This window comes from Impatiens glandulifera, chromosome 5, assembly GCF_907164915.1.
Source record: "Impatiens glandulifera chromosome 5, dImpGla2.1, whole genome shotgun sequence".
In the NCBI taxonomy this organism is placed as follows: domain Eukaryota; kingdom Viridiplantae; phylum Streptophyta; class Magnoliopsida; order Ericales; family Balsaminaceae; genus Impatiens; species Impatiens glandulifera.
The window spans coordinates 3,016,471-3,160,649 of NC_061866.1; the positions used below are offsets into that span (position 1 = coordinate 3,016,471).

General features: G+C 30.7%; 13 protein-coding genes and 1 non-coding gene across 15 annotated transcripts in view; 6 read left to right on the plus strand and 8 right to left on the minus strand.

The window, feature by feature from the left end:
* Positions 1-3,551: 3,551 nt before the first annotated feature.
* Positions 3,552-5,890, plus strand: LOC124939989 (trihelix transcription factor PTL-like). Its single transcript, XM_047480460.1, has 2 exons — positions 3,552-4,126; positions 4,665-5,890. The coding sequence occupies exons 1-2, from the start codon at positions 3,741-3,743 to the stop codon at positions 5,605-5,607; spliced, it is 1,329 nt and encodes a 442-aa protein (XP_047336416.1). The 5' UTR covers positions 3,552-3,740; the 3' UTR covers positions 5,608-5,890.
* An 8,117-nt stretch (positions 5,891-14,007) lies between these two features.
* Positions 14,008-19,073, plus strand: LOC124937867 (photosystem I chlorophyll a/b-binding protein 6, chloroplastic-like). The gene is made up of 4 exons (XM_047478197.1): positions 14,008-14,055; positions 18,561-18,640; positions 18,777-18,814; positions 18,883-19,073. The coding sequence occupies exons 1-4, from the start codon at positions 14,008-14,010 to the stop codon at positions 19,071-19,073; spliced, it is 357 nt and encodes a 118-aa protein (XP_047334153.1).
* A 752-nt stretch (positions 19,074-19,825) lies between these two features.
* On the minus strand, positions 19,826-20,645 carry LOC124937868 (photosystem I chlorophyll a/b-binding protein 6, chloroplastic-like). Its single transcript, XM_047478198.1, has one exon. It carries the CDS (start codon positions 20,643-20,645, stop codon positions 20,190-20,192), a length of 456 nt encoding a protein of 151 aa, XP_047334154.1. The 3' UTR covers positions 19,826-20,189.
* Positions 20,646-24,671: 4,026 nt separating this feature from the next.
* Positions 24,672-26,069, minus strand: LOC124938430. Its single transcript, XM_047478869.1, has one exon. It carries the CDS (start codon positions 26,030-26,032, stop codon positions 25,160-25,162), a length of 873 nt encoding a protein of 290 aa, XP_047334825.1. The 5' UTR covers positions 26,033-26,069; the 3' UTR covers positions 24,672-25,159.
* Positions 26,070-33,193: 7,124 nt separating this feature from the next.
* On the minus strand, positions 33,194-38,736 carry LOC124937692 (polyadenylation and cleavage factor homolog 4-like). Its single transcript, XM_047477997.1, has 7 exons — positions 38,064-38,736; positions 37,349-37,450; positions 36,829-37,089; positions 35,975-36,088; positions 35,458-35,886; positions 33,591-35,005; positions 33,194-33,516 (listed from the first exon to the last, which is right to left on the minus strand). Coding segments are annotated over exons 1-7 (2,706 nt in total). The 5' UTR covers positions 38,448-38,736; the 3' UTR covers positions 33,194-33,515.
* A 907-nt stretch (positions 38,737-39,643) lies between these two features.
* On the plus strand, positions 39,644-41,504 carry LOC124937870 (protein PXR1-like). The gene is made up of 5 exons (XM_047478200.1): positions 39,644-39,777; positions 40,754-40,880; positions 41,039-41,182; positions 41,292-41,369; positions 41,481-41,504. Exons 1-5 carry the CDS (start codon positions 39,644-39,646, stop codon positions 41,502-41,504), a joined length of 507 nt encoding a protein of 168 aa, XP_047334156.1.
* Positions 41,505-45,422: 3,918 nt separating this feature from the next.
* On the plus strand, positions 45,423-47,324 carry LOC124940524 (heat stress transcription factor A-3-like). 2 transcript variants are annotated; one of them, XM_047481049.1, is made up of 2 exons: positions 45,423-46,130; positions 46,379-47,324. In XM_047481049.1, exons 1-2 carry the CDS (start codon positions 45,708-45,710, stop codon positions 47,222-47,224), a joined length of 1,269 nt encoding a protein of 422 aa, XP_047337005.1. In that variant the 5' UTR covers positions 45,423-45,707; the 3' UTR covers positions 47,225-47,324. The 2 variants fall into 2 exon arrangements, with proteins under 2 accessions (XP_047337005.1, XP_047337006.1); XM_047481050.1 differs by having other exon boundaries at positions 45,882-46,134.
* Positions 47,325-47,390: 66 nt separating this feature from the next.
* Positions 47,391-55,116, minus strand: LOC124940523 (serine/threonine-protein kinase CTR1). The gene is made up of 16 exons (XM_047481048.1): positions 54,375-55,116; positions 53,484-53,785; positions 53,243-53,387; positions 52,714-52,817; positions 51,657-51,865; positions 50,845-51,213; positions 50,647-50,687; positions 50,316-50,384; positions 50,109-50,209; positions 49,928-50,012; positions 49,612-49,710; positions 49,011-49,079; positions 48,798-48,929; positions 48,305-48,399; positions 48,076-48,235; positions 47,391-47,719 (listed from the first exon to the last, which is right to left on the minus strand). Exons 1-15 carry the CDS (start codon positions 54,966-54,968, stop codon positions 48,124-48,126), a joined length of 2,526 nt encoding a protein of 841 aa, XP_047337004.1. The 5' UTR covers positions 54,969-55,116; the 3' UTR covers positions 47,391-47,719; positions 48,076-48,123.
* Positions 55,117-63,323: 8,207 nt separating this feature from the next.
* On the minus strand, positions 63,324-73,124 carry LOC124938128 (DNA glycosylase/AP lyase ROS1-like). The gene is made up of 20 exons (XM_047478504.1): positions 72,569-73,124; positions 70,493-72,385; positions 70,043-70,411; positions 69,368-69,458; positions 69,115-69,287; positions 67,922-69,024; positions 67,741-67,820; positions 67,563-67,647; positions 67,379-67,470; positions 67,241-67,309; positions 67,075-67,111; positions 66,901-66,983; positions 66,111-66,581; positions 65,709-65,745; positions 65,563-65,620; positions 65,039-65,178; positions 64,852-64,917; positions 64,652-64,766; positions 64,537-64,575; positions 63,324-63,811 (listed from the first exon to the last, which is right to left on the minus strand). Exons 1-20 carry the CDS (start codon positions 73,122-73,124, stop codon positions 63,675-63,677), a joined length of 5,694 nt encoding a protein of 1,897 aa, XP_047334460.1. The 3' UTR covers positions 63,324-63,674.
* A 32,598-nt stretch (positions 73,125-105,722) lies between these two features.
* LOC124940203 (delta(14)-sterol reductase) lies at positions 105,723-111,607 on the minus strand. Its single transcript, XM_047480687.1, has 13 exons — positions 111,424-111,607; positions 111,222-111,339; positions 110,555-110,625; positions 109,823-109,879; positions 109,276-109,367; positions 108,451-108,498; positions 108,184-108,304; positions 108,059-108,105; positions 107,585-107,666; positions 107,160-107,236; positions 106,960-107,079; positions 106,285-106,359; positions 105,723-106,218 (listed from the first exon to the last, which is right to left on the minus strand). Exons 1-13 carry the CDS (start codon positions 111,469-111,471, stop codon positions 106,065-106,067), a joined length of 1,110 nt encoding a protein of 369 aa, XP_047336643.1. The 5' UTR covers positions 111,472-111,607; the 3' UTR covers positions 105,723-106,064.
* A 6,800-nt stretch (positions 111,608-118,407) lies between these two features.
* Positions 118,408-126,925, plus strand: LOC124937548. The gene is made up of 18 exons (XM_047477829.1): positions 118,408-118,545; positions 119,228-119,336; positions 119,404-119,511; positions 119,966-120,039; positions 120,719-120,827; positions 120,895-121,002; positions 121,457-121,530; positions 122,211-122,319; positions 122,975-123,048; positions 123,226-123,273; positions 123,713-123,771; positions 123,872-123,945; positions 124,637-124,778; positions 124,879-124,952; positions 125,550-125,650; positions 126,197-126,275; positions 126,391-126,514; positions 126,616-126,925. The coding sequence occupies exons 1-18, from the start codon at positions 118,456-118,458 to the stop codon at positions 126,716-126,718; spliced, it is 1,659 nt and encodes a 552-aa protein (XP_047333785.1). The 5' UTR covers positions 118,408-118,455; the 3' UTR covers positions 126,719-126,925.
* A 1,317-nt stretch (positions 126,926-128,242) lies between these two features.
* TRNAL-UAA lies at positions 128,243-128,326 on the plus strand. The gene has a single exon. It is a non-coding gene; the product is annotated as a tRNA-Leu (tRNA).
* Positions 128,327-129,887: 1,561 nt separating this feature from the next.
* Positions 129,888-132,626, minus strand: LOC124937673 (pentatricopeptide repeat-containing protein At5g12100, mitochondrial-like). The gene has a single exon (XM_047477973.1). It carries the CDS (start codon positions 132,532-132,534, stop codon positions 130,087-130,089), a length of 2,448 nt encoding a protein of 815 aa, XP_047333929.1. The 5' UTR covers positions 132,535-132,626; the 3' UTR covers positions 129,888-130,086.
* Positions 129,888-144,179, minus strand: part of LOC124937674 (pentatricopeptide repeat-containing protein At5g12100, mitochondrial-like) — a 17,371-nt gene continuing 3,079 nt past the window's right edge. Inside the window, exon 2 of the mRNA XM_047477974.1 lies at positions 129,888-130,086. The gene's annotated coding sequence lies outside the window, so the exon portion shown is untranslated. The remainder of the gene's footprint in view (positions 130,087-144,179) is intronic.

Genomic DNA, 144,179 nt, shown 5'->3' on the forward strand with positions numbered 1-144,179 from the left:
CGGATTGGGTTATTTGAATTGATAATTTGAAGAAAGTGGTTATTATTTTTGATAAAAGTATTGATATATATAAATAAGATAAAAAATAATAATTTAAAATATAGGTCATATGCGGATTGATGTTTTTTTTAACTTATAAGGAGAAAAAATTAATGATTGTTGATGATTTTGAGGAAGTGATAGTTATTTTGGTAAAAAGATTTAAAGAGTATTGATATATATAAATAAAATAAAAAATAATAATTTACAATAAAAGGTATTTTAGTATTTTGATTAATGAAAGGAGTGATATGATTGTTTAGAAATAATTGATTAAAAAATTAATTTTGTTTGAAATTTTAAAATAACTTAAAAAGATTAAGATTATAGGGTATTTTAATATTTTGGTTAATGAAATGAGTGATGTGATTGATGATAAGTAATTGATTGAAAAATTAATTTGGTAAGATTAAATAAAAAAAAAACTTAAGAAGAACCACACCTCACAAAGATTAAAATGTTAACCCAAATAGCTTAAAGGGGTCAGGATTTTGTCTAAAAAAATGATTCCTAATAAAAAAAAATATATTCCATTTAAAAGGAGATAATTAATGTTGGGTTAAAAAAAATACTAAATGTTAATATCATTTATACAACAATTTTAGTAATAGTTAATTTGTCATATGGTTGGAAGTATATTATTTAAAACTAGTGTAATTGTTAATGTACTTTAGTTAAGCTATTTTAAAAAATTTGTAAATACATACACAATTAATATTCACAATCACAATACTATGAGGAGAGAAAATTATAAATCTTTTGGAGGGAGTTTTTTTTTTAAGTTAAAATTTTCCTTCCAAAATTCCGATAACACAACTCTTGCTAACTTATGACATGGAGTGAGCTAGTAGAACCTTGATGATAATGTGGAAGAAGTATGAAGAAGTGAAAAAAGAGTGATTCCAGAAAATAATTAATGAAAAATAAGTTTGTTTATGGAGAGAATTGTTAAAATCCTACCTCTCTAAATCGAAGTTACGAATGAACACGTGAAGAGGATCAACATCATCTTATGAAATACAATAATTTAGAACTAGACAACTCTAAAAGAATAAACTCATCTCCGGCTCAAGGTATTATCGAAATTCATTTTGACGAATATGAAATTTTGTCTTGAAATGTTAAGGAACTAAAAGATGTTAACACTCAATATGTTTTGCTTTATTTGTATGTTATTCCAACATATTTTCTTATAATAAATAAAACTAGCTAGTTATGATAATATTAATTTATTTTCAATCATTTTTAGGTAACCATAATTATCAATGTATTCGGAGCCTTAAGAGATCTCATTACAGATTGGGATATTTAAGAGTGGAATAGAATGAACAGCTTCTTTTGTGTTCATTAATATCTAGACCATATGGAAGATATTTAACATATGCATTTTCCAAGGTGGAAGCACTTGCAGTCTCAATAACTCCAAGGCCATGTCGACACAAAAGGAAAACGATTATCGCAGTTTGATTCTCATTGTTTTTATCTCCTTTGTGTTTGTCGCATTTTATTATATTTGTACTGTCTTGTGACTTTGTTAAATACTTGTTGCCTTTTATTTTCGTTTCCAAAAGACGATTGTGTCTTGTTGGTTTATTCTAATATAAGAAGAGTTGTAATGGAAAATTCTATTTTTTAAAAAATAAAAACAATAATTTAATTGAGGTATGTATTTTGACACTTATTGAAGATGGAGTTAGTGCAACATTCTCAATATGCCCGAACATAAAAACATGAGTGTAGTCAACACAAGATTAATATTAATAGTATGTCATTTTTAATACAAATGTTGAATTAGTGACTTTGTGTATGTTTGATGTATATGATAATCTTTATTTAATTTGAACTTCATAGTTATTTGCTTGTACAAATTGAGAATCTTACTTTTAGTAATTCATATTAGCACTTTTTCAATTACTGTAAATCTATCATGAAATCAAAATAGTTTAAATTCTCAGCTATCTTGATTGAGCGAGCAAATTAGATTTGGCCCTTCTCGAAAGCTTTGCAACAAATTGTGTTTCCCTGGCTCTAGTTATTTTTATTCCTCGTCGAAAATCTAATTTATTCCTCTCATCAAAGGATGGCTCGATACGTAAGAGGCATTAGGTTCCTCAATAACAATTGTCGACCGAAAAAAAATTATTAGGCGTTTCTCACCCACCTAAGGGTGGTTTGTATTAGTTTGATGGGTATGGGGTAGTGTAGGGTAAGTAAACACGCAAATACGATCTATTTCACACATCAATGATAAGCTCAAACTAAATTAATTAAATGCATTATTATTTGTTTAGATAATTCAAACTAAATTTTGTTCATAATTTTCTTTCTATATTTGTTTGGGTGACTATTATTACCATAATAGTGGTTAGTGGTTACCCTCAATTAATATGTTGTTATTCACAACTATAACTTGTACTAATTGATCATTAACTTTTTTTTCCTCAACTAAGAGAACTTGAATTTTCTCCATAGAACTCCACATTTAAATTATTATTATTTCTTTAAATATTCATGTATATTAAAAAGAAAGTAATGAAACCGAACTAGTAGCACGACAATGGGCAACTTAAAAATTAAGCCCAACCACAAAATATGACATAATTAAATATAATAATAAATAAATAATAATAATAATAATAATAAAATAATACAAACACGTTACCCAAAACATTATCAAGCTCATAAAACCTTATAAAAACGAATAACTCCCTAACAAATTTCATTGTCTTTCAAGAACGAATATTAGAAAGTGTCATAATAATAACATTATGAAATATACGCATCGGACGACTACGATTATTTAAAATTTGACGATCTCTCTTAAACTACCTAGTCCACTAAAAAATAATTGGGATAATAACTTAAATATGTATGAATATCATATCAACCGTTTCAATTCAAACTATTAAATAACTAGGATATCAATTCACCTAAAGAATCACAATCATACTCCACAAAATACAAAAGTAAGTGAAAAAGTAAATGAATTGTCAATTTTTACTACTTTATAACACCATACATAATTGACTTTCATAGTGCAACTTTTTTCCATAATGTAACAAGAATCTCATGAATAAATTTTGTATTAATAATATGGTTTAACACTTTCAAATACTTCGTTGAGTCATCTATTTCATTTTCTAAGATCTTGGCTCTCTTGGCCATGATTCTTCAACATCGAGGATCTAATATTCGAAAAAATAAATGGAAATAAAGCGGTTGTTCAGGCAAGAGTGATTGCAACGACGAGCTTTTCGCTCTAGCTCACCATTATAAATAAATTAATAAAGAAGAGAAAATTAGTTTAAAATTAACAAATGATCTACATTTTTGTAACCTTTTACATAATTTTGATAGTGTGAAAGTGAGTTTGGGTTTTAAAATGATTTTGTAATATTAAGTTTAGAAATGAAACAAAAAAATAAATGTAATGAATTAATAAATAAATAAATAAATAGTCCTGGCCTAGCCTAGTAGGCTAGTAGCACAAAGAAACTGTTCTTACTTTCTCTCTCCTCTGTGTTTAGAGAGAGTGTGAGTGTGCAGAGCTAGCTTCTTCACTTAGCCAACCGAGTTTTGGATTGATGGGTCCATTATCCCCTTCATAAACTCAATCTTTTTTCGTAGACGACACGATCCGACTGTGCCGCTTCTTTCCTTTCTCTCTCTCAAAAGCTGTAAAAATCCAGAGAAATTCATTAATGGACTTGTACGAAGGAATGCCGGCCGATATCAGGCAATACATCACCGGCGGAAGACCACCTCAGTTCCCGGCCGCAATCCCTACTCCACCGCCGTACCGGAATCATCTAACCCAGAACGTCTCTTTTCTTCCTACCCACCAGGTTACTGATACAATGTCTCTTAGAGGAATAGGAGGGATTCATCATAATTTTCAGTCTGATTGCGCCGCCACCGCAGTTGGGTTTGAAGTTGAACCGGTCATATGTGGTTTTGGAGGAGGGGATCCCGGTGCAGGTAGGTGGCCTAGACAAGAAACATTAACCCTTCTTGAGATTAGATCAAGACTTGATGCCAGATTCAGGGAAGCTAATCAGAAAGGCCCACTTTGGGATGAAGTCTCAAGGTATATTCTTTTCAAATAATCCATTGATTTAGAGACTGAGATCTGTGATTATATAATCATATTCATGATTAATCAACTACTGATTATATTATTATTTTCTCATTCTATCACCGCCTGAAGTCTCGTTTTCCACGAGAATTTAGGAAAATGTGCTTCCATCAATCGATCTCATTTGTTTTTGTCTTCAAGCATATGTGAATTGGCATCATTTGGTTCAACAATTTGCTGATTAATTTTAGTACCCATTTGATAATATGTCAATAAATTACTATAAGATCGAGTTATCATGATTGAGACGCAGAAATGTGGAGTCTTGCATGATTCTTGAAACATCCAAATAATAAACAACTCAAAAGTGAAGATGACTCCTCATCATTAATCTAAATCTAGATCTGCAATTTTTGTTTATGACATATTTTCATAGTGTCTTGATTAGATTTGGTTGGATTGAAACTTTGGTATATTAAAAACAATGTTAATGTTGTTATATATGTGGTTACTAGGGTTACATATGACTCTTTTTTCACTTATGTTGTAGGATAATGGCGGAGGAACATGGATATCATAGAAATGGGAAGAAATGTCGAGAAAAGTTTGAAAACTTGTACAAGTATTACAAAAAGACTAAGGATGGAAAAGCTTGTAGGCAAGATGGCAAACACTATAGATTCTTTCGTCAACTCGAAGCTCTCTATGGTGGCGGTGAAAGCAGCACTAACCACCACCAACATCTTCAATCTCAAATCCACACTTCAAATCCAAAAACCCAAGAAACAACCTTCCAAATTCCGAAACAACTCTCCAATCATAGCCTCAGCCTTTCTAACTCGTCCGAATACTTCGACACATCTTCTTGTTACGACGACGATGACGAAGACGTCGAGAAGAAGAAGAAGAGGCGGGGATCGTCGTGGAAGGGGCAGATAAAGAGCTTCATCGATTCCCAAATGAAGAAGCTAATGGATAAGCAAGAAGAATGGCTAGAGAAAATGATGAGCACTATTGAAAAAAAGGAACAAGAGAGAATGATGAAAGACGAAGAGTGGAGGAGACAAGAGGTTGCTCGTGTCGAAAGGGAACGCGAGTTTTGGACAAGGGAGAGAGCTTGGATCGAAGCTCGTGACGCTTCTCTAATGGAAGTGTTGCATAAGCTAGCCGAAGGAGGAAACAATAACATGAAGGCTTCTTCATCATCGTCTCCTCGTCATGAACAAAGTCTATTAGGACGCGATATCACTTCACTGTTCAACCAACAAAGCCAACAAAGCTGGTCGGAAAGTGAAGTGTTGAGGCTAATACATTTGAGAACCGAAATGGATACTAGGTTTGGACAGTTATTGGCTGATTGTTGCAACGAGGATGTTTTATGGGAAGAAATAGCAGCAAATATGTCGTATATGGGATGTGATCAAAGAAACAGACAAATGTGCAAGGAGAAGTGGGAAAGTATTAGCCATTATATAAAGAAACCAAAGAATTAATCAAGGATTGACCTAGTTCTTGAATGATCATATATATATATATAAATATATATGAATTATATTATAAAGATTGCTACTTTATATGTATTGGATTCTTGATAAATTTATATATTATATATATATATAGGTAGAGAGATGATGATGATGATGTCTATAGGTAGATAAGCTATCTGACTTGATTCTCATGTGACATGAAATTACTCATCTTGTCTACCAGTGATTGTTATGACAATACTATAAGCTATGTAGCTATTATTCTATATAGTTAATAGCTAGCTAGTACGGATCGGGTTTTATAATTTGTATTTTTTTCATTAAAGAATTTTAAATTATATTACACATTTGTCTTTCTTTTTTTTCATGCTTCCTTTGTTGTATTGAGAGTAAAAAAGTCAAAGAAAAGTTTTACTATAAAGAAACGAAGTTTAAAGAGCGAAAACACAATCAAAAGAGCGAAAATGCAATCAAAAGAGCGTGATACGAAACCTAAAAAGGAAACAAGACATAAGTAGGAATAGAAGGCTCTTATTAAAATTATATTACAAATCCTATGAGTTATGAAATTATTCATATAGATTTAAGGGGAAATGTTAAAATATGATTTGATTTAATTATCTTATTTACATCTATGTTTATGTACTATCATTCTCTTTATAAAAAGAAGATAATTAGTTTGTTTGAATAACATTGAAAATAATAATCTTATACATGTCTATTCTCTACTACTCTTGTTTTTGTTATTGCATTTATTTAATTTTTAGAGTAATAAATTGTTTTTTTAACCACAAATATAAACATTCTTAATGAGTTATAAAACAATACAAAGACTTAGTCACCCCTTTCCTCTTTTGTGAGTTTGACCAATAATGAAAATAAAAATAGACATAAGATTCAAACAAAGTTAATAAAACTCATATCTTAATGGTCATAAATTTGAGTCATCTTCGACTATTTAAATGGAAAAAAATGAAGTCATGAGAATGATTATAATTAAGAGTTATCAAGCAGTGATCGATATTAAATAACCGAACTCTCATCGAATCTAGCTAGTTGCATCAAAATAGTATGATCGTAATGAAAACTTATGCACCATGAACCTTTATATCATATATATATTGTCAAAAGCACTTATACATATGGATATAACCATGATATATAATGATATGTCTATAAATTAAGGTGCCAATTTTTGTTGATGGTTATCATTTGAGATGAAAAGAAGAAACAAAGAGGATAAAAAGGGCGTGTTATAATAAAAGTAAGTAATAAATGAATGAAAGAGGATGAAAACCCTAGAAGCTAATCTATGAAAAATGTAATCGTCATTGTGTAAAAAGTGGAGTGGAAGGGTATGTGAGCAGGGGTAACTAGAGATACTTGCCAAAATAGGAAATAATTTATTAGACAAATGAAGCAAATATGAAGAAAGAGAGAATTTATTATTGTCTCACTCATTTCAAATAGTACCTATCTAGCTTACCCTGCTACTTACAATTCTATCTAATTAGCTAGCTGCTGTTACCGATATTGTTTACTACTATTCCCCAGGATTCAGGAAATTAATTATACACTGTTCATATATATTTATTATTTTTAATTGGTTTTTTTTTTTTTTTTGAGTAGTTTAAATGTTAAATATCATGATTAAGAGATTAAAAGTTACAATTTTAATATCACTTTAAATGTCTGAAATTAAAATAAATCATTATTATGGATTACGTTAGTTTTCTAAATTAAATTAATCATCTCTTTTAGTTTAGCGGCAATAAGAGGGGTATACTAACTCTAAGTTCTTGGGTTTGAGCCCGTCAGGTGATAAGTTCTGTGCCTGCTTAAATGGTTAAGTGTGTTTGCGAGGTATATACTTAATACGTATGTAATACGTTGTCCCATTTTTTTAGTTTCCTAAATTAAAAAGAAAAAAAAACACAAACAAATTTTTTTATGAAAAATGGATGAATTTTAGTATTTTTAAATATTATTAAACTTTTACTAGTTAACAAATTAAGTTAGCAAATAATATAAATAACTTTTTGTTTGATAAAAAATTTTAAAAATGCTTGTTTGAATAGAGATTTTTTAAATAAATTTTGAATTATTTAAATAATGATGATTAATGGTGATTTTAAAGAGATCTATTTTTTTTGTTTAAAAATACTTAAAGGTTATAAATATATAATAATAATTTTTTTTGAATGAAGGATATTATAGTATTTTAGTGAATAACCTTGAATATGTGATTAACAGAGAGACAACTTTTATAAAACAAAAACCAACTGAACAAGGATTTAATGAGTTTTTAGAAAAGATATCAAGTATTTTTAATAAATCGATCAATTTATTGAAATGAAATGAAATGAATAATCTAAAGAACAAAGTCTAAGAACGTGTTTCATATTTTGTTTTTGTTTTCTAGATTTTATCGAAAATCCAAACATCTTCATCTATATCATTTTTCATCAACTAAATTGTTTTTTAAGTATATAAAATACCAAAATATTCCCTCATTTAAATATTTTATATTTTTATTATATTATTAATCAAGGGTATTTAAGTAAATAAACTTTGTAAAAACTAATTTTTTTAATTTTTACATCAAATATGTTTAAAAAAACGAATAAACCCAACATCATCAAATATTGTTTGAGGAAGGGTTTTTTTTGGACTTTATCTGGGTTTTATTTAAAAAAAACCCTTATTTAATAAAAAGTATGAAAAAATTGATTTTTAAAATTTAAAGATTAATTTGCCTTTTAACGTTAGAAAATATGGTGTAGGTAAAGAATGATAATTTAGAGAGAATATAAAATTAGAGGGTAATTTTGATATTTAAATGATAAAATTATTTGATTTGAGAGTTGATAAGATGTTTGGGTTTTGGGATAAAAACTGAATTTTATTCCAAAAACTCTTTCATCAAACGAGGCCATGAGAAAAAAAGAATTTGGATTGAATAGTAGTGCTAGTTAGCTAGGTAGATAGGTTGGCAGCTCCTGTGGTTGGCGTTGATTCTTGAGTTGTGATTTGACACGATACTGAAGCAACAAAAACACACAGTTGCTTACTGCTTGCTATTTACATGATTTTTCCTCTGAATCAACGAACCTCTGCATGTCTTCCCTCTTTACCTCTTACGAGAAACAAAGACAGACAGGCAAACAACAGACACTTCACTTCAACACCCCCTTTTTTCAAACTATTCTTCAATGCCCTTTAGATTGTCGACATGGTTTATCAGACCTTTTTTTCTTTTTTATGTGGGTTATTTCTAATTATTTCTTATAATCAACTATTAGAATACTCTTTTTTTAGTTTTTTAAAATACATATCAACATTCACTTAGACTCTTAATCATCATTTGTATAAGGAATTACAAAATTAAATACTCATTTAGTAACCAGCCTTGTAATCTCATTCGTAAAGCTCTAAGGATTATTGACGTGAAAACTTTAAGTCTATCAATCTCGTTTAATATTTGATAAGATTGACTCAAAATGTTTAATTAACAGGTTGTGAAGGGTGTTAGAGACGATCATATCTAGTAACTAAATGACGTTCATTAAAGGTCATCAAATTTATGATGCGATATTGTAATCCCTGGAAATCACTTGTCCTAGAAAAGTTCGAGTTTTGAGAATTTTCAACATTGGTTTGCGTGTCAAAAATATTTTTAATAAAATATTATTTTTAAACTTTTATGAAAATATGTCCCGATATTTTAAAATTGATTACAACAATAACTATTTTTTTATCAAATTAAAATAATCTTTTAGATTTAGGATAATCAAATCATAATTTGAATAAGAGATATAGGTATTTTAAATTAATTAAAAAACAATTCATTTAAAATGTTATTTTATTTGATAAAATAGTCTCCAATTTATTTATAATTTAAAATCAATAAAAAAATTATGCGTACACAAATTTAAAAGATTATTTTAATTGATGAAAGAGTTTCAATTGATTTTTAATTTAAAATCAATAAAATATTTTGTATATGTATACAAATGTGTATGTGATCATAGATTCTTTTGAATTTTTTGTTTGGTGATATTCGGGAAAGGGCTTTCGCACTATATCCTTTGTATCTGTTAAAAATTGTATTTACTTTATAAAATTTTGGCTATTGAAAATTTGATATTATTACGTTTTATTTAACCAATTATTTTTCAAGTTCTAGACATGCACAGGTTTTTTTGTATTTAAATATGTAGAATAATATTTAAATACTAATAGTTGTGATTAATGATGCCGACAATTGTTAAGGAAAGTACTTGAAAAATATCAATTTAAGACACTAGGATTTAAAAATAAATCTCAAACAGACCCTTATCAAAATATTTTTTGTGAAAATATTCTAAAATTATCTTGAAGTCGTTTTCTATCTTTTAGAATTTTAAAAAATTGGTTTGGGGCTTCAAATTAAGAAAAATTAATTTTTGAAATTTTAAAATTCCAACCAAATAGGCCCTAGGAACGGACCGCTCGATCGAGGGTGTCGATCGCTCGGTCGAGGGCTAAAACCCCTTGGTCCTAGGTTGAGACCTATCAGTTTGGTGTGGGGAGCCCTCGGTCGAGGTGCGGGGACTCTCGGTCATGGGCTATGAGCACTCGGTCGAGGTGCGGGAAGCTCTCAGTCGAGGTGTGGGAAGCTCTCGGTCGAGATGCGGGGGACGCTCCGTCCTAGGCTAGGATCTCTCAATCGGGGTGCGGGAAGCTCTTAGTCCTAGGCTAGGATTCTTCGGTCGAAGTGTGGGAAGTTCTCGTTCTTGGGCTAGGATTCCTCGGTCGGGTGTAGGGAGTTCTTGGTCGAGGTGCGGGGAGCTCTCAGTCGAGGCTAAAAATCTTTGTTCGAAAATCAAGCCTAAGCTAGATTTTTCTCGTCGAGTGCGAGTTTCCTCGGTCGAGTGTAGGGAAGGGTTCGATTTTCTCGGTCGAAATTGAACCCAAGTTGTGCCATCGGTCGGACGTCAAGAACATCAAACTATAGGTTTGATTATTTTGACTAAGACCATAATCTTTTGATCCAAAGGCATGGGAATCTTAGTCTAGTCTCAATATCATTTATACATAATCCTGAAGCATCATTCGATCAGGATGATGTTCCATTCAAATCAAATTGTTTTAAGAGAAAAAATATATTTTTGATTTTTAAGGTTTAATGTAGTGTAAGGAGCTTGTCAATAGCTTCCTTATACCTCGTAGGATCGAATAAAACCAAAAGATATATTAACTGTTCATTTTAACCAATTTAAGAACTGAATTTTTTATTTTTAATAAAAAAAATTAGTTTTTGATCAAACATGATCAGGATTGCTTGTAATTGGTTTGGATATACACTTAACATCTTTAGAAACATATTAGAAAGGTTTTTGGGTCGTTGTTCTTGAGCTATATCTCAAAAACATGGATCTGATATTGAAACTTTTCAATATTAAATTTAAGTACTTTCGATTTAGATCGATTGATTCAATTTAGTTTCGACATAAAGCTTGTAAATGGTCACAGAATCGTTTTCCAATCAAGAAATTAAACAATCAAGTAGTAAATAAAACTAGTCAAACTAGAATGTAAATTTTTTAATTTTAATTCATAAATTAAATTACAGTAGGATTGCAAGCTTATTATGAGTTGGAGAACATTCCTGAACTCTTTTAGAAGCTTCATGAATTCCTAGATCCGAGCTTTACAACCTTATACAAATTTTCAAAAATTTCCAAAAAAGTTTGAAAATTTTATTTGCGGATTCTGTATGGGATTGATTGAGGGCTTGGGATTGTAATTTTTGCCTTTAGTTTACCTAAGGGAGGGTATTTATAGCTTTCTTAGGTCGATTGATCGATCAAGTGGATCGAATTTCAAACAAAATGTCATTAATGACTTTTATCTTTTCTTCATCCAGTTGATCGTTAATAGGGCATAATTGCTCCTATAATCGTAGATGAAATGGTCATCATGCTAGGTGATCATTTTAACTTTGAATCAGTCGATTTAGTGAACAGTCGATTTAGTGAACTAACGTTGGAGTTCCATTTTTGAGAAATCAAAATTTTAGTTGTTCACAAGGACTGAGGACTGAGGGCTTAAGCCCACCTCTAATTTTTTTAAGGTGACTTGCAAGTTGATAAGAGTGCCTCCTCACATTGGGTTACATTTGTCTTCACCATATGAAAAATCCACATGTGACTTGTTTTCTTGAAAAGACACTTTCATTAATAATATATATTTTTTAAACAACTAATAATGTTCAAATTTTAATCTATTTTTTTAACTCATATTATTTAAATAATTAATAGTTAAAATATTGAAATGACTTATTTTTTATTGTATCCATTTACCCTATTAATAAAACTAGTATGTATCCCGTGCATTTGCACGAGTAATAATATAAAAGACCGTGAAAAAAATATTACGGTAAAATTTTTATGGGCGGGTCAACCCACAATTCGATTCAAGTATCCATTTACTCTCACATATATCCAAATTAATCACAGCTCTCGACCCGGCAATCCGAACACTTTAAAAATTAAGCATCATTATATATATAGATTAGTTAGTTAAAAAGTTGAACTTATATTGTTAAAATGTCACTCGTTTATCAAATTTTGGGTTGAATTTAAAATATAAAGTGTTATTAGCCTAGTTGGTTAAAAGGTTGTACTTGTTTTTGTTAGGTTGCAAGTTTGAACCATACCTATAGCATTTTTAATTTTATTTTTAACCGTTTTAAGTTTATGGGAGGGTCAACCCACAATCCGACCCAAGTATCCATTTACTCTCACATATATCCAAATTAACCACAGCTCTCGACCCGGCAATCCAGACACTTTAAAAATTAAGCATCATTATATATATATAGATTAGTTAGTTAAAAAGTTGAACTTATATTGTTAAAATGTCACGCGTTTATCAAATTTTGGGTTGAATTTAAAATATAAAGTGTTATTAGCCTAGTTGGTTAAAAGGTTGTACTTGTTTTGTTATGTTGCAAGTTCGAACCAAACCTATAGCATTTTAATTTTATTTTTAACCGTTTTAAGTTTATGGGCGGGTCAACCCACAATCCGACCCAAGTATCCATTTACTCTCACATATATCCAAATTAACCACAGCTCTCGACCCGGCAATCCGGACATTTTAAAAATTAAGCATCATTATATATATATATATATATATATATTAATAGATTCCCTCTTCTAATATAGTGAAACAAAGATGTTTTAATGATATATGTTACCAAAAAAATATTTTTTTTACGGTAAAAATGGGATATGACATCTAACATTTTTATTAATTTTTAATTTAATTCACTATTTTCTTATCTAATTATTACAAAATGGGTAACACTTACATTTATTCGTTCATTTTATCCATAAATTTTTCGTCAATTTCTTAAACACACCTCAAATATTTTGAAGCCCACCCCAACTCAAATTTCTAGGTCCGTCCCATGTTGTTCATCATATCGTTCGTCGCGAGAAAGAAGACAAATCGGAGTGGAAATGACATACATTCTGGCCAAAGCGTGGACGCCTGGCGTTCCGTCCACGTTCCGTCAGCGTTAGGCATTTCATTAGTGTATAGGCTAACGACGTTAAGGTGCGCGTTAGTTGATCTAGTGTTGTGCGGAAGCGTTTCTCTTCCATTGTAGTAGGCTACGCGATCCTCTTATGTTTGTTAGATGAAGTTTGGGCGCTCATCTGATGGTTGTGAGGTCTATATGAATTATCCTAATTTCGATTGCAATAGATTGCAACAGATTACACTACATTTTTAGCCTTAGGGCTTGTTTTAAATTGATTTTTCTTTCATCCTTTTTGACTTTATTTTTAACCTACAAAATATTTTAAATAAACATAATATTTATGTTGCTTATTTTTTTATATATTTTGGAGATTTTATAAATAATTTATTTGAAATAAAATGGATACAACATTTATCCTAAATTATTTATTTTAATTTCTTTTGGCCCCTTGCAATTAATTTGAGATAAAATAAATACATCATTTATCTCAAATTATTTTATTTATTTTCCTTGGCCATTATTTTAATTAATTGGGGTTTAATTATTACAATAATTATTCTAATTAATTATTTAATCATGTTTTGGCCTTTATTTTAATTATTTTAAATTTATTTATTCAAAATAATTATTTTTAAATTTATAAATTAGGTAGGATAAAATTTTAGTGCTTACAGATATTAATAGTCAATTAGTGAATTGAGATAGTTAATTTAGGAGACGACAAATATGCTTTTGTCAAGTTAGACATCGAAAAACTTATGATCACGTCAATTATGAGTTTTTGTTTGATGTTATGGACAAAATGAAAATGTGTATGAAATGGATTTGCTAGATTAGATTTTGCCTCTAGATGGTTAAGTTTTCTTTCAATGTAAATGAGAGTTCTTAAGGATTTTTTGAGAGCTCCCAAGGAATTAGACAAGGTGATTCACTTTCTCATTTCTTCTTCGGTATTGTTATGAAAATCCTTTAAAAAATGATAGTCTTCGTAGAAAATTCGAGACTCGTCCATGGAGTGGGTTATGGGACAATGAAATATCATTTTGTTATATCATATTTGATTTTTGTTGATGACATGTTCTACATGGTTTAGGATACCTAAACGAATTTTAAACATCTTCGAGATATTTTATGATTATTCGGTGTATATTCCAGTCTTCGAATTATTTATAATAAGTTAGATATTTTTCCCAAATTAGGTTTTGAATAGGAGAATGATGAGGTTGACAAATGTTTTAGGGCTCAGATTTTGTGCTCTTCCACTAACATATTTGGTATGTCATTAAGTACTAAATTATAATACAATGTCTCTTGAGACTCGATTATCACTAAAATTGATGTAAATTATCTAGATGAAAAATTAAAATAATCTTGAAAGGAGTCGGTTAATCCTCATTAACAGTGTGTTGTCATATATGCTTACATAGATAATGTTTGTATTTATTCTCCCCAAGAGTATGACAGTGAAAATTGAGAGGATATGTGTAAATTTATATGGGAATATTATAACTCGTCGTTTTGTCATTTAGTTAATTGGGATAAGGTTAAATGTTTTACAGATAAAGAGGTTTGGATATTCGAGATCTTATTTTCTTTAATAAGACTTTTCTATCGAAATAATGTAGTAAATTTACAACAGAGTCGAATAGTCTTTGGGCATCGATGATTAGATGTAAGTATGGTCAAGATTGATCCAGTGTTCACCAGAATGTTTAATTATCAAGCGGGTGTAACATTTGGAAAAAATTATTCTACGTGGAAAAAAATCGTGAACAGTCTAGATTCATTATCGGGGATAGATCTTTGATAAGTTTTGGGACTACATTTGGTGTTGTGTCAAAAGTCTAGTTGTGACGTATCGTGAGCTAGTTTCCATTGCTATATGTAAAAATGTCATAGTTAATGACATGTTTGATCTTCGGTCTAGTAATTTTGTTAGCCGAATTAGATATAAAAAAATATTAAACATTAGCACTAGTAAAATATGTACAATTATCGAGAATTATCGTCGAGAGCGTAAGAATGCTCTCGAGAATATTAATATCACCGAGAGTAAAGGGTTTCCCTCGTAGATAGTTATTAATAATACTGAGAGCAAAGGGTTTCAATCGGTGATAATTATTATTACCGAGAGCAATTGGATACAACTCTCGGCTATATTCATTTAATATTATAACCGAGAGCACCCGACAACACCATCGGTAATAGTATTCTTATTTTGCCCTAATTATGTGGCCGCCTATTTCTTCTTCCTCTCGGATGCTCCTTCTCTCCCCATCGCCGGCTCTCTTGGGAATAAAATCCTACTCATTGAGGCGTTTGTGATTTGCGATCTGCAAAATCGTCACCTCTTTTGTGCAAAAGGACCTCCAAACAAGGAATTTCCATGGCGGACTCTATTCAATCGCTCAAATTTGCAAGCATCTTTGAGTAGAGGAAGGCTCACATCTCATCTGAATTCGGCAAAGAACTCATCAAAAATATCAGCATCGTCTATCAGATTAACATTGTTCCTAAAGTCTGATATCGTCTTCTCTATCTCTCGTTGTTCGATCAATTTTGTTTATTTTCCCTTTCACTAAGTCTTATGTCATCCATTGTTCAATTTTCAGAATCTTGGAATCAATGAGGAGGTTTATATAGTGGATCTGAAGAAAGGTTAAGTTTGTTGAATTCGATTCTGAATCTTTGAGTTATGAATGTTTGATTTTGAATTTTAAGGCCTTGTGAGGATGGAAAACACATCAACATTCTCTTTTACTAATAATAACTTTATCAAAGTTGTATCAAGGAAAATGAACCATCAGATGGCTTTCATGAGATGTACTTTAATTTCAATTCAGTTTTGTGGTTTATTCAATAAATTGGTGGTGAATGCAGGGTACAATGAAGGTGAAAGGTAATTTGAATGTAACTCAGAAGTTTACACCTGATATCTTCCCCAAGCCTTCAAAGCTATGAACAAGGAATCTAGGTCTTTAGTTCTTCCTTGATAGGATGAATCAATTGCTGATGATATTGATGAATGAAGGAAATGGAGGAAAATGATTAGTGTTGGAGGAGGTGACTGGAAATAGACACCTCTTGTAATCCTGATGTATATTATCATTAATGCTCGGTAAATGAATTGAATTATCTCTGACGGCTCTAAATGCTCTCGGTGATACTAATTTTTCTTTCTGACAGTCGAATTATCGAAATCTTTTGAGAGCATTTGTCGCCTCGATGAAAACCATCACCGACGGCAATTAGGCTTTCACCGAAAGTTTTTATCATTAAAGTCATTTTTTTACTAGTGTATGAAGAGTTCTTCCCATAATAGTATATTATTTTTGGTAGTATGCAAGTAAGTGTCCACGTCTTAATAAGAACATTATGTGTTGACAAGACATGAATAGTTTCATGTGGGGCATTACTATAATTTGTTCACTAAGATAATTCTATATGATTTTTGCTGAGGAAAGTTTTGGGAGTCACATATTTTATCCAAGATTTCGTTCTTTGAATGGAACGCTATTCATAGTGGACTATCTGCTAAGAAGTTTGGATTAATGTGTTTGATATGACAGGCCTACATATTTTTGTTACTATATAAAATAATTTATGGTGAACTATCTAGTTAGAGAGAAATCGTCAAACATTTAATGATTGTTGTCGTCTGATGTGTATCATTTATAATGTTATTATTATGATACTTTTTGAGATTCGTTTTAAAAGTTGTTAGAGTCGGTCGGAGAATTAATCGTTGTTTGAGCACCTACGAGCTCAATAATGTATTAGGTAACGTGGTTGAATTTTATTATTATTTTTTTATATCATGTTTTAAAAATATTTATATATATAATTAAGATATATTTTTTTACTTAACTTAACTGTCTTTAATAAATATATAAAATTAAGTATATATGCCTTAATTATTTGTTTTAAATAATAATTAATTATAAAAAAGTTTATAAAATTAATTATATTAGTTCACTTATTTATAAATATAAATTCACTTAATTTAGATAAATTTGTAAAGTTCAAATTATTTATAAATTCCTAATATTTTAAAATTATATAAATATAATTAATTTAAGAATTTATTTAATAAAAATTATTAATTTATTCTATATTAGTAAGATTTTAAAGATAACTCCAAATTTTAATAAGAAATTGAGATATTATAATTTATAATTTACAAATTTTAGCAAACTTAGTAAGAAGGCCCAGTAGCCCACAATCGGCCATGTTGCTGCAGCCTGCAAGTCCACGTTGAGTTGAACAATTTAAAAACATCATTTTATTTTATTTTATTTTATTTTAGTGTTTTTACATTTTAACATTTAAAAAATGTTTATAATTAATTTTTTCAAAGATGTTTAACGTAATCACTCAATTATTTCACATGATAATATGATCTCAATGTGTATTTAATTAAATTATAAGCTGAAAAAGAAAATAACATATTTTTAAATAAGTCCATTGCTTTGAAATGGGAAATTTGATAATATAACCCTTAAAAGAAGGGTATTTTGATTTTTAACCTTACTAATAAAGTTTTTGTTTTTTAACCTTTTTTCTAAATTTTTTCCAATTTTACCCTTAATAACCTTTTTACTTTTTTTTTTCTTTTTTCTTTTTTTTTTCTTCCTTTTCCTTTCCCCTTCTCCTTCCCGTTTTCCTTTTACTCCCCGTCTCTTCCTCTTCCTGGCGACACGGCGACACCGTCCCTCTCTCTTCCCCGGCGACACAGCCCCGCGCCACCGTCCCTCTCTCTTCCTCGGCGACACAGCCCCACGCTCAACCCTTCTCTTTCCTTTGCTCAACCCTTCTCTCACTATGACCGCATTCTTCGAAACATGGTACTTTTTGCGTTTTCTAGTTGATAGTTTGTTAAAGTGAAAGTTCTTGATATACTTTGGTTGTTCCTCTAATTCTTGCTTTTCATAAGTTATTAAGTAGTATTTAGTTAGAGTTAAAATGCTTAGTTTAGGGTTTGGGCTTTGGGCGTGGCTCTTGGGCGTGGGTCGTGGCCCTTGGGCGTGGGTCGTGGCCCTTGGGCGTGGCCCTTGGGCGTGAGGAGTGACCCTTGGGCGTGGGTCGTGGCCCTTGGGCGTGGGGCGTGGCCCTTGGGCGTGGGGCGTGGCCCTTGGGCGTGGGGAGTGGCCCTTGGGCGTGGGGCGTGGCCCTTGGGCGTGGGGCGTGGCCCTTGGGCGTGGGGAGTGGCCCTTGGGCGTGGGGCGTGGCCCTTGGGCGTGGGTCGTGGCCCTTGGGCGTGGGGCGTGACCCTTGGGCGTGGGGCGTGGCCCTTGGGCGTGGGGCGTGACCCTTGGGCGTGGGGCGTGGCCCTTGGGCCTTACTTCCCTACCCTGTTTCTGTTTTCATTATCTTCCTTCACTACTAGCTAGATACCAGTACTAATATCTGATTTGGTCTGTAAAAATAGGGAAATACCCAGAAAGTTATCGAGAAAGATGTCACATTTTTCTTCTGTAAAGACTCTCCTCCTCCCTGGTTCGATGGCAGGTATCCACATTTACTCTTTAATCTCTATTAATCTTGATCATAATACTGTTTGATATTCTCAATAATAAAAAAACTTGTATTTATTCTTCTACACATACTGCATCACTAAATTCCTTGTCATTTTTTGTTCTCGTAGTATTTCAGGAGATTTTGGATTCGACCCACTTGGATTAGGTAAGCGTGCATTTGTTTGATAGATTGAAGAAAACCAATCATATGTTAAATGGATGGTTTGATCTCAGGATTTGATTCGGAACTGCTGAAATGGTTTGCACAAGCTGAGCTAACACACAGCAGATGGGCAATGCTTGCTGTGTCTGGAATTCTGATTCTAGAATGGCTAGAAAGTCTGGGGTTTATTGAGAAGTTCTCTTGGTACGATGCAGGAGCACAAGAATACTTCGCAGATTCCACACCTTTATATATATTCTGAAAATGGAAAACCCCATATCATTTCATGTGTGAAAGATATGCGTGTGAAACGATAGGGAGGATGATCAAATTAAATCCACCTTTCTCTCTACACTAATAATCTATTATGCTATAATTACTGTCAGTCATTCAGATTTTGTTAATTCTTTATGTAGATTCAATGTTGTGTGATATTTTGTACTTGTCGTTTTAGAGATCTCCCTCCTATAATTAATCATTTATTTATTTGCTCGGGTTTAGGCATGAAAAACATGAGGACGACCTGTCATATATAGCCATTTATTGTTAAAGTTGGACCTATGTATATTGTATAATGTATATACATATCATACAATCTACAAAATGATTCTTACTTCAAGGGAAAGTATATATTTTGTCATTACTTATTACTTTTTGATTTTTTAGTTGGATTAATTTTCATATTTTTTTTTATATAAAACAAGATATTCATAGAAAAGTATCATTAAAACATCAAGCAATGCCTTAGTTCAGGGGTTACATAATACATAGTATCTTTTTATTTATTATAATTTTGTCTCATCTTTGATTTAGTGGTTTGAATCGTCAAATAGAAATCCTTTTTTTGAGTAACCTAACTCATGTCAAGTTTCTATGCAGTTGCATCTAATTCACTTGACTCAGGTAGGAATTTCAGGCATGTTATTTGAGCTCAATTCTGAAGTTGGATCATGGTTTTCACTTTCACCATGTTTAAGCTTAACTTTCACCATGTTTAAACTTATAGAAATATAGCATGAATTTCGTATCTTTTCATTAAGAGCACATCGAGATTTGACCAACAAATAATCCGAATGGTCATTTTCAAATAATATTTACATTTGCAAATGGACAAAATCAAGAAGACAAGAAGAAACACAGCATCGTTGGCATGTAAATTCTTGGCGCTCCTTCCTTACTGCAGAGCAAGCACTAGTGCGATGTGAAAGCCTGCAAACCAAATGTTTTCAAAATTAGTACAAAATTTGATGTTTCAATCTGGAAAATTAAGAATATGATCGAAGCATGAAAGTTGCAGTACCGAGAAGACATTGTAGTGTCCTGGATCAACAATATGAGCTGAAAGATTCTCTAAAGGGCCTTGTCCTGTATAAATTGCCTAAAAAACAAACCCAATGAATGCAAGCATGGCAAGCCGACCATTCTTGATCTCTTTAGTCCTAAGAACCATCACTGGCTCCGGTGACCCTCTACCCCACATCAAAGGGCCGAACCAAAGCCCGCCTGGATAGCCAACATCGACCTCTGGCTTCTTCTTATGTGGAAAACTCGGTTCTATATCCACGCACCCTGGTTTTATTATGTCTGCCCATCTCCGTCCTTCAACCCAACCCATTAGCCCCAATTGCACCACAAACAGAGTTGTGGAATCTGCGAAGTATTCTTGTGCTCTTGCATCGTACCAAGAGAACTTCTCAATAAACCCCAGACTTTCTAGCCATTCTGGAATCAGAATTCCAGACACAGCAAGCATTGCCCATCTGCTGTGTATTAGCTCAGCTTGTGCAAACCATTTCAGCAGTTCCGAATCAGATCCTGAGATCAAACCATCCATTTAACATATGATTGGTTTTCTTCAATCTATCAAACAAATGCACGCTTACCTAATCCAAGTGGGTCGAATCCAAAATCTCCTGAAATACTACGAGAACAAAAAATGACAAGGAATTTAGTGATGCAGTATGTGTAGAAGAATAAATACAAGTTTTTTTATTATTGAGAATATCAAACAGTATTATGATCAAGATTAATAGAGATTAAAGAGTAAATGTGGATACCTGCCATCGAACCAGGGAGGAGGAGAGTCTTTACAGAAGAAAAATGTGACATCTTTCTCGATAACTTTCTGGGTATTTCCCTATTTTTACAGACCAAATCAGATATTAGTACTGGTATCTAGCTAGTAGTGAAGGAAGATAATGAAAACAGAAACAGGGTAGGGAAGTAAGGCCCAAGGGCCCCCACGCCCAAGGGTCACGCCCCACGCCCAAGGGCCACGCCCCACGCCCAAGGGCCACGCCCCACGCCCAAGGGCCACGCCCCACGCCCAAGGGCCACGCCCCACGCCCAAGGGCCACTCCCCACGCTCAAGGGCCACGCACCACGCCCAAGGGCCACTCCCCACGCCCAAGGGCCACGCCCCACGCCCAAGGGCCACGCCCCACGCCCAAGGGCCACGCCCCACGCCCAAGGGCCACGACCCACGCCCAAGGGCCACGACCCACGCCCAAGAGCCACGCCCAAAGCCCAAACCCTAAACTAAGCATTTTAACTCTAACTAAATACTACTTAATAACTTATGAAAAGCAAGAATTAGAGGAACAACCAAAGTATATCAAGAACTTTCACTTTAACAAACTATCAACTAGAAAACGCAAAAAGTACCATGTTTCGAAGAATGCGGTCATAGTGAGAGAAGGGTTGAGCAAAGGAAAGAGAGGGGTTGAGCGTGGGGCTGTGTCGCCGAGGAAGAGAGAGGAACGGTGGCGCGGGGCTGTGTCGCCGGGGAAGAGAGAGGGACGGTGTCGCCGTGTCGCCAAGAAGAGGAAGAGACGGGGAGTAAAGGGAAAACGGGAAGGAGAAGGGGAAAGGAAAAGGAAGAAAAAAAAGAAAAAAAAAAGTAAAAAGGTTATTAAGGGTAAAATTGGAAAAAATTTAAAAAAAAGGTTAAAAAACAAAAACTTTATTAGTAAGGTTAAAAATCAAAATATCCTTCTTTTAAGGGTTATATTATCAAATTTCCCCTTTGAAATACCTCCATATATAAATCCTCTATACTTTTGCAATGTTTTTACTATTTGGCATTATTTTATGTTGAGTATTTGATAAATTATAGAGTTGTTAATGACAAAAGTCGAATGGATAATCAAGAACGACAAAACTAAATGAAATTAAAAAATTGTCATCCTTTTATGTTTGTTTGTTCGTCGTTTCTAAAAGAAAAAGAAAAATAAGATATATAACAATTTAATTATAAAAAAAAAAAAAAATGAGATGCAAGAGTTTCGTGTTATCAACCTGAGTAACACTCAGCATCTGAAAAACCCCAATTTTGAATGTCCAACATTTTTCAAACTCTATTGGTTAAAGGATACAAAGTGACAAATAAAGAAGGAAAAAAGCTCACTTAGACGTATGTACTTGTACAACTAGCTCACTTAGACGTATATACTAATAAAAGATCATTTAAACATATGTACTATCAAAAATTGGCTCATTTAGCCTCTTTTAATAACCATGGTTAACTTTTATTTTTAAATTTATATATTTATTAATTAAATATTAATATATTTTCTCTCTCCTTCTTTTTCATTAATTAAACTAGGTAATTTATTTTATTCTTAAATGTTTTATTATTTTAATATTAATTTCTCTTTTATATTTAATCTTCTTTTTTTATTAGTTTTTATTTCTTATATTTCTTAAATTCTAATTTGTTTTTTAATTTAACAACTTATTTATGAATTTTATGTTTTACTGTAATAATTTTTTGAAAGGATTTTTCTTATTTAATTTAATATAATAAAAATAAAAAAAAAAAATTCTTATTTAGTTTAATATAAATAAAAATGAAATTAATAATTTTTTATTTAAGTTTTATTCACGACTTATATTAGTAGTAAAAGAATTGTTTTGTCTAATATTTGATTATTACTATTTTGGTGTTTGATAAATGCGTTTTTATTATTATTCAATTCTTAATTTTTAATTAATTTATTTTTGTGTTGAAGGATTTTTATTGTTGAAAGAATTTTTATTGTTATATTCAATTATTGGGATTAAACAATTTTAAAATAATTAATGTGAATATAAAAAAATATATATAAAAAAGAAAAAGAAATATAGAATTAAAATAATTAATAATGAATGCTCATATATATATATATATATAAAATAAAATTAAAATAATCAATCATAAATATTCATATATAAATAAAAAAAATTATAAAAAGAAAATATATGGTTCATTTATTAATAATAAATGAAAAGGGAGGAGAGAGAAAATATATTAATATTTAATTAATAAATATATAAATTTAAAAATAAAAGTTAATTATGGTCGTAAGAAGAGGCTAAATAAGCCAATTTTTGATAGTACGTACGTTTAAATGACATTTTATTAGTATATACGTTTAAGTGAGCTAGTTGTACAAGTACATACGTCTAAGTGAGCTTTTTTCCAATAAAGAATTTAAGATAAATGTAAATTGAAACTAATAGGTGAATTTTGAATCCCCATTGATTCTAGCTTGTAGTCTATTACCTAATAATTAAACTTTTAAAAGTTAAAGATTTACTTTTAAAAATATGGTGAATTGCGCAATTGCATTACATGTGAGGTTGGTTCTCTTATTTATGGTTTGAAAAAGTTTAGGGTTTGCATTTATTTTAAGAAGCATTAAGAGATACATAATATTTTAATATTAAAATTATTAAAAAAAAATTAACCTAATTAGTTAATAGTTTTCTTTATGAGATTAATGTTTTATATAAATGGATTCAAATCCAGCCCAAGAAAACATATTCTTAAAATTTTATTTTAGGCCGCTCTTATGCACACTCCTATTTGACAACTTAATATGGTTTTGTATTCTAGCCACTTGTCTTTTTTTCATTTTCATTTTTTTTTTAATTTTCATTTTTCATGTTAAAATGTAAAAATAGCACACACACCTGATGGAAACAAAATCCATAAATTAAGCATGAAACAAAATAAATATATAAAAAAAAATGACATAGAGCGGAAATAATATTAACAAAAAAATTGACGAAAATAATGTGACATTCTCGTTAACTAAGGTGTTCATCGGTTCGGTTTCGACTTATTCGAGTTATTCAATTCGGTTTTTCAATATTTTATTTTTTTTATGCAAATTTGAAAATCGAACAAAATATTGAAATTCGAATTCAGTTTATTTGATTTCAGTGAATTAAAATTCAGTCATATATTCAATTCAGACGAAATATTGAACACATATATTATTGTACTATTTATTACAATAATTGCACTTATACTATTTTTTTTTTATTATCAAATAATTTTAAAAATTAGAGTCTTATATATTTGAAAAGATATCTAATAAAATATATAATATATAACCCAACTCGAAAATTAAACCGAAAAAACGTATTTGAATTCGAATTGGTTTAAAATTCGATTCAAAACTCGAAAAATGAAATTCGAATTCCGTTTATTCAAATTCGATGAATTTAAATTCAGTCGAATATTGATTCAGACAAAATATTGAACATTTATAGTCCAACTTTCTTGTTAATAGTATTCGTGCTCTTTATCATCTCTAAAATAAAATTGCTATGTTGTTAAAAAAAAAAAAAAATAGTAGTGACCTTATATTAACATAATTATGTTCATCTAAGATTTCTTTCAACTAAATTGAAAGAAGAATGATACAAATAATGTTTGACATTTACTATAAAACTTTTGAGCCACTTTGACATTGTAAGAACATCATCATGTGAAGAAACATCATGTAAGAATCTCCATAACCATTTCAAAATGAAAACTTTATTAAAATAAATCCATCCATCCATCCATCCCATGTGTGTATGTGTGTGTGAGAGAGTGAAACCATTAATGTTTTACAGATCAAGAACAAATTATACTCCAAAAATGAAGCAATAAGAAAAAACCCACATGACTCTTTCCTTAGCAATAAGTTAAACCAATTAAAGGGGAACCCTATTCCATAGCAAGTCCATTTCATAAAATTGTTAAAAAAATAGTCAATAATTTTGTGATGGTAACAACCTTATTTATTTGTCCCCACAAACCATCCACTAGCTACATGCCAAGAGAAAATGCTCAAATTTATTTATTATTTGCATTAAAGCAAACAAAACAAGAAATTCCTCTATCTGTCTGTCTTGATGTGAATCCCATGTGTGAGTCTTAATGTCTCATCTCCTAAAATTTTAGATAAAATGTTCAAATTTCATTTCCCACTGATTCAAACTAACCCTAAATCCTCCATTTCTGGAATTCCAGAGATCCTATGCAAATCTAATAATAAATTAATTCACATGAAAAAAAAAAAGAGACAAAAAGAATCATTCAGGGTTCTTACTTGCACAAATCAACAGACAGAATCCAAACTGATCATTTTCTTCCATCCACAGCCTGCTATCATCTCCACTCCTCGTTTTGAACATGAACACAGCAGAAGAACCAGAAGAAGATGAACTAAACAACCAATCGTGTAAATCCCACATCATATCCACAAGAATCCCATCCACAAAGATAGTCTGATTCCCTCGAAAATTCCATTGCAATCTCTTCACTTTTATAACATTCTTCTTATCAATACAAATTTCCAAAACAGAATTCCTCCTACCCTTCTCCTCCCCAACGCATCTGATCGTTATCTCGTGGCTCAATCCAGAATCACAGAACCGAGCCTTAGTCGTATACACAGCATCATTGCCAGAGAAATGTTCACTGCGAGAAATGATAGAGTATTCAATCCCATTCTTGAGTTTTCTCAGTTCAAGAACATCTTTCATATCACCAAGGAGAAGACCGAGTTCTGAATCAATGAAGACAGACACGTAATACCCACTAATTGGTTCAGGCCCTGAAACATACTTTGCTGAGGAAAGATCCCAAATGATATCAACCTTTGAATTGCAAAATTCAAACTTCTTCGAACCTTTTAACTTTCTTAGCTGTCTGGAATATGAACCGAATTTAGAGTTTGAAGATGGGTTTCCTTCACATACATTAATGGTGAATCCTTGGCCAGAGAGACTACACCAAGTGATTTTTATGAGAAATTTCTTCCTGGCCTTGTAGATACATGAAACTGCTTCTCGGATTGAAGGTGTTGAATTTTGAGACACATATGGTCTGTTTGAAGGACCTGAACAGTAGGAATCAGAGATGTTAATGGCATGTTCACTGTAACAAGCTGTTATATCTCTCATGTTAATTAACCCAGAGAAGAGAAGAGAAGAGAAGAAAAGGGTCTGCTTCTTTCTCTATGTGCTTTACATTATATTACATATAAATATTGATAAAAAAATATAATGAAAAGCCAATTAAAAGAGACATGGAGGAAATGGGAGTGGGGAATGAGCAAAATGTGCAGGCTTCTTGACCAGTCTATCATGCTCATTAAATATGAAACTTCCAACCTTACCTCAAAGATTGAAAATTGAGCTATTAAATCCCCCTTCACCATTTTAAAACTATTTTTTGACAGTTCATCAATAAAAATTAAATTAAAACACATCTAGAGGAACAAGCCGACAGAAATAGTTGTAAATTAATGGTTGACTGATCTCGAAATATAAATATAGTTTTGAGCTCAAAGCTATAATAAAAAAATTGAATGATTAGTTTAATCAAAGAGATATGATTAACTAATGATTCTTTCTTGTCCTTTTGTAATTAGGACTTGGTAGTAGTCGCTCAGACGTTTTTTTGGCATACACAATTAATGATGATGATGATAGGTTTCCTAACTTTCTATGTCTGTTATAGAAATAGAATGAATGTTAAAGATTGGATGGATTGGTGGGTATAGAAAGCATGCATTTTCTTTTTCCTTTTAACCAAGTCTTCGGTTATTTTTAGCTAACCTCAATTAATATTTGTCAAGAATCTTGTCTTTTGAAAATAACATATATATATATAAACGATGCTACAAATAAATTAGTTAAATACAATATTACAAATAATGAAATTATCAGAATACAATGTTGATTCGAGAAATGTGTTTAGCACATTTCTCTTAAAACAGTTTTACTGTCTTCACTTCCCTTGTGCTTGAGCTAATCACGGATGACTGTCTCTCAGAGTACAACGAAATTAGTAGTGATTCAGCACCAAAATTACTACGCAACGAACTTGACAAAATACTGGAATTAATCACCGGGTTTCAACGGAAATACGATAAGTCAAGAACACTCGATTAAGTGAAAAACTCGAAGAACACTCGATTGAGTGAAGAACTCGAAGAACACTCAAAAAAACAAAGAAAGAACCTTTCGAATTCTAAAAAGATAATGAAATGAGTAAAGAAGAGATATAAGATATGAAGAGTTTTAATATGAGTGTTATAGCTGGAAATTAAACCACCACAATAAATTCATTTATCAATCAAATGACTCCATCGGCCTAATATTTCATACAACAAATCTCATTCATTTATAATTCATATGTGAATTTGGTATGAATTTATATTTATTTGGATTAAATTACATTTAATTTATTTATCTAAATTTATATTTTCATTCAATTAATGAAATTAGTTTAAAATTCCAATAATATCTGGAGTAGGTTAGGATAGCAACACATTGTTCCTATCATGATTTCAATGAAAACCGAATCTAACAACGCAATATGCTAAGCCCTTAGTTCATGCTTATTGTGAGCATTCACCTACTATCCTTATCTGTTTATATTTTATATGATATAAAAGATGGGTATTCTAAATATGTCAAACATATGATATTATGGTTATGATGAAAAATACAAGTATAATAGGAGGAAAAAAACTAGCATCTAAATAATGGTTTGTTTCACAATAAATCAATGAAGAAATTTAGGAAAACAATATAATTCTAGGCAATTAATTATTTTGTAAAAAAAATAAATGTGATACGAATATAAAAACACTTCATTGTTCGATCCATATAATTGCCAAAATGATTGGGGAAATTTTCCAACATTGAATCTTTTTAGAACAAAATGCAGTTCCAAAGGCAGATAATATTGAGGCATGCTAAGAGCAGCTTCAGCTTTCAATTTTTAGGATTTTTGGATCTCCAACCTAACATTGGATTATTAGGTAAAGGGTATTCCTACCTTTTGTACTAGTACAACTACTATTCTTTCATAATACTCTCTATTTTAGCAAACATGCTATTTTTCACAATGAATTATTTCAGGGTTCACTAAAGGGAGAGTTGGATAGGTTAGTTGACCAGTGACGTCCCTAAATGACAATGTGTATTCTCTTATTAGTTGCACTAACCACAACTACCTGTAGAAAAGAAAACAAAATACTATGATATAATTTGGAAATACTAAGAGGTGCTTTTATTTTTTTCATTATAATTCAACTTTTACATTAGTTAACTTTATGTGTAAATATAAACATACTAAGGCAATAAATCTCCATAGGCCGGCAGTTACCAATAACTACTTGAGAATTGTGTGAGACAGACCTTCCAGTTCAATCGAGAGCCTCAAAGGAATGGAAATGGAATATTAAAGGTAAGCATATTTATTGAGAATGGAAATAAGAAGACAAATGATGGAATAGTTGTAACTCAAAGGAAATACACTCTTGATTTTGCTAAAAGAGACTGGAATGCTAGGTTGTAAACTAATAATGGAGGCTAAGAAAAAACGTGTAGCATAGTTGGAAAGTCCATAGGTGGATATCGGAAGGTATCAAAAGTTGGTTCGTCAACTTATCTACCTTCAACAAACAAGGCAAAATATCTAATTAGTTTGTTGTAAGTTTAGTAATCCAGTTTATACAAAAGCCAACTGAATAACGTATGCAGGCCAGTGTATAAATTCTCAGTTATCCCAAGCTCTCACCCAGAAAAGGCTTGATGTTCAGAAAGGGTAATAGCTAAAGAACTTAATTTTATATTGATCACGCTAGCAACCTAGAGGATCGAAAAGCAATCATTGCATATTGCTCTTATGTATAGAGTAATCTAGTTCGTTGGAAGAGCAAGAAACAAGCAGTTGTGTCTAGAATCAGAACTTGGAACATTGGCTCTAGGTATATGTGAAAGATTGTGGATACAGAGACTCCTCGAAGAATTGTAAGTTCTTAGAAACTCTTCAACCTCCATATTGGGTGACAATCAATCAGTTCTTAGTATGGTGAAAAATCCAGTTCACCATGACAGAACTAAGCACGTAGACATTGATAGACACTCCATGTTGGAAAATATAACAAAGGCCTTACCAAGTGCAAGATTTGAAGAGCTTAACTGCAAGTTGGCAATGAACCATCAATACAGCCCATCTTGAGGAGTGTTGAGAATATTTTGAATTTATTAGATTGATAATTTATCTTAAGTTATGTTCTAATTATTAGGAACATAATTATCTTTAATCAGTTGGAAAATATATTAATTGATTAATATCCCATGATTATAGGGATGAAGAGTGGTCCTAGGAAACTCATGCACATTGGTATTTAAAGGGTACTGCCCCCATGGAATGAAAAAACAAACTTCCATCATTCTTAAATTCCGCACTAACACTTTTCAAGTTCAAGATTCAAATAGCTTAATTGCAAGTTGGGCATGTACAATCTATACAACCCATATTGAGGGGAGTGTTGAAAATATTTGAACTAATTAGAGGATAATTTAATTTATTAGATTTATAAGGTCATGTCCTAATTATTAGAAATATATTATCTCTAATTAGTTGGAAAATATATAAATTGATAAATATCTCATGATTATAAGAATGAAGAGTGATCCTAGGAAAACTGTGTACATTGTATTTAAAAGGGTACTACCCTATGGGATGCAAAACACACCTCTATTCTTCAAATTCTGCACTAGCGATTTTCAAGACAACCACATGTAACTGTAATAGCCGCATTACCACTTGTTACCTTTTGCAGCATTTAATCGTTCTCATTGTTTGCAAGCTGCGCAATTAGTCATCATATGGAAACTGATAGAAAAGAAAGTATAAACAATAGATTAGCTATCACCATGAAATAACCAAGATTCCCAAATCATGATTGAAAAATGAATGGTGGGTCATATTTTATTCACAAAGTTGTAAATGGGAATGCCAGATTGGTGGCCCTTGAAAAGGACATGCACATGAATCTCAAAGAACATTTTATATAATTGACATTCAATATCACAGAATTCCAAGTTAGTAATTCTAATATATGCAATGAACCACAGATAGACACTTTGACCAAAATATTATAATTATATACCAAACTGATTAGCAAATTGGATGTTTTCACTTAACAGCAATGATGTAATAGAAGCAACTAACAATAAAGATAAACAATGACCATAAACTAAAGGTACAGAACAACAGTTGACTCTTACAGCTATTAGTACTTAATGAATTTGACACAGTCATTCCTTTATCATCAACAAGTTAGACATCTTTTAAAATTGTTTATAGAGAATGAAACTTGAGAATCAAGTGCAAAACATTACCTGGAATTGCTTCATTCCTACTCAGTAATACCAAGATCTGACTGAAAACCAGAAGCATAACAGCAAAAACAGATTTCACGTCAATTTTGATAAGCATAAAGATCATCTTAATTCATCGATCAACAAATAACATCGGATTTCACGTCAATTTTGATAACGAATGGAACTAATAGTATAATGAAGGAGGAGAAAGCTTTGTAGACTTAAAATAAACTGAAAACCACACTAATTTCCGCCATGTACAGAAACGGAGTGTAGAATAATTCTTCAAAATGACAGATAGCATAAAATCGGAAACCTGTTTCATTAGGTAGAATATGAAGATAACATTTAGATGAATAAACGCAACCTGAACAGGGAAGAATTGAAGCGGTCTACTTGCTAGTGATCATAGATTCATTCATAGTAGAATTGAAGATATCAAAGATCTTTCAAAATGGAAACGCAGAAGAAGAAGAAGAAGAAGAAGAAGAAGAGAAAGCAGTTGAATTCTCCCATGGCGGCAAATGAGTAATGATTTTGGGCTCAAATATCGAACTCAATAACTGGACTTCATCTTAAATGATTCAAAAAGTAAAATAATGTGGCCCACCCAGATAATACTCCAGCCCAAAAATAAATTTGCATTTTCATTTAAGATCTTAATCAATTATTTTTTTTCTTAAGAAATGTTTCTTAAGTTTAAATTTTTAAAAATAATTTAGCATGATCTAACTGAATTATTTTAAAATTTAAAAGAAATTTATTTTTTATTTTGATTTAGTAATTAAATTATTATTTAAAAAGAAAGAGCTCTCAAATTCAATTATTATATGCATGTGTGGACAATAAATACACAAAGTTTAATGAGATGCATGATATGATATGACATAAAATGCAATTATGTTTCTAGCTAAATTATGGAGAGTAAGTAATTGAGTGAAGTTAGAAATTTATATTTTCAATATAATGCTTTTGATTGATTTCATTTATATAGATTGTTTTTTATTATTATCGGTTAATCTGGTTTTCATTTTATTTTACAAAAACGATCATTATTGATACCGATTTTATTGGTTCTAGTTTCGGTCAGTTAACCAGGTTTAACCGAGAATTGATAATTCAAATTTTAATTTTAATATTAAATAAAGTTAATTAATGGAGAACTCCACATTCTTTCTATAAAATTGATTATTTTAAAATTATTTAATCACTTTTAGAGCTAATATTTGAATATTACATTGACTCATTTTTCGACATGAATTTGGATAATAATATATATTAATTCATCGAAATTAATAATAATAATCAAGATTATAAAACAAAATAATAATAATAATACAAAAGAAAAATAATTAATTAATTAATAATAAAAAGAGGGAGAAATTAATTAATTAATTAATAAAAAGAAAGAATGAAAAAAAAAATAAATATTTAATTAAAAAATAATTAAATTTAAAAAAGAAATAGTTTTAATTTGCTAAATGAGATAATTTTTATATAAGTACATATGTTTAGAATTTAGATTAACTTTTTTTTCTAAAATAAACTAATTGTTATACTTAAATAATTAAAGTTATAATGTAAAAATATTTATTATTTGAAAAATAATTTTAGTAATTAAATCAGTTAAAAATTTATATAAATTATTTTTTTATTAAAAATTATTTTCTTTTAAAAAAATAAAAAAAAATATATATACAAAACCAATATCAAACAAGTTTTATAAACCTTCTATATATTCCCTCATTAGACCAGACTCTCTCTCTCTCATATTTTTGTCTCTCCGATGGTGATGAAGCTTAAAAGGGTTATCATACTTCTCTTCGCTTAACTTTAATTTATTCACTCTTTTTTTTTAAAGATTATTCTTAAGGTACGTAATTATTTGTAATTTTTTTTAGTAATATATTATAAATTTTGGGATGAATTAGAAGAAAATGAAAGAAAAAAATTAAATAATTATTTATGATAGAAAATGAAAAAAATTAGGGATTCATTAACCTTTCTAGTTTCTACATTAATAAAAAAATATATGTGTGGGCTTAAGCCCACCTCGGCCTAATTTAAATTCGGCCCGGTTAAAAATATATAGATTTATAATTTGGATTAGGAAAAATCAATGGTGGTGAGTTGATGATTCCAGTTATATATAATTAATTATCATTAGCTTAAGGTTTGAGTTTTTTTTTTTTTTTACTTATAAGGGTCATAGTTTATAATCAGATACAAGAATTGAAGTTGGTTGGGCTTCAAAATATTTTGGGAAAATTATGAAACTGGTAGATCATCTAGGTTTTTGTCATTAAAAAAATTGTGATTATCTAAATGTTTTACTTGGGTGGGCTTGATTGATCTCACTCAGTTCTAATGTAAACCCTATATCCTAAATTCGGTTTATAAGTGGGGACGATAATTTTGGACCCGACACAAAAATACAACTAGAACCGAACACCGAAAAAATCAAGTTAGGTTTGGATGGTTAGATTCGAGTTGACTTAGATAAATTGAGTAAATCGAATCAGGTCGGAATTAAGTTAGGTTTGGATGTGCAATATGACGAAGAATTGAGCTATATTATATAAATAAATGAGTAGAAAATTGTCATTATCAAAAATAAGAATATTATTAATTAAAGTGCATGCAGATCCAAAAGGTAATGGGAATGAGTATTGGAAGAAGAAGAGAAGAATGATGGCTGAGGCCCACTTAGATTATATCTATACACAAAACCATAAACCCTAATTAATTCTAATCATATATATTCATTTTATTCTATCAATCAGTTTGGGTTTACATAATGGGTTATTTTTATTCAACTTCTTATCTTACAAAAAAAATTTAAAAAAATAAACTATATCAAACAAGCCCCAAGATATATATATGTATGCTTTGAATTTGAATATATCTCATTTATATTATTATGAGATTCATAAAAAATATGACCCATAATATAATTAGAAAAATAAGTTTAATAAAATCTGAATCTCAATTAGTTATATAAAATTGTGCAAGAAAAACAATAATCTATTCTATGTGTCTCTCCTTTTAGCTTTTCTCCATTCCTGTCTTTGCTAAATCTGTCAATTTATAAAGAACAATCCTTTTTACCAAAAACCTTCCTCTGTTACAACATAAGATTGAGAATTCAAATCTCTCCATCATACACTTATTATCATTTCTCTCCATACATGAAAATTCAACATTAATCAATCGTCGTCAAATCATGCCTCTTCATTTTGTCGTCTTTAGGGCCACCTTTTCTGATCGATTTACAAAAACAACACATAAATAATATAGAAGGAGGTATACCAATATCCTAATAAGAAAAACTTACCATTTTAATTCCAAATCGTCGATTGTACTTTCGGTTATGCATTCAGGATGAACAATTAAACCCTCGAACGACGAATCTTCTCTTGGAAATGTTACTAATTTACCATCGCTAGATGATATGCTCATGTAGACAGCACCTTTGAACATCCATTCTCCCCTTCCTTCTGAATACACATCTTCAAAACCATTGCCACACAAAACACAAACACATTGACTTTCGTCAGCGAGGACCATTTCATCATCATCAAATTCCTCGCTCTCTCGCCCCGAGTTATCAACAACGCATTCGTGAACGTATGGAAATGCATTTTTTCCATCAACCCAATCGTCTGCATTCCCGTACCATTTCCTTGAAGCCTTAACAAAAGCATTCAGTTCCGGACTTCTCAAAGCATGACACTCCATATGTTTATCGAGTTGTTCTTGAAACTTAACCTTAAGCCCACAAATTAAGCACGGGTGATGAAGATCGCCATCCAGGAGAACAAGTTCACCAATCACGTTTGAGTTTGGCTCCCGAATTACGGCTGGCTTGAATTCATAACCGATGAGAGATTTTAGTTCTTTGGATGGCTCCAAACTGCCTTCATTCTTGGCAACGGAAGGGATCGTCTCTGATTCAAGTTTTCGAGGATCTTTCTTTTTTGATGCAGATATTAAGCCTTTCGCTACCAATGAACCTAGAAGACTTGATACAGGATTTGGATTAGACGTTTTTACAGATGAACCATCAACCCGAGGTGGAGGAAGAAGATCAATGGGTATATCTTCTTCTTCTTCTACCATTCCCTCCAAAATATTTATGTTCGTCGACGTTTCATCATGAGACAATGGAGGAACTACAGTACTTTTCATGATGGAATCCAACAAACTACTCGAACTGCCCTTCCCTGACGATTTCAACAAAAGATGGTTGGAAGAATCTCCCTTTAAGTTTGATTTCTTCGTTTGACCGGAAGTTGGAGGCTGTTTAGGGCCAGAAGGTACATAAGGTTGTGTTTTTTGCAAGTGCCCTTTTGGGGGAAGCTGTGGACGTAGAGGCATCTTGTTTAACAATCCCGGAGTTTGAGAGTTTCTTAAATCCGAATGAGGGATCTGAGTTTGCGGAAAAGTTTGCTCGGTTGTTGTACCAAGGAGTACCTGAGGAGAGTATCGGGATGTCAAAGGTTTATAATTTGTTTTAGCCTCGGTTTGCAATGTTCCAATAGTTGGTGGTTGGTATAATGGTAATGCTGCTGATTGCGAGCTTCCGGTTCTTGATGATAAGCTGGTACGAGGTTTTGGTAATGATTCTAAATAACTTGAATGGTTTCCGTCTTTTGAATGTGGGCCAGCATTTTGTAATGACCTATGATCCTCTGCGTCATTCGGTTCCACCATTAACATGTCAGCTGAAGCTTCTCTAGACTTTATTCCCTACATATGGAAATTGTATCATCAATTATCAGAATTATGATCTGGAAAAAATCATGTTTTCTTTATCATTTGGATCATGATTCAGAAACAATATATATATATATATATCAAATGACAGCAAAAAAAATACATACTATGATTAGGAACATGATATATAAAATAACTTGTATACCATGAAGCAACCTATCTAGATGAGAAACACCAAAATGAGATGCGTTTGAAAAGAGAACTTAGTTAGACACGTATTTACAAATTTATTGATGGAGTTTCTTATAAATCCCGGATTCAGACCCACATCCAAAAAGGCTTCCAAATGGGCACGTAATGTTGATCACCATAAAGAAAACATTCAATTTTAGCTTTGGTCATTTTTCAATGAGATTAAGATTGTGACAAAATACAAGTTTTTAAACAGGTTCATTATTTTCTTTTGAGAGAGAGAAAGAGCTTACCCTTTCATCAGTGTCATCCATCCATTGAAATTTTCCTTGACCAACCATTTCATGATCATTAGTATATCCAGGCTTTATATCATCCCACATGAACTCTTCTTCATCTGAATTTTTCCAATTCCTATTCATTCCAGTGCTGCTGCTTCTACTGGAGATATTTCCACTTGCCTTTAACTGAACATCATTCTGTGACGATTTGGATGGTGGGAAACTCTTTATTCCTGGCTTATCATCAAAACCATTTCGTTGGCCTGATATAGTCCTTGTAACACTATCTTCATGCCAAAGTTTCTCCAAATCTTGATCTAAAACACGTCCCATTCCAATGTTTGGGCGCCTAGGAAGTTCAGAAGTAAACTCAATATCTTCAAAAACTGGATTAATTTTTTTTACAGGGGCAGGCCTTCCAAATGCCTCTCTACGTGGATCCTGAATTTAAGAATAAAAAATAATCTTAGGAACATGCCCGATACCATAACTGAAAAATATATACAGAAACTAAGCACTTTTTTTCTACCAGCAACTTGGTAGGATGGCCCGACAACAAATTCCCAGAACCAGCACCAGTTATCCTATCCAATATTTCAGAAGAATTGTGAACTACTCCAGAGTCATCAACAGTACTTTTCACCTTCCCATATAAAAACCATAATGAGTACCCAAAAGACAATAAAAAATGCATGCACATGCATGATAAAGTAGGAAAAAACTTCAAATTCCATTTGACGAGTACCCAATATGAAAGGAGTTACATGAAACTATAAGAATCCTCAGCAGTATTTTAAAAGCCCCGGCCAAAAATAATCCATCCCTATGTTCATAACATGGTCTGCAAATCTACAATATAGGCCTCTAATGCATTAGCTTTCATGATCTGTTTCTTCTGAATTATGTATTTCTTTTTCATAAATCAGTCCCGACAGAGATCAAAACAAGCTTTTCTTGTCTAATCATACAGAGATTGAAAAGGGAGAACTTCAATTAAAGACTTGAGCCTTGTTTGATGAAGGATTATTTGGATTTATCCTTCATCAATCAAATCATCAGCTAGTATACCAAATTAACCTTACTTTGTTTTTTTGTACCATTTTAAATATTAAATACAGAGGAAACTTAGTCATTTAAACAAAATAATCCACTTTTTCAACATACAAGGCTTTTTCCCAAAAAGAATTGTTGGAAAAAAAAACTCTACATCAAACAGCTCTTAGTACCAACAAGGTTCACTATAAGTATTTGGCTTTGTCTCGACCCTCTGTACTGGACAAGACAACTAGACAATAACAAAGAGAAGAAGAACAATGAGATTTTTCCAAGCTACTCATTTTGTTTGTTTGCTTTTCAAATTAGATAAGACAAGTATAAATGTACCCTGTTTGACTGCTGATTGCGCTGCCTTGCCTCCAAATACTTGGGGTTGACATGAATACTTTGTGCTGGACGGTGAGACTGTGAATCAGGTCTGGTTGAAGCAGAACTTGATGATGAGCCATTGACAGCAGTTGGAATACCAATTTCATTTTCAATCATCTGAAGTGAATTTGGTGGAAAAACTCCTTTCCATGTCCCAAAGAGATGCCGCATACTAGTGTGCATGGAAGGCTCAACCTGTCCATATACCTTACAGAAAACCTAGAAAAGCAGAAAGAACAAGTATAATTACGAGGATATAGAGAATGGTGTATCCAATACACAAGACCTCTCAACAAGCAGAGTCTGTGACAGATCCTGATCAAATCAACCTTGTGCTCATATTAGAGAGATAAGACTGTTTTGGGGGCTCAATTATTAGTTATGTTGCCTAATTTATTCCATTAACACATTAAATTAAAGTATAAAATGGGGAAATGGAGGATATACAGACAAGGGAAAGGACACGAAAATATCTAACCTCGGGTAGTCTGACAGCAAAGTATTTTATGTAATCCCTTCCTATATTCTTCACAATACTGTCTAAGAGATAAAGTGATGGAAGCTTTTGCTCATTTGGTACCTGCAAAAGACTTACAAATATCAGACTATTATTTTATGCATTGAAGATGAGATTTCAATGGACATGTACAGTTACAGGTTCTCCTATATACACAAAAATATACTTATATACTTTCCTCCTGCCTATCAAATGAGATATTGAGGTATCCTAGATTTTCTACAATTTCTAGAATTTGATAAAACTGACACTAACTCATATGCTTTTCCTAAACATGATGCTCTACTCCAGAACAACAACAACACAAACTCAGACTACATTGTACCTTCTGCAATAGTTGCACAATGTTCCCACTTCCCTATTGAAATCTATATCCGATGAGCCTGAAAAACTCTCATGAGGGCTCTGTTTCGTTCAAACAATAGCTGGGATGATCTCTTGATATCGCAGATCAATATGCAGACGTCTTCAAAATCTTATTTTACTTTTAGGGGGGGATGATTGCTAAGCTGTTTCTACTGACAAATCATCCAAACTTAAGTAACAATGAAAGAAGACCATTTGCTTTCATTAAAACCTTGTGACTTACAGCTTAACAGCAATTTCACTATTCTATCAAAAAGCACCTAGAAACAATGACAAAGATGAATAACCCAACAAAAAAAACTGGAGTCACCTCAAGTATATGAGAACAGATGATGGCCGCAATTGCCTTGGCGTGCTGCAAATTCTCACCGGCAATAATCGTCAAGTTAGTGATGATGGGTTTGGAATTAATAGTCAGCTCCGCAATCGCAGTCTTGTACCGAATCACGAGCTCATTCTGTTGCTGCTGCTGCTGTTGCTGTTGCGAATAGGTTCCTCTCACCGAATCGTTACTCTCCAAATCTCTATCTCTATCGATATCGACACTTCTATATCTCGTTACCGCCGCACCAGAAGGTGTGGGTCTTTGGCCAAAGGGTCTGCTGCGGTCGGAAATGACTTCTTCCGCTAACCTAGGTTTCTTGAGACCCGGTTGTTCTCGCGATCTTTCGAAGGATCTGCGAGAACTCTCCATTTTCCGTCACAGCAGCAGCAAGATTAAGATTACAATCGGGGGGAAGTATTGTATACATACAAAGGAATCAAGAAAAATTGGAAACCCTAGATTTGCTATTTTTACATGATAATCGACATCGAATGTAATAAGTTGAGAAAATCTTGAAGCATCAATTGATCGATCGAAATGAGATTTACAAAATGAAAATCAGTAATCTGTAAGAACAGATTGATTGATTATAGAGTGAATTTTGAAGAAACGTAAAAAGGTTTAATCTTTTAAGTCCTAAAATGAGCTCGTAAGAATCCCTACGAAAGACGGCGCGGAAAGAGAGTGGCCATTTGATTGAATTTTGAACAAGGCCGTGTTTGGATTTTTATTTTTTTTATTATTTTGACAAATTAATAATAAATTATGTTATTCTTACAAATTAAATTGGAAATATTTGTAAGAACACAACTTAGTCATAGAAATACATACATACTTATTTAGATAAATTGACTCAATTTAAACCTTTTCTTTAGGGGACATTAACTATACATCGAGTTATAGCAACACATGAAAAAATTGAACTAAGAAGATAAGAGGATAGATGTCGAAAGACCCGGGGCATTAAAATTAATAAACAAATAAAAAAACGAACTAGAGAAGACCGCTCCTTTGGGACCATAGATTTGCTTAAAGCGGAGGAAGAGGAGCTAGGAGGGAGTCTACGTGTTCAAGAACTTGAAAGATCTCGTCCATCGGAAGAGGAATGTATGGTGAAAAACGTATGAGAATCACCCGTAGAATGCTTGAAAGGGTAAAAACTTTTACATAATAATATGGCCCAAGCCTAGTTTATGAGAATCAAAATGCTACAAATAGCATTGAGCAAAAATCTAAATAAAAATGACGGTTCGCACAACATAATTGACAATATAATCGACGGCACAATCAACACGGTTGGCACAGCACAATTGACGGCACAATCAACACGATCGGCACGAACGACACGATTCACGAAGTAAGTGTCGATACCTTAAATCTCCCATAATTTTGTTGGTAGCTTTTCTGGATGCTTATTTCCTAATTGCGAGCATCGGTGTGTTATCTAATCTTTGGTGTTCTTGGAAGATTGTCTTTCGAAACGATTTTGTCACTAAATCTTTAGGGTTTTTGAATTGCCTTATTTCTGCATTTACTCTACTTTATTATTTTGTTCCTCTTCAACTATGAGAAAAAAGAAAAATAATAAAGCAAAGGAAGTCAAAGAGTTTGTTATGGAAGGTCTTAAGGAGATTGCTAAAGAAGTGGTTTTTGAAGAAAATAATCAGGAAAACAAGGAAAGAAGGAAAAAGTCTGGAAGGTTGGCTACAATGAGAGAGCCAATCTGTTTGGCCTCAAAAACCAGATCATCAAGCGTTTTATGCATTCTAAAAAATGAGAGATTGTTCTTAATAAGGAGAAACTTCAGCATATAACAATTCAACTCAATATTCAATATCTTCAGGACTAGAATTTGCTGAAGAATGAAGAATATGAAGAGATAGTAAACTGATCAGTGTCTATAATGAGGGAGTTGATGAAGGCCCCTAAATCGAAGACCTATATTATCAGGAGCAACTCTACTTGAAAAGTAAATGAGGTATGGAATAAAAATGCAGGAAAGAAAGCTAACGATAATGCCTACAAAGGGAAAATCTTTTTAGGCGATGTTACAACAAAAGTGGAGGTACTTAATTCTCTTTTTGAATTTAAACTTCCTAATGAAATAGAAGAAAAGTGCATAAAGGATTGAGAAAATGTGATGGTAGGGAATTATATTGGAAAAAAAAGAGTATCATTCACAGTCACTAAAGAAGCTTTAATAAAACAATGGAAGGAAAATGGGCTGGAGAATATCTCTGTAAATATTCATAATCTCTATTTTCTTCAATTCAAGAATGGGTCGAATTTGGATGACATTCTAGAACATGGGCATACATATATTGGATCTAACTGCATGAAATTGGAAAGATGGTCTGAAGATTTGAACATGTTAAGTAAACCTAAGGAGACAACACAAATATGGTTCAAGCTTCGAAATATCCCTGCACACATTTACAAAGCAGAAGTCATTAGTCATTTTGTAGAGTTATTGGAAAACCATTATACATTGACCCAATAACAGAAGGAGGAGAGCATCTATCCTTTGCTAGAATTAGCATAGAGGTAAATCTTCGTAGCACATTGCCGAATAATATGACAGTGGTCGATAGGAAAGGAAAATCTAATGTCATGGGAATCATTTATGAGTGAAGACCAGACAGATGTGCATTCTGCAATACTTTTCAACATGTCAGTACGAAATGTGCTCAAACTATGGAAGATGAGCAGAAGATACTGAAAGGCCAAGAAACAAAAAAAAATCAGGAAAAAGAAACAAGGGAGTCTAAAAGCAAAAAGCAAAATGTGGAGGAAGAGAATAAAGTAGAAACCAATGAGGACTCTGAAAATAAAAAAGAAATGAAATTAAAGAAAAGATATTAAGGAGGTTTCTGTTGAAAAAGAGAATAAAGGTAGTAATGAAACAGAGAATAAAGAAGATGAAGAAAGTTGATTCTTAAACAAGTCAAGATGTAATACAGGAAACCATAGAGGAGGATACTCAGAATAATCAAGCTGAAGTAGATGTTACCAAGGCTGTTGTAGAGGATATCATAGATGAATCTGAGAGAAACAAGGATAAGAATTCTGAGACTGATCTAGAAATTCAAGTTCAGAACAACAAGGTGAAGAGCCCAAAATTCTGAAAATTAATTTTTTCTATCAAATCAGAACGGGTTCATATAAAGAAAAAAAATCAAAATTAGAATATGCAGTATTTATCAACTTTTTTAGTTCATCCCCCTTTTATTCCAAAAGAGGAGGGAAGAGAAAGGACAAGGGGAAAATGAAGACAATTTGTTGATACAACAGGTTGGTATGGAAATAAAAATTTTGATTGGGATAATTAGGATTTGATACAGTGTATAATCTTTGTTTGTAATCTTTGTTTGTATGTTTGATTGTTACTAATCAATTTTTTAGAGTCGTTTGTTTGTCCTCCTCTAATTATAGTTAAGGTTTGTCTAACTTTGATCATTGACCCTCCCACTTTTGAGATTTTAATGAAATGGTTTTAACCGTTTTCTAAAAAAAATCTAAATGAAAATAGACAATGATCTACAATTAAAATGAAAAATTGACACAAAAAAAACTTTGTTTCAACTTTTGCTTTCGCACAATAATTCAAAACATATGTACGATGAACCAGATCCATTTTCATAAACCAAAGATACTAATACGAAGCAAAAATAAGACTTTTCACGAATTTTCATCTTCGAATTGAAACCCATAAAAAAATCCTAGTTTTCTTTTCACAAATATTTTCGTGGAAGGTAAAACATCTTTGAATTGAAACCCATAAAAAAATCCTAGTTTTCTTTTCACAACTATTTTCGTGGAAGGTAAAACATTTATACATGTAATGTAAAGGCGTTTTTATATTGCTTGGACAATTTAAGCTTCAAATAACATTTTTTTAAGAAATTTATATTTTTACTTGTCTTTTAATAATAAAAATATATAAAGTTGTGAAGTTTTATATATGTGTAGGTATAATTGGAATGCACGCGGATAGTAAAGATAATAAATCAACTTTTTCCGATAGCACTAAGAGCGTGAAGCCACAAACAAGGACGAATCTATGTAGGGGTTCGGGTGGGCTGAAATCCAACCCGAAAAAAAAAAATTACGGTTAAAATGTGATATTACCCCTTAATTATTAAAAAAAACAATAAAATTCACTATTTTAGTTATTTAATTATTAAAAAATAGTAAAACTTATTTTTATTTACCTGTTTTATCAAAAAAAAAAAATCATTTTTTTACTTTAGTCAACCCTAAAAAAAATTTAAGTCCACTCCAGCACCGAATTTTGGGTCCCTCTCCCTGACCACAAATATTTTCAATCATAAATTTAATAGACGATCAAATAATTCTCATGCAATGTTATCAATTTGATGCATACGGGGTTACAGTGGATTTGTGTTGACTTTTTAATTTGAAAAGAAAAAGGTTTACTATCTTCACATTGCATTCAAAATTTTGTTTAAGAAAATAAATAAATTATTTAAATTAAATTATTAAACATATTATTTTTAATATTTATATTTTATAATAATAATAAATTATGAATAATTTGATATTTTATTAATAATTTAATTATACCCCTACATCAAACAAGTTACTAATGAAAATCTTTATCTAGATTTCATGCATAGAGAAGAAAAACATGAGATCAAGGCTCGTTTGATATGGGGATTTTGAGAAAATCTTTTTTCTTTCTTTTAGTTGTTAAAAAGTATATTGTTTTAATGGTCTTTGTTAAATGATTAAAATATTTGTAGCTTTTAAATAAAAAACAATTTTAATATTAAATAATTAGAGAAAATTATTAATTTATTTAAACTTAATTCAAATTGATCAAGGCATTTTTTCAAATTTTCAAATATACACTGATGGTTAGAGAAATATTACAGAAAAAAAAAGTAAAAATAAAAAGTTTTTTTTAATAATATTTTATCATATTTATTAGCATAACCATCCCTTTTAAAAAATTATCAAAATTAAAGAAAGTAAAAATTGATAGAAAAAGTAAGCTTTAATAAATTTTTGAACTATGTTTAATAAATTTTTTTATTACCAAATAAGATTTACCTTTTTAGAAAATACTATACTATCATAATTATTATTACAATTATTATTATAATAAAATATTTTTAGATAAAAATATATATTTTATTAAATTGGTAGATTACAACAATTGTTTCAAATAAAATATTTTTACCAAATAACATTTTTGTAATTTTATTTTTTATAAAACCTTGTAAAGAATAACTAAAAGTGCAACAAAAAAATTTAAATGTCTATCATTTCGTTTCAATTTACAAGTAATTAATTGAAAATTTATTCACCAAGTTTTGGTTCGAGTTTGGATATTAATTATTTAAATAAATGAGTTATTTGAAAATTAATATTATGGTAATTTTAAGAAAATGTATATATTTTTTTTATTAAAAGACTTCAAACTAGTTAAATTTGAATTATTTCAATAATTTAATAAAATTAAATATCATCTCATTATTTTCATCCATCACATCATTTAATTAATTAATAAATTATTAAAATATTTTTATTTTTTATTTATATATATAGATACTTTTTAAATAAAATTATCAAAAAAAATATATTACCTACTAAATAAAATTTTTTAAAAAAAGTCAAGCATTGAGACATGTTTTTAGGAGTTTAGTTATTGAAATAATTCAAATTGAAATAGAATTCTACGTCGGTCAGTTTACTTTCTAATATAATAATAAATATAATGAATTGCATAATATTTAATTATTATAATTTTTTTCTATGCTGACAAAAACAATAAAAAAAAGTTACTTAGCGAGGAAGCGTTAGAGTACTATGGCCCTCACAGTATTAAAATGCTCTCAACCACTCACATTATCAGAAGAGATTTAATTGGTCCAATGTACGTCTATTCTGTCACTCACAATAAACCGCCAACGTCACATCATTAATTTTCAATAAATTCAATAAAATCTTAACCAATCAAATAAAATAATTTTTTTTTTTTTTTTTATGAATTTAAACTTGAAAATGACAACTTTTAGTAGTTTATGTTAATTATTAATGTTATTGAATTTATTATGAGATGAGATAGTTTATTAGGCATTTTTTTTATTTGTGATTATTATTAAAGAAAAAATATATTTATTATGTTTGTCAAAATATTTAAAAAATAATTTATATACTCAATAGAAGGGAAAAAAAATATGAGCTAAAATGACAAATCATTAAGAGGATGTTTTATGTAGATTAATTTTTTTATATATTTAAATTATTATTAAAATCCATTCTCAAATATTTAATAATTTTTTTAAAATATTTCTTTAAATATTTAACTTTTATATTTTTTAACCAAACTAGATAATAACCCATTTGTTATTCAACAAAGTTATAGAATATTATAAGTTAAAATTTAGGTTTTCATTCAAAAGTCTTATGTTTAATTTTTATTTAAAAAATGAAACTAATTTGTTGTTAAATTTTCAAATATTTTATTAGTAAAATGAATTTTGTGTCTCATTTAAAAAACATAAATATAAATAAAATAATACAAAAACAAAATAAAAAAATTGAATAAATGAAAAAGAGTGAATTATACAGTTCATGACGGGTCAATGATGTCCTTTTTTTTTTCTTGTCCTAGCATTGCCCTTTCGGAATTGAACAAAATCAAATTAAATATTTTATTATTTAATATTTTTAAATAAATGAATTATTATATTTTGATGAATAATAATGAAATGAGTGGTAGCTTAAACATTAAAAAAAAAAATACTATTAGATTGAAAATATTAAATATGCTGATTACTTCATGTTATTTGGGTCAAATATGTTTCAAAATTTTCAAATAATTATCAAATGCAATAAATTATTAAAACTAAAATAATAACACATATTAACATTTTACATTCTAAAAAAAACTTACAATATTTAAAATATATATATTCATAATTTATAGACATGAAAATAATTGTAAATCAAAATTTACTCTTTACCATTATTTAACATAACTTTTTAACTCATTTCATTTTAAGAGATTTATTTTAATAATCAATTATCATTTCATTAATTTTCTAATCAATAATCTCGTTTAATTTATTAACTAAAATATTAAAATATATTTTATTTAGAATAAATAAATTTATTTTATCATTATATATTAATACTTTTTAAAATCTTTTCATCAATAATATATTAACTTCTTCAAAATCACAATCTCTATTTTCAAATAATTCATTCATTAAACAAAATATTAAAATACATTATATTTTTTATTTTATTTATATATATATATATATATTTTTTGATATCCTTTAAATCATTTTATAAAAAAAAATTAAAATTATGTCAAAAATATCTACCCCTATCCTCCCGAACCGGGCAAAAGTCCAACCAACCGGCGTTTCAGTACCTGCCGGGAAATAACCAATTGGTCGGCGGTCTCTCTCTCTCTTCTCTCTCTTCATCACTAAGCTAATGGCGGCGAGCTTTTCACCGACATACTGTTGGAGTGAGATTTTTATCTCCAAAACCTATAAAAATCCACTTCTCGTGTTCTTCTTCCGACCACCTCAACTTCCTTAATCCATCCATCCCCCCCTTCTTTCATCATCATCATCATCTCAACCACCAATGAATCCGGCCGACGAGCCATCGTCTTCCTCTCTTATTCCGGTTACTCAACCCATGTCATCGGATTCTGGGTTCTTTCCAATTCATTCATTCCCTTCTTCTTCTTCTTCTTCCTCTTTCATCCCTTCTCAGTTTACAGAGTTTGATTGTTCAATTGAGAGAGTTAAGGAAGAGGAGGAGTTGGAAATGGATGTTGTTCCTCGACCACTACAATGTCTACAGTCAGGGACTGTTGTTGTTCCTCCCTTTCTGTCGAAAACTTATGATCTTGTTGAAGAACCAGCACTCGACATGATCATATCATGGGGTAAAAATGGTGAAAGCTTTGTCGTTTGGGATCCTATGGAGTTTGGTAGAACAATTCTTCCAAGGAATTTCAAGCACAACAATTTCTCAAGTTTTGTCAGACAGCTTAATACATATGTCGGTATTGCATTCTTTATGTTCTTTCACAATGTTGTTGTTCTTAGATTTTAGACATTTTTTGTTTTTTGTTTTGTTTTGGTAATTGAGTTGTAAAATTGTAAATGACGTGAACTGGGGAAGACAGTGTATGAATGAATGAATGGGCTCGACGATGACTAAAAAAATGTACAAATTAATTATTATTTTCTTGTTAATGCTTTAAATTGATTCTAAGAGGAGTCTGTCTGTCTGTTTCATATAAACAGGGTTTCCACAAGATTGATACAGACAAATGGGAGTTTGCAAATGAATTCTTTCTAAAGGGCAAGAGACATCTCCTAAAGAACATACAAAGGCGTAGATCGACTCATACTGCTAGCAGTGGATCTCGCGAACAACCCAAACCCGCGTTAGAAAGTGAAGTGGAGAGACTGAAGAGAGAAAGGAGTTCGATGTTGCAACAAGTTATCGACTTGCAGCAGCAGCAACAAGGAACGGTTCAATACATTGACGTAATGGGAAAGAAGCTTCAAGCAGCTGAGCAAAAGCAAAAGAAGATGGTTTCATTTTTGTCCAATCTAGTTCAAAACGCCACATTCTTAACCCGTCTAAATCAAAAGAAAGAACAAGAAAGAACTCCGAGGAAGTTTGTCAAACAACGACAACTCGAGTTGGGCTGTGGCACAAATCCAGACTATCTTCTAGAAGATTCTAAAATCGTTCAAGGGCAAGTTATGGGAAGGGAAGAAGATAAAACAAAAGGGAAGAATGTTGAGAATTACCAACCCGAAGAAGACTATGACCTTGTATCTTTTCTCCCTGCAAGCAGCAGTGAGGAGAAGAGCTTATACGAGGAACTACTAGATTGGCCTGAGATTGAAAACATGGTTACAACAACAACACAAGAGGAGAATCCATGGAATGTGGAAGCAAGTGAAATATGGTATAATAACAATAACAGTAATATTAATGTGGCAGCAGAGTTGGATTCGGATATCTGGGATGATTTAGGTCATCTGCAGGTTGAAGAATCTCCCGTCGAGGATGAGTTCAACAACTCTTTGGCCAGACAGCTTACAGATAGTTACTACTACAAGAAAATGGATCCATAATTGATTAGTCTAGTAAGTAGGTCTTGTGGAAGGAACAATTGGATTTGGACATTTCTATTCAGAACTTCATTTCTATTTATAAATATATATATATTATAAGAAGCTGGGGGAGGGTTTCTCTAAAATCCCTAGTAAAAACAAACATAAGTGAAAAAAACTTGAAATATGATGAACATCATTTATAGATAGTAATAGTAGTATAGTACTACAAAAGGATCAAGTACATTGAACTGAGTTTAGACACATACGCCCCTTAGGTGATAACAGTTGTTGAATTGGGGAAAATATTCATTCTATAATAGTATACAAAATAAATTCATTCGTTTCATAAACTGAAATTTCAGATTACTTACAAGCTTACATGAATATTCTGCCAGAAATTTTTGATTAAGCAGGTTTGGATTGGTTTGGGATAACCTTAACCAATCTATTTGGGTTGCAGAAAGAATCAGTGGTATTCTTTAAGACGACACGAAATATATGTACACTCGAACCCTGCAAGAATTTCAACCAACAAAATCAGGATGACCAATTGCAATTACAAACAAACTATGCAAGTAGAGGGTAGCAATTCAATCAATGCATTTCATTATTAGGTTAGTTAGTTCAAGATTGTAAGATATTGAAATGGATAAAATTGAAGGCAACCAAATCACTTGAAGAAATTACCTCATTAGAGGGGTTAAAAGAAAAAGAAACCTCAACCCACCAAGGTAGTAAGAGTCTTTGTAAGTGTTGTTTGGCTATTTTATTTATTAAATCAGTAACACTACTCCCTTTTCACAAATAAATAAATAATTTTTTTATAGGACCATGTCAACTATAGATATATTGTTATGAGATTTAGATACCTGTGGACTATTTGACACATTTGCATATGTAGAACTTCCAATACGACGTCATGTAGGTGATAACATATCTGTTGCATGAACTGGTAGGGATGTCGGTGGTTTGATCAACGGCGTTAGTATTTCCATGATGCTAGCAAAAGAAGGTCTTTTCCAGGGTTCACTGAAGTATAAAAAAATAACTTGAAATAATGTTTTTTATGACACATAGGAAAATGGGAACGTAGCTTACTTGGACCAACAAGCCTCAATTAAGACAGCTACTTGATGATTCAAATCGCGTGGGATTTCAAGTCTTCTGCTTTTAAAACCAACAGCAGCCACAACCTGCCAGATTATCCACATTGATATGATGATTAATAACTATAAGAAGGAACTTAATCTTCATTTCACGCACAATAGGACACACTTAAGGTCAGAAAAAATAAAATTTGAGGCAATTACAATGATTAGCAGTGGAAAATGAGTGAAAATTCATAAATAATACTATTTTGGGTCAGGTCTTAGTTGAATCAATTTTCTGGATCATCTTAAATTGTCCAGACTGCATTAAATCCGACATCATATATTTATAGTGGAAACAATAAGGTTTGTTTGTATACACCCTGGGATTGAATAATTAGAGCTGTCCAATTCATGTTCCTCCCTTTGTTTCTAGAATTGAACTTTGGTTGAGATTCATTTCACTCCTAGTTTGATGCTTCAAAAAGTGAAGTGCTACGAACCTGAGCAGGATTTAGATTCCCCCAAGGTTGTTGCAATGTAGCAAGCTCCCACAGTATCACACCGAAGCTGTATACATCTGATTTCTCATTCGATGGTTCATCACGCAAAACTTCTGGTGCCATCCATTCAGGCTGTTAATGCAAAAAGAAACAAGTTTATACTATGTCAGCAAGAAATAAAAATTTTAAAATGAAAGAACTGAATGGACTTACTGTTCCAGCCGCCGACTTTGATGAAAGAAATGTATTTGCTTTTAAACGCGAAAGACCAAAATCACAGACCTGAATAGGCATCATGAGACATGTATGAGAGCAACTCCGGTATTTTAAGGTATAAGAATCAGACTTAAATAAAATATTGCAGCCTTATATAGCAAACTTGATAACTCAACCACATATGATATATTTTGAACAAAAACATCCACCCATTGTCCATTCTAATAAATAATATATCAAACAATTATGATGCTAATAAGTGTGACCAGAAAATCAAGATTTCTAGATAAACTAGCTGTGGAAGATCATTGAACATGTTAAGGAACCTTCCATTTTTTATTAAGACCTCCAAATAGTCTTAAAAAGAAGCTAGCAACTATGACCAAGAAAGAACACATCAAAAATATTGGAATGGAAAAACAGAAAGAAAAGGCAGTATCATTTGACAGTCATAGTTGTGTATGGCAGATGATGGATAATCAAGATCAATCCTCAGCCCTATATTCAACATGTTCAATGAGATTCAAATCAATGTCAAGCCCTAATTTGGGTCTTTTGATCATTCTTTTTTGGTTGGTGGATGGGGAAAAGATCTCACCTTGACAGTGTACTTCTTGTCCACCAAGAGATTTGGAGATTTCAAGTCACGATGAACAATTGGAGGACTGCGCCGATGAAGATAATTCATTCCCTTTGCCTAGAATAAACAATTGTATAACATTATTACTAAGCAGAAAACAACAGGAGTAGATATCTGCTATGTCTGTGCTGATTCCTTTTTGGCTTTGGATTAATAGACCAGTATGAACTAGGAAGAAAGTAAATGAACTTCTAACATGCTGTTCCACATTGCTAAACAAAAATGATAGCAACAGAATTGAAGTTTATATGCTTTGAGTGAGAATAAACAATACCACATCATAAGCCATAGTCAATCTACGCCGCTCATCCAAAACGTCTCTTGCACCAGGTCTGTGCAACAGTTTATACAGACTGCCTCTGCAGTTGAAACACACCCAAAAAGAAAAATCCATCAGCATCTACTTCCAACTGTATATAATAGCACATGATTACTGTACAGAAACAAAATAAAACCTTGATAAGTATTCTGTGACTATGGAAAAATTTGGGGGTTCTGTGACGGCGCCCATGAAAAGAACGATATTTGGATGGCGGAGGCGTTTCATGATCGCAACCTAGGAAAGTCAGTGGTGCAATTACTGAATGGATATGCAATATAATAACCAACTATTCAATTTCTTATACTATGACGATAAACCATGACTTATGACCATCTATTACCTCCCTTAGAAATTCTCCGAATAGTTCAGGATGAAAGTCTTTTTCCATAAGGATCTTTACAGCAACTTCCTGAAGAATATAGGTTACACGTAAATATAAGGAAACTAGGCCCTATAACCTAAAGTAAGACTAAAATAGAAATGATATCTTACATAGGTAAGATAAGGCGGTGCTACAAATTCAGAAGAAAAGAAAGACACAAAATCCTTACTCAATCTTACTTTCTTGGAATTGAAGAAATTGTAATTGTAATCTTAATCTCCAAATAAATATCAAATCCACAATAAAATAAAGTAGCAAGCACATAAATTTGTGAAATAATATGACTTACACAGTCATGCCAGTAGCCACGGTAAACAGTACCAAATGAACCTGAAAATACACCAGAGTACATACTTATAACTAAATGGGAACAAAGAATAAAAAGTAACTGGAGATATACAATAATACAATTAGATAAGAAGTGAAAATGATGCAAGCAGGGCATAAACAGGAAAATGACTTAATATCCTTAAAAAAAAGATTTTACCTGCTCCTATTTTCTCCTTTAAAATGATATCACTCCATGGAATATCAAAATGATCAATATCAGGGATAAGCTCTGCACTTGGCTTCATGCTCTGATCTTGCTGATGAAACCTTGAATTTTCTATTCTTTTTCCCTCCAGACTGGACATATCATGACGAAAATGATTTTGAGCAGCCAACTCTGCTGATGTATTTATCGTGCTCATAGTACCTTGAGCACTACAGCTTTCAAAATGTAACAAATCTCCAGCACTAGTACTATTCCGGGTGACCTGTGGTTGAGGAAGAGCAAGCATATTCCTACGTCTATCTAACCCATCGAGTTGTTTGCCAAGCATCAAGTCTCCAGCAGAATCACCAATAATATCCTCTGCAATATTTGCAAGAAAAATATCTCAGACATCAATTGTTGAGTATGTAACATGCTTCTCTCAAATGCGTTAAGGCATGTCAATAAAGAAAATAGGATGCAGTCCAATAAACATGAAAAGTGAGAAAACATATATATGCTTAAACAATGGTTTGATTCTCTAGAGATCGAGTGATTCTTGCAAACAACTTACTGTTTTCTATTTATCACCTATTTATTTATTAAGTTTTGAAAATACTCGAATCAATTAAAGGGGTGGATATCTCAGAGCACCGAACACCCTTTATTGACTAACATAACCAGACAAGCTGGACCATTCCTTCCAGTATATCGAACAGAAATAAGAAAAACATTTCTAGCAATAGGAAACAGTCTACAATAACTTGGCGTCAGATAAACTAAATAATCAATAACAAGCATGAGTACTTGAGAAAAGAGATTACCTGGGGGTGAATCATCAAATACAAGATTAAGGACTTCGCAGTCAGAAAAGTATTGTTTGGCTTGTGATCCAAAATCAATTGCAGATTCAACTTGCCTAAATCGTGGGAAGCACAATGGGGAATAAATTGAAATGGAAGATGGGCCATTTAACAAGGAATCTGGTGCACATAAATACCCAGGTTGCCCAATTAAGTCAACCAGATACTCCCTACAGTATAAAGTACGAAATATCATTCAAAAATCTCCAATAAATAGGAAAGCTAATGATTAACACTTCAGATATATCCAGAATGCAACAATTTCTTTTTATTTATTGACAAAATACAACAAATTACCATAAAATACTGTGATGGCCCACATCCGGAAATCACAAGAAATAAGAATGAAGTGTGAGCCTAACGGACTATAGTTCGTCTTCCTATGAACCTCTTGGGCTTGGCTTGTTGTGGCCCAATTGCTTTGCACAAGGAATCTACCCTATAGTTTCACAAGTGGGGGTTCGAGAGTTACCACTTCAATTAAGAGGTTGTTTGAAAAGAAATATTAGGAGTAAGAGTAGATGTCCACAGATCATTAAGAGTTTACGCCGAGACTAAATACTCAGGAAGAAAGAGAATTCACAAGAAACACATTAGGCTTTTGTAACAAGAACATTGACCACATGAGAAAAAACACTATTCATTTCTCAGGAGCAATAATCAAGTGAAGAAACTGAAAATTAATGGAGACTGAAATAATTTCCAAGTTTACCAATTGAGAAACTAAAGGAATCTTCGCACCGAAGCTAATCATGCGAGAACATGTGAATCTTATTAGAGAAATCTAGGTGCAGCAGTGCGGTTCATTTAGGGCACATGAAAGGGAGGGAGAATACATGTCATTCGCTAGACTAAAAGACGCTGCATAAGTGGGCACAAAAGAGAGAAACTTGGGCTTAATTACTAATGCATGACTTCCGATCCAGAAAAATGTGGAGAAAGCCCGCATGGTACGATTTACCTTTGTGGATGTACAGAATCAATAAATCAAGACAAATAGGATATTTAGCATATTTACCTCTCCAGGCCAAAGCGGACTAGACAGGAGGAAGCATTCTCATTCTTGCAATATTTGCATCCCTTGACAATACGGCAGGGTAAATCAATTGCATCAGCTAAAACCTGAAAAAAAAATAATGGAAATGGGGAGCTTCATATCAGTTGTCCTGCTCATCCAAAAGCAAAGGCTAAAATATACAAAAGTTTTAAATATTTGCAATTTCTGTATCACATGAGCCGTTCTTCATCACTGAAGAGCTAAGGTATCAACAAGAGGCAAGGGAAGGTAAAAAACAAAATAAAAGAGAAGCAAAAATATGCTCAGATAAAGAGAAGTGCTAGAGTGTATTTCCTTTCTAGAAATACAGAACATTTGCATGAAAAATAATTTAAATGCTTATGGAGCCTACTCTAAACTAGATAAAACAATATAATCCAAACAAGGATCTTAATTATAAAGGTAAAATTTTCTATTTGATTGAGCCTAAGAATCCTCCCAGAAAAGGAAAGAAAAAACTAATTGAACTTTCATGGGGGCACTCACATACTTTAAAAAGCAATGATCTGTGTCTGCAGAGACCAACAGAAAGGGTACCAATAGGAAGCACAACAGATCGTAAACAATCCTTGAGTTCATCAGTAGCTTCCTTCCATAAAGGAATAAGGGCGTCTTCTCCAGTAGAAGCTACTCCCCTTGCAAGAGCAAGAAGTTTACGTTATAAAATTAACATCTGATGGGGAAAATGTAGAAGCATAGTAACTGTGATCAACCATTGCGTCAAAACTCACCCCATACGCTCGCAAACCATTTTTGCTAGGTGGTCAACTATTTCAACCGTATTCGTGCAACAGCGGGAATCATTATGAATTCTGATCTGCAATTCCTTTAAGCTGTGATCAGAATGTTTATCCACCAATATCGCCTCGACACAAGAATCTATGCTGGGATCAACAGCTTTGAGCATATTAAGTGATGGAATACGTCCACTTTCTTGGAGGTCATTGCACATGACCCAAACATACGAGTCCATGCCATGAATTGAATAAAACCCATCCGGAATTTTGTCAGAATATGATAAGCGTCCACTGACCTGATATGCATACATAAATTTGGCAACATAGGACAATCAATTTAAAGGTATTTAAACATCATAATCTACACAAAGGTCATCTCATGACAACTCTATATATGAGAATGTGAATTAACAAGCAAGCACATGAAGGAATATAGCGCTATGAAAAGCACAGTAAATACTGAGGAAAATAAGGAAATTGACGTCAAGAAAAGCGCAGTTAATGTTGGGAATCAACAAAGAAACTAAATTCTTTTCTCTAAGAAGCATTTCTTCAGAATAAGTACCAAACAGACAACAAGAAACAGATCCATTATACCAAATTACTTGTTTTTCCGAAATCCATATATAACTGTGTTCAATTGTTGTATCAAACTGTGGTTTCTGTCAATTAATCGATCTTATTTGCTTCCTTATGCAATTGGAACTACAACCATAACGTTTGAACTTCGTTGCAAGACATTTAGAGCACCTATACACATGTTGGAACATAATGAAATCTCTAGCACTCCTATGAGATGCAATCAATACTCGTGCATCAGTATTACAAGCAGAATGAAGATAGCTAAAAAAATACGGTAAGATCATCTAACAACAAAAGGCTTACCCAAAACCGATGAGAGATGAGCTCAAGTGAGCCAGATAGAGTAAATGATCGAGATTCAAATTCGTCAGAAACTGGATCCAGGAAATTCGGATCGTCAGCGCAAGAAGCTTCAGATGATAAACGAAGTGCCAAAGCCAGCTGTAACTGATAACTTTCCTCCGTTTGCTGAGCCCAAGTTCTCGAAGAAGACGATCCTCCTAACCTAGTCTCGGACGACTTAGAAATAAATTCTGATCCTCCTCCGGCGCTAACCTTAAACGAATCGTCCTGTACATGACTGTAAAAATCAGGATCGCTTGCCGCAGCTGACGGCATATAACCTTCTCCGGAGATTGAACTCCCACCGAAACTGCTACCACTTGACTGCCTCTGTAAACCGATCCCTCCTGTTCCTGTTCTACCTGGAGGATGCTGAATTAAATCCCAATCAAAAACTTTCTCCGATTTATTACCTTTATTGTTATCTCCAGATAGAGGTTCCATGTATGAAGCAGCAAACTGCGTCGTCGTCGGCGGCGGCGTCGGGTGAGGATAGTCGTCGGGAGTTTGGCTGAGAAGAGTGTAGTTCGTCGACCGGCGGCCAGGCATTTCCATGGAAATGACGGCAAGAAGAGATTGTGAAGATTGTTCGAAGAGAAGATCAAGATTCCATTTGACTAGTTGGATTGTATAGGATTTGGCCTTCAAGTAGCACCGTCTCTCTAGATTTTCTCTCACTAGAAATTATCACTTCGAGAGGAAATTATGGAATTCCGATTTGCTTTTTTCTACTTGTTATAACTTATATAACGTCACTATAAAGTATACACTCATTTATTACAAAATAAAATAAATAGTTTGGTAAATTTATATGAGTTACGACTACATTAGTTTATTATACATAAACGTTCGTATTCGACTCAAACAAGTCGTGTTATACTCTCAATCGTGTTGTGTTGTATCGTGTCTAAATTTTATGTATGTCATATCGTATCTTGACTCACTCAAAATATTATAATTCACGGACTCTTTCGTGTCGTGTTATTCGTGTCCACGAGTTTATTCGTGTCGTACTAAGTCGTGTTTAAATTCGTATTTCGTGTTATTCCGACTAGATTTTGTTATCGTGTCAACATAATCGTGTCTTGACACTCTTGTTAATTATTTATTTATTTATATATATTAAATTATATTGTTAGTAAAACTTATAAAATATTATTATATTATTAAAATTAAATTATTATTTATATTTTTTTAATGTTTTAATAATAATTAAAATTTTATAAATAATATGTAAATTAATAAAAGTAATATGTGAGATAATTATTATGAGACATAAATTTCTATTCATATAATTTATTTAATATTTATATTTTATTTTAATATTTTAGTATATTTTATTTTAATTATATATATTACAATTATAAAATTAAATAATTTATAAATTTAATGAAAATCTAAATGTATTTAGAGAGATGTGGTCATTTGCATTTGATAATGTTAATGTAAAAGTGTGTAGTTTGAGAAAGAAAATGGAAAAGAAAGTGGGAAATGTGGGTAAAATTTATAAATATATATTATTATATTATTAAAATTAAAATATTAATAATAATTGAAATTATAAATAATTAAAAAATTAATAAGTAATTAATAAAATAATATCGAAGAGAATTATTAATAGACTCACATTTTTATTCAATAATTTATATTTTATTTTAATTTATATTATTTAAGTTAATACTTTATTTTAATATTATATTTTAGTGTGTTTAATTTTAATTATAAATATTATATTTATGAAATTAAATAATTTATTAATTGAATAAAAATGTAATAGGTTTAGAGAATGTTAATGTGGATAGCTTAGGTCATTTGACTAATTGTGTTTATGTCGTTTCGTGTGTATACTCGTGCTCGTGTCGTATCCATATTTGTGTCGTGTCCGTGTCGACTCGTAACCGTGTTTCGATCGTATAAACTCATAATCGTGTCGTGACCGTGTCGTCTCGTGCTTGTATCGTGTCAACCCAAGACCCGAGTGAGATAATATTGTATCGTATCGTTCCGTATAAATATCGTGTTGGATCGTGTCAGTTCGTATTTAGCTAACTCATTACTCAACTTACAACTATAGTAACAATTTAAATAATCTAACAAAGTAAGTGTAATTTTTGTCTAATATGGAATGACTGTTAAGGCCATATTGGCAATCTAATTCTTATCGTGGCGGTGAGAAAGAAACTAGAGTTTTAAGTTTCGGGTTTGGTTTGGTTAGATATGTCTTGAAACAAACTCTCACATAAAAGTTTGTTGGTGTGTATGTAGTTGATATATTACATATTTGATTATGTGTTTTATGGGTTACTTTAATTAAGATTAAATTCATAAGATCGAGTTTTAGGTTTCGGGTTTGGTTAGAATATGTCTTGAAACAAACTCTCGCATTAAAGCTAGTTGGTGTGTATGTCGTGGATACATTACATGTTTGATTATATGTTTTATGAGTTACATGAATTAAGCTTAAATTCATAAAACCTCGTGTGCATCAACTTAATTTACACGAGCTCGTGATGCAATTTCCTTATACAAATTTTTTAATGACATATAACTTTTCATTTGGATGAACCATGTTGAATTGTTACGATTGTGTCTTGTGGAAAGGCCGGTGAGATTTCTCACTTATAAAAGACAATTTATATCGTTAAAAAAATTAAAAAATTTGAATTAAGGTGAACTACCATGACACCCATAACTATGCCTAAGCGTTTGAAGGTGGATACATTACAGGAAGATTAAGACGACTCTTACCGATGAGTTTATGTCATTAAAAGTTTGGATATAGTTCCTTCGAAGTTTAATAAATAATGTGTTTAATATATCATTAATTCCTTGCAGTTTTATTTCATGCAATCTAAATAGTCTTATCTAGTACCGGGATCTAGGTCAATGAAAGTTTAGATCCATAGAATGTTTAGGAAACAAGACACTCCCACACTAGAAGAGTCCATTTATGTATACTCGATCATCATATCTATTAAATTGAGGCTTATGTAAAATGTGAAACATATTGAATTTATTGGCGTGTTTAATTTACTTACTAAATTTTTAGATTATGAGTTATTTTATTTTTCATATTAATTATTTTTTAAGTATGACTGAAATTATAGTTTTTTTTACCTATACATAATAATTATGATTGAATTAGTTTTTAAATAATTATATATAATTTTTTTCTTTCTAATTAAGTTAATTTTTTATTAAAAAGTTAGCACATTATATTGTATTTCAGTGTATTAAATATTTAGGAGCATTAGTTTAATATACATGTTTTGAATTAAAATAAAATGTATTATAACATAAGGTGTTAATTTATATATTGATCAAAATATTTAATTAAATAAAAGAAAATGATAGTTTTTGTAATGGATAGATATATAAATAGCGGTGGCTCATTTATTTGACCAATTTGTATAATATGGATTTAACTTTTTAAGTGTAGTTTTCTTAATGGATAAATAAATCGGTGGCCGCTCATGTTTAATTATTTGACCGATTTATATGATATGGACAAAAAAAAAAGTTATACATTATATATTATTTAATAAGTGGGGAAAAAAATATACATTATATATAATTTAATAAGTGAAAAAAATAAAAAAAAATATATACATCATATATATCTAATATCATGTTGTCCTTTGGTGCATTCCCCCTTGGCCTTATCCACCCTAAACCCTAAAAAAACAACAATAAATAAATACTGTCAATTTATATATATACATATATTTAATTATTAATCAAATAATAACATTAATCATGTAAGTTTGTTTTCTAAAAATAGGTCACTTTTGAACATTTATCAAATTTTGTATTATGAAATAATAATTTTATTTGTTTATTTCGACACAAATATACATTAAATTATTCGTCAACTTACTTATTTTTTAAAATATACATTAATAAGATTTGAACTTAGCATCATAATAAATAATATTATCACATTTAATCAACTAAATTAAAGTAATTTTATAAATTATAAAACACAAATATTATATATTTTAACATAAAATATAATAAATTAAATAAGAATAAAAACAATATATTTGATTCAACAATTTTGATTGTATATATATATTTTTAAATGTAAACAGTGAGATTTAAAGGTAGATATATCATTGTCCATTTATGATCCCGTGTTTGATTGATATTGTGTCATAATTTTTTGTAAAAATCATCTCAATAAAAAATAATTAAATTTAATATTAATTTTGTTGGTTTGTGTATGATCTAAATTGATTTATATACATACTATTTTTTGGATTATAATTTTAATTGTTGTGTGATATATTTTTACTTTGTTCTATATAAAGATTATTATATTTTATCATTATTTATATATTAGTTTGTTTATAAGTAAATAAAAAAATATATCAAAATGACCAAATATCAGGATAGAACTTGTTTTTTAACCCAAATTTAAAGTATATAAATTTATTTTGAATTAAAAAATGATACAACCCGTATAGGATTCCACATTCACTGCCTTAATTTTTAATTTAATATTCTTGTAACAATGTGTTTATGATATTTGATTTATTTAATTTTTCTATTAAAAATTATAGTCATATTGATAAGTTTTTATTTAATTATTTTCACACCATAATTGATGCTTTCATTAAAAAGAGTGTAATTAGGCTTGCTTAGTAAGTAGGAAATGAGAACTCACTTTATTATTAGTTGAGGCTTAATTACATTCCAAGTATGTTAGTTCACATTGCCTCTTAATGTACAAACTAATTAATTAGAAGGGTTAGATTAGTTCAATAAATAAAAATAATAACCCCTAAATTTTTTTCTTAAGTTTTCAATTGTATTCACAAATTTTCTCCACTTCATAGAAAATTGGGGTAAAACTTACTTTTATTAATTCGTTTTATTCGTACTATCCTTATTATTTTTGTAAATCCATTTATTTCAAGTCAACCTTAACTCGAATTTTTGATCTGTCCCGACTAGAGCTGGGTAATAGGTTAGCTAAATACGAACCGACACGAACCAACACGATATTTATACGGAACGACACAATACAATATTATCTCACTCGGGTCTTGGGTTGACACGATATAAGCACGAGACGACACGGCCACGACACGATTATGAGTTTATACGATCGAAACACGGTTACGAGTCGATACGGACACGACACGAGTATAGACACGACACAAGTATATACACGACACGAGCACGAGTATACACACGAAACGACATAAACACAGTTATGTCAAATGACCTAAGTTACCCACGTTAACATTTTCTAAACCTATTACATTTTTATTCAATTTATAAATTATTTAATTTCATAAATGTAATATTTATAATTAAAATTAAACACATTAAAATATAATATTAAAATAAAATATTAACTTAAATAATATAAATTAAAATAAAAAATAAATTATATGAATAAAAATGTGTGTCTATTAATAATTCTCTTTAATATTATTTTATTAATTACTTATTAATTTTTTAATTATTTATAATTGCAATTATTATTAATACATTAAATAATAAATATATGATAATAATTTTAATTTTAATTTTAATAATATAATAATATATATTTATAAATTTTACCTAGATTTCTCACTTTCTCTCCTATTTTCTTTCTCAAACTCCCCACTTTTACATTAACATTATCAAATTGCCACGTCTCTCTAAATATATTTACATTTTCATTAAATTTATAAATTATTTAATTTTATAAATATAATATATATAATTAAAATTAAATATACTAAAAAATAAAATATAAATATTAAATAAATTATATGAATAAAAATTTGAGTCTCGTAAAAATTATCTCAAATATTATTTTTATTAACTTACATATTATTTTTAAAATTTTAAAATTTTAATTATTATTAAAACATTCAAACAAAATATATGATAATAATTTAACTTTGATAATATAATAATATTTTATAAGTTTTACTAAAATTATAATTTAATATATATAAATAAATAAATAATTAATATGAGTGTCAAGACACGATTGTGTTGACACAATAACAAAGTCGGAATAATACGAAACACGAATTTAAACACGAGTTAGTACGACACGAATAAACTCGTGGACACGAATAACACGACATGAAAGAGTCCGTGAATCATAATATTTTGAGTGGGTAAAGACACGATACGACACACATAAGATTTAGACACGACACACATAAGATTTAGACATGACACAACACGACACGATTGAGTGTCTAATATGACTTGCTCAAATCGAATACGAACGTTTATATACGATGCTCAACTCTAGTCCCGACTGATAACATATATATACTCGACCTAGTATATTATTCTCACAAATGACTATAAAATAAAATCTAAAGAGTACTCAATATATACATGATCCATGATATCTAAATAGCATAATCGTACACTAAAGTGTTTTATGTCCTATTATTTTAGAATGTCACAAATATGCTATAAGTTGTTTGCCATATCATATAATTAATGTACATGAGCCTAAAAGAAAGTATGCAATTGAACTAATATTTATCTATTTATATTATCACTGTTAAGAGAACAAACAAGAAGATAAAACTTAGAAGAATAAGAGAAGTCGAGGAAGAACACAAGTGAGGCTAGCTCTAATTTTGGGTTTTACTAAGAAAGTGTTTTTTTGGTTTTGTTTGGGTTTTCCCTAAAAAAAAAAAAAAAAAAAAAAACCTTCGTTTTATTAAAAGTATAAAAAAATTGATTTTTATTTTATTTTTACCCAATTACCCTTTGTCTCTACATTTATATTTAAAAATATAATTTATATTAAAAAAAAAGGAATAATTTTGATATTTTAATAGATAAATAGATTGATTAGATATGTGATATAATTGTTATGTTTTGAGATAAAAATTTATCTTATAACCAAAGATCAATCAAGTTTTTTACTTGAGTTTAGATTTTAGGATAATAATTAATTTAATAAAATATTTATTATCATTTTTAATGATAATATATGAGATGTGAAATGAATCCATTTATATATTTATATATTTATATATTTATATATATATATATATTTAATGTATATAAAACCACTTATTTAATTTCCAGATAAGTTGTTGTCCGACTCAGAGTTGCATAATTGCACATAATCTTAAATTATTATTATTTATTTTTTTCTTCAAAACAAAGATAATTAAAAATATTTTTTTATTTGTAAGCTTGTAAAATTAATATGATGTCAAAATGTAATAGTTTATATATATTTAAAAAACAATAATAAATAAATAAAATGAAAAAGAAGTTACAAGGTCTTGATTGGCCCAATATCCCTATTTTAACAATCCATGGGCCTTGATTCGCCCAATAAGTCTCCAAAAATGGGAGGGAATGCGAAAAGGCAACTTGGCGGCAAAATTTCCAAATGAATAAATTTCCGCCATTAATGAATCATACTTTTTTCTTTGCAAGATCTCTCCTCGTTCCTCTACAGAATCCTCATTGTAAAGATCTTGAGTTCATGATCTAGGAACTCATTCAAGGACGATAGATTACTGATTGAAGCTTTTGCCATGGGATTATAGAGTTAACGGAGATGTATATTCGTGATTGTCATCTTCACCAGAGGTATATTTCAAGGTATGTTAACAGATTTTTAATTTCTTAGCGTGGATTTCGATTTTCTTTATGCTTGTATATCATTTTGACTTGTTAGATTATGTATAGCAGTAAGGATTAAAATGTTATGTTCTTTGATGTCATGATCTAGGAACTCATTCAAGGACGACAGATTTCAGATTGAAGCTTTTGCCATGGGATTGAAGAGTTAACGGAGATGTATATTTCAAGGTATGTTGACAGATTTTTAATTTCTCAGCGTGGATTTCGATTTTCTTTATGCTTGCATATCATTTTGAATTGTTAGATTATGTATAGCAGTAAGGATTAAAATGTTATGTTCTTTGATGTCATGATTTATGTAGATCTGGAGGAATATTTAGAATTGATTTGGATTGATGTGTGAAGAAAATTTACTACATAATTACAACATTGAATCTTTTATAACTAGGAAAAGAAAACTATAGTGACCAGTTTTTGCTAAAACGTACTCATATCAATAATAACAAAAGAATATGTTAAATGGTTGCATTGTGGGGTTGATGACATGAAAGGTGCAGAGGGGATAGAATTTAGAAAATTTTATTTCTTAGATTTCATTGACATTGTGCTTTCATGGAATAAATGGATGGAAGAACTGGCTAATTGGACTTGCATAATTGACCATAGTGGGTGTGCAGTGGAATTTGGTGATCGCATCGGTGATAGTTAAGTATAAACACTTGTTTTTGAATAAGGTCAACTTTTCAATGAAAGTTAAACGCAAGATGGGTTTAGTGAGTGAATTACATATGGGAGGGAGAAGAGAAACAAAACAAAAGAATAGAAGTATAAACACTTGTTTCCAGTGCTGTTTCCTTCTAACAGTTTATGCACCATTTCTGTGTTAGTGTGACAGAGGAGGATTAGGGCACATGAGCTTCATCCTAGAAATAAGCTGAGTTAGCATTTTATTAGCAGTTAGTTGCAAGTTACAAGAAGATATTAATATAGGGAATATGTAGAGAATTTGATGGAAATCTATTTTTTCACCTCAGGTTCTTCCATTCATCTCTCTTACTGCTATTAAAGAGTTCTTCCTGTTCTCATCTAGACTTTCTAAGACTCCCCCATCTGTACTTCTCATCTCCTTCCTCTGACTATGGTCTCTTTAGGAATCAATAAGTACACAATCATCTTGGGTTGGTTAATTCTAGAGTTAGCTATTGCAAGTATGTCATTCTTGCTTGTTTTCACTCTTGCCTCCCAATTAGCTTGCTGATTGAGAGGTGAAATCTTGCAATAATTGGACAGTGTCTTTTGGTCGACCCCCTTCATGAAGATGAATCATGCAAGGACAACTGGAGCATTAACATGCATGCTATTGAGAAAAAAAAATGCAGGCAACTGTTGAACATAAAATACTAATTCCTGAATATTGTCTTAACATAAAATAAAATGAAAAAAACTCAAGTTCTCTTAACTGAAAGACTGTTGACCAAAAAGAATATTAATCTAATGTAGTAGGACACAACATTTAAACATGAAAGCTACTAAAAAACAAAGCATCAGGTGCATGGGTGATAAGTTAGCTGCATGGGTGATAGGTTATCCATATTCATGGCGATGTATAAACACTTGTTTCCAGTGCTGTTTCCTCCTAACAGTTTATGTACCACTTCTGCTGGCTGTTAACTAACTATTGGAAGAGGGTCATTCTTGTTTGTCGTTACTCTTGCCTTTACTCTTTCCGTTTGGCTTAGTTAACTTGCTGGCTGGAAAGTGCAACCTTGCAATGAGTGGTCGCGGTGAACGCGACATTCGGTCAAACCCCCTCACACAGACAAATCCTGCAAGCACAACAAGAACATTTACATGTTATTGAAAAAATAACAAGTGCCACTGATTTGTATACTAATTCCTGTATTTATCTAAGCAACAAGGTTAAAGAAAGAAAAAAGAAAAAAGAGAAAAAGGACAGTTCCCTTAACTGGAAGATTGTTTGCCAAAAAGATTATTAATCCAAGATATGTATGACATAAAATATCTAAACATTGAAGCAACTAAAAATTCCAATCATCAGACAACTTTATAGGTGCCATTACATGGTTTCAATCCTTAACACAACATGGGAAAACACACATTTGTGCTACAGTTTTAGTTGTGTTTGAAATAAAGTTTAGACTTAAGCATATTACTTGAGAACTGCTTTAACATAAGTATTTTTCTATGGATATATAGCCTAAAACACATATTTAACCTATCCCATGCCTAAGCAAATAATGTGAAAGACTAATTCTACAGATGTATAGCCTTAAACAACATCAATATTTTTCTAGGGATATATACCCTAAAGCAAATAGTGTGAAAGACTAATTCCCGTTTCGTAATTATCTTGTTGTTTTATATTTTGGTTTTCTGTATGTTGAAATAATAATGAATAATATAGGCCAGAATTATTTATGCTTGCTTCCTTGTACTCTACATAGATGCCAAATATAGGGAAAATCAAAAGACAAAGCTTGATTACTATAATGGACTGCCAAGAAATACAAGAATGTTTTATTGTACACACCTCTCCAGAAGCAATGCTGAATACTTTGTGTTGTTTGACCTGTTTACCAAAGAAACTATGTGAAATTTTCTTTAGAGATGTGGATAATAAAGGTCCAACAGTGGACAACCATTACCTTTGAAAATTGTAGGTATTGAGGTACCAAAGTAAACTGTGCGTCTTGGCAAATTCCAAATCCAATCCCTTGGTATATCAATTGGATTGAGGCTAGATTCATGATCAGCAAAAACCTGAACAATACAATGAATTCTCTTATTTAGTTTAAAGTTTGGCATTTCTGTTGTGAGCAGAAGTTTTAAGACTGCTATATTTAACCTCATTGACTTGAAAGTAAGTCCCATTAAGGGGAAAGCTTCCTCTGTTGGCTGTTCTGCATGGTATCTGTTTACAAAATTTATTGTCATAATCAGACAAGGCGTGGCTGCATCTAAAGACAATTGTACAAGCATTTTCATCCACTATTGCTGAGTTGCTGTAACTGTACTTATGATCATATTCTTACCAGAAGGGTCCCTCTAACAGTCTGTGAGTTTGCTTCTTTGATGCTATTGCACGAGAAACATGTCGTCTCATTACACAATTGACCTGATTCTTTGGCGTTACACCTACTTTCTGGTGGTTGAACTGAGTTTGGAGTTTCTCCTGTTGCAAAAAACGGAAACTGATGAGTTTTTTTTGTAATATGGAAAAAGGATCTCCCTTTCTCCTTAATCAAAATCTTCTCTCTTTAGTCTTTGCTTGTTTTGGCTAATACTCTGGCTTATTGTTGGCTTGGTAGCACTTTAGCCACATAGTACCTAATGGACCAGCTTCTCAAATGAGTATAAGATGGAGATTGTTCTCAAGAGCTTTACTTTAGCCACAAACAATGCATTCAAAGTGCTATTTTACTGTTGTAAGAGAGAACATATTATTTTGGATGTGTATTTTGCATATTAATTTAATACTTATTTTTGTTGAAAAAGGACATTAGACATGTGCGAATGAGGCTCATAGATTGATACATGCGTTTGCTATACTACTCACCTGGTGTCCATATCGCTAGCATGTAGGAACATGGATCATCTGGTTCTCGTTTCTCCAACTGTGAAGAATTAAAGTAACAATTTGTTAAAAATTAGTTCCAAAGAGGTCAATCATTATAATTTTGGAATATCGAATTCTTGACTAACCCCTTCCAGCAGACAATGTGAATCTGGAAGCTCATATCTGCATAAAGGAACAGATTTGAAACAAAATTTATTAGTCAGGGGAAAATTCTTCAAAGTAATGATATTTTTATGATTGACAAAAGAAATTTTCTTCAGCCCCTTCGTTCACATGCATGCTTAAGTTTTTTTGTTGGTGAGTCACTCTATATATTTGAAACATAATAATTTTAAGTGATGCATTGATTTCTTCCTTGTGAATAACAATATCTATCCAGGAAGCATAACTCAAAAAGAATTGGGATAACATATATGTTGGAATGTTAAATATGATATATGCCTAAAACTATGATTATAGTTGTGACATAATATTTAATATTTCAACCATATGTTTAATGATTTGGAAATCTTGAAATGCCTACTTACACTTGGTGCTCTGTTCTTAGGCGGCCCACATTCTTAAGCTTAGGTGTTGGGAGAGAAGCCGCCTCAGGAGTCAAAGCTACTAAAGCTTTAGACATGTTATCATCTGTAAGTTCCATTTTCTGCTGCATGTAGTTTTGTAGATTTTGTGCGAATTCTTCAATGTTCAATTTGATGGTGGGAATTTCATCAGGGTCCTCAAAGAAACAATCCTCAATATCATCATCTGGCATTTGTAATTGTGGCTCTGGTGTAGAGGGGACTTCAATTATGGGCTCAGGTGATGTTGGCACTTCAACAGTCGGTTCACACAAGCTGCTTTGAGGGTGTACATGCAGCTCTTGAATTTCTTCTGCTGGAGGTAGAGGCATTAGTCTACTAGCAGAAGGGAAGGGGAAAGCCTCATCAGGTACTTTGCTTTCAGCTGTTGGGACTAGACGTTTCTCTTCTGGTGCTGGAAGGGAAAGCCTTGCACTGCATGCATCATTATTCACTGATCAATTTAATATTAAAGTAATATGCATGCTGCTTGTAATTATAGGTCATTAAGATGTAATTTACCTGAATAAAATTGAGTTATTTATACTCTAATAGCATGATGCATCTTTGCTTGTTAAGTAAGAATAATACACTTTTATGAAAACTTATGCAATGGAAAAAACTCTATTTCTTGATTTTGGCATCTTTATGTGCTAAACAACATGCATAGTACAGACAAATCAATATGCTGGTAGAGTAAGTTTATTGCATACTGCAAAATGCTTATTTGAAGAGTAATGTCTTAGTTACAAACCTTGCAAATGCACTTGCAAAGTGTCGACAATCTCCCCTCATTGGACAGGCATTGCAATTTGGTTTGCTTTTTGTGCAAAAAACCTGCATAATCAAGGAGATGCCCATTAGTGTTAAGACTTTTCACTGATTAGTTATTTTTACCGATGCAATTATCCTTAAAAAATGCACATACCTTTCCAAATGTAATCATTTGGTAGTGCAGCTCATACCTGAATGACATAGATTTATAGACAATGTATTATTCCATAGTACCACAATAGTAGTCTGTTTCTTACACATTCATATTGAAGATTGTTTCAGTATGCGAGTCAACACGGAAGAAAAACATGAATACTTACAATGTTCTTTGGTCTAGCTTGCAGAGTCTTGGCCAGAGATATCTTTGAATGGTCTCTAATACTGGGTACCTGTGGAGTATCTGTATTAGAAATGTCCCTGAAGAAAGTTCAGAATGAATAGTTCACTCTATCACTTACAATTCTAGAAGATGCAACTGAAGTGACTCAGGCAGTGGTCGAATGGGTACCCATCCCAGTCTTACAGCTATTCTCCCAACATTTGTGTCAACCTTATTGAATAATGCAAGAGTGAAGTATTAGATTTAAGATTTTCCCTTTCTTGTACCTTTAAGATATAGCTACTGCATGAACAAAAACTTACTGGGAAGGCAAGATGATGAAGTGTAAGGAGTCGCACACACTCTACACTTTTGAGACCCAGTCCCCTAAAACTCAATAGATATTCTCTACAAATAAAAATATGTTAGTATGAAATTCGTACTATCTAGAATGATATACTGAAGACTTGTCTTTTCTTGTAAATTTTCAAATAAACTTACTTTGCTTTGTCAGGTGGAACATCCCTCAACCATTCAAGATCAATTCTTTCGTGATCTTTGATCAAGCGGTTTAGGAAATCCTGTAAAAAAGGTTTCAGGTTTGTATGAATCTCATAAAATTTGGCATGACCATCCACATTGTATAATGTCAGCAATCAAAATCAAGACATGTTCAACTCACCTGGATTCTTTCTGCCAGCATATTGTTCATTCCCCTTTCTTTAATGGTGTTTGCGATTTCACTGACATGTGCACTTCGTACTGCCTCCCAGTCCAATGAGTTCATTGTATTGGCCGATTTTTCTCTTACTCCGAAATCGCGATGTGCATTTTTTCTTAATATGTCCCAATCAATTTCTTTCTTTTTTACCTTTCCTGTCCTTCCTTTCTTAGTTTTAGAAGCGTTTACTAAATCAATTTTGACACCTGCTTCAACCGATTCACCATTGACTAAACCAGGGTCCTTGAAGCCTGAGTCAACTGCCTTCTGTCCAGTGTTTTTTGAATCATTAATAGTACTTGTACTCTCAGAGCCGAGCATTGCCTCCTTTTGAAGGTTTTGGGCCTCCAGAACTTGCTGCTTATGGTTACTATGTTGCTCTGCTGCTGTTTGATCCATCCAATTGACATCCCAAACTGGTATGTACTGATGATAGTGCATCTTATTCAAATTTCCTTCACAACTGTTAGTCTGAATATTTTCATTGCTAGATCTGGATGCTTCACAGGTGGTCTCAGGCGTCATCTTTTCACCAATAGGTAAATGCACAGATTCTTCGGTTATTGCACTTGGTTCACTTCTGCTGTGCTCTCCTGATTTTCTGGAGATATTGTGACATGTGCTCTCTATGTCCACCCTCTTTAAATACTCATTTTCTACTGCTTCAAAGTGACTGGTCATCTGAGGATGCATGTTTATGGAAGGAACAGCAGGATCTAATGATGAGTTAGGGATGTTTGATGCATCTGTGTTTTGGTTCTGCAAACCAGACATTGGTTCTTCTGGGATATGTTCATTCCTGTGTAGGACTCCATAGAATGAGATCCCTGGCTTCTGTGACAGCTCCACACAAGGATTTGACATGACTGTTTGATCTGCTTCCAGGTTACCTTTCAAGCTTGATCCTAATATCTCAACAGGGTGAGAAATTGAACCAACAGAGTTGGTAGAACAAACAACTGAACTCTGAGGGGAGAGATCGTCATCCTGCTGCCTTTTATCATCCCTGGTCTGAAATATTTCTTTAACTTTAGGGAGAGTACTGTGTATCTCTTCATGGTCTCCTGAAAAATATGGTCATAACAAGTTAAAATTATGTCTAGAATTTCATCACTGATGTCGTTTTCTGGAGAACACATGGTTGATGATTTTACCTATTGCGCAGTCTGGTTGACTGGACGTCCCCTCGTCCCATTTTGGGGCATTCTCTCCATCTTGTATGCATATCTCTGGTTCCTCAACCAGGGGAATAGTCTCCTCGAAATGTTTCTCAGGATTGATCTCAGATTTGAGGGGAAACCGGGCAGCAAGTGACATGAAAGCAGAACTGCAAGGTAAAATGAACAATGAATATGTTTTCCACTACAATTTGTTAATTAAATTGCTGAATCTGAAGTTTCAAATGACCTAGAAAGATGATCGGAGACGTTCTGTGTTAGGAAAACCCCCACCACTGAATCCACCACTGACCCTTTCCATGGAGAAAATCGCCTATCCCCTGCAAACATGCATTTAGGAATTTAAATATAGAAGTTAAGTAAACTTAAAAAATGAGCTCGAAAGCCTTCTGCTGGAGAAACATAACAATTTCTATTTGAAATTTTAGCAAACTTCAGTCCAATAACTTTTAGCACACATATTATGCTGGAAGTATTATACTTCCTCCGAGCTACAATAAAGATATAGAATGTGCTGACACATCACATTATATCTCAAGTCTTTTATTAACCGATTAAATTTGGTATGACTAGAACAATACCAGACTTGCTTGCAATTTATTTACAATGAAACTACCTTTTCTGTTACTGGATTTACCAGTAAAACTCACTATAATATCAAGGGAATTCAACTAGATTATTCTATTTTGATGATTTGCATTAATTTTGTTCTTTTCATTATCTTTTAGCAACTGAATCAGCAAGACAAAATTTTCATATCCACTATGCTCTTCATGCAATTGTTTGCTAACTTGTTACCTTAAACTTATAGGCTTAAAAATAAAATTTGCATTTCCCTAATTCATTTTAATGCAAAAAATACATGTCCTTGTATATTATTTCAATAAAGGGAGTAGTTCCGAACCTTGGACTAGGTGCATGCGTGCGATAAATGAGTCAGCTCTCCCTTGGAACACAGTTCTTTCATCTTCCCACCCTTTTACTTTTTCTTCATCTGTTCCGTCGATGCCTTCACTGTTGATATTCTCCAAAAGAAGCCTCCATACTCTGTCTGTCTCTGGATCCAAGTCAACTTTAGGCCTCACTGGTTTTTTCTTTGTGTCACTATGCGGAATGATGGTTCCATCTCTTTGGTAAAGAACTAGTGCATTTTGTTCCACGTTTTTCACCTTTCTTTTCCTTTTGTATTTCACAATTTCTTGATTTATATTCATCTTGCTAAACATTACTGCCACTCTATTAAGACTTAGTTTGCCCCATTTCCCTAGAAAACCTGCAATTAATGGCAGAGACAAGACATGTAAGAGACAATAAATTTAACAATAACATTTTGTGAATGGATAAGTATTTTTACCGTTATTTTGTTGCCTCCTTGTCCTCTTCTTTGTTATCATCTGGACTGAACTATTTGCAGCTAGGGCTTCCATGCATGTATGAATCTGATTTGGGCTTTTGTGATGTTTCTGATTTTCTGATGCTGGCACTTGAATCGGCGAAGGTTGTAACAGTTTGTCTACAGCATCTCCCATTAATGAAGCCATGTCCCGCACTTTAGTTGGCCCCTTGGATCTTTTTTTTGTCATTCTCCACAAATGGTCAAATGGCATTCTACACAGAGGAGGAGGAGGTGGTGGCTGTCCTCCTTGGACATTTATTAGCAGATTTTGGAAGGAAGGGCTTTTAAATTGTGGAGGAGGAGAATAGAGATTGGATTTCTGGGTGTAAAAACCGGATTGGTAAGGCATTGCATGAGGTTTACCATTTTCTGGGTTAATGATGGGTGTAGATGAGGTTGAACAGTAGACCTTTTCACTCCTCTTTCTCTTGCAAATTGGTGGGAAGTTAATTCCATTATTCTGGCTATCGCAAGGATACATTGGTAACATCCCAAGATATCCATGCAAGGAGTTGTAATGAACACCGGCCATATTATTGCTTTTGGGAACTGCATCGGCAGATGTAGGAAAATGTCCTCTTTCTTGTCCTATCCTTTGTTTGCCTCTTGTTAAATTCTCGTTGGTGCTGCAGTTTGAACCATTTGGGCTCCTCGGTATTGGCATGTTTCCATTTGATTTATTTGAAAACATATTGATCCGGATCTCACCAGTGGTTGTCTTCTCTACGGTTATTTCTGTTTCCTTATCCAGGTCTATGGTCGATGATGGTTCCACTCTCGTGCTGAAATTTTGTGCTTGAGATTCAACATTGACTTTGTTTTCACCTTCGAATGCCAGCTTTCTCCTAGCGTGGGTACCACTTTCTTCTGCATCTTTCTCGGCTGGAGATTTGCGAATATACTTCCTTTTGGTGCTTGGCGTCTTGTTCGTCATTGGAGTATGGTTCGCCATTGGAGTCTGGTTTGCCATTGGAGTCTGGTTTGCCATTGGAGTATGGTTCGCCATTGGAGTATGGTTCGCCATTGGAGTATGGTTCGCCATTGGAGTATGGTTCGCCATTGGAGTATGGTTCGCCATTGGAGTATGGTTCGCCATTGGAGTATGGTTCGCCATTGGAGTCTGGTTCGCCATTGGAGTCTGGTTCGTCATTGGATTCTGGTACGTCATTGGAGTCTGGTACGCCATTGGAGTCTGGTACGTCATTGGAGTCTGGTACGTCATTGGAGTCTGGTACGTCATTGGAGTCTGGTACGTCATTGGAGTCTGGTTTGTCATTGGAGTCTGGTTCTTCATTGGAGTATGGTACGCCGTTGGAGTCTGATTTGTCGTTGGAGTCTGATTTGTCGTTGGAGTCTGGTTTGTCGTTGGAGTCTGGTTCGTCGTTGGAGTCTGGTTCGTCGTTGGAGTGTTCTTCGCAGTTGGAGTGTTCTTTGCAGTTGGAGTCTTCCTCGCCCTTGGAGTCTTCTTTGCCGTTGGAGTCTTCTTAGCCATTGGAGTCTTGTTGATAGGGGGATTCATTGGTTTTGGAGTCCTTTTGGGTTGATCTTCTCTAATCACTTTAGGTCTGTGTTTCCTTCTCTTTGGCTTCAGATTGGGTGTCTTGTTCAAATCAATATTTATGACAGGGGGATTTATACCCTTATCAGGGTTATGATTCTCATGCATTCCTGCAGGAAAACCACTTCCCCTCTGTTCCTTTTCCTTTCCTGGCATACCATCCTCCAACACTTGATCATTGGTAACCGTTTTATTGGTTGGGAATGGTATTTCAGGTGCCAAATTGGTGAAAAAGAAGCTGTTTGAGCTCGGTTCTGTTACTGTTGGTGGGAAATTCAAATCACAACCCCCATCTGTTTGAAAAGGTTACAATTTCATTAGTTTTGCAACAAAAATGAAGAAATGCATGAACTGATAAACAGACACCCCATTTGGGAACACACTTTTGTTTATGTTTATGTTAATGTATCTCGAAAACATCAAAAGTTTCCTAGTAGAGAAACAAAAAAAAAACAGAAAGTGTTTTGTGTACTTACTGTTATTAAGTCGTCCTCCATCTGGTGCAGCAGTATTTCCTCCGAACATAGACATGAAACTTGTAGGATCAAAGCCGCCGAAATGACTAGTCTGAGCATGCATATTGGTATCTGGTGGTCCCATGTTATTAGCAAGTGCAAGTAGATCAGCAAAAGGAAGAGTGTTTAGACTCTCCATATCCAAGCTGCTAGATTTACTGAAATGATTGTTTCCAGATTCCTCCTCCCAGTTATTTATACTCTGGTTTATGTCGAAATAACGGTTTGATGAAATGTTGTTGTTGTTGTTGCATGCAGCTGATGCTGAACCGTAATCTCCCATTCCAGGTGGATGAATCTGACCGGTCGTTTCAGGCCACGTTGCCTGCTGCCCCAACTGGCTTCCAAGCCTTCCCTCTTCACAGATCGGCATAGTTTGAGGTTCAATCGGCTTTACCGGAGTTACCGGTAACCAGCAACTAGGATAAAAATGGAGATTTTCCATTCCCGATGAAGATGAACCCCCTCCTGCTGCTGCTGCTGCGGCTGCTGATGAAGTCTTTCTTTCGCTACCCATTTCTTTCTGATCTGAAATTCGGAAGCCCACTAGGAAATTGCCGGCAAAATCAATCTAGATTAGATGATGATCGTCGTCCCTGCTTGGAGGTGAGAGAAACAGTTTTTTCTTAGCACAGGAGGGGACTAGTATTAAATAAAATAAAAAAACAGAACCCTACTACCCAAAACAAAAAACACAAACCTCTGTTCTATGCCAGGATATCTCAGCAATTCGAAAATGGGGTTCATCAATTGGTATGTTCTTCTTGAACCCTTGTATAAGCTTGATCTGTGATGAAAATTGTTGGGTGAGGATCAATGCATTAATGGGTTTGATGGGTAATAGAAGAAATGATATGAAATGAAAGATGAGTGTTTGTTTACCAATTGATGGCTGGCCGGAGAAGAGCTGCTGCTGATAAGAGTGACCGGACTAGCTAGGACGACGGAGAGAGAAAGAGAGAGAGAGAGAAGGTGGGTGAATCCTGAATGTGTTGAAGATGGTAAGTGTAAGAAAGAGAGAAAGTATGAAAAAGAAAGTAAAGAAAGGGGGATATGGACCATGCTTTTATTCTAAACGGAGGAAGAATAGGTCATGCTGGCTGTTACTCACTTTTCCCGGTATCCGGTAGACCACCACAGGTAACTTACCTTTTACTGAATTAATCAAACGCCAATTTTTTTTATTTACTCCTTTTTTTTTACCCTCCCTATATAATATTATAAACTAAGCTTTTACTCACTTTCTTTCTATTTTTTGCCTAACTATCACATGAAAGTGGTATGTTTCCTCTTTCAAACAGAGATTAATGTAATTAAAACTTACGTTTTACCTTTTTTTTCAACTATTTTGACCCAATTACATCATTCTTTAATATTTATATTTAATGTTATGCTACCTCATTTCCAAACATCCATTAATTTTCATTTTTTATATAATGGGTTCTTAGACTAAATTTAATGTTCATAACTTAAGTTCATTGATTAAATTTGGAATTGAGATCAGTTTAATGTTGAATGCTTAAAATATTTCTTACTAAAACATTTAAAAAAAAAAAAGAGTGAATGTAGAATATTTACTAAATTTTAATATCAGATTACATCATATTGATTGATACCATCTTTCTCAAACATTTATATAAAATTATGACAATCTTGATCAAGATTCTATAGCAATTTTGGAAGGATACATTTTTTTTTTATTTAATTATCAAATTACTCAATTAATTACTAACAATAAGATTTTTATGTAAAATGTATATATCATATCTTAATTTTATACTATCAAATCATTAAATTCATTAATTATGGTATATCTATTTTACTTTTGTAAAATTTGAATTATAAAAATTATTATAATAATTTAACTAATTAAAACATTCTATAAATGTATTTTCTTAATATGAGATCATATGATTAGATTAGTTGCAAGTACGATTATTCCTTTTATACATGTAAAAAAATAGGTTAACATTTTTATGCATAAATTTTGAATATAAAACATTTTAATAAAATAATTCATATAGTCTTGAATAATCCCATTAGGTTAAATGAAAAACAATACATACCATGTAACAAAATAAATTAACATTTTTTATTTATAAGTTTTAAATATTAAACATTTTAATAAAATAATTCATATAATCTTAAATAGTCCGATTAGGTCAAACCGGGACACTACTATGTAACAAAATCGATTAATCTTATTATTTATTCTTTTTCAATATTAAACATTGTAATAAAATAATTCATATAATATTAGTTTTATGATGTTTTTGAACTATGATTGATTCATATTTTATTTAATAATTCTTAATTGTTTTATTTTTTAAAATATCTCGGTAATTCGTCTTTTACATTAAAAAAAAAGTGTAAACCACAAAATCTAAATTATAAATTTAAATAATTCTAAACACATTTAATTATTTGAATTTCAGCATTAGAGACTTAGATTATGATTGTACAAATAATTTATTTTTTTATAATGTTTTGTTAATTCATTTACATTTTAACTCGTTATAGATAATCGTATTGGTTTGATCTCGGTTTATTTACAAAAATAAACTTATAAAAAAAAATGAATTATTTATATAATCATAGTCTAAGTCTCTAATGCTGAAATTTAAATAATTAAATATGTTTAGAATTGATTAAATTTATAATTTATTTTTGTAAATAAACCGAGATCAAACAAGTATGATTAAGATGTAAATGAATTAACAGAACATTATAAAGTGGGTAATAATTTTTTTAATGTAAGTAAATTTAACTTTGAATATAAAATTTATCAAAAAAAATATAAACATAATGTAGTCTTCTAATTGATGATACAAATTAAAGTAAATTTTATTTAAAGTAAATTATATTGGTAAAAAGTTATTATAGGAAATATAGTAAAAATCATAGTTATGTGTGGCATCTAGATGAAGAAATTATATTTATGTATTTGTAATTATTAATGACTTATTTGAATCCATCTATAATTAGGGTTTGTTCTTTATAGTTTATTTGAATAAACTATTATAAAATGTTTGATCGATGTTGATTTTGATAAACTGATGTTGATTTGGTCAACGTATATAATATTATAGCACGTGGGCGAACGAATATTGAGTGATATGATGGGGTACAGAGGAGGAGGGAAATGTTATTGCGGTTAAATGAATATCGAGTGATGTGATTGATTATAAAAGTATAAGATATTATAATACTTCGTGATTGGTTATAAAAGTATATAATATTATAATATTTTATTTAATAAAATTGAGTGATGTGATTGATTAGAGTGAAATATGATATCATACTACTTTTAATTAATGAATATTGAGTGATGCAATTGATGTGATTGATTATAGAATAAATATATGTCTGTTTATATTAAGATTTATGTAATTGATTAGAGAGTGAATAGATTTTTATCGATTTATATTAAGATTTTTTTTAAATTCAAACCGAACAAGACTTTATTTGTGATATATATCTTCATGAAACTTGTAGCCAGACAGGATTTTTGTCACAATGTTCAACCGGTTGCCCAGGTTACCATCTACTGCGTGAATTTCAAGGTTATCCTTTTATGCATCTTGCTGTTATCCACGTTACCGTTATCCCATCCCACCGCTTCCTTACTCTTGACTATCATAATTTTGTCCCTAGTCCCCAGTTGTCCTCCATTTTTTTCTTTTTTTATTTCATTTTTTTCGCGAACATTACATCGAACATTCGGTTATTACGGTTAAATTATTTGACCTAAATATTATAATGGATTCAATTATATTACATCGATATGATTATGTGCCCTAATGAAAAGTAGGAACATGATTCTTAGTTGTCCACTCGAGACCGACATATAAAAATCGGTTTGTCCGAATATAAACAAAATTGAAAATTCTACTAATAATCGAAATCGACATAGATAAATTAGGGTTTTCAACTTCCTACGAGTCAGACTTTGGAATCTTTCTACTTTATAAGAATTTTTTCGAATTAGACTAAAGAGATAATGTATTTTATCTTAGATCGTAATTGAATCCAAAATACTCGTAAATAATAAAAAATCACTCAAACACTTAGAAAATGCTTAATTTACTAGAAAATATGTCTATCTAATTCGGAAAAGGTGAAAATCAAGATAAAAAATTAATTTTATTAGACGACCTTTTAAAATCAAATTCATTAGTGAAAATATAAACAAGATTCTACGAACTCTCTCGAAAATGCTCAAAATCACAAATATTTTTTGTTTTTGAAAAATTTGGTGCATCTAGAGTTTGTAAATCCATGTGTTACAAATGAAGTCTTACATAAATAAGATATTCCTAAATCAATTTCATAAACAATTTTACACATTTTATTTCTGTCCGATAATTAGTTTGAACTAAACCCTAATATTCGGGCCAGAACGACATAGTCCGATCCAATCCAATTTAGGTCCGGGGCAATTCGTGTCTGTGTCCAGACACGACATAATCTATATCTCCCGTTTTGAACGTTAAGTCACTCTCTATTAACGTTTTTTTTTTGAATATTTATTTTGTAGTCGGTAAACAAGTTTTTATTTTATATAAAAACAAATTACTTTTAAATATATTACAATAATTGTAAGTCTTAAACAATTTGTTTTATTTTTAAAAAATGTGTATATATATTAAGTTAATTTTTTTTACAATTAAATAATAAAGTAACGAAAAAAGGATCCATGACGTGTTCGTGAATATATCTCTAGATTTGACATCTAATGTGCCAAAGCTAAGTGTACAAATTTAGGTGTTGCCGTACCACCGATTGTTTGTTCACCGCTTTTCAAATAATATAAAATAACATACTTTTTATAATTCTTTTATTTTTATATCATTCAATTCATTAATAAACAAAACTTTTTCAAAATTTTAATAAAAAAAGTTATTCAGATAAACAATACTGAGAATCTCGAACAAACCCTAGTATAAACAAAATTTGAAATACAACGTTAAGTATGTTTGAATGCTTAATTTGAAAAAAATACAATTAAATGCACCTGTCAGTGTTGTGTATGAAAACGTGGAGGTTGTCTACTCTATTTAAAATGAAAATTAAAAGTAAAAAAACTTTGTCGCATTGGGGTGGTAACCGATTAGAGTAAAAAACAAAGTTTAGCTACTATAGCTACTGCAAACAATCTAATGGTTGTAACCAGAAAAAGTAAAAAAGTAAAAAGTAAAAATTAATAAAAAAACAAAAGTCTGTACCTTCTTTACTCCTTTCGTCTGAGTCTTCTCAACAGTCATTAGACCGAAAAGATTCTTTCCAAGGCATGCAAGAGTCATTAAAATTCTTATTTTCATCGCCCAACAAATTTATCTAAAAAATTGAAATCATCTAGAGAAAAATAAAGGTTTTAATGCTTATACCAACATTTTCTTAACATGCATTGGTTGCCAGATATCATATTTATTGATAACATTTAAGATACACTGTAATAATTAAGCGTGGGGAGATTCAACCAAACAAAAGCTTATCTCAAATCAGACTAGAAAAGTGAAATTAAGGGCGTGGTAAGTAAAGAGACATAGGTCAAATCAGACTAGAAAAGTGAAATTAGGGGTGTGGTAAGTAAAGAATCATAGGTTGTGACTATAGAGATGAATTTTGAAAAGGGCAAGTTGAAAAAAGTCTATTATTTACTATAGTTGTTGCAGAAATCTTAGGCAATCTTAAATTGTTTTCGAATGATCTCGAGCAAAGTGAAAAACATAAAATTGAAAATCAATTTGAATTAAATTTGATGTTCATTCAAACAATATATGACTACTACATATGGAGTAGGTTTTGAGCTTGTATAAGTGTAGCTAAATAGTTTTTTATTTGTTGGCAAGAGATTGTTACATTAGTTATGAATTGATTTTCAAGATATTAAATTACTTTATATATGTTTTGTTGGTTTACGAAACTAAGGAGTAAATAAACCGACAAAATCGTTCAAATCAAACTGAAACAATTCAAATCGGACCGACCAAACCTAATTCATTAAAGTTTCGTTTTTGTCTGTTCTATTCGATTTGATATTTGGTAATTAGGGTTTCTTTATCAAACCAGACCAACCAAATCTTGTGTTGGGTTCGGTTGGAGGATACTTTCACTAAGAGAGACTTCCGACCCGACCTTCGATTGCTAAGGTTTAGTTGACTAGAAAAGATTAAATGGTTTTCGTAAAAATAAAATGGTGTAAGAACTCTATTTATAATTTTTGTGAGTTTGAATAAATTTGGTATCAAAATTTAGAATTCGAAATCTGACAGGTTATTTGGGACTCTTTACCAAATATCAAACCGGATAGACAAAACCGAATTCATTAGAGTTTCTTTTTGGTCGGTTCGATTTGAATGACGTCATTAGGGTTTCTTTATAAACTGGACAGATCGTAAACGAACCTACTAAATGGAGTCTACCCCGATTTATTTTTTCTTTTACGGTAAAAACGTGACATTACCAAGGTTGTTAAAATTTCGAGTTAACTCTTAAAATTCTACGATTTTATGATTCTATAGAAGTTTAACGACTGATTTTAAATAATTTATATGATTTTAAATTTACGATAATAAAATTTTACGAGTTTATAAAAAATTTCGGTTTTACGATTTTATTATACTTTACATTAAAAAAATTATATTTATAAATTAAATAATAATAATAAATAAATTAATAAAATTAATTTTGTAAATACAATTTTTTATATTGTCATTTATTATTTATTATTGTTTAATTAATTTTATATATAAATATATTATTTTTTTTAAAATTAATTAGGTATAAAATAATTAATTATATATAAATATCAATAATATATAACTAATATTTTCCAAATTAAACTTTTAAGATTTCACCTAACTAGATTTTACAAATTTATAGTCCGCCAATAATTTTACGTAAATTATCGATTTTTACTATCTTAGACATAATCAATAATTTTTTTATTTTTTTCCAATGAATTAACTATTTTTTTCTCTATTTTAAAAAAATGGTTGTAAACACGAAAAATTTGCGTACCCAAATTTTAAAATTAAAATAATTATTTTCATATTTTTTTGAATACATAAAATAAAAATAATTAACTAAGGCCAAAACCTAATTAAAACAATTAATTAAATTAATTATTGTGATAATTAAAATCTAATTAAATAAGGAAAATGATCAAATAACAAAATTAAATTATTTTAGATAAATGTTGTATTCATTTTATCTTAAAATAATTTAAAAAAAAATCAAACGATTAAAATAAATAATTTAGAATAAATGAGGTACCCATTTCATCCCTAAAAATTATTTATTAAACTCTAAAATATAAAATAAATATTTGTAGTATTTATTTTAATATTTTGTGTATTTAAAAAGATTAAAATTAAAGTCAAAAGGTTAAAAGAAAAAACAATTAAAAAAAACCCTTAATGTTTTAAAATAAAAATAAAATCGTAAACGGGTGTAACCGGAATTATGAAGGAAAGCGAGAGCCGAAACCACATCCATTGGATGAGCGTTGAATTTTCATCCAATTCCCTAGACGCGCCCGCGTAGCCTTCTGCAACCGAATGACTGTGCGTCTGCAAAGCAACGAACCGACTAACGCGAGCGTTAGTTTCATCAACTAGAACACGATGGAATGACCAAAACGTGGACGGAATGCTAAAGGACCGCTCTACGTCCGCGTTTTCGCCCAAAATGACGTCGTTTCATGCCATAACCGTCTTCTCCAACGCGATCGCTGGAAGGATAAGAACATATCCATTTTTTATTATTGAGAGATGAAACTTTCTCCACAGTCAACCAAATTGGCTGATTCGAAAGGTGAAATGATCACCCTACCACGATGCTCATTTCCCCTACATATATCTGCACAATTAATTCATATTCCAGCAAGTGGGATGAAGAGAAACCAAAACGCCATTAATGACTTTTGGCTGATTCGATCCACTTGAAGCATCCACCGACTTAGGAAGGCTATAAATAGTCTCCTTGAACAAATACAAAGCCAAGAGATAACATCTCAAGCCTCAAATCGGAAGAAATCGAAAGTCTACTATTGAAGCTCAAAGCATCTAATTTTTTGAAAATTCTGTATAAGGTTTTACAGCTTGGATCCAGGCATCTCAAAATCTTCCTTAAGGTTTAAGGAGTGTTCTCCAATCCTTAATATGCTTTCAATCATATTTTAATTCATACTTTCAGTTTGAAATTGAAATTTTTATATTTCATTTTCATAAGTATATATACTGTATGATTGATAATTTTTAGGATTAGAAATCGATCTTAGAATAATTTCCAAGCTTTCTATTTAGGTTAGAATCATTCAATCAAAAAATCAACTTTAAATAGTAAAACCTAAACTTTAATTTTATAAATTGAAAAATTGAATTTGCTGTTCTTGGACTAATCCTTAAAAAATATGTCTAGAAAGCATCCCAACATGTTTATAATGATCTTGAGCAATTGTTTGGATCATGATTAATCCATCCCGATCATGTTTGATCAAAATAAAAATTTCAAAATAATTGAAATTTTAGAGTTCTTGAATTGGTGCAAAATTCTTATTTTGGTACCAATTAAATATTTGGAGTATAATGAAGTTATTGACTAGCTCCTTACATTTCAAAACAAATTTAAAATCAAAAACCTGATTTTTGACTACAAACTGTTTTGAATGAATTGATCACCACCCATGTCAATTAATAACTTGGGATGATATTCTAAATGTTCATTGGAGATTTGTGAAGCTACCTAGGCCCTTAGATCGAAGAATCCAAGCCTCCATCAAAATTGCAAAACTTGCAATTTTGATGTTCTTGAGGACCGGTAGGTTGACCGAGGTTTTTCATCAAGGACCGATAGGTTCGACCGATGTTCTTCATCGATGACCGAGAGGTTCGACCGAGAATTTTTACATTCGGCCAAAAAATATAGCCTAAGACTAAGGTGTCTTGCACCCGACCGAGAACTCCCGAACCTAGGAACGATGACCTCCACCTAGAACCGAGATTTTTTACATCCGATCGAGAACTCTAGCCTAGGATTAAGAGTCCTTAGCACCCAAACTGAGGCTTTTCAATTAGGACCGACAGGTCCAACCGAGGATCCTAAGCCCCGATCGAGTGGCTCTTGACCTAGGACCAAGGGCTCTTAGCCTTCAAACGATAAAACAAACTCAGGACCTAGGACACCGCTCTTAAGGCCTGTTTGGTTCTCATTTTTAAACTCACAAAATTATTTTTGTAATTTTGGAACCTCAAATCATTTTCTAAAAATCCCGAAAAATTAGAAAATGATTTCATAATATTTATGAGATATTTCCACAAAAATTATTTTGACCAAGTCTCGTTTATGATTTATTTTAAAACCCTAATGCCTTTTAAATTGATGTTCTTCACGTTCTTTCCTCCCTATGTTATCATCAATAACAAATACCAACATTTAAATAATTGTTGTTACAATTATTTAAATAACGCACAAACCTTATGCATTCTTAGGACCAAAAGAATAATTGGTTAAAATAAAACATTATACAACCGATTTTTAAAAGCTAAAGTTATGAGTAGAGACCGTTTTTAAAATGGGTATAGAGGATAAAGCGCGAAAACTTTTTTTCGATTATCACCAAACTACGAACCAAAAAGAAACTCTAACTAATACGTTTGTACACATATGCCATTTTATTAATTTTCAAAAATAATTGAAGACTCTATTTTAAAGAAATAATTTTTTAAATTAGATATTTTTAATTAACTTAAACAACGAATTTCTAAAAAAATTAAATTGTAATATAATTACCGCAATCCCCGGATTATTTAAATTTAAATTTAAATTAATTATTTTTATAATTAATTTCAAAAGCGGTCAGGAATTATTTGAATTTTTTTAAAATAATGTTTTATTTTATAAGATTCCTAACACACAAATCGAGATTGAAGTTCTCGAACTTGAGCTTCCACAAAAATCGAAAGAAGGATTTTTTCGAGATTACAATGGTCCTCGTTTTATCAATATTTTTACATATATTTTTTATTCCCTACCAAAAAAATATTATTTGTCTACTCCAACTCTAATTATTAAATCTTTCATTGGACCGAGAAATTTCGAATCAGCTTTGAATGTAAATTTTTAGTTTAAAAGGTCAAATGTGAAAATGAGAGGGCATTGTTACTAGGTGAGGATAATTTTTTTTGTGTGTTTTGTTTGAATGGGATAATGTGAAGTTAAAATCACAATAAATATGATGTGGTAAAATTTTTAACTGATTATAATTTTTGGTGAGTTTGAATAAATTTGATATCAAGATTGAAAATTCGATGGAACTGGAATTTACCTTATGTTATTTGTAATTATTTACCTAATATCAAACTGATTGACCAAACCAAATTCATTAGGTTTATTTTTGTCGGTTCGATTCGATTTGATATTTGGTCATTAGAGTTACTTTATCAAACCGGACCAACAAAACACAAATATACTAAGGTGCTCATATGAGTTTCGAAAAAAAATTCATTAATTTCTTAATTTTAATTCAATTCACTATTTTATTTATAATTTAAAAAAAAGGCAAATCTCACGTTTATTCATTATTTTATCCATAATTTTCAATTTATTGTTTTAAGCCCACACATTTATTCATTCATTTATAATTTATTGTTTGATGAAACATTTTAGGTTTAGATTGTTAAGGCTTTAGTTGACTAGGGAATATTAATAGGTCAAATGTGAAAATGAGAGGGTGTTGTTACTAGGTGGGATTTTTTTTTCAATGTCTTTTTAAATGAGATAATGCGAAGTTAAATGAGATAAATTTGATGTGCTAAATAAATTTTAACTCTATTTATAATTTTGATGAGTTTGAATAAATTTAATATCACAATTGAAAATTCTAAATTGAAATTGCCTTAAGTTATTTGTGATTATTTCAATATGGTGTATACTTAATTCTCTAATGAAAAGAGAAGATGTCATTAAATATCTTGATAATTATTAAGACTATATTTTTCAAGTTTTATTCAATCTTGTAATCTTGCTAATCTAGAAAAATGACCCATCTAAAAATTAGATTTAGGGTTGGCTTGAAAATACGAAAAAAGAATTATGTATGTAAAATGTATGGAACCGAAATTGTGAAAAATGGTCACACTAACCACTAGCTAATTAATATAAATAATATTATTTTAAAATATTAAGATACAGTGATATGTGATACTTGATGTTAATTATTTTTAAAAAATAATTAATTATTGTAAAATATTATTAGACATAAAGAATAATAAAAATCAAACAAAATCTAAATAAAAGGAATGATTATCACCCAAACATTTTTAAAATTCAAATATTTGACAAACAGAAAAATTATATATATATTTTTTAAAATTTGTATGGGAGTGGGATGATATTTTTATTTAGATTTAAAAGTTTTCTAAAAAGTTAGAAATATAAGAATTTTTAATATTCGATCACAATCGAATATTTGACCGAATTTGAATTTTATTTTTAGTTTTCGAATCGAATAGAATTTTAATCCAATTTGAATTCAAATACGATTTTATATTGATTTTAGAGTTTCCACTAATCGAATTCATTTATTAATATTTATTTTCATTATATATTATATAATTTATTCGGTTCGATTTTAATATAATAAATTATATAATATATTAAAAAAATTAAATTCATTTTGATTTTTTTAGAAATTTATTAAAATTCTGTTTGAAAATAGTAAAATTTATTCGAAATTGGTTATTTTTAAATGAGTTAAAAAAATAAAAATTTGAAAACCCAAACCGAGTAACTTGAATAATTCGGAAACCGAATAGATGAATATACCTAAATCAATCTATTAATCTTCTTAGCATAGGGTGTTATTGAAACTATAGGAAACACACCTCCTCTCCAAAGATCATGACATGTTGGTGAATAGATTTGCCAAGGAATGTAAAATTGAGATTAACCTTTATTCATTGTTTGAGATTATTTTGATTGAGCATAAGTGATGTTTATATGACATCTATGAATGCAATTTTTTATTTGGATAAAGTCAAACAAAAACGGTCAATAAATACTCTTAAATAAGTAAATTCTTACCATTATAAATTTATAATAATAAGATTTATAATTTTATACTATTTTACATTAAAAAAAATATATTTGTACATTATTTTTTTTATTTATTCAAATAAATAAATTAATATAATTAATTATATATATATATTTTAGTGTTATTTACTTATAATTATTATTGAATTAATTTTATATTTAAATATATAAATTTTAAAATTAATTAGGTATATAATATATATATATAAATAATCATATTTTTTTTAAAATTAAACTTTTATAATTTCAAGTAAATTATAGTTTACAATTAGCCAACGATTTTACGTAAAATTTTGTGTATGACGAGAAAAAGTGAAACATGCACTCATACAAAGTTGTGAATTATATTTAATTAACTGAATCTCGAGTCTAAAGAGGAGACGATTTTTTGAGCAGATGGAAAGCTCGACACTTGTTGAACTATTGAACTGTCCATTTTCTAGTTCCATTAATCACACATTTTATATAGCACATTGTCTATGAGATGACCTTCTACTTTATCGTCTTTAATTGACTATATTGGTTATAATCTCAATCAAGAAGATTAAAAGCTCTCATTTGTTCCATTTAGAGAAGACTTGGTGTAATTTTTCATTGCAAATCTTTACAAAGACATCTTACACTTAAAAAGATTAAATTCATATCTATGTATTCGATTCCATTAGGAACCAACCTTGCAAAATTTAATGAACCAACTTTTATAACTAATAACAAGAATAACCCACTCTTAGAAAAAACAAATTTCTATAATGTATTTTAAAAAAAATCAATTCAATTATGTAACCCTAGAAAATCCCTTTGCGTAGGTTCCCATGAGAATTTAACATCGGTTTACGTGTCAAAAAAATTCTTTTAAAATAAAAAATTTAATTATTCCTGACAATTTTTGAAATTAATTATAAATAATTAACTTCGGGATTTAATTTTAAATAATTCAGGTATTTATGATAATCAAATCACAATTTGATTTTTATTTTGGAACAGAGTCGTCAATATGTTTATGAAAATCAATAAAAGTTGGCATACGTATAAAAACATATTGACTATAGTTTTATTTTAATTCGTAGTTTGATGATACTCAGGAAAGCGCTTTTGCGCTTCATCGTCCGTACTCGTTTTAAAAACGATCTCTACTTATAAAGTTGCTTTTAAAAATCGGTTGTATAACGTTTGAGTTTTTACTAATTATTTTTTTGGTCCTAAACACGCGTAAGGTTTGTGCATTATTTGAAATATTGAAACAACAATATTTAAATGCTAGTACTTGTTGCTGATGATTGTTTATAGAGTAAATACCTGAAGAATATCAGTCATTTTTAAATGCATCAGGGTTTAGAAATAAACCAAACGAGTCTTTGTCTAAATATATTTTGTGGAAATATCCCAAAAATATTTTAAAAGAATTTTCTAATTTTTAGGAATTTTTAGAAAATGATTTGGAGTCCTAAAATTACAATAATAATTTTAGATTTTTAAAAGTGGAACCAAACATGCCTTAGGACCTGAGTCCTAAGCCTTGGGTTCGTTTTTATCGGTCGAGGTCAAAAGACCTCGGTCCAGGTCGAGGAGCCCATCGGTTGAGGCTCGAGATCTTCGGTCTGAGTGCAAAGTCCCTTGGTATGGGTACTAAGGATTCTCGGTCCTTGACTGGTGTTACTAGTCTAAGTGTACAAACCTATCGGTAATGGGTTAGCCAGGGGCTAAGTCCCTCGGTCGAGGTGTATAAACCTCTCAGTACTAGGCTAACTCTGGGTTAAGTCCCTCGGTGCTGGATTCGAGAGCTCTTAGTCCCAAGTTTTGGATTTTTGGTCCCAAGGTCAAACCTCTCGGTACTGAGGTTCAGGAGTTTCGGTCTCAGATTGGACCTCTCAGTCCTAGGTTAGACATCTCGATCTTAGGTAGAAATCCCCAGTTAGATTTTTCGGTCCTAACTCAAAAACATCGATCGGACCTCTCAGTCATAGCTCAAGAACATCGGTCATAAGTTCGAATTTCTTAGTCCTATGTTTTAGTCCGAACCGAGGATCCTCGGTCCTAGGCTAATAAAAGTTTTTTATATAAGAGCTTGGGTAGCTTCACAAAGCTCCCAAGAACATGTTGATCATCATCTTAATGTATTAATTGACCTGGATGATGATCAATTTGTTCAAAATAGTATACGATAAAAAAAAGAATTTTTTATTTTAAAGCTATTTTGAAGTGTAAGGAACTATCCAATAGCTTCCTTATACTACATATACTTGATTGGTACCAAAATAAGAATACTGACGGCTTATTTGAACCAAATTAAGAAGTCAAAATTTTTAATTACTTTGAAATTTTTGATTTTGATCAAACATGATCGGGATGGATCAAACTTGATCCAAATAATTGCCCAACATCATTACAATCATGTTGAGAAGTTTTCTAGATTGTGATTCAATAGAATTAACCCAAAAAAATAAACCTGTTTTTTTTTTTGAAAATTCAAATTTGGGTTTCCGTTATTTAGATCAATTGATCGTTCTTTTTATTCAAATAGTTTTTAAATGATCCTAGGATCGATTTCCATCCATAAAACATCATAAACAACAAACGTACAAGCTTATGCAATTTGAAATATAAATTTCAAATTTAAATTGTGAATATGAATTAAAGTGTAATTGAAACCTTACAAAGGATTGGAGAACACTCTTTAATCCTTAGAAAAGCTTTTGGGATGCTCAGATCCAAGTTTTAAGGCTTCAAACGAATTTTCGAAAAATCTAGAAAATTTGACCTTCAATGGAGGATTTTCTGTAAATCGCGATTTGAGAGTAAAGATTAGATTCTCTAGTTTTTGGAACGCCTTAAGGGGTCTATTTATAGCTGCCCTGAGTCAGTGGGGCTTCAAGTGGCCTGAATCAACCAAAAGCCATTAATGACTTTTGGCTATTCTTGGCTTAAGTCGCCGGAATTGGGATGAATCATCCCTATTTTGATAGGGAGAAATCATCATCATTGTAGGGTGATCATTTCAGGCTTTAAATGAGCCGAAATGATTGACTAACGAGAAAGTTCCAAAAAGAGAAGAACAACACGAATCTTCATCCTTATCCTCGCGGCGTCGCGATGAAGAAGACGACCAAAACCAAAACAACGTTGTTTTCGTACGCGTTTGGTGTTCCGTCAACGTTCCATTGAGGCGCCATTGCGCTTGGGCGTTCTGTTAGCGTTTTGGCTAACGGGCGTTAGCCAATCCGATGCCTCATGCACGCTTCTCCACGGCTACAACCGGTTACGCGGAGCGCTCTGATGTGTTGGATAAGAATTCAGTGTCTATTTTTTGGACGCGGCTTTTGCTTCAATTCTTGCTTTACCCGATTATTGATTTAATTTTTATTTTAAAACCTTAAAAGTTTGTCTGAAATTGATTTTACTGTCACCGATTATTAATTTTTTTTTTAAATACATAAAATATTAAAATAAATTTGGCAAATATTTTATCAATTTATTTTTTTATTTTTAAAGTTAAATAAATAATTGTTTTAGATGAAATAGATTGAACAATTTATTCTAAATTATTTGTTTTTGTACATTATTTTTTTTCTTAAAATTATTTTAAGATAATGAGTATAATATTTATTTTAAATAATTTTATTTCTATTATTTTGATAATTTTCCTTAATTAATTAGGCTTTAATTATTATAATATTAGTTTAATTATTTTTTTAATTGGTTTTTGGGCATGGTGTTAATTAATTTGATTTTATTTATTTAAAAATAAATTAAAGTTATTATTTTAAAATTATAAATTAAAATGTAGATTTTGAGTGTTTACCAATCACCTTATATTATCCATTTTTAACAAAATAAAATTTGTGTATTTTTTTTTTAATTGTAAACTACTTTTGAACAATTAACACATTGCTTTGGATATGTCATTTTTTTATAAGTTTTTTAAATCAAATTTAGTAAAAATGATTGAAGTCAAATAGTGATAGTATTTTTTTTTTATAGATTTATAAATAAAATTACCTAAGCTAATTAGACGAAATTTGTTGACCTCTATAGGGTTAGAGCATTTAGGAATAAGAAATCAACATGTAATTTTTATTTATTTATACAGTACCGTTATTTCGGTATACTAAAATATCGGCATGATTCAGTTATATATCCTTCCTAAAATTTAATTATATTTTAATTTAATTTTCTAAAATTATGTTTTTATAATTAAATTAAAAAAAATGTATTTTAAAAAAAAGTTAGATATAAAAATTATATATTTTTAGAGTTGGTCTAAAACTTATTTAAAAGAGGAAATAAATTTATTAAAATTTTGTTAAATTAATTGATTACTGTTTGATTTAATGAAAATTTGTAATGGCAAGTAAATCTAATTCTTGAAATAAAATTATATCTTAATTATTTATAGGTATTATTGATACTCAAATTTTGAAAATCTCATATATTTATCGTACCGATAATTTTGGTATAGTACTATATACTTTACAATTTTTCGGTATAAAAAAAATCAATATTTTCGATTTTCAACCTAATTTAATTTTTGAATGTTATAAAATTATAAATATTAAAAGAGCATATCAAAAAAATGATCTGAGAACAAATAAATCGGTCCCAATAGATCTCAAAGTTTATCATTAATTGACAGTATTTCTAAAATCAAATCATTCTTTCTCAAAATATTTTTTAAAAATTAAAAAATATCTTACTTTTATCCCCAATCTGGCCCAACCCATTATAGAGGCACAAACACGGTTAAAAATTGTGTCGTGCCAAAATGACCTAATATTTCTCTGATTTTAGCACGGTTCCAATATTTGTTTAATTTGTTAATCTTTGTAATATACTATAACATTAAAAATGTTACACGTCTTTTGACATTTGTTTCATTTCTGTAAAACTTATTTTAAATAAGTTAATTCGTGTCAATTCTGATTTTTGATACAATGTGATGTTGTCTTCTAGACGTCATGCAGTGTGGCACATGTATATCTGTGTCAAAACCAGATGTTAGATTTGTTATTTCAATATCTTATATATAGTTTAGATTTATTTGAAAATAACAGTAAATTTATTGCCAATATTTTACTTTTAATGGTTACATGATTGTATGCATGTAAAAAACAAAATTTAGATGGATTAAAAGCTTAATTAGTAAGTAAATATTAGGTTTATTTAAAAATGATACAAATAAATGTTATTTTCAGAAAAATTTCTCTGTTTGAATGGTTGCTTGGCTGCATGCCTGTAAAAAAAACAATTAGATGGTTGTAATTGTGTTGGGTGGTAACTTGTGAATTTCAATAATATGATTAAAAAAAGTAAGTGTTAAATAGATATTAGATTTATTTGAAAATGATACAATTAATGTTATTGTCAGAATTGTGTTTGAAAAACCAAATTTCGATTTTGCTGTTTCAAATTAAAACAAACGATTGAACGGTTGCATGGCATGCTTTATCAAAAACAAACATTTATTTGAATATACAAATAAATGTTATTGTCGGAATTGTGTATGACAAACAAATTTTTTTTTTTTTCAAATTTAAACAGACAATTGAATGGTTGCATGCCAGTAAAAAACAAAATATTTATTTGAAAATAATACAAATAAATGTTACTGTCATAATTGTGTATTGAAAACATAAACTTTTTTTTTGTTGTTTCAAATTAAAACAAAGGATTGAATGGTTTCATGGCATGCTTCTTCAAAAAACAAATCGTTTATTTAAAAATGATACAAATAAATGTTATTGTCAGAATTGTGTATGACAACCAGAAATCCTTTTTTTTTACAAATTAAAAAAACTCGATTGAATGGTTGCATGCCAGTAAAAAACAAAGATTTATTTGAAAATGATACATAAATGTTAATGTCATAATTGTGTATAAAACCATCAACTTTCTTTTGTTGTTGTTTCAAATTAAAACAAACGATTGAATGGAACGTTGTATTGCATGTCTATAAAAACAAAGATTTATTTGAAAATATACATAAATGTTACTGTCATAATTGTTTATAAAACCATCAACTTTTTTGTTGTTGTTTCAAATTAAAACAGACGATTGAACGGAGGTATTGCATGCCTATAAATCCAAGGATTTATTTGAAAATGATACAAATAAATGTTAGTGTCAGAACTGTGTATAAAAACCAAAATTTTCTTTCTCGTGATTTCAAATTAAAACAAACAATGAAGCATGCCTGTAAAAAACAAAATTTATAGATGGCTACAGCTGCATTGGGTCGATAACCCATACATTTAATTTTGAAAATAATACATAAATATTATATCAGGATGGTCAATGAAAATTAAAAGCTTTTTTCTCTGTTTCAAATTAGAACAACCTGAATGGTTGTATAGCTGCATGCCTGTAAAAAAACCAAAACGAAGATTGGTGCAGTTTTCTTTGTGCAGTAACAAGTAAAAGTAAAACCCGGTAAGAGTAAAAATAAAACAGTGTGCGTTTTAGGGTTGTTTTAAGGTCCATTAAAGTAAAAACAAAATCTAGATGGGTACAGTTGTATTGGGGTGATAACCCATAGAATTGGTGGCAGTTTTCTTGGTGCAGTAACCATCAAAGTAAAAAAAAAACTTTAAATGATGCATTCAATTGTATTGGGGTGGTATAACCAGTAAAGTAAAAATCAAAACAGCAGGTATCCGTTAATGTAAAAACAAAATTTAGATGCCTATAGTTGACTAATTGGTTGGTAAATAAATGTTATGTCATTGTCTATTAAAATCAGAAACTTTATTTCTCTGTTTAAATTGAACGGTTGCATGGCTGTATACATGTGAAAAAACAAAACGTAGATTGGTTGCAGTTTTCTTGAGGCCCGTAAAAGTAAAAAAAATTATCTTTAAATGATGCAGAAAATTGAATTGGGGTCAAACATTAAATGATGCATGCAATTGTTGTAAGGTTACCACTGTTAAAAGTAAAAAAACCCATAAATTTGAATTTGAAATCAATAAATGGTCGATATTATCAATTATCAGAACTTTTATTTCTCAGTTTCAAAGTAAGCAAACTGAATGGTTCATAGCTGTTGCATGCCTGTATTGCAGTTTTCTTGAAGCGGTAAATAGTAAAAGTAAAAAGAAAAAAACTTTAATGTTGCATACAATTGTTGTAAGGTAACCGTTGAAAGTAAAAAATAAATTTAGATGGCTAATTGGAATCAAAACAAACAAATGTCACATTAGTATTGTAAATGAAAATCATAACACTTTTTTTTCTTCAAATTAAACAAACAAAACTGTGTATGAATGCATGCCTCTAAACCTAAAATTTAGATTGGTTGCAGTTTTCTTGAGGTGGTAAACCATAAAAGTAAAAAAAATAGAATTTTAAATGTTGTATGCAATTGTTGTAGGGTGGTAACAATTAAAAGTAAAATCAAAATTTAGATGGATAAAGTTGCATTGAGTGATAAACCATAAATTTGAATTTGAACTTTTTTTTTCTGTTTCAAATTAAGCAAATTGTATGGTGCATGTTTGCATGCCTGCCTGTAAAAAAAATTAGATTCGTTGGGTGGTAAACTGTAAAAGTAAAAAAATAACTGTAAATATTGCATGCGGTGATAACCCATAAATTTAAAGTTGAATAATACAAATAAATGTCATGTCAGTATTCTTAATGAAAATATGAAACATTTTTTCCTCTACTTTAAATTAAACCAATTGAATGGTGCATGGTTGCATGCCTGTAACAAAATTTAGATGATAACTCTTAACAGTAAAAAAAACTTTAAATAATGAATGCAATCGTATTGGGGTAATATAACCTTTAGCAGTAAAAATCACACATTAAAGGTTGTATACAGTTGTAACTGTTAAAAGTAAAAAACAAGCTTTAAATGGTGCAATACAGTTGTTTTAGGGTGGTCAAAGTTACAGTAAAAAAAATTTGTAAATGTGGCATGAAAACTTTAGGGTGTGTTAAATCTTGGGTATGTGATTTTTTTGCAAAATTTTATTTAATTAGAAAAAAATGAATTATTTGAGATTTTATTATATTAAAAAAAATCTAAATATATTAAATGGGATAAGTTCTTGGATACTGTATTGAATTGCATTGGGATGGTAACTAGTATGAATAAAAAATAATAAAAATAAAAGTCTGTACAGTGATAATAATACGTCTTATTTACTCTGCTTTTATCTGACTTCTTTTTTAACAGTGATTAGACCGAACTGATTCTTTTTCAAGGCATGAGGATTAGTTTGATAGGAATTTATTTACATTTAATTCATTTTTGTATTTTAATAATAAAATATTAAATTATTTTTATTTATTTATTTATATATAATTAAAATTATGTAAACTGTATTTATAAAAATAATTTCAGATAATTCATTTTTATATAAAAATAATATTTTAATTTAAAGTTATTTTTTTATAAAAATAAATCTCATTCTCATTTATGCTCTCAAATTATCTATAAAACCCTAATAGAGGATGCTGATAATAGAGCGGAGCAGGACAAGAAAGTGTTTATTCGGCATATTTTATTTAAAAAAATTTTGAATTATTATTTCAATTTCATTCAATTTCGAAAAATGCATGTGCAACACCATTATATTATATTATCTAAAATAATAAAAAAAATTGTTATATCAGTAATGATATATATAATTAATTATGTTCGGCACGAAATCGGACTGAGTCAGGAAGATGACATAAATATCATTTCGCCCCATTATTAAAACCGTGCAAAGAAACAATTCTAATTGAAAAAAACTATTTGGGCCGTGAATATATATAATGGCTGATTTTTTGTAATATTATTTTACAGATGGGCCAGACCTCCAATAAAGTTAACCTGCAACCGAAGTTCAATTGCCTAAATAGGCATTTCTAAAGTTTAATATTCAATTTAAATTTTAAAAAAAAAAGTTAAGGGAGGATTTGAAAAAAAAAATAGAGAAAAATTAATGAACAAAATTAAAAGGAAAGAAAATGATGAAAAGGGACCACAATCATAAACGGATTTTTTAAAACATAATTAAACCGGTCGAAATGGAACCGAAAACAACAGATTCGATCAAACAATCTAATAATTGTATTTATAAAACACCCAACTAAATCCAATAGTTTGATTTCTCGATTTGGCAGCGGTCAAACCAAAAACCGATTATAATTAATTTTTTTACTTAGGTTCCTTTACATATAATATTTTACTAAAATAAAATAGTTGTACTTTCGGTATTAGTTTAAACTTATCATCTATAATGTTATTACTATAATTATACGTAATTCGTTCTAAAAAGTCCAATAAATCTATTTTGGGAAACTTTATCGTTTTTTTAAGTATTCATGCATGATAACCTTTGGTATTCGAGGCTTACTGTTATTATTTTTCTCTTTTAATTGTTTTTTAGAATTTTAATTTTTCTCATATCATTTTTTGTTTCGATATTGGATTACATTACTATATTTTATAATATCTCATCAAAAATAAAGTTTTAATCACATTATAGAATTTTGATGACTTGAATTGTTAAATAACTTTTAAGTAGCATTTTGTACATGATATAAATTATATAAGGTATAAGTTCTATAAGTTTAGGATTTAGGGGTTTAGGGTATTGAGGTATAAATTGTGACGAGATATAAATAACATAGAGTAGTATAAGTTATAAAGTTACTATTATAAGAAATAGTATAAGTTGTATATGATTTATAATTTTGTGTCTTTTATATAGTATAAAAATGTAGTATAATTTATATAAATATTAATTTAAAATTATTATTATTATTTATGTTTATTTATATTATAAATAATATTGTTTATTATTATTATAAATTATTGTATTGCTATTATTTAATAATTAATGTAATTTTATTTAAAATATAAAAAATAATTATAATTATAATATAAATCATAAATTATGTTTATTTAATTTAAATATTATTAATAATTATATTAAAATAAACTAAAATAAAAATATTATTTATAATATAAGTAAATATATAAAATAATAATTAATAAAATTAATCGGTATAAAAATAAATAAATATTTTTTAATTAAAATATTAAATTATTTTAAAAATATCTATATTAAAAATGATTATATATAATAATAATATTAAAACTAAATAAAATATATTTAATATATTATATTATTATAATAAGTTATATATATATTATTAATAAAGAACTTAATGAAAAAATAAAAATTAAATATATAAGAATAGTGTTTATCTTTATGAATTAATTATTATTTTATACTAAATATGAGGTATAAATTATATAAGGGTATAAATTTATATTAATAGTAAAAATATAAAAAATATCATATTAAAACACTAAAGATATAGGTTATAACCACATTGAAACTTTTAGTGAGATTTGATCTCATAACCACATTGAAACTTTAAATACATATGTCTTCAACCACCAAGTTACAACCATTTATGTTTAAAATTACAATAAATATAACTAAATAATTTTATATTTTTAACAAATAGCTGTCCTAAGGAGTGGACTGCCCTAACCCGAGGGCTTGCCGGGCTTACCCCAGGACCGGCCCTGGTTTATACTATAGTATAGTACCCTCTGTACCACCAACCAAACATGATCTTATGGTATAATCTTACACTGAGGCATATTTGACGTTGATTAACTAAACTCACTATCCCAAGGATCTAAGTATATTAACCTATAAATTGATTTTTAAGAAACAAATACTTTGGACCCTATGATTGCTTCAATTCATAAATCCTTTTGAATTCAGTTTTAATGATATTGAGATTCAATTTTAAACTAGTTTATAGGGGTATTTTGACATAGAATGAACTTTAAAATTGGCCAAAACAATGAACACTCATGTGCTTCCATGCTTGATGTGTAGCCCTGTAAAAAAAACTCAGTCTAAAAAACTCATTTTGATATGAAAATCTATCAAATAATAGTGATAATTTTCATAAAGTCACATTTAGTTTTGTGAGTAAAGTGATCTAAAAGTTGAGATTAAGTGATTTTTGAAATTTCTTAAAAATGATCTTGACATTTTTATTTGATTTATGACAGGGTTAAACACTATGATTTCAATCTAATAAACAAAGTGAATCTAGTTATTGATAGATGCTTTAAGTTCTAAATTGAATAAGGTTAAACACTATGAACACATCTATTTTTTATTTATTTGGTTTTTAGATTTCTTTTAAATTAGATTTGATTTGAACTTTTAAATGACTTTTAGGTTGATCAATTATTCAAATGAAAAAAATATATAATCATTGAATAAATAAATAAAAATATATAATCAAATGAGAAGAAGTATCAATGAAGTTGAAACTAAGCTATAATTCCTATTATTGTCTTGCTTAGTCATTTGATCTCATTTGAATATAAATATTTCCGGGCACTTTTTGAAGATGATTTAGGCTCGAAAATTTAACTTCTCTATTTTATTTTGGAGATGCCTATTCCCAGAGGGACAACCATCAAAGACCAAGATACGATGATTTTTATAATAGAAACCCGAGGCAAAATATGGAGCCAACGAAAACCCCTCTATTGAATTTGAAATTTCATTCAATTAACTAAGCATGTCTTGAGCTTATTATGCAGGCCCTCCCGTGAGCATCCAAGCCTCTTTGTCTAAATTCAAATCTTTCAAGTAGTCTCAATCAAAATCTATTGAATTCATTAATTTTAAATAAATAAAAATAAAATTTTGTGTAAAATAATATAAAATGATTGAAGTAAATATGATGTTTAAACCATTTCTCAACATAATAAAACAACAAACAAGTAATAATCTCTAAATTCATTTGGTTTTTAGATTTCATTAAAGTTGGATTTGGATTAAACTTTTAAATGACTTTTAGGTTGATCAATTATTCAAATGAATGAAGAGAAAATATAATCTCAAATAGAAGAAGCACAAATGAAGCTCAAACTAACTTATAATTCTAATTATTCATGTCATGCTTAGTCATTCGATCTCATTTTAATACAAATACTTTTAGACAACTTATTTATTATGATTTAGGCTCTAAAATTTAACTTCTCTATTTTATCTTGGAGATGCCCATTCCTGAAGGCACATCCATCAAAGACTAAAATGCGATGATTTTCATAATTGAAATCCAAGGCAAAACGTGGAGTCAACCAACACCCTTCCATTGAATTTAAAATTTCATTCAATTAACTAAACATGTCTTTAGCTTATTCTTTAGGCGCTCTCGTGAGCCATCCAAGCTAAGACAGCTAAAATCGAAAGTTATGCCCATTTCTAGAGGGACAACCATCAAAGACCAAGATACGATGATTTTTATAATAGAAACCGAAGCAAAATATGGAGCCAACGAAGACCCTTCTATTGATTTTGAAATTTCATTCAATTAACTAAACATGTCTTAAGCCTATTATGCAGGCCCTCTCACGAGCATCCAAGCCTCTTTGTCTAAATTCAATTTTTTTTAGTAATCTCAATCAAAATCTATTAAATTCATTAATTTTAAATAAATAAAAATGAAAATTTAACGTAATATAATATCAAATGCTTGAAGTAAATATGATGTTTGATGTTTCGATAATTTCTCGCATAATAAAACAATAAACAAATAATAATCTCTAAATTTATTTGGTTTTTAGATTTTATTGAAATTGGATTTAGATTAAACTTTTAAATGAGTTTTAGGTTGATCAATTATTCAAATGAAGAGAAAATATAATCTCAAATAGAAGGAGTACAAATGAAGTTAAAACTGTTTGGGTCAAATTATTTTGATCAATTGTCAAAGTAGTTTGACTATTGGAATTTTGATGATGAATGTATTTCAAACTTAATCTATGCGTCTAATTGCTTTTGGTGCAGGTGTATCAAAAACAGATTTATTAGACTTGGTCTTAATGAGGTTCATTAGACCGATTTGGCATTAGATGTACGGAGTTAAACGTGCAGTCTAACTAGCGGAGTTAGACGTGCAGTCTAACACACGGAGTTAGACGTGCAGTCTAACTAGCGGAGTTAGACGTGCAGTCTAACTAGTTGAGTTAGACGTGCAGTCTAACACACGTAGTTAGACGTGCAGTCTAACTAGCGGAATTAGACGTGCAATCTAACTAGTTGAGTTAGACTTGCAATCTAACACACGGAGTTAGACGTGCTGTCTAACTAGTGGAGTTAGACGTGCAGTCTAACTAGTTGAGTTAGACGTGCAGTCTTACACACAGAGTTAGACGTGCAGTCTAACTAGCTGAGTTAGACGTGCAGTCTAACTAGCTGAGTTAGACGTGCAGTCTAACTAGCTGAGTTAGACGTGCAGTCTAACTAGCTGAGTTAGACGTGCAGTCTAACTAGTTGAGTTAGACGTGCAGTCTAACTAGTGAAAGTTAGACGTGCAGTCTAACTCCTTCAGTTTAGTCTGAAGTGAAATGTAATTAGACGTGAGGTCTTATTAGTATATTGTATATATCTTGTTACCTTGTTTAGATTCCTCGATTAGTGGGTTACCTTGTTTAGATTCCTAGATTAGTGGTTTACCTTATTAAGAGTCTTTTGACTAGTATATATTGTAACATTGTTTATCAATAATAACCATGGGATTAATCTCTATCATGGTATCAGAGTAAAGATCCTCTCAAGATCATCAATCGAATTTATTTTTTTTTCTCTTCCTCCCACCTTGCTGCCTCACGCACAAACTTCTAATGTCTGTCCCACCTACTAATTCAGACTCCTCCTCCAATCAAAGTCAGACGCCCACCACCATGTCTGTTTCTCAATACCACTCTGCTTTCTCTGTTAACAATCTCCGCTCCATAATTCCTATCACCCTAGAGATGGGTAGCGAGGAATATCTCTCTTGGGCAGACCTTCTCGAAAACCACTGCTTGATTCACAATGTTTACGAACATCTCAAACCAAAAACTCCCAACGCCTCCGAAACACCTTCAACATCTTCCGAGACCGACTCTCTTCTGTGGAAACGCCTTGACGCCCTTGTCAAGCAATGGATATTTGGAACAATATCCAAGGATCTACTAAACACGATCCAAAAACCTGGTATGACGGCTGCTCAGGCTTGGGAACGTTTAGCGAATATATTTCAAGATAACACAGGTTCTCGCGCTATGTATCTTGAAAATAGGTTTTCTCAAATTCGTCTCAATGATTTCCCAAACATGAGTGCTTATTGCACTGAATTGAAGATGATTGCGGATCAACTTGCTAATGTTGATTGCCCCGTTTCTGAAAATCGACTGGTGTTGCGTCTACTTGGGGGTTTGAATGAAAACTACGAAACAATCGCCACCATAATAGGTCAAAAGAAGCCTCTCCCATCTTTCTACGATGCTAGATCTGATTTGCTCCTTGTTGAAACAAGGAAGGATGAATTCGTCCACACAAACACCTCTTTTATTGCCTCGGACGATCGTAGCCAAGGCCGCGGAAACAACTCTAGCCAATCAGCCCGTGCTACCGGCCAGCAGCAGCAGCAGGGCACCTCTAGCGCGCAGGAACAGGCCGGCCAGGGCCGAGGACGCAGCCAGCGCGGCAGAGGACGCGGTCGCAACACCAGCCGCACATACCACCAGCAGCAGCAATTCTGGGCACCTCCTGGCCAACAGCAATGGGCACAGTGGGCGCCTGCGGGCTGGACAGCACCCCCTTGTCCCTACCCGACACAACAGATCTGGCCGCAGCAGCAAAGCGCCCCCTGGCACGCATCTGGTCAACAGCAACAAGGCGCCTCCTGGCGCGGTTCTGGCTATCAGCAGCAACACACTCGGACAGCAGGAGCAGGCGTACTCGGTTCTCGGCCACAGCAGGCCTACATGGCTGAGACGAGCCAGCAGCAGCCCCAAAGTTACGTTGCAACCGATATCAATCAGGCGATGCACACTTTATCCCTTACTCCGCCTGACGATACTTGGTACATGGATTCGGGAGCAACTTCACACATGACACCCAACTCAGGTAGTCTCTCGCCTTATTCTAATTTAAATTGTGTTAAAAATATCATTGTTGGGAGTGGACAGGAAATCCCGATTCGCGGTATTGGTAAAACTAACTTAAAACCACCCTTACCACCCTTACTTCTGAACAATGTTCTACATGCTCCCAAACTCATTAAAAATCTTATATCTATTCGTCGGTTTACTCGTGATAACAACGTCTCTGTAGAATTTGACTCACTTGGTTTTTCTATAAAGGATTTCCAGACGGGGAAGGTTATCATGAGGAACAATAGCTCGGGGGATCTCTACCCACTCTCTCTGTCGAGCCAAAGCCAAAAACCCCCAACTAATTCTTCGTTTACTGCAATTTCGTCAAATTTATGGCATAATAGATTAGGACACCCCGGTGTCGATATTTTGCATTCTCTCAATAAATCAAATTCTATTTCTTGTAAGCCCGTTTTAGGGTCTAAACTCTGTGAGTCTTGCATCTTTGGTAAACAAGTTAAGTTACCATTTACCAATTCTGTCTCTTATACTACTTCCCCATTCGATATTATTCATAGTGATTTGTGGACGTCGCCTGTGCTAAGTACAAATGGACATAAATACTATATTCTGTTTCTTGATGATTACACAAATTTCCTTTGGACTTTTCCAATTGGAAACAAATCCCAAGTATTCTCCGTCTTCTCTACACTTCAAAATCAAATTCAAACACAATTTCAAAAGCCCATTAAAACAATCCAATGTGACAACGGAACTGAATATAACAACAGTCAATTTCGTACATTTTGTGACAAAAATGGTCTACAATTTCGCCTCTCTTGCCCCTATACTTCTCCTCAAAATGGTAAAGCAGAAAGAAAAATACGCACCATAAATAACATGATTCGAACATTGCTTACTCATGCTTCTCTCCCGTTAAATTTTTGGCATCACGCCCTCGAAATGACCACTTATCTCCTAAATATTCTTCCAAATAAACAAATTCGAAATTTCTCACCCACTCAACTTCTATATAACCGAACTCCTTCTTACTCTCACCTAAAAATTTTCGGTTGTCTTTGCTATCCTCTTCTTCCTCCAACCACTATTCACAAACTTCATAAACGCTCTACCCCTTGTGTCTTTTTAGGATACCCCTCTAATCATCGCGGCTACAAATGCTACGACCCAGCCTCAAAAAGATTTATCATCTCTCGTCACGTCATTTTTGACGAAACAAAATTTCCCTTTTCTCTTGTCCAAAACCCAAACTCAACTCACCCATCTCAATCCGAACCAATAACCATCCCAATACACATCCAAACCCCGCCCATCACCGAGTCCATTTCCCCACCAAACAACACTCCATTACCGAGCCCATTATCAACTCAACACACTCCACCAAACCCACCATCACCCATCACCACTTCACCAGGCCCAAACCCAAACACGACCAGCCCGTCCACAAGACCAAACCGTCCAAATCATTCACCAACCATCATCAATCCAACACGGACAATACGAACCCGCGCAATGGATGGGATTGTCTGTCCAAAACGCATTTTCAATCTAAACACACTCACATCTCCATCGCCTATTCCCAAAAACCCAAAGTTAGCTTTATCAGACCCGAATTGGAAAGCCGCCATGGACGATGAGTTTAACGCTTTAATTAGTAATAAGACTTGGGACTTGGTTCCGCGTCCTCAGGGTGTTGATATTATACGATGCATGTGGATTTTTAAGCATAAAACTAACTCTGACGGCTCTTTTGAGAGGCATAAAGCCCGTCTTGTTGGTGATGGCAGGTCTCAGCAGATTGGAATCAATTGTGAAGAAACCTTTAGTCATGTTGTCAAACCAGCCACCATACGAACTGTTCTGAGCATTGCTTTATCGAAGTCTTGGTCCATTCACCAAATGGACGTCAAGAATGCATTTTTACATGGTAATCTCAACGAAACAGTTTACATGCATCAGCCTTTCGGTTTTAGAGACAAAATCTTTCCCGACCATGTTTGTTTATTGCGCAAATCTTTATACGGCTTAAAACAAGCTCCTCGTGCTTGGTATCAAAGGTTTGCAGATTTTGTCTCTACAATCGGTTTTACACACAGCACGACTGATCATTCGCTTTTTATCTATCAACATGGGTCCGAAATTGCCTATCTACTCTTGTATGTTGATGACATTATCATTACGGCTTCGTCTGATCAGTTACGTCAGACTCTCATGAAAAGCTTAGGCGCAGAATTTGCTATGAAGGATTTAGGTAAATTAAGCTATTTCTTGGGAGTTGCTGTATCGTATACTAAGGATGGACTTTGTCTTAGTCAGAAGAAATATGCTGAAGAAATTATTGATCGTGCTGGAATGTCTACTTGCAAATCAACACAAACGCCGGTCGATACAAATGGCAAACTTGGAAAATCAACTAGTCCACCAGTCTCTGACCCCACTCATTACAGAAGTTTAGCCGGAGCACTACAGTATCTTACTTTCACACGTCCTGATATTTCATATGCAGTCCAGCAAATTTGCCTCCACATGCATGATCCGAAAGAGGCTCACTTGGCTGCCTTACACAGAATCATTCGATACTTACAGGGTACAAAGCACTATGGCCTTCATCTTTACAAATCCTCACTGTCTACACTCGTTTCATATACTGATGCAGACTGGGGAGGATGTCCAGATACCCGTCGCTCTACATCTGGCTATTGCGTCTTCCTAGGCGATAATCTTCTGTCTTGGTCGTCAAAACGGCAATCCACACTTTCTCGTTCTAGTGCTGAAGCTGAATATAGAGGAGTTGCCAATGTTGTCTCCGAATCCTGTTGGCTTCGCAATTTATTGTTAGAACTTCGTATCTCATTGGACAAAGCCACACTGGTCTACTGCGACAACATAAGTGCGATTTATCTCTCCCAAAATCCGGTCCAACATCAACGTACCAAACACATCGAAATGGACATACACTTTGTAAGGGAAAAAGTAGATAGAGGTAAAGTTCGCATTCTTCATATGCCTTCTCGTTTTCAAATCGCTGACATATTCACCAAAGGACTTCCGCGCATACTATTTGAAGATTTCAGAGACAGTCTCAGCGTCCGAGAATCTCCCGTTTCGACTGCGGGGGTGTATTAGTATATTGTATATATCTTGTTACCTTGTTTAGATTCCTCGATTAGTGGGTTACCTTGTTTAGATTCCTAGATTAGTGGTTTACCTTATTAAGAGTCTTTTGACTAGTATATATTGTAACATTGTTTATCAATAATAACCATGGGATTAATCTCTATCAGGTCTAATGGAAAGAGAAAGTTAGACGTGCAGTCTTACTAGTGAAAGTTAGACGTGCAGTCTAACTCCTTCAGATTAGTCTGAAGTGAACTGTAATTAGACGTGAAGTCTAATCCCATTAAACCAGGTGGTCTAATGGATCTTGTTATTAGACGAGGACGTCTAATTGATTAGACGAGGTCGTCTAAGTGAAATACGTCTAATGTCATGCTTAAACAGTTGCTTGAAGCTAGCACCCGTCTACCCACGTTCTCTAGTTATACACTACTCCTGCTCCACTTTCCTGTGAAGATCAGTACGACAGCCAACTGTAACCAATTGATTAATGCCACGTAAGAAAATATTCTGTCCACTACTTGTTTTTGCAGGATATATCCTTGAAGAATATTTAGCGCACTACCAGATTTGTACGGCCACGATCTTTGTACTCAGAGTCTGTTGTGTACTATGGAGGCATTCCAATGGAAGCTCGCCACGTGTCATTATGAAGATTCGACCGTTGATACCTGCTCTTATTTAAAGATCCTCAAGGACAACGGAAGAATCATCGATCTATCGATACTCAAATTATTTTATGTTAACTATCAACTGCTTTCTTTCTTTTACTGTGTGTTAATCAAGAGAGAGTTAGAATCAAAACATTGTATTACTTAGAGCGACAACCATCAAAACCAAGGTACGATAATTTTTATAATAGAAATCAAGGCAAAATATGGAGCCAACGAAGACCCTTCTATTGAATTTGAAATTTCATTTAATTAACTAAACATGTCTTGAGCTTATTATGCAGGCCCTCTCGTGAGCATCCAAGTCTCTTTATCTAAATTCAAATCTTTCAGTAGTCTCAATCCAAGTCTATTGAATTCATTAATTTTAAATAAATAATAATGAAAATATTACGTAAAGTAATATTAAATTCTTGAAGTAAATAGGGTGTTTCAACCATTTCTCAACATAATAAAACAACAAACAAATAATAATCTCTAAATTTATTTGGTTTTTAGATTTCATTGAAATTGGATTTTGATTAAACTTTTAAATGAGTTTTAGGTTGATCAATTATTCAAATGAAGAGAAAATATAATTTCAAATAGAAGTACAACAGGCAAGAACGAACGCGGACCTGGGCTTCCTGATGCTCAAACTCTTTAAACTAAGTTATTATTCTAATTATTCATGTCTTGCTTAGTCATTCGACCTCATTTTAATAAAAATACTTTTAGACACTTATTGATTATGATTTAGGCTCTAAAATTTAATTTCTCTATTTTATTTTGGAGATGGCCATTCCTGAAGGCATAACCATTAAAGACCAAGATGGTTGATGATTTTCATAATAGAAATCTGAAGCAAAACCTGGAGCCAACGAAGATCCTTCCATTGAATTTAAAATTTCATTCAATTAACTAAACATGTCTTTAGCTTATTATTTAGGCGCTCTCGTGAGCCATCCAAACTAAAACAGTTATAATCGTACATTCGTTAGCTATTATTTATATACATAATTAAATGTTTTATATCTATTCAATTAAAACAAATTATATATTAAAATATAAAATTAATTACAAAATAATAATAATAAATAACACTATAAAAAATTATATTTACAAAATTAATTATATTAATTTAATTATTTGAATAAATAATATATGTTTTTAATTTATAAATACAAAATTGTTTTGTAATGTAAAATATTATAAAATTGAAATTATTTATAAACTCTTATAATCTTAAAATCTTATTATCGTAAATTTAAAATATTAAAAGTTACTTAAAATCAGACTCGTCTATGAATAAAATTGTAAGATTTTAAGACTCGAGATTTTAGCAGTATTGATCCAAGTTTTTTTTCTAAATTCAAATTTTCCGGTTTTATTTTCTAAATTCAAATTTTCCGATAATCTCAATTAAAATCTATCGATCTTATTAATTTTAAATAAATGAAAATGAAAATTTTACGTAAAAAATACTAAATTCTTAAAGTATATATATATATATATATATATATATATATGGTGTTTATACATTTTCACAATATAACAAAACTGCCAACAAACAAAAAATTTCTTAGTCTACATTTTCACACATTTTATTTCTCGGTTAAAATAAAAGATCGAGTGAATACTCTCAACCAAAGCTTACATTTGTTTGAAAACGTCTAGATCTAGTGAAGACTCTCAACCAAAGTTTACATTTTTTGAAAACGTTTAGCTCCAATATAGTGTTTTGGAACATATTTTAATTATATATATATATTAACAAATTTAATAATATTTGTTATTCAATTTCAACTCCACTAAACAGGATCAATGTCTCCCTCTAATTAAATCAGGGGGAAATTGATTTAAGAAAAAAGAAACGGTGATATTTGAATCAATAAAAAAATAAAACTGGAACTTGCTGAGCTTCTAAAGTCAATGTCTCCTTCTAATAAAACCAAGTCAAAATAAAAAATTGACTGCTATAATTTTAGTTAAAAAGAATATTAAAAAAAAATCTATAATATTTAAACCCATAATAAAATAAAATATTTTATTTAACCCATAATAAATTCCTAGCCCGCAAACTTGTTAGGCTTAATCAGGGCGGCCTTGATTAAAATCAATTGGAAGGGATAGATTGAGCACGGTGAATTCAAAGTTTACAATTTCATTTATTTTAACTGTGTTTATTATAAATTTAAGGTTACAAGCTTAAATGGTATATCAACTTAAACCATATATTTTTTTTAAACCAAACATCAACATGTATATATTAAAATAATCTAATTTAAAAAAAGTACATCTCAAATACCAAGATAACAAAAAGAAAGAAAAAGGAACAAAAATCAAGAATAGATTAATGTGTTCTCAATCCTAGGGAAAGAGAATCAAATTTTGGAATTCCAAGATTTTGATCACATGGACTTCCACTTCAAGGGAAAATTTATAAATAAAATAAATTACATCAAGAGATGAAACATAGTAAAATGAAATAGACCATAAATATCATACAAAAAGCAGGCAATTACAAACCTATTTTCCTTCTTCAACCATACATATATATATCATCTTCAATCAAAACTGAGAACACTTAATAAAGAGACATAGAGAAGGAATAAATAACCTTTGCGAGGTGATATTCTGGAAGAGAACTTGCTTTTTTTTGTAGTCAAATTTGTCAATAAACGTAAGGAAGTATTCTCCAAGGAACAAGTTTGCAATACTCAGCCCACACTTCTTTGTACTTGGTTGCGCATCGAGCTTCATCCCTTCTCTCCCTCCAGATCAACAGGATAAGAAGGTAGATTGGATAGAAATATGGAATTGGGGAACTGAAGACAAATGAAGCTAAATTAGAATTGTAACTTTGAGAAATCAGGCAAAAAACCTTTTTTTACCTTATGCCACATGGTAAACTGAATGACAAAGCTACAAGCAAGTCTCCCAGATAGTTACTGTGCCTTGCAATTCCCCTGTAGTAGTAGTTCAATATCCCATCAACCCATCAATTCTTTCACTAAATCACTTAATTAAACCTTGTTTGATCTAGAGTTATTTGAAAATAATCCCAAATAACACACGTCATATCTTTATAACATTTTTAAAATATCTGATGGGATATTAGTCATTTTACACAAATAATTCATTCTCTCTTATAATTTTCAAATAATCCGATTATTTCAACATAACCCACCTCAAACAAACCACAAGTTACCAGGAAATGCCATGAAAGAAGATAATCAAAGAAAAAAACTCTAGATGTTTTGTTTGTTTGCTCAAAAACTTATGCTTTTTGAATTGTTTGTTGTTTCTTTGCTTGGAAACAGATCTTTACTTCGTCATGTAACGACTCTTGGGGTTATTTTTTTTAATAGTATGGTTCACCGTTTTCCCAAAATAAACAAAAAAAAGTTACCAGGAAATGCTGTCTGGTAGCTTTTCAAACTGCTAACAAAATATATGATTGAGTGTCTGTTAGTTATTCTTGCAATGTTTATGCCTATTTTTCATCAATTTTGCATGTAGAACTAGAAGAAGAAGAAGATAACAAGATGTTAGATTGGATGCCTTACCAATATCCAGAAGCAAGCAACTTCCCTCCAATAACTTTTGGTGGACTTCCCCATATTGGAGCTTTAGGATTCTTCTTAAACATATGTTTTTGCTTGTTAGCTCCTCTAAAAACCCTATACCTTTACATTCAGAGCACCAACCAAGTATTATTAGCTTTATAATAAAATGGCGTCAGCACATAACAAGTTCATGGACAGACCCTATCAGAAAGACAATGCAGTTGGCAACCATGGAAGCTTTTGTTAGCTCCACCTTGTTCACCAAAAGCCACCAGCCCTGTAATCACGGACAAGATACAAATTCATCAATTTTAACAGAAGGAATTCCTTTTCGTCAATGGATCCAAAGTTGTGAGATATGTTTATTTGTATTTTAAAGCCCAATATGTTTATTTATATTTTAAATAATGATCCGTGTCTTCTCCTACGAGATTAAGGTAAGAAATACACCAGATTTATGTGGGTAGGAAACTGAAATGAAGGAACTAAGAAAGGAATTTTGACCAACAATGAGTTCTACTTCTAACTACAGGATATCAAAACCATTAGATTTCAATATGAGTGTCTAAAGGAGAAAGAAACATTTCATTTTTTTGGATGCAAGTTAACAGAATGTATTATAAACCTGTATGCTAAAAGTGAAGGGGATCCACACTAAATCTCCAAACACCAGCATGAAGCCTAATCTCTCTGCAATTATATCCCACCTGAAAAATACAGTGCCTAATTAAACATATGTAAGAATTAGGTAAACAATGAGTTTATTTGAAAACTGGTATTTGTGGCACAATCATGGTCTCATTGAATTATTTTCTCAACTGGATCGTGATCTGGATAATAAAATCGTGATAACAAATAGGCCCAATATAGTAAATTATGTAAATTCCAACATGAATATTAATAAAGAGACAAACAGTTAGACTATACTACTAGTCTATGTGACAAACTGCTCCAGAAAGTAACATTTAGATGGGTATGATAAAACACTAAGAAATGCCTATCTTATAGTACATATGTTGTGTTAATATTGACAATTAGTGAAACTGAATGGAACTGATTCATTTTACTAGTCTCAGGAAATAAAGAGATGAATACTTACGTGGATGTCATGTATTCTTCATAGAAAAAGTAGTCCAAGATGTACAACTGAAATGGAACAATAGTTAGAAAAAATAACAGAAGCATGGTATAAGAAATAGGTAAATGAAGGCCCGATGAGTTTACCCCACAAAAGAGCTGGTAGAGAAACATCGATGGGCTCAAAGTGGCATCTTGAAAACATTTTCCCAGGATTGACAGATTAATAAGTAACCATCCCATCATTCCAGCTCTAACAAAGAAAAACCTACAAGAGGAAATCATTTTTTTGTGTTGAATCAGAAGGTAATTACCCAACAATTTACAATTAGAGAATTCCCACACTATCACAGAAATAATAATAGGCGTGATTTATAGCAGTACAGTAACTAGTTACATCGGATTGTTACATACTTTAGATCAATTCCCATAAATTGAGGGTTCAGTTGTATCCCGAGCCACCTGAAAACAAAGAGATAAAAACAACATAATACATGCAATTGAAAAGGGTCTTCAAGGAAACTAGCAAACAATAATTGTGTTATGTGAATCATTTTCATAGACTGATCAAGAAGATATGCTACTTTCAAATTGCTAGTCCAAAGTGAATCCTTGGGTATGAACTTATTACATGGAATGTTGAGTTCAAATTGTAATTATTTAGTATGCACTATGGCCCTATATGAAAACAATTTTTATTTTTTTCCAAAAATGTTTGGAAACTAAACTTAGTTTTAGGGAGAATGAGAACGCTTTTCTGTTATAAAGTGTTCCATATAGGGCCTATGAATTCACGTATGACTTGTTGCATGAAATTATAGGAGTTAAGAAATTAAAACTTTTTTTTGTACAAGTTAGGTATCCCACTAAACCAACTTGGTTAAGAAATTTCATTCCTTTATGGTTCAAGAAGCCAGATTCTGCAACCAAGCAAATGAACAAAAGCAACACAATCTTTATGAGCTGCTGATAAGAAATTAACCAATATCTCCATTAAGCCTACTATGGCAATTATAACTAAATCCAAATATCAGCCATCACATGCTATTTAACTCAAATCATTTTCCCAGCAGCAATGAGGTGACTATAAATTTTACTAAATGATATATAGTTGATTTAAAACTCGCAGGAAGCCAATAATTGGAGATGCAACATACAATAGCAGAACCACTAAATTTGTCAGATAATTAATTCTTGAAATGATCAGAAGAAGCAAGGTACAGAAATAACTGAACGTACCAATCCTGTACTAAATTTCCTGTAGTATGAGGCTTCAGGGATGAACTCCGGGCACGAGAATTGCTGCCAGCAATAAAAAGTACAAAAGTCACCTAGCATTTAGAATGAAATAAGGGTTAAGAGGGTATCCACTAGGTATACTTTCCATAAGTACTGAATGGTATTAGTAGACGATGCATCCACATGTTTGATATATCAAAATAAATATGATTAGATTCTTGCTAAAAAAAGGGTTTCAATTTTTTCTTGTAATCTTCCCAATGATATGCCAATCAAAATTTGAAACTAATTAAAAGCAGGGAAAGATAGTGTGTTTATTTGAAAATGGAAGGACAATTGGTTACTTGCATAAACCATCCACTACTAACTATCCAAGTCAGTGAAACTGCTACTCGTTTTGTCTATAAAGGGATTCTTTTGTATTACATTCTTTAGGAAAATTTTCCAAGAAACACCATGGCAAAGTCCAGTCAAAGTGCAGGAGAATTTTAATCAGATATAACTAAGCAAACAAAAAGGGTTTCAAGATGCTAAGCTTGAGACTTACTAAAATGCTGAATATAAAAGTTGTTGATAAAAGCTCAAGTCCTTGGTCTGCTATCACCTGAGGACATAAAAAGACATTAATTTATACAAAGAAAACACCGGTTAAACAGTAGTTATCACATATTTTTCGTAAACGGAAGATTATTAACACGCAAGCTGATTATTTCAAACGAATAATTTTGTTTTACAGAAAAAGTTATACATATTTTTTGAGATAGAGAAATCATTGACGGAAATACACGCTATTTTGATTTTTGATGGAAAATCGTTTTCACTGGAAAAACTTTAAAAATTATATCCAAATGGTCAAAGCACTTCTACGTAGTTCATTTCTTATTCCCCCTAGTGGAATTCTACCATCAAAGAAATAAATGATTAGCAAATTGTTTCCCCAAATAACAAAGAAATGCACTAGGAGGGACAATGGAAGAGTCCAAGAAAAGAGCCTTCAGATAGCAACAAGAATCCCATTTTGCAAATAATTTCTATTGCTATGGATGCATTTCCTTAAGCAATCAACAACAGGAAGCTTAAAAGGCCGGGAGAGTTTTCATGAATCAGTGCTCAGTAACATCAGATAAAAGAAAAGTTTTCATATATAAACCATAAACAATCATTTGGAAAACAAAGCAGGATACATCTTATTGGTAAGGAAAACTCTTTACTAGTGGAAATAATAACTATCTTTATCAAATATGGAGAAACTGATCATATGAAATTAACATGTACATACTGTGGAAGATACAAAATTCATCCAGACTCCCAATCCAAGGAGCATAACCAGCAAAAGTAATGATAACAAGCCTGAAAAATTGACATGCGTATCGTGGAGTGTCAACAAGGTGATCTAGAGAAAATGATAAGCGAAGAAAGATCAGAATTCCAAAAGATGTAAAATGAAGAATCAAATAGATGAGTAAACTCGTTCCTGATATCCAATACACATATCCTAAACCAACTAAATCACACTACTTAAATAGGGAATTATATAACTACTATTAACCGCTTTATAACTTACTAATAACTACAATACTAATGAGCTGCCTCCTGTCCGCCTTTTTCCTGTCGTGTTTGCTTGTAGACTCATAACCCATTATTTCATCTTAATCGTTGGGTTAGGAAATCCTAGCCCTAGGCTTCCTTTTGCATCATAAACTTTATGTTAAGAAATGGCAATGAAAACATATGGAGTAATTGTAGTTGCTTGTCTTGTATAAGTGCATTATCAGAAAAACATTCAGAAACTACAAGCAGATACATGTGATTTATTATACTCTTCAATGCAAGCAAAACCCATGTGTAATTTTGTAAGAAAACCCTAAGTTGATCAAAATATCATAACCAAGAGTGCAGAGAAGTGAATTCAATTTGAAGTATCTAATGTACGTAAGTTGGATTACCATTGCAGCGGTAATGTAGTCGAGTGCCATCTGATAAGACAACGCCTGGAATCACCTTTCCAGGAAGAATGGATCCAGCTATCGCCAAATAAGCAAAGAAAACAAACAACAAGATGACCTGATTCACCACAATTAAATAAACTAAAGTCAAGTTGAGTAAAGTCTAGTTGAAATAAAGACAAATGGTTAGAGAATTGCTCACAGAATCATAAGTGGGTATTAAAGCATGAAGAGTTGAATTCAGATCCATATCTTCAATAGAACGTTTCCCCTCTTCCTGGACAATCTTTTAAATGGGTTGGCGAGTAAAGAAGACAATAGTCTCTGGGTCAGTAGACTCTCTCTCTCTCTCTCTCTAGCTGCCAGCCTGCCGCGATCTATTTGAAAAGGGAAGATTCCGGCGGAAAAATAAAGTCTTTATGTACAAAGAAGCCATTTTCATGTAGGTAACTAAAAATGTTTAAAAGAATAAAGTTTTCATGTATTATTTAGGGTAAGTTTCATTCTTGTTTATTTATCCACCAACTTATTCAGCTTATCCATTCACTTTATTTTGATCCTTATTATTTAAAGATTACAATTATAATCAATCTTGCAAGGTGTTATATATTTGGCTTTAACTGAATATACGATTAAATTTAAATTTATCGAATTCGAATTTTATTTTCAGTTTTTGAATCGAATTTTAAACTAATTCGAATTCGAATTTTATTTTCGGTTTTTTAATCGAATTTTAAACTAATTCGAATTCAAATTTTATTTTCGATTTTTTAATCGAATTTTAAATTAATTCGAAATTAAATACGATTTTTTGTTTGATTTTCGAGTTAAGATTCAACTCAAAAAAACGAATTTATTTTATATTATTTATTTTAATTATATATTAAATTGGGTAATTTGTTAGTCTTCCAAATCTATAAACTTTAATTCAAAAAAATTGTTGATAATACAGGTAAAAAAAAAGTGTCGGTGCAATTATTATAATAAATAGTACAATTGTATAGGTGTGTTCAATATTTGGTATGAACCGAATATCCGACCGAATTTGAATTCATCGAATTAAAAAAAATTAAATTTGAATGTCAATATTCGGTTCGGTTTTCGAATTTGTTTAAAAAAAATTAAAAAATTCGAAGAACCCAAATTGAGGAGCTTGAATAACCCGAAACCAAACTGATGAACACCCTTACGTCCCACGGTGTCCGATCCGAATTACCCCGTTAGAGACGATTTCTCTGAAACCGAATGGGGATAATATTTGTGTCATCGACCCTGACTCCAACCCGATCTCACATGTCTCGAACACTAATAAACATAATTAAATATATAACTTTACCAACATATTTATTTATCTATAATAATATAAAATTTCAATATATTATAATATATAATATTAAAATATTAATTTATATAATTTTTTAAATAATTTTTATTTTATGTTTAGAGAATATAGAGATTCCTTACACGTGTACTATACGAAAAATTGTAGTAAAAAAATATCTGAAATAGAATGAGATAGAATGATAAACGCATTTTCTACCCCTTTTTATTAATGCTTAATAAACTTGATTCAGCTTATTTCTTAACTTATATGCCTAACTTATTATTTTTTTTTGATAAACGAATTTTTCACTCATTCTTTATTAATGCTTGATAAACTTGATTCAACTTATTCTTTTCTAACTTATTTTTTTATATTGAATAATTAATATTATATATATACTTTTAAATATACATTTTTAAATATATATTATTTTATTATTAATCACTTTAATTTTTTCCTATAAACTATAAATGATCGAATCACCTCTTTTCCTTTTTTTTTATTTTCTTTTTTCATTATTTTTTTTTGCTTTAGAATCTTTTCTTTCAAACCTTGCCATTTAGGACTTTTTATTGTTAAAATTATAAAAAAACAATGTTTATTTTCACATCTTCTAACACCGTTAACTTATTATTTACATGATATTATCTATAAAAAAAATATGAAAAATACACGTCACTAATTTGTTCTTTTAAAACTAGTTAATATATACCATATATAAATATATATTAGTAAAGAACTTGATAATATGAAGCAGTTCTTTGTGCGCTCTCGATCTCCACATATGTGCGCGGTCTTCTCTATTTCCACCAACGATTCCAACATTCTTCATTTCGCGATTATTTGATCATTCTCCCTTTTCGTTCCTTCATAATTTCTCTAAACTCAACTCTTTCACTTGAAATTAGAATTGAAGAGAAAAAATTTGTTGTTGAAAAAGAAGGCGTTGATGAGAATCAACATAATATTAATAAAGAATTAAAGATGTTGAAGCTAGCGAAGAAGAGATTGGTGAAGATGAATATTATGTTATTGAAAAGGAATATTGTAAGCACTAAAAATCTACATCCCAGTTTATAATATTAAAATAACTAGCATGTATCCCGTGCATTTGCACGAGTAATAATATAAAAAACCGTGAAAAAATATTACGGTAAAATTTTTATGGGCGGGTCAACCAAAATCCGACCCAAGTATCCATTTACTTTCACATATATCCAAATTAACCACAACTATCGACCTTACAATCCGGACACTTTAAAAATTAAGCATCATTATATATATATATATATATATATATATATATATATATATATATATATATATATATAGATAAGTTAGTTAAAATATCGAACTTATATTGTTAAAATGTCGCGCGTTTATCAAATTTTGAGTTGAATTTAAAATATAAAGTGTTATTAGCCTAGTTGGTTAAAAGGTTGTACTTGTTTGGTTAGGTTGCAAGTTTGAACCATACCTATAACATTTTTAATTTTATTTTTAACCGTTTTAAGTTTATGGGCGGGTCAATCCACAATTCGACTCAAGTATCCATTTACTCTCACATATATCCAAATTAACCACAACTCTCGACCCAATAATCCGGACACTTTAAAAATTAAGCATCATTATATATATATATATATAGATTATTTGACTTATTTTTAAATAAATAAAAATCAAAATAATTAACCTTATGGCCAAAAACCAATTAAAACAATTAATTAGGCTAATTATTGTGATAATTAAAGCTTAATTAATTAGGGGAAACAGTCAAAATAATAAAACTAAAATTATTTAAGATAAATGTTGTACTCATCTATCTAAAATAAATTTTAGAATAGAAATAAATAATTTATAATGAATTGTTGTATCAATTTCATTTAAAATAATTATTTATTTAACCTTACAAATATAAAAAATAATAATAATAAATTGGTAAAATATTTTTCATATTTATTTTAATATTTTGTGTATTTAAAAAGATCAAAATTAAAGTCAAAATGGTGAGAGAAAAATCAATTTAAAATAAACCATTAAGGATTTAATAAAAATAAATATTAGTAATTTAGTGCAGCCGAAATCCGAAGGATTCGCTGTAGTAGGAATTACAACCATAGGTAAGCGCTAGATGAAAATTCAGCGCCTAGGAAGCGTCAGCGTAGCCGGTTGTAACTGAGGAGAAGCGTGCATCGCACCAGATCGCTAACGAACCGCCTAAACGTCAATGACGTTGGACAGATCGCTAACGGAGCACATCCCAACATCAAAACGACGCTGTTTTGGACTATAGTCTTCTTATTCATCGCGACGCCGAGCATATGAGGATGAAGAACCGTGGTTGATTTCTCCAACTTAGAACTCAACCATTAATCCACCATTTTGGCTCATATAAATCCTGAAATGAACACCCTACGATGGTGATCGTTTCTCCCTATCAAAATAGGGATGAATCATCTCTATTCTGGCGACTTAAGCCAAGAATAACCAAAAGCCACGTTTGGCCGATTCAGGCCATTTGGAGCCTCCACCGAGTTAGGTACAATATAAATACACCTCTAAGTCATTCTGAATCCAAGGAATCAACTCATAACCTTCAAATCGAAGAAAAACAAAAACTCGTCATTAAAGTTTGAAGCTTTCGAATTTTTCAAATATTTTGTTTGAGGTCTTAAAACTTGAATTTGAGCATCTAGAAAGCTTTTCTAAGGACAATGAGTGTTCTCCAATCCTTAGTAATGTTTCAATCACCGTCTAATTAATATTTACAATTTGAATTTGAAATTTTATATTTTAGATTACATAAGCTTGTATGTTTGTTGTTTATGGTGTTTTATAGTTGAAAATTCATTCATAGATGATTTAGAAACTTTCTGGATATGATACAATTAATCAATCGATCTAAATAACAAAAATCAAAATTTGAATTTTCAAAAAAATAAAAAACGAGTTTGTTGTTCTTGGGTTAATTATGTTGAGTCACAACCTAGAAAGTTTCTCAACATGATTGTAATGATGTTGGGCAACTATTTGGATCATGTTTGATCAAAATAAAAATTTTCAAAATAAATTGAAAATTTTGAGTTCTTGATTTGGTCAAAACGAACATCTAGTGTTCTTGTTTGGTACCAATCAAGTATATGTAGTATAAAGAAGCTATTTGATAACTATTTACACTTCAAAACAACTTTAAAATCAAAAATCCAATTTTTGATCACAAACTATTTTGAACAATTTGATCATCATCTAGGTCGATTTATACCTTGAGATGATGATCGACATGTTCATGAGAGCTTTGTGAAGTTACCCAAGCTTTTAGTTCAAAGAATCAGAGCTAAAAAAATGAATTTAAAACCCTACACTTTAGTGTTCTTGAGGACCGATGCTTGTTAGCCTAAGACCGAGAAATTCGAACCTATGAACGATGTTCTTGAGCTAGGACCGAGAAATCTGACCGGTGATTCTCACTTAGGACCAAGAGGTCCGTCATTAAGACCTAGAATCCCAAACCCTAGGACTAAGTGGTCTAACTTTGGGATCGAGAACCCCAAACCCTAGGACCGAGGGGTCTGACCTTGGGACTGAGAATCCCGAATCTTAGGACCGAGAAGTCTGACCTTGGGACTGAGAGCTCCCGCGCCTAGGATCGAGGGACTCAACCTAGAGTTGGTCTAAGACCAAGAGGTTTATACACTTCAATTGAAAAACTTAGCCTCAAGCTAACCCAAGATCGATAGGTTGTACACTTGGACCGGTAAAATTAGTTAAGGACCGAGAGTGTTTAGCACCTCGACTAAGGAACTTCGGCGCTCCGACCAAAGATTCCGAGCCTCGACTCGGGCCGAGGGTCTTTTAACCTCGACCGATAAAAATGAACACTAGGCTTAGGATTCCGGTCGTAAGGCCTATTTGGTTCCCCTTTTTAAAATCCAAAATTATTTTTATAATTTTGGAATTCCAAATTATTTTCTAAAAATCCCGAAAAATTAGAAAATGCATTTAAAATATTTTTGGGATATTTCCACAAAATATTTCGATAAAGGCTCATTTGGTGTTTATTTCTAAACATTAATGATTTTAAAAATGACTGACTTTCTTAATGTATTTCCTCCGTAAGTGATTATCAACAACATGTACCATCATTAAATATTATTGTTTCAATACTTTAAATAACGCACAAAACTTACGTATGCTTAGGACCAGAAGAATAATCGGTTAAAACTCAAACATTATACAACCGATTTTTAAAAGTCAACTTTATAAGTAGAGACCGTTTTTAAAATGAGTACGGAGGATGAAGCACAAAATCTATTTTCTTAGTATCACCAAACTACAAATTAAAAGAAAACTCTGGTCAATACGTTTGTATACGTATGCCAACTTTTATTGATTTTCAAAAATCAATTGACAGACTTTTTTTAAAAATAAATAATATTTTAAATTAATTATATTTAATTAATTTAAACTAAATGATTTCTAAAAATCAAATTGTGATTTGATTACCGTAAATCCCCAGTTTATTCAAAATTGAACTCTGAAATTAATTATTTTTAATTAATTTCAAAAGTTGTCCGAGATTTAAAAAATAATGTTTTATTTTAAAATAAAATTCCTGATATGCAAACCGATGTTAAATTTCTCGAACTTCGAACTTTTCACAAAAACCAATACAAAGGGTTTTTCCAAGAGTTATAAAGGTGTCGATAAAAATTAACATAACATTAATGAAGATGTTGAAATTGAAGAATAATACAGAAAAGAAAGGTGAAAGTGGAAGAAAAAGTTCTTTCGATAAAGTTCAAGAGGTAAGAAGAATTTCATAGGAAGAAATCCATGTTTTCGTCCTAAAAGAGTTACATGAACAATGAAATGTATGATTTTTGGTTGGTGTTTTATTTCAACAAAATAGTTTTTGTTTATGAATAATGATTATTGTTTATGATTCATATTTTGATAAGTTTGTAGATAATGGTTTTTTTTTTTATGATTTATGTTTTTAGTTTGTTTATTTATAATGATTATCAAATATGGTTTGTTTATGTATAGTTATTTATAAAATTAAAATCTTAAATTATTTTTTTAATAAAACTTAAAAAACTAATTTTAATTTAAGAAATCTACCACCTTTATTTAAAATTTTAAAAATAATATTAAATTAAATTAAAGAAAAACAAATTTAATTTAAATTATAAATTAACTATTTAAGAAGAGTGGAATTGATGACATCAAATTAATGATGTAAATAATGTCATATATATATATATATATATATAATAAGTTTGGTATAATTTTATACAATAAATAATAAGAGTATGTAAGATTTAATAGAATAAGTTTAATTATATATTTATAAACTTAAATTTTTATTTAAAATAATTTGAATACTTTATTAATTTAATTTTAAATATTTAATAAATTACTTAACTTAAAAAATAATTTATTTTAAAATAATTTATATAAATATATGAATTTTTATAAAATTGTATATTATTTTTTATTGTCTAATTTTTATCTATTGTTTAATTTATTTCTTATAAAAAATTTAAAATCTAATTTATTAACTATTATAAAACTAAGAAAATATATAATATTATTTAAAAAATATCTAAATTTATATATTTATTATTATTATAATAATAATTATTTTTATACAAATGAGAAAAAAATAAATAAAAAAGAAGAGAAAGAGTGTGAAAAATTATTAATAAAAAGTAATGTGAAAGAAAAACTATATTATAAACTTAAACAAATTTGAATTTGTTTTTTATAATGAAAGGCGAACTTAGACAGAAGTTTAAATAACATAATATTTGAGGGATTATTTACTATTTATGCACCATCTCTCTGCTAACCCTAGTTACTAGTTACAGTGAAGGAGATAACACTTCGGCAGCTAAGAAGGTGAAGAATATGGAGTCAAACGGAAATACAGAAATGGACGAAGGAAAAGGAGAACGTATAAACAACAACGATAAAGATTACGAAATGACTACCTTCGAGGTATTTTTCCTTCTTGTAAACTCTAGGGTTATTTTCATCTTCCTTGCACGGTGCAATAGAATAGGCAAATGTGACATCAATCTTGTTACTGACTCTGAACCCTCACCATAAAGAATGTATAGTTGAATATAATGATTGGGTCCTCAAATTAAGAATCTTGATTATTATGCCCTGTTACAAAGTTGAACACCATCGAAATTCTCTAGTCAATAACACATTTAATGGAGATTTGGAAGAATAAGTATATATGAAAATATTGAAACAACTTCATATTAAAAAAATTGATTCCCCTCAAATTCTTTCTCGACATGGAAATAGCTCTATTCAAGCAATGAATATCTCAATTACAACGAAAACTTGTTTTAAACCCCTTAAACTAATTCTCCAATACTCTACCATACATTGGTTATGTTCTTAGTTTGATCAACCAGTATATGAATTGTTCACCATACAATCATATGTTGCGATGTTCTAAATGTTGAAATATCGATTTGTACTCGGTCATCCTTTTAAATGAAATGATGTTAGACCTGTTCAACTTTACTACAATGTTCTTAAAAAGGGTTCATATCAAAACGTTTTGTAGTTGAAAGATGGATTTTAAGATTGCTTAATACTTTATATATGGGGTATGTTGTTGTGACATACTAATTAGGTGGTTGTTGATTTCTTATTGGTGAAGGTTGAAGAAGCAAGAAAGAGGAAACACATTGAATATTCTTCCAATGCAACAATATCTGTTACTGCTCATGAAAAGGAGGAAAAAATGGTTATTACTCCAAAAGAAGATGGTATATTTCCTCATTTTCAGTCTTCTTCCAAGTTGAAACCAAAACATATCTAATTTTCTTGATGCAGATGTCAAGAAATATAGTAGTGTTAATGTGGAAACTCTTCCTCTTCCTAAACAAGCTACTGACAAAGCTGATGTCATTGGTCTGTCGAAGGAAGAGCAGATTACAATAAGTTAAGAATAGGGGTTTATAGATATGAGAACGAAAGAATTAAGAATGGTATGAGAAACAAAGAAAATGGTAGATGCTAGGCAAGAGAGAGTAGGAGTTTGTAACTGTAGTAGTATATGCATGGTAATTAGTAGGGCATGTTAGTAATTTTGTGAGTTTGTAGGTTATAAAATGCAGAGCATGTATTATTCCGAGTAATGAATGAAATAGTATTAAGTCTGGTTTATCTCCTCTATTAAGCAGAGTCCATTCTCGTCTCATTTACATTTTGTGTACAAATCCTATATGTCTAGACTGGTTGTTTCCAGAGTTGAGGGCCAAGATAAAAAACTTTATCTCTATTATAAAGTATGTATTTAAAAAAATATACATAAATAACATAATATTTCAGGACCTAATTGACAATTTGTGCACCTCTACGAACCCTAACCTTACTGAACATAACACTTTTGCAGATAAGATCGTGAATATTGTTGAGCCAAAGGAAAATAAAAAAATGGATAAAGATTACGAAATGACTACGTTCGAGGTATTTTTCCTTCTTGTAAACTCTAGGGTTATTTTCATCTTCCTTTGCACGGTGCAATAGAATAGGCAAATGTGACATCAATCTTGTTATTGAATCTGAACCCTCACCATAAAGAATGTATAGTTGAATATAATGATTGGGTCCTCAAATTAAGAATCTTGATTTTTATGCCTCTTACAAAGTTGAACACCATCGAAATTCTCTAGTCAATAACACATTTAATGGAGATTTGGAAGAATAAGTATATATGAAAATATTGAAACAACTTCATATTAAAAAATTTGATTCCCCTCAAATTCTTTCTCGACATGGAAATAGCTCTATTCAAGCAATGAATATCTCAATCACAACGAAAACTTGTTCTAAACCCCTTACACTAATTCTCCAATACTCTACCATACATTGGTTATGTTCTTAGTTTGATCAACCAGTATATGAATTGTTCACCTTACAATCATATGTTGCGATGTTCTAAATGTTGAAATATCGATTTGTACTCGGTCATCCTTTTAAATGAAATGATGTTAGATCTGTTCAACTTTACTACAATGTTTTTAAAAAGGTTTCATATCAAAACGTTTTGTAGTTGAAAGATGGATTTTAAGATTGATTAATACTTTAATTATGGGGTATGTTGTGACATACTAATTAGGTGGTTGTTGATTTCTTATTGGTGAAGGTTGAAGAAACAAGAAAGAGGAAACACATTGAATATTCTTCCAATGCAACAATACCTGTTACTGCTCATGAAAAGGAGGAAAAAATGGTTATTACTCCAAAAGAAGATGGTATATTTCCTCATTTTCAGTCTTCTTCCAAGTTGAAACCAAAACATATCTAATTTTCTTGATGCAGATGTCAAGAAATATAGTAGTGTTAATGTGGAAACTCTTCCTCTTCCTAAACAAGCTACTGACAAAGCTGATGTCATTGGTCTGTCGAAGGAAGAGCAGATTACAATAAGTTAAGAATAGGGGTTTATAGATATGAGAACGAAAGAATTAAGAATGGTATGATAAACAAAGAAAATGGTAGATGATAGGCAAGAGAGAGTAGGAGTTTGTAACTGTAGTAGTATATGCATGGTAATTAGTAGGGCATGTTAGTAATTTTGTGAGTTTGTAGGTTATAAAATGCAGAGCATGTATTATTCCGAGTAATGAATGAAATAGTATTAAGTCTGGTTTATCTCCTCTATTAAGCAGAGTCCATTCTCGTCTTATTTACATTTTGTGTACAAATCCTATATGTCTAGACTGGTAGTTTCCAGAGTTGAGGGCCAAGATCAAAAACTTTATCTCTATTATAAAGTATGTATTTAAAAAAATATACATAAATAACATAATATTTCAGGACCTAATTGACAATTTGTGCACCTGTACGAACCCTAACCTTACTGAACATAACACTTTTGCAGATAAGATCGTGAATATTGTTGAGCCAAAGGAAAATAAAAAAATGGATAAAGATTACGAAATGACTACGTTCGAGGTATTTTTCCTTCTTGTAAACTCTAGGGTTATTTTCATCTTCCTTTGCACGGTGCAATAGAATAGGCAAATGTGACATCAATCTTGTTACTGACTCTGAACCCTCACCATAAAGAATGTATAGTTGAATATAATGATTGGGTCCTCAAATTAAGAATCTTGATTTTTATGCCCTGCTACAAAGTTGAACACCATCGAAATTCTCTAGTCAATAACACATTTAATGGAGATTTGGAAGAATAAGTATATATGAAAATATTGAAACAACTTCATATTAAAAAATTTGATTCCCCTCAAATTCTTTCTCGACATGGAAATAGCTCTATTCAAGCAATGAATATCTCAATCACAACGAAAACTTGTTCTAAACCCCTTACACTAATTCTCCAATACTCTACCATACATTGGTTATGTTCTTAGTTTGATCAACCAGTATATGAATTGTTCACCTTACAATCATATGTTGCGATGTTCTAAATGTTGAAATATCGATTTGTACTCGGTCATCCTTTTAAATGAAATGATGTTAGACCTGTTCAACTTTACTACAATGTTTTTAAAAAGGGTTCACATCAAAACGTTTTGTAGTTGAAAGATGGATTTTAAGATTGATTAATACTTTATTTATGGGGTATGTTGTGACATACTAATTAGGTGGTTGTTGATTTCTTATTGGTGAAGGTTGAAGAAACAAGAAAGAGGAAACACATTGAATATTCTTCCAATGCAACAATACCTGTTACTGCTCATGAAAAGGAGGAAAAAATGGTTATTACTCCAAAAGAAGATGGTATATTTCCTCATTTTCAGTCTTCTTCCAAGTTGAAATCAAAACATATCTAATTTTCTTGATGCAGATGTCAAGAAATATAGTAGTGTTAATGTGGAAACTCTTCCTCTTCCTAAACAAGCTACTAACAAAGCTGATGTCATTGGTCTGTCGAAGGAAGAGCAGATTACAATAAGTTAAGAATATGGGTTTATAGATATGAGAACGAAAGAATTAAGAATGGTATGAGAAACAAAGAAAATGGGAGATGATAGGCAAGAGAGAGTAGGAGTTTGTAACTGTAGTAGTATATGCATGGTAATTAGTAGGGCATGTTAGTAATTTTGTGAGTTTGTAGGTTATAAAATGCAGAGCATGTATTATTCCGAGTAATGAATGAAATAGTATTAAGTCCGGTTTATCTCCTCTATTAGGCATAGTCTATTCTCGTCTCATCTACATAATCCTATATGCCTAGACTGGTACTTTCCAGAGTTGAGGGCCAAGATCAAAAACTTTATCTCTATTATAAAGTATGTATTTATAAAAAATAATATATATTATGTTATTTATGTATATATATATATATACATAAATAACATAATATTTCAGGACCTAATTGACAATTTATGCACCTCTACGAACCCTAACCTTACTGAACATAACACTTTTGCAGATAAGATCGTGAATATTGTTGAGCCAAAAAAAAATAAAAATATGGATGAAGATTATGAAACCAGTAGCTTCGAGGTATTTCACATTCTTTAAAACTATGGGGTCTTTTCCTTTTGCAAGTTGCCGCAGATATGTGAAAATGATTTTTAAGACATCATTGGTGTATGATGTTTCTCGAAAGAGAACTGTTTTTTGTCCATTACGTCTCTGGTGAAAGATATGCTAATGTGTTAATACAATTTTTTGTTTTAGGATATTGCTACTAGTGAATCTGATGATGATGAAGAGGTTATGAAGAAGGTAATTATGGGGTGAAAAAAACCCATTAATAAACCCTCAAAAGTTTTTTCCCAATTTGAAATATGCCCTCAATTAATTTTTTTTTTATTATAAATCCTTTAACTTTAAAGTTTTGATATAAAATGTTTTAAATTGATAATTTCTAAAGGGATTCATTCTGTTTAAATTCTCAGTTGAGTATGATCATTTTTGTTCACTGGAACCTTAATTATAAAAAGTAAAAACAATTCTCCATTTACCCAATAGCAGTTGTCTTGTAAAAATTTAAAAGGGTTCAATTAGAAAACATAGTTCTATGTGATCGAAAGTTTGAATGAAAAAAGTCAGATGAAATTTATTTAAAAAGGGATTCATATCAAAACGGTTTTGTAGTTGAAAGACATATTTTAAGATTCACTAATACTTTATTTATGGGGTATGTTGTCGTGGATTTGTTCAGTCGGAGGAAGACCTGATTACAATAACGGTCCAGAAGTATCCTTGCAAATCTTGTAAATGGTATTTACACTAGGTTTTCTGACTGAATTATGAATCGTATTTCCTTTGTTATTGTTCCCTCTGAATTATGATTATTGACAATAATGTGTTGTTTTCACAGGTCATTCTCTACAGAAAAAAAATTACATGATCACATCAGAAATTTCCATGTGGAGAAGCCTACAATGTTAACCGGTAATTTACTAATTGATTTGTGTGTTCACATGAAAGTAGTATTGTACATATTTTATTTGCTTTTCAAATTGTCTTGATTTATTGAACGGACCAGTGTGAGGAACATACTGATGATGCCATTGAAAAGTCAGAACCTTTGTCTTAACACTTTTTAGGATTTATAGGATATGAGAATGAAAGAATGAAGAATTAAATGAGAAACAAAGAGAATTGGTGATGAGAGGCAAGAGAGAGTAGGAGTTTGTAACCGTGGTAGTATATGGGTAGTGTGGTAGTATATGGGTAGTATGATAGTTAGTAGAGTAAGTTTATAAGTTTGTAGCTTATTAATTTCATTGCATGTATTATTCTGAATAATGAATGAAATAATATTAGATCCAGTTTATCTACTCTATATGCTTAGTCCATTCTCATCTCATTTACATTTTGTGTACAAATCCTATATGTCTAGACTTGGTATGTTATATAGCTGAGTGCCAAAATAAAAATCTTTATCTCTATTATAAAGTATGTATCTTCCAAAAAAATAAATATAAATAACATAATGTTTCAGAAGCTAATTGACTATTTATGCATCTCTACTAACCCAACCTTACTACAAATAACACTTTCGAAGATAAGTTCGTGAAGATGGTTGAGCCAAATGAAAATATAAAAATGGAACTGAACATGTCTAATTTGCTTGATGCAGATGTAGAAAGTGTTTGTAGTGTTAATGTGGGAACTCTTCCTCTTTCAAAACCAGCTACCGACAAAGCTAATGCCAATGGTCCGTCGAAGAAAGAACAAATTGCAATAAAAGTCCAGAAGTATCCTTGCAAATCTTGTAAATGGTATTTACACTAGGTTTTCTGACTGAATTATGAACCATATTTCCTTTGTTATTGTTCCCTCTGAATTATGATTATTGACAATAATGTGTTGTTTTCACAGGTCATTCTCTACAGAAAAAAGATTACATGATCACATCAGAATTTTCCATGTGGAGAAGTCTACAATGTTAACCGGTAATTTACTAATTGATTTGGGTGTTCACATGAAAGTAGTATTGTACATATTTTATTTGGTTTTCAAATTTTCTTGATTTATTGACCGGACGAGTGTGAGGAACATACTGATGATGCGATTGAAAAGTCAGAACCCTTGTCCTAACACTTTTTAGGGTTTATAGGATATGAGGATGAAAGAATGAATAATTAAATGAGAAACAAAGATAATTGGAGATGAGAGGCAAGAGAGTATAGGAGTTTGTAACCGTGGTAGTATATGGGTAGTGTGGTAGTTAGTAGAGTAAGTTTATAAGTTTGTAGCTTATAAATTTCATAGCATGTATTATTCTGAATAATGAATGAAATAGTATTAGATCCGGTTTATCTCCTTTATATGCTTAGTCCATTCTCGTCTCATTTACATTTTGTGTACAAATCCTATATGTCTAGACTTGGTATGTTATATAGTTGAGTGCCAAAATAAAAAACTTTATCTCTGTTATAAAGTATGTATCTTCAAAAAAATAAATATAAATAACATAATGTTTCAGGGGCTAATTGACTATTTATGCATCTCTACTAACCCTAACCTTACTACACATAACACTTTCGCAGATAAGATCGTGAAGATTGTTGAGCCAAATGAAAATACAAAAATGGATGAAGGAGTAGAACGTAGAAACAGTAATGAAGATTATGAAATCAGTAGCTTCGAGGTATTTCACCTTCTTTTAAAGGGGTCTTTTCCTTTTGCAAGTTGCAACAGAATATGTAAACATGATTTTAAGACATCATTTTTCTCGAAAGAGAACTGTTTTTGTCCATTACATCTCTGGTGTAAGATATGTTAATGTGTTAAAAACTTTTATATTTTGGGATGTTGCTACTAGTGAATCTGATGATGGTGAAGAGGTTGTGAAGAAATTAATTATGAGTTGGAAAAACTCATAAAAAAGCCTTAAAAATGTTTTCCAATTTGAAATCCTCCCTCAAACTATTGATTTTTATTATAAATCCTTCAACATTGAAATTGTTTTGATATAAACTTCTTAAAATGAGAATTTTGAATGGATTCTTAGTGTTTAAAATCTGTCTGATATTGTCATTTTTCCTCACTGAAACCTTTTTATTCAATTGAAAAAAGGAAAATATAATTCTCTATTTACGCAGATAGGTGTTGGCCTGTAAAAAAAACGGTACTATGTGATTGGGAAATACTAACCATTTTATTTATTGGGTATGGTTGTTTCTTATTGGCGAAGGTTGAAGAAGCGAGAAAGAGGAGACGCATTGAAAATTCTTCCAATGCAACAATACCTATTACTACTCCAAAAGAAGATGGTAAATTTCCTCATTTTTTCAGTCTTGTTCAAAGTTGAAATCAAATGGTAACCAAACACATCTAATTCGTTTAATTCTGTTATGTATGTCTTCAAAGAAGGTTTTGTTGATGCAGATGTGAAGAAAGTTAGTAGTATTGTCAATGTTGAAACACTCCCTCTTTCAAAACAAGCTACCGACGAAGCTAATGTCATTACTCAGTCGAAAGTCAATTCATATCCTTGCAAGTCTTGTATTAAGTATGTACACAAATTTACGGTTTCTGACTGAATAATGAAACCATGCTTCCTATCTGATTTATTATTATTATTATTTGACAATAATGTGTTGTTGTTCACAGGTCATTCAAATCAGATAAAGCATTACAACAGCACATTCGTGATAAGCATGAGGACAAAACTTGCAAATCAATTTCAACCTCTTCTCCCATAATCATCAGTTAAAGTGGACTATTCTATATCTCTATCAGTTGGACAGATCTGGTTGTTTATTAAGAATGTTTCAAATAACTTCATGTTTTATTTTATTGAATTTACATTATATTTGATTATACATTTCAATAGAAAAACTTAAAGTCAATGCTGTTGGGATGCTGCTTCAATTGGAATTGGTTCTACTTTTTATCTAAATATAAATCAGATTACAATTTATTGATTTGAAAGTCTTTCATTGAAAGGTGGAAGTTATGGTTGTCACAGCCATGTTAGTTTTCTATATTCAAAACAAAACAAAACAAAAATCTTTGGTTTTATTTTTCAAAGCACATCCATAAATTGTTTGTTCTATAACAAAAAGAAAATATGATGCATATTATACATGCAGCCTAATTAACAACAAAGTTTTCCTCTGAAATTGCTTCTTCTTCCAGTAAGAACCTTCAAGTTAGCTCTGCAGGAGAGAGCAACAATGGTCCTCATCCTGTCAAGAAAAATGCAGGATTTCATAAGATACCCAAACCACATTAATCCAAATACCCTATATCCCATCTTCAATCAAATATTCAAAATACCCTTATTTTATTTATAATAACATTTAAAAATATTAAATAGAAATAACATCTAGTCATGTAACTCCATAATCCCCTTTTTCATCCAACATGATTTGATTTTTATCCAAAAATCGGATAATTTCAGAAAAAACACCTACATGAAAAAGCTCTTAATTATAGGAATGCAGAAAACTATCAAAAGATAGGCAATATACACCTGTTAATCTTTTTGAGATACATGAAGTTGCAGTATCCGCCACTATTGCACACGTTTTCTTCATATTTGTCTACAAATAGATTCAAAGTTGGGAGCTCATTTGAAACAAAATAATCAACCTTTCTGAAAATCAAAAAATCTTTGGAAATGAACAGAAAATGATCACATAATGAAGAATCAATCTGTAGAAAGTTTTTCCTCTAACATTTTTCAAGTGTTCCTTTGCTGCAACAATCTATGTTTGAGATTTGTTGCAAGAGAAACACAAGGGCTTTAATTAGGAATAATAGAAGGTCTAATTGATCAACTTTTGTAAAACTATTGGACATGATCATGCAACCTTCAATGCAGATTTTTGGGTCAAAATTCCTAATACTCAGATTAACTAGCTTTTATGCAATGAATGGATGAGCATTTTCTTGAGTTTCTTATAATTCATACATGTGAGATTTGTTCTAGCTTGGTTGTAGTTATGCATTGTATCTCTTTTGGCTATGTTTCTTCTTGTTGTTGCAAGATTATAACTTTTCAGACTTCAAATACACAAAATCTGACTAGCTTGATGACAGGAAGATGCAATATTCTTGTCTATAAGAATGTAAGAGTTGGACTAACAAGTAAAATTATAATAAAATCATGATCTATAAGAGTTTAAAGAACACCAATACTATGAAAACAGTAATGATCAATGAAGGAGATAAAAGATACCGAGAAATGTAAAATATATGGCCTTAATAAAACTTCTGCAAACTTTTAACATCTGCTGGTTTGCCCGAGAGGTTAAGGGGGAAGACTTAAGATCTTCTGCATTCAATATGCGCATGGGTTCGAACCCCATAGCCAGCAATATTTATTTTTCCATTTCTTCCTTTTTCAAATATACTAATGTAAGCCTAACTACATTTAACAGCTTGGATTATTGTTGCCATAAGACATGCTCTTATTTGTATTTTTTGATTTAGAAATATTGAAAACAGTGTTATAAACACCAATCTTTTGATAAGAGAATGAAACATTTTACAAGTAATAAGAATATATGACATTGTATGCATGGTTGCCATCGAAAATAGATTACCCTTAAAGTTTTGTGGTATAAGTCAATCAGGATGATGTCCTCATATGTGTTTTCAAAGTGGGTATGATGATGTCGTGTAACCTTAAAGTTTTGTGGCATAAGTCAATCAAAGGATGATGTCTTCATATGTGTCTACAAGGGTATGATGATGTCCTAATATGATTCATACATGTCTACTTGTGTTTGGATAATAGCTTTACTAAGCTAAAACTGTTAATTGCATAAGATAAAATGATATAGAGGGAATGTATTTGAGATGATACGAAAAATGAGGATAAATTGATGTGGTGGTGAACATTCATACAAAAGTTGGTAAATTAAAATCATGAAACTAATAATGAATGTATTGACATGTTGAGCATGCATGATGTGCCTAAAGAATCTTCTAATAATGTAGTTGCACCTACTCTCCTAAAAGAGAATATTGTAGACTCACACTCATAGTCTCAAACAAAGTGACATTAAAGTTTAAACAAATGAGAGACAGTAAAGAGGAAAATAAAACAAAACAATTGAGATTTACTCATCTCATTCAAAGAGAAAAAAAGAATTTCATCATTATCTATAGAGGTGATATTCGGGTCTTAACATACTTGTTCGAAAAATTTATTGGCTAATTTGCCCGAAAGGTTAAGGGGAAGACTTAAGATTTTCTGCATTCAATATGCTCATGGGTTCTTCATCATCTTCAAACAAAAAATAAATTTCGTAATGTAAGAATTACACATGATTGTGAGTATGAGGGTTAACAATGGTGATTATAATGACTTCTTTGCGGTTGGGAACAAACATATTTTCTTCTTCCGACTCTTGAAAATTTAAACAAATGCGGTTAAGAAGATAGTCAAAACGAACATTATAAACCCTCAAGAAGATAGTCAAAACCAAGATTTAGACGGGCTTGTAAGCATAGGGTTAACTATGGTGATTATAATGATCTCCTTGCAGTTGGGCGAAAGAACCAAACTCTTTGACAAGATTAAAGCCTTATCATTGATAAAACCAAAATGGATAAATAGTGACAATGGCCAAGTGGTGAATGTGCGCATAACCCATCAGCCATCATTATATTTCAGCCTTAATTTTTTTAAAGAATAATATAAACAAGTCTAAATACATTTTATTCTATATATATTAAACATAAACAAATTACATTTTTATAATAAATTACAAGACATGTTTTCTAAAAAATTTGGCAACAACTTTATCATAGCTTTTGAGTTTGCATTGGGTCAATCAACTCTCTTAGATAATTTAATTTCTTTAAAAAAATATATAATAATCTAAGTAATAAAAACAAGTCTAAAAGGATTAAAATTGCAATAACACATATCATTCACAAAAGCACCTGATCATTCTCAATTTTAAAGTTAAGTAATTCTCATTGAGTTGATCAGAATTAGATGTAACAATACATATTTTCTTTACAAAGATTAATTTTTCATTAGAAAAACTACAAAAGGGGAATGGAGAAGAAGAAAAAGCATTATCAAAAAGAATTATGCAATCTCTAAACATGTATTAATCTCACCTAATTCTTGGCAGTAGTTGAAAGATCATCCTCATTTGAATCCCATTTCTCTATTATTTTCATACTCATTTGAGAGCATATAGTCTCTACTTCTTCGATTTTCCCTTCTTCCTTAAGTCCACATATAAGCTCATTACAAACACTCACACTCGGTAGAAAACCTTTCTCCTGCATTTCTCTATACCAACAATATGCTCCATTGAAATCCATCAGATCACAGTGTCCCTTTATCAATATACTGTATGTATCAGCTTTAAGTATCAATCCAGCACATTTCATATCTTCAAGAACATCTCTAACTCCAACCAATTTCCCCTCAATAAAACAAGCCTTAATCAAGCTATTGAATGTCATCTTGTCCTGCTTGATTCCTTCAGCCACCATCTTATCGTGCCACAAATACGCACTTTCCACATCTCCCAGCTCTACAAACGTATGCACAAGTTCATTATACAAAACCCGATCCAGAACAAGATCCATCTTCAACATCTCCTGAATCATCGTCTCAAGTAAAACCGGGCCTTGCTTTCTGCATAGCCTTATCAATGAATGGAATGTTTTTATCGTCGGTTTAATGTCGGATTTCTTCATTGTATCGTATAGCTCGAGACATTTTTGTTTGTTACCCGTCATTGAATATCCCGCTATTAGAATATTGTAAGTGATAACGTCGAGTTCTGAAACTCGGGATGCCATAGCTTCGGCCTCTTCCATCCTTCCCTTCTCGCAGAGCGAGTGAATAAGAGCGTTGCATGTTACAACATTCGGAGATAACCCTTTTTGCACCATCTCCTCGAATAACCGATTCGCATCCTCCATCATACCGATCGTGCAATAGCCATGGATGAGCATGTTGTATATTCGCGTGTTGGCGTTTACCCCTTTCTTAACCATATCCCTCATCGTTGTCTCCGCATCAATGAGTCTCATTTCCTTGCATAAACTATTTACGATTGAACCATAGGTCACGACATTCGGCGTTATTCCTTGGCTTTCCATCGTATCGAGAATCTCGAAACACTTGTCGAATTGGCGGGATTTTCCATACCCATCGATGAGGGTGTTGTACGTTTGTAAATTCGGGAACAAACCTTTCTCAACCATCTTCTTTACCCATTCCGTGGCTTCGCTCATTCGATCTGAAACGCAGAAGTGTCGAATGATCGAATTGAATGCGATGCTAGTGGGAACAATCTGACCGAGGGTTGTTAGCGCTTTCTCGACATCATTGGCTCGACAATAACCGTCGATGATCGTGTTGAATATAATTTCAGTGGGAACGAATCCACGTTCAATCGACTTTTTCAATATTTCCTCAGCCTTGTCCATTTTCGCGTGCTTGCACAACCCGTTCACCAAAACGGTTAGAGCGTGGGCATTTACTTCTACACCTTTCTTCTCGAGCAACTCTTCAAACATAGCCAATGGAGATTCGACATCATTGTTCCTTATAAGCCCGTCGAAAAGAATGCTAAGAGTGAATCCATCGGGAGAAAAGCCTCGAGCTTTCATCTCGACTAAGAGATTTCTCGCTTTATCCAACATTTGTTTCCTACATAACCCACCAAGCAATGTATTGAAAGTGACAATGGTAGGTTCAACATTAGCCACCTTCATTCTCTCACGAACATCAAAAGCCTTTTCCAAATCCCCCATCTTACAATATCCATCTATAAGTGTATTAAAAGAAACAGCATTTGGCACAACTTTTCTATCAATCATTTCATCGAACATCTTACGTGCATCTTCTATTCTCTTCTCTTTACACAAACCACTAATCAAGATGTTATATATAAAACCATTTGGGTTCATCCCACGTCGTCTCATATCATTTAGAAAATCCATTGCTTTCACTAACTCACCTAGTTTAACAGCCGATTGAATTGCCTTACTGTAAGCAAATTTGTCAACATGAAACCCCAAATTCACAATTTCACAGATTATATCAATGGTCTTTCTGTGTTGCCCTGAAGAAACTAGAGACTCTAGAAAAAGCTTAAAGGAAGGCCAATAAGAACACTTACCATCGCCTTTGATCAGCGTATAAACCTCCGTCGCTTCATTCGGTAGCTTCAATTCGGCACAGACAGTAAGTAGCAAGTCTGAAAATGCATCTTTCGATACGGGCAATGAACGAGTAAAGAGGGAGAACAGTTCGGTTGGGGAAGAGAATGGCGACCTGGAGAGAATAAGAGACCTCATCATCTCTTTAGCAGGTTCGAAATGTTTATGATGTATAAGAAAGTTCAGTTTCCGGATTCGTTCTTTTCGATCCTGATCTTGTAGACTATTAGCGTTATTGGGATTATCCCCATGGAAGAACCCACCACCGCCATGTTGAGAATCGTTAGACGAGAATCTACGAAGGGAAACAGGTGCAAGATTTTGGTATTGATTGAAGGCGATTGTGGCGGGAAGTTTAGTGATCAATAATCGCCGATTCGCCATTTCTCTCTAATACGTTGAAGATTCAAGCTTTATTGGCGTCTTTGATCACTCTTCTTCTTCTAGCTTAAGCCAGCCATTAAAAATGGCAGAGTATTGAACTGGAGACGAAAGGTCTGTCACTGCCATGGATCGCTATGTTTACTCACCGGCCCAATAAAGACTCACTCATTAGTCATTTATTATTTCAAATTTATACATTTATAATAGGGAAAAAACTAACCCCTATATACTTCTTGTAGAACGAGCTATTTACTAATAAAATTACTTAAACGTATATACTAATAAGTACTATCAAAAATTGACTCATTTAGCTTATTTTAGTAACATGGTTAACTTTTATTTTTAAATTTATATATTTATTAATTAAATATTAATATATTTTCTCTCTTTTTCTCTTTATTTATTATTTCATTTATTACTAATAAATGAACCCTTTATTTTTATTTTTTTTATAATTTTTTATTATTTCTTTATGAGTATTTATGATTGATTATTTTAATTTTATTTTATATACATGAACATTTATCATTAATTATTTTAATTCTATATTTCTTCTTCTTTTTTATATATATATTTTTATATTCACATTAATTATTAATTATTTTAAAATTGTTTAATCCCAATAATTGAATATAACAATAAAAATTCAGCAATAAAAATCCTTCAACACAAAAATAAATTAATTAAGAATTAAGAATTGAATAATAATAAAAACTCATTCATCAAACACTAAAAGAGTAATAATCAAATATTAGACAAAACAATTCATTTACTACTAATATAACTAATATAAGTCGTGAATAAAAATTAAATAAAAAATTATTAATTTTATTTTTATTTATATTAAATTAAATAAGAAAAAACTTTTTTTCATTTTTATTATATTAAATTAAATAAGAAAAAACCCTTCAAAAAAATATTACATAAAACATAAAATTCATAAATAAGTTTTTAAATTAAAAAAAATGAGAATTTAAGAAATATGAAAAATAAAAACTAATAAAAGAAGAAGATAAAATATAAAAGAGAAATTAATATTAAAATAATAAAAAAATTTAAGAATAAAATAAATTACCTAGTTTAATTTATGAAAAAAAAGCAGAGTGAAAATATATTAATATTTAATTAATAAATATATAAATTTAAAAATAAAAATTAACCATGGTTATTAAAAGAGACTAAATTAGCCAATTTTTTATAGTACACATGTTTAAATGACCTTTATTAGTATATGCGTCTAATTGAGCTAGTTGTACAAGTACATACGTCTAAATAAGTTTTTTTCCTATATAATATATAATAACGTTAATTTCTTTTTCTTAATTTATTTATTTTAATTATTTTCTTTTTCCTATAATATATATATATATATATAAATTTTTCTCTCTCGTCATCTTAATTTACCATATATATAATATATATATATTTTTTTTTTCACACTAATAATATAAATTATTTTTTATATTAAAATATATAATATTATATAACATATTTATTTATATATATAATAACAATATATAATAATACTTAATAGATAAATATAGAGGTTTTATCTCTAAAATTACTCTTTTTTTTAAATTAATTTTTTTATTTTATTTTCTAGATTTTTCTCTTCATTTATAATTTATCTTTCTAATTAATTCCTAATATTATTCTCTCTCTTAATTAATTTTTTTTATTTTATTTTCTCTCTTATTATAATATATAAAAATTTATATTATTTTCTCTCTCCTAATATATATATATATACATATATTTCTATATTAATTTAATTATTATAAAAAAAAAATTCTTTCTCTTAGATGAATATCAACCTCAAAGATGAGGTTATTTGATCTGGTGGTGATTTACTAATTAAATTGCGTTCGTGGTATTTTTATTTATTTTTTGACGAAATTACCCTTGTAGCGAAACGCTAAGGGACTTAGCGTTTCGCTAAGTGAATTAAGTTTAGTATAAATACTCTAATTTTTTCATTTTTTTCATTTTCTTTCTCTCTCTTCTCTTGTTCTCTCTTTCACGGCGGCGGCGACGGAGACGACGGAGGTAGAGGCGACGGGGCGGCGGTCTAACCTAAATCGATTTGCACGATCTTCATTTCTTTCAAACCCTAAACCTAAATCGATTTACACTATCTTCATTTCTTTCAAACCCTAACCCTAAACCTATTTTGCATGCAGGTCAGGTGAAGGATGATTATAAGGTGTCGATTCTAAGGATGTTTCCATGATATTCTCAAACCCTTCTGTTCTTATTTGGTTTATATTGTTTCATATTTATTATTTGGTTCGTTCATATCATATTGCTTCATATTTCTGTTTCAGGGAAGTTTCGCTAAGTGTTTAGCGTTTCGCTAAGTGCTTAGCGTTTCGCTAAGTGCCTAGCGTTTCGCTAAGTGCCTAGCGTTTCGTTAAGTGCCTAGCGTTTCGCTAAGTGCCTAGCGTTTTGCTAAGTGCCTAGCGTTTCGCTAAGTGCTTAGCGTTTCGTGAGTTATACTACGATGATTTCGGATTTGTTGAAGGTGGGAAGATCGAATGAGACATTTGAATTGTTTGATGAGATGAAAGAAGCTGGTTTTGTTCCTGATGATACTGTGTATTCTTCATTTGTGGGAAGTCTTCATGGGGTGATTATATTTTTATTTGAATGGTTGAATCTTCATGCTAATGATGTTGTTCATTATTAGTTTGTTAGTTGAATAGAATAGAGAGGTTCTTCTTATTTGTGTTGTTTAATCTTTCAACTATTGTAGATAACCAAATTTTAAACTTTCAATCAATTTTTATAACAAAATATTGGTAAAACATCTTATGAATTATGATGAATGGACCTTGGTTGAATCTTCATGCTAATGATGAATATTGGTAAGAATACAAACCGATCTGAGCTTTCTAACTATCTAATCTGAATTGAACTTTTGATCATTTGGTTCAAGTCCGTGATGGCTTGGATTCGATTCCATATTTAAGACATTCATGATGGAGTATAATCGAAATCTGAAAAAAATCACACCTTTTTTGAATAGTTTTTATAAGAACATTACTTCAAATATGGGGTTCACTTACATAAATTTGAATCTTGAAATGCCTCATTAGATCTTGTTTTTATCTTAATAGTATAAAGAACTAGAACTTCACTTCTATCAATGAATAAAAGAGCTCTGCATAAATGAAATTGTACCAAGAACAAATAGTCTTATCAAACATATTATTCTTTTTTACCACATGAACTAAAAAATTACAATTACAACTGTGAACTACATATTATATGTTTTCATATATACAAAATCTATTACCAATTAAAAAACAAACTTTTGAAAAGATTACTATATTTTTTCCCAGTAATTGAAATGAGAATAAGTAAAAAATAACCTCTCCAATTAGTCTAAAATCCTTTCCTATATGACCAAGTTAGCATAGGTATCAGGTCCTTGGCTGCTCCCATTTTGCTTTAGCTTTTTGAAAGGAATAATATTTTACTGGAAGGCGGATCGTTCTAGAGTGCTGGAAAATCGCATTCCTAATGGATTGCCTTATCCACCAGTATGCATAAGTAGCAAACCTGCAACCAGTTTGAGACTTGAATTTCTCAACACTTTTCAGAAGACCCATGCTCCCTTCCTGCAACAAAAGACTCAGTTTAAATTGATAAAATAATAGTTTTCAAATAGGCTAAATAATTTATTCAAGTTTTGCTTGTACCTGTAACAAATCATGAAGTTTGAGACCATAATTCTGATACTGTTTAGCGATGTGAACCACCATCCGTACGAAACGCTAAGCACTTAGCGAAACGCTAGGCATTTAGAGAAACGCTAGGCACTTAGCGAAACGCTAGGCACTTAGCGAAACGCTAAGCACTTAGCGAAACGCTAAACACTTAGCGAAACTTTCCTGAAACAGAAATATGAACCAATATGATATGAACGAACCAAATAATAAGTATGAAACAATATAAACCAAATAAGAAAGAAGGGTTAGAGAATATCATGGAAACATCCTTAGAATCGACACCTTAGAATCATCCTTCACCTGACCTGCATGCAAAATAGGTTTAAGGTTAGGGTTTGAAAGAAATGAAGATAGTGTAAATCGATTTAGGTTTAGGGTTTGAAAGAAATGAAGATCGTGCAAATCGATTTAGGTTAGACCGCCGCCCCGCCGCCTCTACCTCCGTCGTCTCCGTCGCCGCCGCAGTGAAAGAGAGAACAAGAGAAGAGAGAGAAAGAAAATGAAAAAAATGAAAAAATTAGAGTATTTATACTAAACTTAATTCACTTAGCGAAACGCTAAGTCCCTTAGCGTTTCGCTACAAGGGTAATTTCGTCAAAAAATAAATAAAAATACCACGAACGCAATTTAATTAGTAAATCACCACCAGATCAAATAACTTCATCTTTGAGGTTGATATTCATCTAAGAGAAAGATTTTTTTTTTTATAATAATTAAATTAATATAGAAATATATATATATATATATATATATATATATATTAGGAGAGAGAAAATAATATAAATTTTTATATATTATAATAAGAGAGAAAATAAAATAAAAAAAATTAATTAAGAGAGAGAATAATATTAGGAATTAATTAGAAAGATAAATTATAAATGAAGAGAAAAATCTAGAAAATAAAATAAAAAAATTAATTTAAAAAAAAAATAATTTTAGAGATAAAACCTCTATATTTATCTATTAAGTATTATTATATATTGTTATTATATATATAAATAAATATGTTATATAATATTATATATTTTAATATAAAAAATAATTTATATTATTATTGAGGTTATTTAATCAAATTTCCCCATCATATATAATTTCTATCTCAATTTTAAATTTTCTTCTCCTAATTCACTGTCAAAAATTATTATATTTTTTAAATTAATTTCTTTATTTTATTTTCTAGATTTCTCTCTCTTTTATAATTTATATTTTTAATTAACTCCTAATATTACTCTCCTCTTTAAATTATTTTTTTATTTTATATTTTCTCTTACCATTTATAGATATTTATATTTTTCACACTAATAATATAAAATATTTTTTTATCTATAATTTTTATATTAAAATATATAATATTACCTAACATATATATATACTTATATATATAATAACAATATAATAATAATACTTAATGGATGAATATTGAGGACACAACCTCATCATATAATTTCTATCTCATTTCAAAATTTTCCTCTCCTAATTAATTTTCTAAAATTACATTATTTTCTAAATTAATTTCTTTATTTTATTTTTTAAATTTCTCTCTCCTTTCATAATTTATGTTTCTAATTAACTCCAAATATTACTCTCTTTAATTTTTTTTTACCTTCTCTCCCATCATAATATATATATATATATATATATATATATATATATATATATATATATATATATATATATTATAATATATATAATTTAATTATTTTATAATATATAATTTTTACGTTATTTCATCATTTTTCTTTCCTAATTAACTTCTAAAATTATTTATTTTTTAAAATTAATTTATAAAAACTTTGATATAATATATATTAATTTTGCAACATATTTAAATATAATATATATATATATAACTAAAATATTATTTACTCTTTCCTAATTAATTATTTTTAAAATTTATTATATATTTTCTTCCATACTTTTACTTACTAATTAACTCCTAAAATCAACGTTTTATATAAATTAATTTTTTTTTCTCATCTTAATATATATTATTATTATTGACTTATAATTACAAGGTATGTGAATTTATAAAAACATATATAACGAATAAATAAATATATTAGTGATTTTATATATTTAATTGTGTTTATAGTGTTCGGGGAAGAATTGTAATGAGATCGGGATGGAGCGGGGATAAAAATATCATTCCCGTTCCATTTCCATTCGTTTTCGGGAAAAAACCGTTCTAAAATGGGGTAAATTCGGTTCGGTTACTATTGAACGGTTTCAAATTGTCATCCTTAGTCCACATAGATGAGTTAGGGCATAAAATTATGATGAAATGTGTAATCGAATGTTTAAGAATGCATTTTAAAGACGGTAAGGTTTGTCCACATTTGTGAGTTAATGTATTTAATTAATTATGTTTAGGAAAGGAGAGAAAATATTTTTGATTCGAAGAAAAAAATTAAAATATAAACTATATTTATTTATAAATTTATATAATATATTAAGAAAAAATTATGATAAGAGATATAATTATTTTTATTATATATATATATTATTATTGGGAGAAAGAATATTTAATATTTAATATATATATATATATATTATTTAAAATCTAACTTACAAAATATATATTCATATACAAAATTATAAAATTATTTCAATAGTTTTAAGTGGTCTAACTTGAAAGCATTCACATTTCATACCTTTCAATATTTGTGAGAAAACATAAGGGTTGAGTCAGGGTCTAAGATCATTGCCGAAATGTGTGATCGAATGGTTCCTCCACGCGTAGGGAATGCCGATTTAAGTAATGCAAACATTGGTGATAAAATTTAATGACCCATCCACGGAGGGTATGTTAGGACCTAAAATTATGTTGAAAGGTGTAATCGAATGTTTAAAAAATATATTCTTAAAGACAGTAAGGTTTGTCCACATAGGTGAGTCAATGTCTAAGATAATGCCAAATGCATAATTGAAAATTTATTTTTATTCAATTTTAAAATATATTCAATTAATTATGTTTAGGAAAGGAGAGAAATATTTTTAATTAAAATAAGATATATATTTATTTATAAATATTATATATTAGAAAAAAAATGAAAAAAATATATTTTAATTTATAAAATTATAATATATTAAGAAAAAAATTAAGATAAGAGATAAAATTATTTTTATCATATATAAAATGTTATATATATATATAATATTTTTTTATTTATAATTTTTTATACTGTATATATAGTTATTTTAAATATAATATATAAAATATATAAAAACACAAAATTATAAAATTATTTCAAAAGTGTTAAGTGGTCTAATGGTTAAAATGTTCATATTTCATACTTAAGACAAGGGTTAGAATCCCTTTAAAAGTAATTATTATATGTGGTGAGAATTTGGCTTGAACGATAACATATAGTAGTATATGAGGGAAATACTCGCGCGAATAGTGCTAGATAAAATACTTTTATCGAGAATGTCGACTTGAGTACACACATCCACATAGAGAATGTCGCGAATGGTGAGTTATGGCCTAAAATATAACATATATCAAATAGTGCTAGATAAAGTGAAAACAAGAATGTCGACTTGAGTAAACACACATCGGTGAGAAAACCTAAGGGTTCGTCCACATAAGGAATGTATATATTTAAGTCTATATTTATTTTTAATATATTTTTATTTAAGTTTACACAAATAAATGATTATAAATATGTTTTAAATAGACTTATATTAAATAAGTTTAGATTCACTATTATCTTGATTTGTCCGCTCTTTTATTTTATTTCAAACTTTAAGATTTTAAACTTAAAATTAAGAAATAGTAAGTACTTAATGACTTAAATATTAAAAAATTAAATTAACAAATAAAAATATCTGTAATTTAAATATTAATATTTCTGTTCGTGTGATAATATCTAAAATTAATATTTGAACAAATATATCAAGACTATTATACCCTTATATATTACTCATATTAGTTAATAAACTTAATATAATATGTTGAAGTATATAATTTAATATATTAAATAAAAAAAATTATATTTTATTAACTAGTATATATTAAATTATAATTTGTTAACGTATATAATAAAATATATATATTTATTCCAGAAGAAAAAAATTTGTTTATTAATGAGAAAAAATTGGAAAATTAATACGACTTTATATTTATATATATATATATATAAATAAATATAATCATATAATATATATATATATATATATATATATATATATTTCTCTTATTTGTTTATTTTATAATTAGTTTAGATATAATCATATTTTTATTCGATAATGTTTGAAAATGTAATCTCGTAAAAATTAATTAAATGAATTAGGATAAAAAAAAATAGAAAAGTAATACGAATTTATAATATATAACAGTAATTTTATTAAATTTAAAAGATATACCGGTCTTTTGATGATTTTATTTTAGAGTAGCCGTTAAACTTTTTCCTTCTTTTAAAATAAGTTTTATATTTGAGCTTATTATTTTTAACGTGTTTTTACTTAAGTCTATAGTAATAAGTGATTATAAATATGTGTTATCAAATCTAATTATTTTAAATAAGTCCTTAATGCCTTAGTTTCTAGATTTTAAGTGTTACTCGTATTTTATTTTTGTTGAAAGTGTTTCCTCAATTTTTTTTTGTTATTTCATTGAACTTTTGCTATGATTTTGATTCAAAATATTGTATCTATGCCATGATAATTTCAGACAAAAAAAAAAAAAATATGTAAGATTTTTCAAACTTAAACTCTAATATATAATATAGAAAACTAGAGTAATAATATAAAAATAAGTTAATGAATAACCATTTAATAATCACTGGGGAAGAATACCAAACGGGTATGAAAGAGAATATAGTTAAAGAGAACAATAATAATTAAATAAAAAAACAAAATACATGTTGACACAACCAAATTTGTAATCAAAAACAAAAATATTAGACATCAAAATAAAAAATGTCATATTATAATCCATTTTTTTATTTTTGTCTTTTTGGTACATTATGGTTAAACTAATTAGATGACAAAAGTCTTATTTAAGAGACTAAAAATATTTATTTTATTTTTTTATTAAATTATCATAAGCTTAAGTGAGTGACATGACTATAAGATTAGACTAGTTTCCTAAATTTAAGATGTAAAAATAATGATATATGATGCATATTCATTCTCAAATAGAATTTCAAACATATTTTGTTATTTTCTTTATCATTGTCATGTTTGTTTGGCTATGTTTCTAGCTACAACTTTTTAAGATATTTTGATTTATTACATGTTAATTTATTATTGTATTGAGTTGTGATTTTTGCTTTGTTTTATTTATTATTTTTATGTCCTCAACTTGTTTGAATTTTTTTTTATGTTTGATTTATTTGATTTATTTTTTCGGGTCTCTTTGGTTTTATGTGCACGAAAATTGTGGACAAAGTCCTTTTAGATTTATTTATCAAATTTTAAGATCAGCTAGTTTGCCCGAGAGGTTAAGGTGGAAGACTTAAGATCTTGTGCATGGGTTTGAACCCATAGCTATCATTATTATTTTTAAAAAAAAATTAATCTCATACAATTTTATGTTACTCAAATGTTTAAATTTAAAAGAGGACAAACATATTTTTATAGTTATTCAAGAACAACTTTTGAAAATTTAAACATTAGATTCTTCAAAAAGATAGTAAAAACAAACATTATAGGCCCTCAAAAACGAGTTAAATCATTCAAAATATGAACTTGTGGGGGGTAATCTCTTATTTCTACTCGAACTTTTGTAATCGAGAGTGGACTCATAAAATTGTCACTGCATTTCTCCTTGCCATAAAACAGAACTAGCATTATTTATTTATTTTTTTAAATCAATCTCATACAATTTTATGTTACTTAAATGTTTAAATTTAAAAAAGCACAATCATATTTTCATAGTTCTTCAAGAACAGTTCTTACAAATTTAAACATTAGATTCTTCAAGAAGATAGTAAAAACAAACATTATAGGCCCTCAAAAGATAGTCAAAACGAGTTAAATCATTCAAAATATAAACTTGTGCGTAACTTCTTCTTTCTACTCGAACTTTTGTAATTGAAAGTGGACTCATAAAATTGTCACTACATTTCTCTTCGTCATAAAACATAACTAGTTATACAAAGCTTTCTGGAACGAAAGTTGCTGAAGCTGAGTATTATTTTTTATTAAAAAAAATGAGTTTAAATTTATATTTAAACCTTAGTAAATGAAAGAGAAAGTAGGAATTAGACTAAAAGGACAGGACAAGTAAGGACAAGGGACAATGTAAGGTATCCTATTTCCTAGGTGGCAGAGCCGCCTTTAGAGTTCAGTTCCTAATCTATGGATTATTAAAAGACTCTCGATACCCGACATGTAGCATTAGACTGATTAGACCACTTAAGAGGACCCTTTCTTTGGCTTGTCTAGAATAATGTAAGAATTAGACGTTGAGACAGGCTTGTGCGCATTAGAGTTAGCAATGGTGATTGTAGTCTTAGCTGGTCTATGCTATGCAGCTAGTTTAATGGAATAATGTTTAACCCGGCCATGGGAACATAAACTTTGGAAAGAAACATAGGTTTCTTTCATATTAAGGGGGGTGCTTTGTTTGAACTTGGAAATTTCTGAACAAATGCAGGCCGAGTTGTTTCCATAAGACATGTTTTAGGCATAGTAGAAAAGACATATTTCTCATCAACTTAGTTCATATTTTCTTGCAATATACTATGATCTCATAATAGTTATGGAATGCAATTGACTGTTTGCCATAGTTTCGGATTAGAATCATATAAGATGACAGTTATATCTTTAGATGAGTCAGAATTGCCATAGTTTTGGTGGTGATGGTCCTGATGGAGATCAAGAGTTGACCTTTGCTTTCTGAAGGGTGAATCATCTCTTTCTTTATTATTGCAAACTAGTATAAACAACATGATATTGAAAATGAACTTGAATATGTTGCTTTGTGGGGATTTAGATTCGAGAGGAATGAATAATTTTTTTGTAACTGTCTGAGCCATGTAGTTTTAGTTTCTTCTCCTCAAACTAGTTTGATGCATCATGATAAAGTTTGTGTTAGCTTAATTATTTTAATTTTGTTTGACAAAGAAAAATTAGAGAATGAAACTAGGGTTTAGGAGAATGTAAATTCATGTTAGATATATTGCATGTTCTGTTTGGGGCACCAAAATATTTCAATTGTAAAGACATGCTGGAGTTAGATGTATGAGATTGTGATATTTTTTCTCACTTAAATATGATGGTATTTTTTATTATTTGTGGTCTTCCAAACATGTAAATCTTTGGATAAAAAACCTTTTCCCCCATATACTTGGCATGGGTCCTCAAATATGACACCGAACTATATAAACACATCCAGCATAGACACTGAATTTAAATGTTTTGCTCAATTTTGCATTGTCATTAACCCTATTAATAACTTTACTATATTTCAATTGGTGGATATTGCTAATTGTTCCATAACAATTTTAACCCAGAAAATCTTTGAGACCAAATGTTACAACAAAGAAGAAAAAGACAGTTTTAATATGGTTTCACATGTTTCCTGTTTCTGAAATAATCCTCTCAATCTATTCCAGGAGGCGTTCTTTTTCATCGGTTAACTCGTCATTTTGTTTATGAAGCTTTTCTATGTGTTTGGTTTGCTCCGAGTCCTTTCTGTAAATTCCAAGATACATAAAACAAAGAGATCCATTTTAGTTGCATTGTACGTGATTTTTTTTAGAAAAAGTGATGTTCATTCTTCATACCTATTCATGAAGGACAAGTTCAGTTTGAGAGATCGAACTTCCTTCTCAAGATTTTCACATCTCTTCCGAATTGACTGCATATCTGATGGAAGCGATGGGGTCAGGTTTCTCTCTTTCGCTTCCGCCATTCTGCATCAACAAGTGGATTCGACGAGTCTCACGTTTAGCCAGATACAAATTC

What these genes read in the sequence shown, in the direction of transcription:
- LOC124937692 (XM_047477997.1), bottom strand. Translation starts at nt 38,447, where the DNA reads ATGGAGAGTTCTCGCAGATCCTTCGAAAGATCGCGAGAACAACCGGGT. An exon ending in TCTGTTCTCATATACTTGAG is followed by an intron (nt 37,451 to 38,063) that starts GTGACTCCAGTT and finishes AGTCTTTTGCAG; the next exon opens with GTACCAAATGAGCAAAAGCT. An exon ending in TTGCTGTCAGACTACCCGAG is followed by an intron (nt 37,090 to 37,348) that starts GTTAGATATTTT and finishes CTGCTTTTCTAG; the next exon opens with GTTTTCTGTAAGGTATATGG.
- LOC124939989 (XM_047480460.1), top strand. Translation starts at nt 3,741, where the DNA reads ATGGACTTGTACGAAGGAATGCCGGCCGATATCAGGCAATACATCACC. An exon ending in CTTTGGGATGAAGTCTCAAG is followed by an intron (nt 4,127 to 4,664) that starts GTATATTCTTTT and finishes CTTATGTTGTAG; the next exon opens with GATAATGGCGGAGGAACATG.
- LOC124940203 (XM_047480687.1), bottom strand. Translation starts at nt 111,471, where the DNA reads ATGGATCTGAATTCAACTCTTCATGCTTTAATACCCACTTATGATTCT. An exon ending in TGCATTGTCTTTCTGATAGG is followed by an intron (nt 107,080 to 107,159) that starts GTCTGTCCATGA and finishes CTGAATGTAAAG; the next exon opens with GTATAGGGTTTTTAGAGGAG. An exon ending in TTGCTTGCTTCTGGATATTG is followed by an intron (nt 106,360 to 106,959) that starts GTAAGGCATCCA and finishes CTACTACTACAG; the next exon opens with GGGAATTGCAAGGCACAGTA.
- LOC124938128 (XM_047478504.1), bottom strand. Translation starts at nt 73,124, where the DNA reads ATGGGTAGCGAAAGAAAGACTTCATCAGCAGCCGCAGCAGCAGCAGCA. An exon ending in CAGTTGCATCTTCTAGAATT is followed by an intron (nt 67,310 to 67,378) that starts GTAAGTGATAGA and finishes GATACTCCACAG; the next exon opens with GTACCCAGTATTAGAGACCA. An exon ending in CTGTTAGAGGGACCCTTCTG is followed by an intron (nt 64,918 to 65,038) that starts GTAAGAATATGA and finishes TTTTGTAAACAG; the next exon opens with ATACCATGCAGAACAGCCAA.
- LOC124940524 (XM_047481049.1), top strand. Translation starts at nt 45,708, where the DNA reads ATGAATCCGGCCGACGAGCCATCGTCTTCCTCTCTTATTCCGGTTACT. An exon ending in TCAGACAGCTTAATACATAT is followed by an intron (nt 46,131 to 46,378) that starts GTCGGTATTGCA and finishes TCATATAAACAG; the next exon opens with GGTTTCCACAAGATTGATAC.
- LOC124940523 (XM_047481048.1), bottom strand. Translation starts at nt 54,968, where the DNA reads ATGGAAATGCCTGGCCGCCGGTCGACGAACTACACTCTTCTCAGCCAA. An exon ending in AAAGGAGAAAATAGGAGCAG is followed by an intron (nt 50,688 to 50,844) that starts GTAAAATCTTTT and finishes GTGTATTTTCAG; the next exon opens with GTTCATTTGGTACTGTTTAC. An exon ending in TGACTATGGCTTATGATGTG is followed by an intron (nt 49,711 to 49,927) that starts GTATTGTTTATT and finishes TGTTTATTCTAG; the next exon opens with GCAAAGGGAATGAATTATCT.
- LOC124937867 (XM_047478197.1), top strand. Translation starts at nt 14,008, where the DNA reads ATGAGAGTTCTTAAGGATTTTTTGAGAGCTCCCAAGGAATTAGACAAG. An exon ending in CTCCCAAGGAATTAGACAAG is followed by an intron (nt 14,056 to 18,560) that starts GTGATTCACTTT and finishes CTGTAAAAATAG; the next exon opens with GGAAATACCCAGAAAGTTAT. An exon ending in CCTCCCTGGTTCGATGGCAG is followed by an intron (nt 18,641 to 18,776) that starts GTATCCACATTT and finishes TTGTTCTCGTAG; the next exon opens with TATTTCAGGAGATTTTGGAT.
- LOC124938430 (XM_047478869.1), bottom strand. Translation starts at nt 26,032, where the DNA reads ATGAGAGATATAACAGCTTGTTACAGTGAACATGCCATTAACATCTCT.
- LOC124937868 (XM_047478198.1), bottom strand. Translation starts at nt 20,645, where the DNA reads ATGGATGGTTTGATCTCAGGATCTGATTCGGAACTGCTGAAATGGTTT.
- LOC124937870 (XM_047478200.1), top strand. Translation starts at nt 39,644, where the DNA reads ATGAGAAAAAAGAAAAATAATAAAGCAAAGGAAGTCAAAGAGTTTGTT. An exon ending in ATGTGGAGGAAGAGAATAAA is followed by an intron (nt 40,881 to 41,038) that starts GTAGAAACCAAT and finishes GATGTAATACAG; the next exon opens with GAAACCATAGAGGAGGATAC. An exon ending in ACAATTTGTTGATACAACAG is followed by an intron (nt 41,370 to 41,480) that starts GTTGGTATGGAA and finishes TCAATTTTTTAG; the next exon opens with AGTCGTTTGTTTGTCCTCCT.
- LOC124937673 (XM_047477973.1), bottom strand. Translation starts at nt 132,534, where the DNA reads ATGGCGAATCGGCGATTATTGATCACTAAACTTCCCGCCACAATCGCC.
- LOC124937548 (XM_047477829.1), top strand. Translation starts at nt 118,456, where the DNA reads ATGGAGTCAAACGGAAATACAGAAATGGACGAAGGAAAAGGAGAACGT. An exon ending in GAAGCCTACAATGTTAACCG is followed by an intron (nt 123,946 to 124,636) that starts GTAATTTACTAA and finishes TGCTTGATGCAG; the next exon opens with ATGTAGAAAGTGTTTGTAGT. An exon ending in ATGAAATCAGTAGCTTCGAG is followed by an intron (nt 125,651 to 126,196) that starts GTATTTCACCTT and finishes TTATTGGCGAAG; the next exon opens with GTTGAAGAAGCGAGAAAGAG.